The 121896-nt window shown below is 47.6% G+C and overlaps 1 protein-coding gene across 1 annotated transcript; it reads left to right on the forward strand.

Moving 5' to 3' along the window:
• Positions 1-45968: 45968 nt before the first annotated feature.
• slc66a3 (solute carrier family 66 member 3) lies at positions 45969-110968 on the forward strand. Its single transcript, XM_072498787.1, has 7 exons — positions 45969-46192; positions 79917-79999; positions 80904-80973; positions 83295-83352; positions 98478-98598; positions 103032-103073; positions 106646-110968. The coding sequence occupies exons 1-7, from the start codon at positions 46041-46043 to the stop codon at positions 106735-106737; spliced, it is 618 nt and encodes a 205-aa protein (XP_072354888.1). The 5' UTR covers positions 45969-46040; the 3' UTR covers positions 106738-110968.
• Positions 110969-121896: the final 10928 nt, after the last annotated feature.

Below are 121896 nucleotides of genomic sequence, written 5' to 3' on the forward strand. Positions count from 1 at the left end.
GATCCATGGAACACATACAGGCCACCAACACTTAAAATAGTGCAACACTATTTTATTAAGTTAGAAACTGTTGAATATACTTTCACTGTGGGTTAACACAATTTTAGATTAAACTAAAGACCTATGCCTTGTCCGAACCAATTTATGCACTCAGCACATGGTGAAGATCTGTGCTGTAAGCTGTAAGCTCTGTCCTACTAGGAGGCTGCATCCCGAATGAGCGGGAACTCTGATGCCCCCTGTCTTTATAGTGAGTGTGCTCTAACTGGTGATTGGCTGCGGTGTTGTGTGTGTTGATTGGTCTTGCTGTGTGTCCATCAGTGTGTGTGTATCTGCACCATGATATACTGGTCTATATTATGACATTGACCTCGGGCAGAAATTTTCAGTTTCAACAGGCAGGCGCAGCCGAAGAATCCCACCCACAATCTCTATATTCTGCAGAAGTCAAAAATCGATCGGCACTAGTTACCACTAAATGCCTGTTTTTCAACAGAAACTTGCTTATCCTTGTCTGTGCACCATGATTCACCCAATAATGTCTCCAGGCTCTCACTGTCAACAACCTCCAGGTATGCATTGCTGTGTAAGGCTCCCACTATCGGACTGGTCTATATGGGGCCTGACTGACATCAGAAGGAAAGAGGACCACACTGCTGCGTGGTTCTCATTTACGTCAACAGCAGCTCCATGGCAGCCTTACAAAAACAAATGCCCTGGCTGTTGATTATCAGCTTATACAAACATGCTTCCCAGAAATCACCACAAAAAAAGTCACTTCCCCTTAAGTTGTAAGGCTGAGTTTAAGAAACAACAAGGTCACCAGATTTGCTGGCTTCCTAAACAGCAAGCTGTCTATGAGCAATGAGATTCACACTGGCAGCTCGCCCAAAGATAAATCAAGCTAGATCATCAAGATAGTTTGGGACATTCGCTGATGTTGTGAGGCAGGTGGTACAAGCATTTTTTCCACCGCCCAACAATCTAACTCCAAACTAAAGAGAGGCCCATGGAGGAATGAACCCAGTTGTTTTCTGCAATCGCAGAAGTCTGTGGTATACATAGAGGAGATTTCTGGAAGGTCTGACTACCATATAATAGTGAATAAAGAATTTCACGATTTATATAAAGCCTTTCGCAATTTCACTACATCACAGAGTAACTTACTGACACTAAGGTGTATCTGAATTACAGCCACTGTTGTCATGTCAGGGAAACGTGTCAGTCAGTTTGCATAGTGCAAGGTCCCTCAAACAGCGGTGTGATGTCGGCCAAATAAACGGCATTGCTTGAGTGAAAAACATTGGCCAGGAGACTGGGACAACTCTCTATAGGCGCAATCCAACAGCCACACTGCACCAGAAAAGCAGCTCGCCGCGGCGCAGCATGGTCGTTGAAAGCCAGGAGACCCCATTCCCGGGATCTACCTGACTCGCAATGCCTCGTGAGATACAATGCAATCTCACGAGACGTTGCGGGGTGAATCCCGCCCATAATGGCTTACTGCCTTGCTCTAATGGGAAGATTCCTGAGGTACCTGAGTCTTTGGAATTCAACCCCTTTGCCTCAGAGACCTCAGGCGAGTCCCGTTTAGCACTGGTCCCCACAAATAGGGATCAGATGGAACGGCACTCAACGGGCCTCCAAGGGAATTGTAGGCTCCCAATTACATGCCTTTTGGCCAAGTTGGTGTCCTGGCATTGCTTGTGCCACCTGGATGCCAGCCTGGCATTGCTGAGGTGCCCAGGTGGTGCTGGCATGGGCATTACCAGGGTGCCAGGTTGGTGGTGCCAAAGTGGCATTTTTTGAATGCATACAAAGGGGCTGGGGGTGCCATGTGTGGGTGTTGGGCAGGGTGTGGGCGGTCCAGGACCCTCCCATAGTGCGTTTGGGAGGAGCGCCCCACTGTACAAAACGGAGCTATGTGTGACCTCGGCCACGCATTCCCCGTTCAGGCCTCTTATTCAGCGCAAGTCGTGTTGAATAGCCATGAGTTTCTCGGCACTGAGAGCGCAGGGAAATACACAGATAAACGCGCTCGCTGGGGGACTTTGTTCCCTTTTGGGAGAATCGCGCCCTATATCTTCAATGACCAGTGGGAATTAAAAAAAAAAAAATGTTGAGTACCCAATTCTTTTTTTTCCATTTTAGGGGCACTTTAATGTGGCCAATCCACCTATCCTGCACATCTTTGGGTTGTGGGGGTGACACGGGAGGGATTGTGCAAACTCCACACGGACAGTGACCCAGGGCCGGGATCGAACCCAGGTCCGCGGTGCCGTTAGGCAGCAGTGCTAACCACTGCACCACCGTGCCGCCCTTGAATTTTTTTATGTCCACCTGACAGAACAGCCTGGGCCTTGGTTCAACTTCTAATTCAAAAGACAGCACCGGAATAATTTCAGCGCTCTCTCCGTCCTGCACTGGACTGTCAGCCTCAATTATCTGCTGATATCTTTAGAGTGTGTTAGGGAAACTACTGGCCATCCAGCCACATCAGCTTTGATCCTCAACTCAAGAGACCAGGCGCACTTGCACCAGTTTATTCTAACATGCAGAGGAGCTGTATCCACCAGATGGCGTTCAGACACCCCAAACAATACGTTAAGTCTTATACCTTTGCCTTATCTCACAGTTATTTGCATGTACCAAATGTACTACTTTCTTTAACCTATTTCAATTAGTTCCTCTACTTATGACACTCGATATACATGATTATATTTAACCAATACAGCATCTATAGACTTGCCTAATTACAATATTCAATCACTAACAAGGCACATCTCCATAATTATACTATCAGCAAACACACATCTGTGGCCCTTGACTGTTATCTGTGCCTCTGAGTAGATTATTAAAATTCCGATTCTCTTGTCCCTTGTTCGTCTTGTTTATGCAGCCTATCTGCAGCATGGGAATGTCACAGAAACTTTGAACACTTTCCCAGAGGAACTCTGCTGCATTAAATGATTTTAACCCCTTCAGAGTGCAACTCGATCCTATAACCTTCTGCACCAGAAGCGAGAGTGCTTCCATTGAGTCAAGGTTGACACAACAAATACATTTCTGAACATGTTATTTATTTCTGCTCAAGTACATCCTGTGCCTTATAAATAGCACAGTGGTTAGCACTGTTGCTTCATAGCACCAGGGTCCCAGGTTCAATTCCCAGCTGGGTCACTGTCTGTGCAGAGTCTGCACGTTCTCCCTGTGTCTGCGTGGGTTTCCTCCGAGTGCTCCGGTTTCCTCCCACAATACCCGAAAGACAAGCTATTAGGTGGATGGATTGGACATTCTGAATTCTCTCTCTGTGTACCTGAACAGGCGCTGGAATGTGGCGACTAGGGTTTTTTCACAGTAACTTCATTGCAGTATTAATGTAAGCCTACTTGTGACAATAAAGATTATTAAATCTGACTATCACTATTCGAGATTTTTAAATCCCATTTTGTTTGGTTGGATCATCATATTTTCTGGCAAAAGTATTCAGTCACCTTAAGCCCTTCCAAAAGCACATGGAATGGGGAGAGGTGGTGATATAGTGGTATCGTCACTCGACTAACGATGCAGGGGGCACCTGGGTTTGAATATCACCAGGGCAGATGGCGAAATTTATATTCAATTAAAAATCTGGAATTAAAATTCTAAGGATGATGATGAAATGATTTTCGTAAAATCCATCCAGTTCACTAATGTCCTGTAGGGAAGGAAATCTACTGCCCTCAGCTGGTTTGGCCTCCGTGTTATAAACTGCATTTTGATGGACTTTTACTCAGTTTCATCAAACTGCTAATAATTCTAAAAGGAATAAAGCAGGACAAATCACCTGGCATCCATCTAGGCACTGGAAACAATAGCCCAGCCCTGTCTACCCTGCAAAGTCCTCCTTACTAACACCCAGGGCCCTGTGCCAAAATTGGGAGAGCAGGTCTCACAGACTAGCCAAGCAACAGCCAGACACAGTCATACTCAAGGAATCATACCTTACAGACAATGTCCCAGACACTATCCACATCCCTGGATATGCCCTGTCCCAAAGGCAGGACAGCTCCAACTGAGGTGGTGGCACAGTGGTACGCAGTCGGGAGGGAGTTGCCCTGGGAGTCCTCAACATCATCTCCAGGCCCCATGAAGTCTTATGGCAACAGGCCAAACATGGGCAAGGAAACCTGCTGCTGATTAGCACGTGCTGTGCCCCCTCAGCCGATGAATCAGTACTCCTCCATGTTGAATACCACTTGGAAGCACTGAGAGTGGCAAGGGTGCAGAATATACTCTGAATGGGGGACTTCAATGTCCAACACCAAGAGTGGCTCAGTAGTACCACCACAGACCGAGCTGGCCGGGTCCTAAAGGACATAGCTGCTAGACTGGGACTGCAGCAGATGGTGAGGGAACCAACAAGAGAGAAAAACATACTTGACCTCAACCTCACCAACCTGCCTGCCAAAGAGACATCAGTCCATGCCAGAATTAATGGAAGTGACCACCGCATAGTTATTCTGAGAACGACATCCCAACTTCACATTCAGGATACCCTCCACCGTGTTGTGTGGCACTACCACCGTGCTAAATGGGATAGACTTCGAACAGATCGAGCAACTCAAGACTGGCCATCCATGAGGCGCCGTGGGACATCAGAAGCAACAGAATTGTATTCAACCACAATCTGTAACATCAAGGCCCAACGTATCCCCCACTCTACCATTACCACCAAACCAGGGAACAGCCCTGCTTCAATGAAGAGTGCAGGAGGGTATTCTAGGAGCAATACCAGGCAAATCAAAAAATGAGGTGTCAACTTAGTGAAGCTACATCAAGGACTACTTGTGTGCCAAACAGCATAAGTAGCAAGGTGTAAACAAGCATAAGCGATTCCATGACCAATGGATCAGATCGAAGCTCTGCAGTCCTGCTACATCCAGTCATGAATCGGAGTGGATAATTAAACAACCCACTGGAGGAGGAGGTTCTACAAATATCCCCATCCTCAATGATGGAATGCAAACCAGATTTCCTTCCCTAAAGGACACGACAATATTCCTGCAATAGTACTGGAGATTTATGCTCCAGAACTTGTCATACCCCTAGCCGCACAGTTCAAGCACAGCCGCAACATGGCAGCCATCCGGCAATATGGGAAATTGCCCAGATTTGTCCTGTCTGCAAGAAGCACGACAAATCCAACCCTGTCAATTACCACCCATCAGCCTACCCTCGATCATCAGTAAAGTGATGGAAGGGGTCATTAGCATTGCTGTCAAGCAGCACTTCCTTAGCAATAACCTGCTCTCGGGCACTCAGTTGGGTCCTACCAGGACCATCCGGTTCCTGACATCCTTACAGCCTTGGTTAATATGGACAAAAGAGCTGAATGCTAGAGGTGAGGTGAGAGTGACTGTCCTTGACATGAAGGCAGCATTTGACCAAGTATGGCATCAAGGAGCCCAAGCTGAACTGGTGTTAATGTGAATCAGGGGGGAACTCTCCGCTGGTTGGAGTCATACATAGCACAAAGGAGGATGATTGTGGTGATTGGAGGTCAATCATCTCAGCTCCAGGACATCACTGCAGGAGTTCCTCAGGGTAGTGTCCTAAACCCAATCATCTTCAGCTGATTCATCAATGAACTTTCTTACATCATAAGGTCAGAAATGGGGATGCTCACAGATGACTGCAAATTTTCAGTACTATTCACAACCCCTCAGATAGTGAAGCAGTCCATGTCCAAATGCAGCAAGACCTGGAAAATATCCAGGCTTGGGCTGACAAGCAGCAAGTAACATACGTTCCAGGCAATGACCATCTCCGACAAGAGAGGATCTAAACATCAGCCCTTGGAATTTAATGCTATTACCAATTCTGAATCCCCCTTATCAACATCTTGAGGATTACCATTGACCAGAAACTGAAGTGGATTAGCAGTATAAATATTGTGGCTTCAAGAGCAGGTCAAAGGCTAGGAATCTTGACACCCACCCAAAGCCTGCCCGCCATCTACAAGGCGCAAGTCAGGGGTGTAACGGAACACTCTCCACTTGCCTGGATGAGTGCAGCTCCAACAACACTCAAGAAGCTTGACACAATCCAGGACAAGCGAACACATTGATCGCTCCCGTTTCCACAAACATTCACTCCCTCCACCACCCACGAACAGTGGCAGCCAAGTGTACCAGCTACAAGCTGCACTGCAGTAACTCACCAAGGCTCCTTAGACAACACCTGCCAAACCCATGACCTCTGCCACCTAGAAGGACAAGGGCAGCAGAAACCTGGGAAAATGACCAGCTGCAAGTTCCCCTCCAAGCCACTCATCATCCTGACTTGGAAATGTATTGCCGTTCTTTCACTGTCACTGGGTCAAAATCCTGGGACTCCCTCCCTCACAGCACTGTGGGTGTATCTACAGCAGTTCAAGAAGACATCACACCACCACCTGCTCAAGGGTAATTATGGATGGGCAACAAATGCTGGCCTAGCAAAGCTAAGGCCACATCCCACGAATGAAATAAAATTGTAAGGGGAGTTTGCTTTCATTGGGATACTCAATATATATAGAAATGAAAATAGTTATGTCCATTTGCAAGTTGTTCAAGTGCAATTTCCAATTTAACAGAACCATTTCCGAAGTCCTGTTGTTGTTCCGTACTTCCAATTGTGAAAAGCCTATTTTATTACAATTCACATGTAAGTGCAACTAGAATCTCCCTTTAACATGATTTGCTGCCTTTGAAGCTGATGCATTCACCTCTCAATGAGCCAGTATGACTGCTGCTTACCAGCTCTTTGTCACTGTTGTTTAGGGAAGAAAGGAACTTGTAGAATTTACAGATGGCTCGACACGTGGTGTGGTTTGTAGCTGCACAAAGCAAGTGGCTGCCTGGAGCTGCTTAAAGAACCTGAACTGTTAAACGGTAATCGCACGGAAGCATGACATTTCCAAATCTCAGGTTTCTAGAATCTGAATAGAAAAGCGAAAGCTTTAAACAACAGGGAAAGAAAGTAAAAATAGGAAAGAAAATAAAGTTAAATGACTGGCAATGATACACTGCTTAATCACAAGAGCATAGAAAGTCTTGCATGCTGGCTCCCTGCTAAAGACTAAAGCTATTGAGCCAGCCAAAGAAATGGATATGGAAAGTGAGGGAAATGGTTGCGATAGATTCTTTCCTGAAAGACTCAGAAACAGAAGCTGCATGGGATATAAATGAAGATACGTCAGAGCTGGAGATTAGCACTGGTTCATTGGGTCAAAAGATCGAAAAACATTTGGGACGGCGGATGCCGGAATCGCGAAACGTGATTGGGCGGAAAATCGGTTTTGATGTCAAAATCGTGCTGATGGTAGAAATGTTTGAGGTTGTGATGGTTAGGAGAGTATTGCCGGTGATGATAAGGCAGGCATTCATCTCACTATTACTTAAGAAGGAGAAAGATCCGATGGAGTGTGGGTCACACAGGTCCATTTCTCTGCTGAACATGGATGCTAGGATATTGGTGAAGGCATTAGCGGTGGGGTTACAGGAGTACCTCCTGAAGGTGTTTGGGGAGGATCAGGCGGGGTTCGTTAAGGGTAGGCAGCTGTTGTCAAATGTGCGGCGGCTGCTGAATGCGGTGCTTTCTCCGGCAGAGGGAAAGGAGTTGGAGGTGATGGTGGCATTGGATGCGGAGAAGGCATTTGACAGGGTGGACCGTATGCGGTATTGGAGTAATTTGGGATTGGGCCAATGTTTGTATCATGGGTAAAATTGCTGTTCAAGGATCCAACAGTGCGTATGTGGACAAACGATATGAATTTGGGGTACTTTCCACTATTTTATGGCGACAGAGCCCTTGGCCATTGCGCTGAGGGGTTTGGACATATGGAAGGGGATAGTGGGGGTGGGGGTGGGGGGGGGGGGTGGAGTACAGGATGTCTCTGTATGCGGGCAATCTGCTATTGTCTCTGTATGCGGGCAATCTGCTATTGTACTTCTCGGACCCAAGCTCTTCAGTGAGGGATATAATGAGGGATTCAGGGCGTTTTCGGGATACATATTGAATTTAGGGACAAGCGAGTATTTTGTGGTGCCTTCTCCAGGTGCAGTGGCAGGAGTGGGGGGATTGCCATTCCAGGTGGCAACAACTCACTGGGCATGCAGGTGGCACGGGACTGGGCACGGATTTGTAAACTCAATTTCACAAGCCTGGCGGAGAGGGTTAAGGAAGATGTTGCGTTGGGATAGTCTCCCCTTGTCTTTGGCAGGCAGTGAAGGTGGACATTCTGCCATGGATTTTGTTTCTGCTTCAGTGTTTGCCGATCTTTTTACCGAAGTCATATTTTAAGGGGGTGGACAGGCTGGACTCGTAGTTTGTGTGGGTAGGAAAGGTGGTTAAGATAACAAAAGCGGTGCTCCAAAGGGGGTGGCAGTCAGGGGGTGGGGGGGGCGGGGGGGGGGGGGGGGGTGGCCCTTCAGAACTTGCTATACAATTACTGAGCGGCGAATGCGGAGAAGGTGCGGGCTGGAGTAGGAAGATGGAGGCCTTATGGGTGTAGATGGAGGTGGGTTCCTGTAAGGGGTGGGAGTTGCAGGCACTGACAATGGCACCACTACTGTTTGCTCCAGGGAAGTATTTGGAGAATCCTGTGGTATTAGCCAAGCTGAAGACTTTGAGGCAATTCCGGCAGCACTTTAAGTTGAGGGCAGGCTCGAGGGTGATTCCGACAAGAGGGAACCATGGGTTTTAGCCAGGAAGGATGGATGCGAGGTTCTGGGGATGGGAGGAGAGAGGGGTGAAGGAGATGAAGGATTTGTTTTTGGAGGGGCGGTTCGCAAGCTTAGAGGAGCTGTGGGTGAAGTTTGGGCTCCAGCGTGAGGAGGGTTTCAGATACATGCAGGTGCTGAACTTCACGAGAAAGGACTTCCCGAATTTTCCAGTGGCACCATCCACTTCGTTGCTGAAGGAGGGGCTGGAGGCTGGAGTGATGGGGCTGGAGGGTAAGGCCGTTTGGCGATTTACGGTAGGATCATGGAGGAGGATAAGGTGTCCATGGAAGGGATTAAGGCCAAGTGGGAGGAGGAGCTGGGGATGGCATTGGAGGAGGGATTATGGTGCGAGGTGCTGCGGAGAGTTAATACCTCAACCTCATTACCAGTCTGGCATCAATTCATTTGAAAGTGGTGCACAGGACGCACTTAATGAAGGCGAAGATGTTTGAGAGGATAGCTGTGAATGGTGCAGGAGGGCCCATATTCATTTGTTCTGGTCCTGCCTGAAGTCGGAGAAATTCTGGGGTCGCTTTATGGAACCATATGAGAGGTCCTACACGTTGATTTGGAACCCCTGGAGGCCATATTCGGGGTGTCAGACCTGCCGGGGTTGCAGACGGGTGTGGGGGCAGATGTCTTAGCCTTTGCCTCGTTGATCGCTCGCAGGCGGGTCTTGTTGGGGTGAAGGTCAGCTTCTACCCCCTGCGCCTAGGCCTGACTGGGGGATGTAATGGTGTTCCTATTCTTGGAGAAGGTGAGATTTACTCTGAGAGGGGCAGATGAGTAGTTCCACAAGAGATGAGGTTTGTTTATCTTACCATTTGGGGATCAAGTTGCCGTCAAGGGGTAGGGGAGGGGGCAGTTTGTGGGGGGGGGGGAGGGGAGGGGGGGAAGCGGGTGTTGGTGTTAGGTTTGTGTTTCTTCTTTGTAAAACTATTAAAATATTGAGAATTTGAATTCAAATATATGTTTTAAATTGTTGCTACACAAAACCTGGCAATGGGGGAGCCACACAAAAGTTGCAGCCACTAGAGGAAGCGAAAGATCATCGAGGAATCCAAAGGAAACAACTTTGGAAAGGGACTCTCCTGAAATGATCTTTATGACTGCTGGGGGGCACCTTGAGTAACAAGTATCCTGCAACAGCACATTTAGAACTGGGGGTGTTGTAAATCATGAAAGGAAAACAGAATGAACTCAGATTGACCTTGTTTTGGGGAGAAAGGAAGCAAGGTAGAGCTATAAATTCATGGCACATCATGTACATGTGGGTCCTCCCATAGTGAAAAATGGCAGGAGGCTTTTGCGTCGTGGGACTGTTTGATGAAAATACAGAGCGATGGATTCATATCCAGAGAGATTCGGCTATTTATTCTAAGTGAACCAGAAAAGTCCCAACATTCCTGTGCATAATGGCTGGGAAAACATTTAACCTCCTGAGGAGTCGGGTACAGCCGGAAAAGCCAGGCATGAAAATCTACGATGAAATATTGGAAATGTTCATCGAAACCTTTAGACATCGCAGAAAGGTTTAGGCTTCATAAGCACAACGAAGAATGTGAATCGATTGCACAGTTGTAGCCACCCTGAAAAGACTGGCTGATCACTGGACATTTGGGAATGTGTTAAATGATACCATCAGAGAGAGATTAATCTGTGGTTTAAGGAGCAAGGTTTTCAAAAGCGGATGTCAACTGAAAGCACCTGCCCTTAAAGAAAGCTTTGGCGGTTGCAGTATCCAAGGAATTAGCAGCCAAAGAAGCTCAAAAGTTGAGTCAGGTACAGCCGGGAAAACCAGGCATGAAAATCTACGATGATATATTGGAAATGTTGCAGGGCCACTATTCACCAAAAACTTTAGACATCGCAGAAAGCACAAGAATTCACAAGATGCCAGCTGAAACCCCAGTGAACACAGGCTCACACTTGCTATAGGTGTGCAAAACCTGGACACTCAGCAGCAGATTGTTGATACAAAGACATATATGTGCAGGAATTGTGGCATAGAGGGTTGTATTGAATGTGCTCATTGGAAAAAATACAAACTTCCGGCAAAAATTGTAAAAAGCAAAAGCTGAATAATTCAAATGTGAAACTGAATAAAGTGAAAAGCATCTATTTGGTACAAAAGGGATGTGAACATCGGAACAGGAGTAGGCCATTCAGCCCCTCGAGCCTGTCCCGCCATTCAATGAGATCATGGCTTATTTGTAACCTAACTCCATATACCTGCCTTTGGCCCATATCTCTTAATATTTTAGCTTAACAAGAATCTATCTTAGATTTTTTTTTAATTTTATAAACATTTTATTAAGGCATGTATGGTTTTATAACAATAAAAGATACAAATACAAATGTAAACATAGTTCAGTGTGTAACACATCCATCTATTTCCCACTGTTCCTGTCTAGTCTAAACAGAAAATAGCCTAATCCCCCCCTACTCTCCCTCCCCCCTAACCCCTCCTTATAGAATCTGCTGACAGTTTAGTTTTCTCCGAAGAAGTCGATAAACGGTTGCCACCTCTGAACGAACCCTGACATTGATCCTCTCAGGACGAACTTACTTTTCTCAAGTCTGAGAAACCCAGCCATGTCGCTAATCCATATCCCTGATTTTGGGGGCTTCGAGTCACTCCACGCTAGTATTATCCGCCTCCGGGCTACCAGGGAGGCAAAGGCCAAAATGTCAGCCTCTCTAGCCCTCTGGACACCTGGGTCTTCCTACACTCCAAAAATCGCCACCTCTGGACTCGGCACCACCCTTGTTTTTGGTACCGTGAACATGACATCCGCAAATTCCTACCAGAATCCCCTAAGCTTCGGGCATGCCCAAAACATATGGACATGATTTGAGGGCCCTCCTGCCCACCTCACACACCTGTCCTCCACTCCAAAAAACCTGCTCATCTGGGCCACCGCCATGTGTGCCCGGTGGACCACTTTGAATTGTATCAGGCTGAGCCTGGCACATGATGAGGACGTATTGATTCTGCTTAGGGCATCCTGCAATAGGCCCGCCTCCATCTCCTTACCCAGCTCACCTTCCCATTTACGTTTTATCTCACCTATCTGAGTTTCCTCCCACTCCATAAGTTCTTTATTGATTTCCAATACCTTCCCCTCCCCCAACCCCGCTCTAGAAACCACCTTTTCCTGTATCCCCTGCGGCGGTAGAAGCAGAAAGGCCGAAACCTGCCTCCTCACAAAATCCCTAACCTGCAGATACGGAAACCAATTCCCTTCCGGCAATTCAAACTCGCCCTCCAAATCCTCTAAACATGGAAAGCTCCCATCAATAAATCGATCCCCCAGCCTCTCGATCCCTGTTCTCTGCCGCCTCCGAAACCCCCAAATCCATGCTCCATGGGACAAACCGGTGATTACCACAAATTGGAGCCCACACCGACGCTCCCTCCACTCCCTTATGCTTCCGCCACTGCCCCCAGACTCTCAGGGCTTCCACTACCACTGGACATGTGGAGTACCGGGCCGACGAGAACGGTAGAGGAGCTGTTAGCAATGCCCCCAAACTTGTGCCCTTCCATGAGGCCACCTCCACCCGCTCCCACACCGACGGCACCCCCACTACCCACTTCCTAATCATGGCTATATTTGCCACCTAGTAGTAGTTCCTAAAGTTTGGCAGTGCCAGCCACCACCCCCCCCCCCCCCCACCCCGGCTCCGCTTAAACAGTATTTTCTTTACTCGCGGAGTTTTACCCGCCCACACAAACCCAGATCACATATTCACCCGCTTAAAAAAGGCCTTTGGTATAAAAATAGGGAGACACTGGAAAACGAACAGAAATCTTGGGAGGACCGTCATTTTTACGGTCTGTACCCTCCCCGCCAGTGACAACGGGAGCATGTCCCACCTCCGAAAGTCCTCCTTCATTTGGTCAATTAACCGGGTCAGATTTAATTTATGTAGCTGCTCCCAACCCCGTGTCACCTGAATTCACAAATAACGGAAACTCCCTCCCACCACTTTAAACGGTAACTCCCCCAGTCTCCTCTCCTGCCCCCTCGCCTGGATCACAAAAACCTTGTTTACCCATATTCAATTTGTACCCCGAGAACCGGCCAAATTCCCCTAAGATCTGCAGAATCTCCCCCATCCCCAAAACGGGGCAGAAATATACAGGAGTAGGTTGTCTGCATATAATGGGACCCTGTGTTCCACCCCCCGGACTAGCCCCTTCTCAGATTTAAAATTAACAATTGATCTAGGACTTCCGGGTGTGGCTATGCAGAGCTAGGTCGCATATTCGGCAGCTCCTGCTTGGAACGGACTTTTGGGCTCTTTTACAGGGCCCCCACGGCATTTGTTTGACATTTCCCGGTGTGGGAAGAAGGCTGCAATATTCCCCCGACAGTGTCCCCCAGGAAGGGTATGTCTCTGGGTTGCCAGACACGTCAGAAACAGTAAAAGATTTGGCTGCAACTGCAGGATAAACAGGGCCTCTTCCAGCATGCAGGCGGGGGAAGGGCAAGCTTAAAGCTGCAAGCTGACCTGAGGGCCTTTATTAAAGGTGAATTCTAGCAGCTGAGGGAACAACTGTGAAAAGACCTCATCAAGGCCACTGAAGGGACTTCCGGTTGCGGTGATGCCTAGCTAGCCGCACGCTTCGGCGGCTCCAGCTCCGACGGACCTTCGGGCTCTTTTAAGAGCCCCAACGGGGAATTTTTCGACGACGCAACCCGGTGTGGGGTGTGTGAGAAGGGAGTCCCCCCCAAACGAAGGAGGAAAAAACTGGTGGCGGCGGCTGCAGCGCGAGGAATCGTCGACCACAGGGTCAGAAAGAGAGAAGTACAAGATGGCGGCGGAGAAAGCGCAGGCGACATGGGGGCCTGAGCAGGATGAAATTGTGAGACGGTGCGTGGAGCTGCTGAAGAGGGAGGTGCTGACCCCGTTGCTACAGGCAATTGAGGGGCTCAAGGAGACATTAAAGACCCAGGAGACAGAGCTCCGCGTGATGGAGCAGAAGGTGACAGATATTGAGGACGAGATCCTGGGCCTGGCGGTTAAGACACAGACGCACGAGGCACTTCATAAAAAGTGTACTGAAAGGATCGAAGCCCTAGAAAATGGAGCGCGAAGGAAGAACCTTCGGATACTGGGTCTCCCTGAGGGTGTGGAAGGAGTGGACTGTGGAGCGTACGCAAGTACGATGCTGAGCTCACTGATGGGTGCTGAGGCCCCTACGGGCCCCTTGGAGGTGGAGTGGGCAAATCGGATTCCGGCGAGAAGACCAAAAGCGGGAGAACCACCCAGGGCGATAATCGTGCGATTTTACCGCCTTAAGGATAGAGAAGAGGTCCTGAGATGGGCTAAAAAGGTGCGGAGTAGCAGATGGGAGAATGCAGTGGTACGGGTATACCAGGATTGGAGTGCGGAGGTGGCGAGAAGGAGGGCGAGCTTCAACCGAGCCAAAGAGGTGTTGCATAAAAGGAAGGTGAAGGACTTCCGGGTGCGGCGATGACCAGCTGAGTCGCACGTTTCGGCAGCTCCCTGTGAAACGGACTTTTGGGCTCTTGATAGGAGCCCCAACGGCAATTTTAACGGCTGAAAACACCGTGCGGTAAACCAGAAGGGTGTTCCCCCTGGACACGGATGGAAAAAGGAGAGGAAAGTGGCCGGATTGCAGCGGATCCTTTGGAACAACGGCAAGGAAGGCAAGCAGAAACCAAGATGGCGTCGGAAGGTGGCAGTTTCATATGGGGCCCTGAACAACAAGAGTTTTTGAAACGCTGCGTGGAGGAGATAAAAAAGGAAATGAAGAAAGAGTTGTTGGCCCCGATATTACAGGCGATTGAAGGGCTGAAAGAGGAACAAAAGACCCAGGAGCAGGAGCTTCGGGTCGTGAAGGCGAAAGCAGCAGAGAATGAAAACGACATACAGGGCCTGGTGGTGAAGTCGGAGATACAGGAGGCACACCAGAAACGATCTGTGGAGAGGTTGGAGGCACTGGAAAATAACGCAAGGAGGAACAACTTGAGGTTTCTTGGCCTTCCTGAAGGTGTGGAGGGGGCGGACGTCGGGGCATATGTGAGCACGATGCTGCACTCGTTAATGGGAGTGGAGGCCCCGACGGGTCCGTTGGAGGTGGAGGGAGCATACCGAGTTATGGTGCGAGGACCGAGAGCAGGAGAAGCTCCCAGAGCCATAGTGGTGAGATTTCTCCGTTTTAAGGATAGAGAAATGGTCCTTAGATGGGCGAAGAAAACTCGGTGTAGTAAATGGGAGAACGCGGTGATCCGCGTCTATCAAGATTGGAGTGCGGAGGTGGCGAGAAGGAGGGCGAGCTTTAATCGGGCCAAAGCGGTACTTCACAAAAAAAAGATAAAGTTTGGAATGCTGCAACCGGCAAGACTGTGGGTCACATATCAAGGGAGGCACCACTACTTTGAGACGGCGGATGAAGCGTGGACTTTTATTGTAGAAGAAAAATTGGAATGATTGGACTACGAAAATGAACGTTTGGACAAAGTGGTGGGACGAGTGGGGGGGGGGTGGGGCGAAGAGGGATTGTATGATTAATCCTGCGGTATGGTAACTTTTCTTTCTCCCACAGGTGGTGATGGGGGGAGGTGGGGAGGGAGAGGAGATGGGGCGTTGGCCATGGGAGGCGGGGCCGAGGGAGAGGCGCGGGCTTGGTTCCCGCGCTATGATAATTATGGCGGGAATAGAGAAGCAGGAAGGAGGGGGCACCGCACGGGGCGAGCCGTGATCACGGGGGGAAGCCGAGGTCAGCCAGAGTTTGCTGACTTCTGGGAGCAACATGGGGGGAGTAATTACGCTAGCGGGGGGTCTAGCGGGGGGGGGGGGGAGGGGGGAATTACTGGGTTGCTGCTGCTGGGGAAAGGGGGGAGTGGGTGCGGGAAAGGATGGGCGGGGGGGCACCGTCTGGGAGAAATACAGCCGCGTGGGAACTGGGCGAGAAGCTGGAAAAAGATGATGGCTAACCGGCAAGGGGGGGGGGTGGGAAGCCCCCCAACTCGGCTGATCACGTGGAACGTGAGGGGGCTTAACGGGCCGATAAAGAGGGCACGAGTACTCGCACACCTTAAGAAACTTAAAGCAGATGTGGTCATGTTACAGGAAACGCACCTGAAACTGATAGATCAGGTTAGGTTGCGCAAAGGATGGGTAGGGCAGGTGTTCCATTCGGGGCTGGATGCGAAAAACAGGGGGGTGGCTATATTAGTGGGGAAGCGGGTAATGTTCGAGGCAAAGACTATAGTGGCGGATAACGGGGGCAGATACGTGATGGTGAGTGGCAAATTACAGGGAGAGATGGTGGTGTTGGTAAACGTGTATGCCCCGAATTGGGACGATGCCAATTTTATGAGGCGAATGCTAGGACGCATCCCAGACCTAGAGACCGGAAAGCTGATAATGGGGGGAGACTTTAACACGGTGTTGGAACCAAGGCTGGATAGGTCGAAGTCCAGGACTGGTAGGAGGCCGGCAGCAGCCAAGGTGCTTAAGGATTTTATGGAGCAGATGGGAGGGGTGGACCCGTGGAGATTCAGTAGACCTAGGAGTAAGGAGTTCTCGTTTTTCTCCTATGTCCATAAAGTCTATTCACGCATAGACTTTTTTGTGTTGGGTAGGGCATTGATCCCGAGGGTGAGGGGAACGGAATATACGGCTATAGCCATTTCGGATCATGCCCCACACTGGGTAGACTTGGAGATAGGGGAGGAAACAAGAGGGCGTCCACCCTGGAGAATGGATATGGGACTAATGGCGGATGAGGGGGTGTGCTTAAGGGTGAGGGGATGCATTGAAAAGTACTTGGAACTCAATGACAATGGGGAGGTTCAGGTGGGAGTGGTCTGGGAGGCGTTGAAGGCGGTGGTTAGGGGGGAGCTGATATCAATAAGGACACATAAAGGGAAGCAGGAGAGTAAGGAACGGGAGCGGTTGTTGCAAGAGCTTTTGAGGGTGGACAGACGGTATGCGGAAGCACCGGAGGAGGGACTGTATAGGGAAAGGCAAAGGCTGCATGTGGAATTTGACTTGCTGACCACAGGCACTGCAGAGGCACAATGGAGGAAGGCGCAGGGTGTACAGTATGAATATGGAGAGAAGGCGAGCAGATTGCTGGCACACCAATTGAGGAAAAGGGGAGCAGCGAGGGAAATAGGGGGGGTGAGAGACGAAGATGGAGAGACGGAGCGGGGAGCGGAGAGAGTGAATGAAGTGTTCAAGACATTTTATAAAAAATTGTATGAAGCTCAACCCCCGGATGGGAGGGAGAGAATGATGGAGTTTTTGGATCGGCTGGAAATTCCCAAGGTGGAAGAGCAGGAAAGGATGGGATTGGGAGCACAGATCACGGTAGAAGAAGTGGTGAAAGGAATTAGGAACATGCAGACGGGAAAGGCCCCGGGACCGGACGGATTCCCAGTTGAATTTTACAGAAAATATTTGGACTTGCTCGCCCCGCTACTGACGAGGACCTTCAACGAGGCAAAGGAAAGGGGACAACTGCCCCCGACTATGTCAGAAGCAACGATATCGCTTCTTTTAAAGAAGGAAAAGGATCCGCTACAATGCGGGTCCTACAGACCAATCTCCCTCCTCAATGTAGATGCCAAGGTCTTGGCCAAGGTAATGGCAATGAGAATAGAGGAATGTGTCCCGGGGGTGGTTCATGAGGACCAAACTGGGTTTGTGAAGGGGAGACAGCTGAACACGAACATACGGAGGTTGTTAGGCGTAATGATGATGGCCCCACCAGAGGGTGAAACGGAGATAGTAGTGGCGATGGATGCCGAGAAAGCATTTGATAGAGTGGAGTGGGATTATCTGTGGGAGGTGTTGAGGAGATTTGGGTTCGGAGAGGGGTATGTTAGATGGGTGCAGCTGTTGTATAGGGCCCCAGTGGCGAGTGTGGTCACGAATGGACGGGGATCGGCATATTTTCGGCTCCACAGAGGGACAAGGCAGGGATGTCCTCTGTCCCCATTACTGTTTGCACTGGCGATTGAGCCCCTGGCGATAGCGCTGAGAGGTTCCAAGGGATGGAGGGGAATACTTAGGGGAGGAGAAGAACACCGGGTATCTTTATATGCGGATGATCTGCTACTATATGTGGCGGATCCAGCGGAGGGGATGCCAGAAATAATGCGGATACTTGGGGAGTTTGGGGATTTTTCAGGGTATAAATTGAACATGGGAAAGAGTGAGCTGTTTGTGGTGCATCCAGGGGAGCAGAGTAGAGAAATAGAAGACCTACCGTTGAGGAAGGTAACAAGAGACTTTCGTTACCTGGGGATCCAGATAGCTAAGAATTGGGGCACATTGCACAGGCTAAATTTGACGCGGTTGGTGGAACAGATGGAGGAAGATTTCAAGAGATGGGACATGGTAGCATTGTCAATGGCAGGGAGGGTGCAGGCAGTTAAGATGGTGGTCCTCCCGAGATTCCTTTTTGTGTTTCAGTGTCTCCCGGTGGTGATCACGAAGGCTTTTTTCAAAAGGATAGAAAAGAGTATTATGGGTTTTGTTTGGGCCGGGAAGACTCCGAGAGTGAGGAAGGGATTCTTACAGCGTAGTAGGGATAGGGGGGGGCTGGCACTACCGAGCCTAAGTGAGTATTATTGGGCCGCTAATATTTCAATGGTGAGTAAGTGGATGGGAGAGGAGGAAGGAGCGGCGTGGAAGAGATTAGAGAGGGCGTCCTGTAGGGGGACCAGCCTGCAGGCTATGGTGACAGCCCCATTGCCGTTCTCACCAAGGAACTATACCACGAGTCCGGTGGTGGTAGCTACACTGAAGATTTGGGGACAGTGGAGACGACATAGGGGAAAGACCGGAGCACTGGGGGGGTCCCCGATAAGAAACAACCATAGGTTTGCCCCGGGGGGAATGGATGGGGGATATGGAATGTGGCAAAGAGCAGGTATAACGCAATTGAAAGATCCATTTGTGGATGGGAAGTTTGCGAGTCTGGGAGCGCTGACCGAGAAATATGGGTTGCCCCAAGGGAATGCATTCAGGTACATGCAATTGAGGGCTTTTGCGAGGCAGCAGGTGAGGGAATTCCCGCAGCTCCCGACACAAGAGGTGCAGGACAGAGTCATCTCAAAGAAATGGGTGGGGGACGGTAAGGTGTCGGATATATATAGGGAAATGAGAGACGAAGGGGAGACTATGATGGACGAACTAAAAGGGAAATGGGAAGAAGAGCTAGGGGAGGAGATTGAGGAGGGGATGTGGGCAGATGCCCTAAACAGGGTAAACTCGTCGTCCTCGTGCGCCAGGCTAAGCCTGATTCAGTTTAAGGTATTACACAGGGCACATATGACTGGAACACGGCTCAGTAAATTTTTTGGGGTGGAGGATAGGTGTGCGAGGTGCTCGAGAAGCCCAGCGAATCATACCCATATGTTTTGGTCATGCCCGGCACTACAGGGGTTTTGGATGGGGGTGACAAAGGTGCTTTCGAAAGTAGTAGGAGTCCGGGTCGAACCAAGCTGGGGGTTGGCTATATTTGGGGTTGCACAAGAGCCGGGAGTGCAGGAGGCGAAAGAGGCCGATGTTTTGGCCTTTGCGTCCCTAGTAGCCCGGCGCAGAATATTGCTAATGTGGAAAGAAGCCAAGCCCCCGGGGGTGGAGACCTGGATAAATGATATGGCGGGGTTCATAAAGTTAGAGCGGATTAAGTTCGTCCTAAGGGGGTCGGCTCAAGGGTTTACAAGGCGGTGGCAACCGTTCATATTACATAGTTCGTCGAATATCTTGCGGAAAGATAGATAGGGGAGAACAAAGAAGGCAGCAGCAGCAGCCCAGAACTTGGGGGGTGGGGGGTGGGGGGGGGGGGGTGTGGCCTGAGACAAGGCAGTTGCCAATTAGGGCTAGTTTTTATTTTTGTTATTTAATATTTATTTATTTGTTGTTGTTTTCTTTTGTTCTTGTTTAAATAAAAAAGGTCATTATTATCTGTATTGTTATAATGTTGTGTAAAGGATGCACAATGTACTGTGTTGGTTGACCAAAAATTTTCAATAAAATATTATTTTAAAAAAAAATTTAAAAAAAATAAAAGGAAGGTGAAGTTCGGGATGCTGCAGCCGGCAAGACTATGGGTCACGTATCAGGAGAGACACCATTATTTCGAGACGGCGGAGGAAGCATGGACCTTCATCAAAGAAGAGAAATTGGATCGGAACTGAGGGACTGATGCTGCAGGAAATGTTATTGTTAATGTTATGGTTGAAGTTAATTGAGAAGTAAATTGGGAAGGGGGGAGACATTGGGGAAATGTGGGCGCCGGTGAGGGGGGAAAGACATAGTTGGAGAATGGGGAAGGGGAGGGGGAGGGGAAAGGGAGCTGCGCCATAAGAGGCGGGTCAGGTAAAGGGATGTTCCCGCGCCAGAAAGAATAAGGCGGGAAGACAGGCGCAAGGCGGATGGGAGTTCCCCACACGGGGGGGGGTCGAGGAGTGAGCAGGAGTAGCCGGGGTCAGTTGAAGTCAGCTGACTTACGGAAGTAATATGGGGGAGCAATCATGCTAGAAAGAGATCTAGCGGGGAGGGGGGGAGGGAGGGGGAGGGGGGGGACAACTGGGTTGCTGCTGCGGAAATCCAAAAGGAAATGGCTAAAGAGTGGGTGGGCGGGGATGGTGTGCGACGCTGGGGGAGCGAGCGGGAGCGCGGAGGCGGGATATGGGACTGGCCTAGAGAAGGTAATGGCTAGTCGACACGGGAGGGGGGCAGGTAGCCCCCTAGTGAGGCTGATCACGTGGAACGTGAGAGGCCTGAACGGACCGATAAAAAGGGCCCGAGTGCTCGCGCATTTAAAAGGACTAAGGGCAGACGTGGTTATGCTCCAAGAGACGCACCTAAAGGTGGCGGACCAAGTTAGGCTAAGGAAAGGATGGGTGGGACAGGTGTTCCACTCAGGACTGGACGCAAAGAATAGAGGGGTGACCATTTTGGTGGGGAAACGGGTCGCATTTGAAGCAAAGAACATCGTAGCAGATAGCGGAGGTAGATATGTAATGGTGAGTGGCAGGCTGGAGGGAATGGAGGTCGTGTTGGTTAATGTGTATGCCCCAAACTGGGACGATGCGGGATTTATGAGACGGATGCTGGGGCGTATACCGGACCTGGAGGTAGGAAACTTTATTTTAGGAGGGGACTTTAATACGGTGCTGCACCCGGGGCTAGATAGATCCAGCTCAAGAACCGGAAGAAGGCCGGCAGCGGCCAAGGTACTTAAGGGGTTTATGGACCAAATGGGGGGAGTGGATCCATGGCGATTTCTTAGACCTAGGGCTAGGGAGTTTTCCTTCTTCTCCCATGTCCATAAAGTGTACTCCCGGATAGATTTTTTTGTTTTGGGAAGGTCGTTGATCTCTAGGGTGGAAGAAGCTGAGTACTCAGCCAGAGCGGTTTCGGATCATGCCCCACATTGGGTGGACCTGGAATTAGGAGAGGAAAGGGAGCAGAGAACACTCTGGCGATTAGATGTGGGACTGATGGCGGATGAGGGAGTGTGTGCAAGAGTGCGGGGGTGTATTGAGAGATACCTGGAGGTCAATGACGACGGCGAGGTCCCTGTGGGAGTGGTATGGGAAGCACTAAAAGCGGTGGTCAGAGGAGAGCTGATCTCCATTGGGGCCCACAAAAGGAAAACAGAGGCCAAGGAAAGGGAAAGATTACTGGGGGAGATTTTAAGGGTGGATAGGGAATTAGCAGAGACCCCGGAGGAGGAATTGTACAGGGAGAGGAGACGACTCCAGACGGAATTTGACCTTCTGACCACCAGAAAGGCGGAGGTACTGTGGAGGAGGGCACAGGGGAGGAGGTATGAATATGGGGAAAAGGCTAGTCGCCTGTTGGCTCATCAATTGCGAAAGAGGGCAGCAGCGAGGGAGATAGGAGGAATTAGAGACGAAAGGGGAGACACGGTGCGAAGGGCAGGAAAGATAAATGAGGTGTTCAAGACCTTCTATGAGGAACTGTATAGGTCTCAACCCCCAGAGGGAGAGGAGGGGATGCGGCAGTTCCTGGACCAATTGAGGTTCCCGAAAGTGGAGGAGCGGGGGGTGGTAGACCTGGGGGCACCGATTGGGGTGGACGAGGTTATTAAGGGACTGGGAAGCATGCAAGCAGGGAAGGCCCCAGGACCAGACGGGTTCCCGGTGGAGTATTACAGAAAATATGTGGACTTGTTGGCCCCGTTGATGGTGAGGACGTTCAATGAGGCCAGGAAAGGGGGGACTCTACCCCCGACGATGTCGGAGGCGACGATATCGTTAATTTTGAAGAGGGATAAAGATCCGTTGCAGTGCGGGTCCTATAGACCCATTTCATTATTGAACGTGGACGCCAAATTGTTGGCAAAGGTACTGGCATCGAGGATAGAGGACTGTGTCCCGGGGGTGGTGCACGAAGACCAGACAGGGTTCGTAAAAGGGAGACAACTGAATGTTAACGTGCGACGACTATTAGGGGTGATAATGATGCCCCCAGTGGAGGGGGAGGCAGAGATAGTGGCGGCAATGGACGCAGAGAAGGCATTTGATAGGGTGGAGTGGGAGTATTTATGGGAAGTGTTAAGGAGGTTTGGGTTTGGGAATGGGTTTATTAGCTGGGTTAGACTTCTTTATGGGGCTCCAACAGCAAGCGTAGTTACAGGTCGACATAGATCGGAGTATTTCCGACTATATAGGGGAACAAGACAGGGATGCCCGCTGTCTCCATTGTTGTTCCCGTTGGCAATTGAACCTCTGGCCATGGCGTTGAGAGGCTCCAGGAGATGGAGAGGGGTGATTAGAGGGGGAGAAGAACACCGAGTCTCGTTATACGCGGATGACCTATTGCTATACGTGTCGGACCCAGCGGGGGGATGATAGAGGTTATGCGAATTTTGAGGGGGTTCGGGGATTTCTCGGGGTATAGGCTAAACATGGGGAAGAGTGAATTATTTGTGATACATCCAGGGGTCCAGAGTAGAGAGATAGAAGGCTTGCCTCTAAGGAAAGTGGAAAGAAACTTCCGATACCTGGGGATTCAGATCGCTAGGAGCTGGGGAACCTTGCACAGACTTAATCTGACACGGTTGGTAGAACAAATGGAGGAGGACTTCAAGAGGTGGGACATGCAGCCTCTATCGCTGGCAGGCAGGGTGCAAGCAATTAAGATGATGGTCCTCCCGAGGTTCTTATTTGTATTTCAATGTCTCCCTATACTAATCACCAAGACCTTTTTTAATAAAATAGACAGGAGCATCACGAGCTTCGTGTGGGCAAGGCAAGTTCCGAGAGTAAGAAGGGGGTTCCTTCAGCGTAGTAGGGACAGAGGAGGATTGGCACTACTGAACTTGGGCGATTACTATTGGGCCGCCAATGTGGCAATGATACGTAAATGGATGATGGAGGGTGAGGGAGCGGCGTGGAAAAGACTGGAGAGAAAGTCCTGTAAAGGGACGAGTTTAGAGGCGCTGGTGACGGCGCCGCTACCTATCTCACCTAAAAAGTTTACCACGAACCCGGTGGTGGCGGCAACATTGAATATCTGGGGACAGTGGAGGCGACAGAGAGGGGTGCGGGGAGCCCTGGTGGGGTCCCCAATCAGGAACAACCATAGGTTCGCCCCAGGAAGAATGGATGGAGGATTTCAGAGCTGGTACCAGTTGGGAATTAGGAGGGTGGGAGATTTATTTATAGATGGGACTTTTGCGAGCTTGGGAGCATTGGAGGAAAAGTATAAGTTGCCCCGGGGAATTTTCTTGAGATATATGCAGGTGAGGGAGTTTACTAGACAACAGGTGAGGGAATTTCCGTTGCTCCCGACACAGGGGATACAGGACAGGGTGCTTTCAGGGGTGTGGGTCGGAGAGGGCAAGGTGTCAGAGATTTACCGAGAGATGAGGGAAGAGGGGGTGGAGTCGGTGGGCGAACTAAAAGGAAAGTGGGAAGAAGAACTAGGGGAGGAGATAGAGGAGGGTATGTGGGCTGATGCCCTAAGCAGGGTAAATTCCTCTTCCTCATGCGCCAGGCTTAGCCTGATTCAATTTAAGGTGCTACATAGAGCACACATAACGGGAGCAAGATTGAGCAGGTTCTTTGGAGTGGAGGACAAGTGTGGGAGGTGTGGCGGGAGCCCGGCAAACCACGCACATATGTTTTGGGCGTGCCCGGCACTGGAAGGGTATTGGAAGGGAGTGACGGGAGTGATTTCGCGGGTGGTGAAGGCCCGGGTCAAACCAGGCTGGGGGTTAGCTCTATTTGGAGTTGCGGAAGAGCCGGGAGTGCAGGAGGCGAAAGAGGCCGACGTTGTGGCCTTTGCGTCCCTAGTAGCCCGGCGCAGGATCCTACTCATGTGGAAGGAGGCGAAACCCCCCGGACTGGAGGCCTGGGTAAATGATATGGCGGGGTTCATTAAACTGGAGCAGATAAAGTTTGCCCTGAGAGGATCGGCTCAAGGGTTCACCAGGCGGTGGCAGCCATTTCTCGACTACCTAGGGGAACGTTAGAGGGAAGACAGATGACCAGCAGCAGCAACCCAGGGGGAGGGGGGAGGGGGGGGGGGGGTTTAGTTTAGTTTAGGTCAAAGATAAAGGGGTTTTGTTACTTGTGTATTGTTAAAAATTTCTGTATTGTTATTGTTGCGTTTGCTTTGTAAGAGGGGAAAAATTGTTGTTTGGGAAAAAAATTTCAATAAAACATATTTTAAAAAAAACCAATTGATCTAGCTTCAACTGGTGTGTGTGGGAGAAAGTTCCAAACCTCTACCACCCTTTGTGTGAAGAAATGCTTCCTAATGTATCTCCTGAATGGTGTAACCCTGATTTTTAAACAATGCCCCTAGTTTTAGAATCTCCAACCAATGGCAATAGTTTAGCTTTATCAATCCTGTCTTTTCCTGTTAATATCTTGAAGACTTCGATCAGATCACCCATCAACCTTCTAAATTCTAGTGAAAAAGGGCCTAACTTGTGTAATCTCTCATCGTAACTTAACCCCAATAATCCAAGTATCATTTTTGTAAACCTACGTTGTACTCCCTCCAAGGCCAATATATCCTTCCTAAGGTGAGGTTCCCAGAACTGCTCAAAGTACTCCAAGTGGAGTACTTTTGTACAGCTGCAGCATAACCCTTGTGTCTTTATATTCCAATCCTCTAGATATAAAGGCTAGCATTCCATTAGCCTTTTTGATTTTCTGTACTTGTTCCTGGCATTTTAAAGATCTATGCATCTGAAGACATAAATCGCTTTGGACATCCACTGTAGCTAACCTCTTCCCACTTCGATAGTACTCTACACTATCCTTTTTTGGATAACCTCACACTTGTTTACATTAAATGTCATCTGCCACATTCACCGAGTCTGTCAATATCTCCTTGCAATTTTATGCTATTATCTAAGCTGTCAACAATGCCGCCTAACTTTGAAGGCACATTTGGATAGATGACTCTCTATGCCATCATCCAAGTCATTAATGAATAATGTGAATATTTGAGGCCGCAACACAGATCCCTGTGGTACACCACTAGTCACCTCCTGCCAATTAGAGTAATTACCCATTATCCCCACTTTCTGTTGCCTGCGACTCAACCAATCTCCTAACCATGCCAATAATTTGCCCTCAATTCCCTGGGCTTCCATCTGAATTAATAGTCTTTTATGTGGGACTTTATCAAATGCCTTCTGGAAGTCCATATAAATAATATCCATAGACATTCCTGTGTCGACTACCTTAGTCACTTCTTCAAAACATTCAATGAGATTAGTCAAGCATTACCTTCCCTTCATGAATCCATGCTGGTTCTCCCTGATTGACCAAAAATGTTCAAGGTGTTCGGTTACCCTATCCCTGATATCTCCAGCAATTTTCGCACTACAGACGTTAGGCTAACTGGTCTGTAATTCCCTGGTTTCCCTCTTTCACCTTTCTTAAAAAGTGGAGTGACCTGTGCAATTTTCCAATCCAGAGGAACTACTCCTGAATTTAGGGAACTCTGGACTATTATAGTTTGGGCATCTACAATGTGCTCCCCAACTTCCTTTAACACCCTCAGATGGAAACCGTCAGGTCCTGGGGATTTGTCACTCTTTAGTTTCATTAATTTCCTATTTACTGATGCTGTACTTACATTAATTGTATTAAATCCCTGTCGTCTATCGACTATTAATTTTTTCGAGACTTCTGGCAAGTTTTCCTCCTTTTCAACAGTAAATACCAAGGCAAAGTAATTGTTCAACATGTCTGCCATTCCCCATTATCAATGATATTTTCAGTGTTTAGTGGGCCTGCATTTCTCTTCACCACCTGCTTTCCCTTTATTTAACTATAAAATTTCTTCTTATTGATTTTGGTGTCCTTGCAAGTTTCTTTCAATAATCCCTATTATAAGCTACTTTGTGACTCTTTCTGGTTCTTGTACCTATCCCATTCGTCCGGATCTGTGCAGTGACAAGAAACCCGATTCACAGGTCGAAGATGAACTGTCATTAAAAGTACTAGCTATTGCCGGTGAAACAAATCATTACTTGGTCACTCCATTACTGAACGGTCAGCCGGGAAGATGGGGTTGGACACTGGGGCAGCGGTCTCATTGGTACCAGAAACTATTTATCAAGGAAAGCTCTGACATATTGCTCTGAAACCCTTGAAGATAGTATTTAAAACCAATACTGGAGAAGTGGTTCCATTGAGAGGCCATATTGATGTAATAGTGCAATTAAATGGACAGACAGCAAATTTGTCCTTACACATAGTCGAAGGAAATTATCCAGCACTATTGGGAAGAACTTGGCTGGAGAAGATCAGACTAAATTGGGCCGAGGTAAATCACATGACAGATTCAGAATCAGGCCTAGCCAAAGTCTTGAAGAAACCTGCCTTTGTCTTCAACGGTGAGCCGTGGAGCAACGGTGAGCCAAACAGGCGCCGGAATGTGGCGACTAGGGACTTTTCACAGTAACTTCATTTGAAGCCTACTTGTGACAATAAGCGATTTTCATTTCATTTTTCAATTTTCATTTCATGAAAGATATCTCAGTAAAGCTGAAGATCGATGCAGAAAGTCAGTTGAGATATTTGAAGGCTAGGTCAGTGCCGCACGCAATCAGTCCTAAGGTAGAGGCAGAATTAGAATGGCTGGTCAGAATGGGAGTCCTTGATCTTGTTAATGCGAATGCATGCGCCACGCCAATCATATCGTGATGAAGAAAGACGGATCTGTACGCACTTGTGCCGATTTTAATGTCACTGTTAATCCTGTACTGATTTGCAGAGCAGTACCCTCTATTCTGGATTGATGACTTATTTACTGAGTTGCTTGAGGCTAAAACCTCAGTAAAATTGACCTCAGTCAAGCATATCTTGAAATGAAAGTGGATCCAGATTCACAACAGTTCTTGATGTTTGTGATGCAATGAGGGTTATTTTGATAGAAAAGGCTACTGTTTGGCATCACTTCTGCACCAGTGTTGTTTCAATGAGCTATGGACCAAATTTTAAGTGGATTAGATCACGTCCAGTCTTACTTAAATGGAAATAATAAGGAAGAACACCTCCACAACCTAGATGCCCCACTCCAGAGATTAGCAGATCATGGATTAAGAGTTCGGAAAGACAAGTGTGAATTGTTCCAACCTTCAATCGAATATCTGGGACATGTCATGACGCCAAGGAATTGCATAAGTCGCCTTTGAAAGTCAAAGCCATTACTGAGGCACCTGCACCTCAGAATGTGAACCAACTTCGATCTTTCTTCGGCATACTAAATTATTACAGAAGGATTATTACCTTATTACCTTATTACCTTATTACCTTATTACCTTAATCTGGCTACTATTCTAAACCCCTTACACAATTTATTGTGTCAAAATCAAATTTGGACATGGGTGGACCAATGTTTGAGAGCGTTTGATCAAGCCAAGGGACGCTATGCAAGCCAGAAGTCCAAAAACATTTTGATCCAAATTTATCCCTGCAACCGGTAAATGACGCATCTCGTTATGGGGCTGGGGTGGTGGTTTCCCACATGATGCCGTCAGTTGAAGAGAAACAGATAGCCTTCACTTCCAGGACCTTGAATAAGGCCAAAAGCAATGTGCGCAGAAAGAGAAAGAAGCCAATTCTTGTATGGGAGGAAATTGACTTTATTGACTGACCATCGTCCACTTACAATGATTCTTGGATCTCATACGGGATTACATCAATGGTAGTGAGCAGGACCCAGAGATGGCATTGCTCTTGTCAGCACACACGCAACAATCAAGTATTGTCATTCAAGCTTTCATGGAAATGCAGATGCGCTTTGCCGATTATCCTTACCCAATAGTTTGTTGATAAGTAGTTTGTGTGGAAACATTTTCTACTTCGAGCAAATAGATAACACTCCTGTAACCGCAGGACAGGCATGCCAGAAATGATCCAGTACTGTCAGAGGTTATGTACATGGTACTTCGAGGAAAGATATCAGGAGCAAATCTTGAGTTAAAACCATATTCCACTTGAAGACTTGAATTATCTGCACACCACGACTAAGAAAATGTGCATTAAAACAATTACACGAAGGTCACAGTGGTGTTGTAAGGATGAAGGAGATAATCAGAAGCTACCTTTGGTGGATGGGGCTAGAAGCTGGCCGAAATCGAGGAGAAGGTGGGAATGTGTTTGCCTTGTGCAGAAGTGTAGAATCTGCCACGATTAAGCCCATTATACCCATTGGAATGGCCAGAAGAGGCCTGGCAACGGGTACGTGTTGATGATGCCGAACCTTATGAAGGAGATTTGTTTCTTATTCTAGTTGATGTTCACTCAAAATGGCCTGAACTTGCCATCATGAAGATTATGTCAGTGGAGAAAACAATTGAGACATTGGTCCCAACCTTTGGGACCCAACCCGGCCGACCTTCGCGACCCATGCCGGCCGACCTCCGTGACCCACCATTTTCTCTTACCTTGTTTGCTGCTGACAAAAATGGAGGAAAGGGCCCTCGTACACGCTCCTCCAATGGAACCTGTTGGATGAAGGTGAAGCCTTCTGGTGTTGGAAAGTATGGAGTCTCCATCTGCCCAAAATTCAGAATTTTTTTCCTTTAAAATTTTTAATCAAATAAACCCCCCCCCCCACCGAACTTGTAAAAAAAAAAATGAGTCAAATAAATGAAGAAAATGAATAAAATCCCCCCGAACTTGTAAAAAAAAATGAATAAAATAAATGAAAAAAATTAAAATTAAATGAATAAAAACCACTACAGAACTTGTCAAACAAAAAGCTGCAACCGTTTAAAAAAATAGCGGCCGCACTGCGCATGCGCGCCGATCATCGTGCGTGCATGCGCAATGCGGCTGAATTTTTTTTTTTACATGTTCGCGGCCGCTTGCAGCCGGCGTTATGAAAAGCCGGCTGCTGCGCGGGGATTTGCACGATTGGGAGTGCTGCGGACAACGGCTCCGCGACCCTCCCGACACCCGCCCGCGACCCATCTACGAGTCGTGCCCCCGACTTTGAAGAACACTGCATTAGCTGCTTGACTGTGCCTGCCTGTATATCATTATGTGTGTGTCTGCATATCATGACAGCGGCTATCTTCGCTTGGGTGATCCTGTGGTTGTTGCAGATGGGGGTCTCTATAGAAATACCACCAAGTTTTAAGTAGCGCCTGAACGGGTTCCAGGTCTTTAATGTGGCTACTACCACTGGGCTCCTTGAGTGTGTGTGATGTGGGGGCCAGGAGTGAAGTGGTGACGAGAGCACAGAAAGACATCCCTGTGCAGCATGCCTCCTCCATTTGGATGCATTCCGCCTCCGGCTTCTTCAGCCATCCTCTCACCCTCTCTGCATTCGCCGCCCAGTGGTCGAATAGGGGTTCTGATAGGGCCAGGCCTCAAAGAACAAAAAAAAGTACAGCACAGGAACAGGCCCATCGGCCCTCCAAGCCTGAGCCGTCCATGTTGCCCGTCTAAACTAAAATCTTCTACACTTCCTGGGTCCGTATCCCTCTATTCCCATCCTATTCATATATTTGTCAAGCTGCCCCTTAAACGTCACTATCGTCCCTGCTTCCAGGCACCCACTGTGTAAAAAACTTGCCTCGTACATCTCGTCTAAACCTTGCCCCACATACCTTAAACCTATGCCCCCTAGTAATTGACCCCTCTACCCTGGGAAAAAGTATTTGACTATCCACTCTGTCTATGCCCATCATAATTTTGTAGACCTCTATCCGGTCGCCCCTCAATCTCCTTCGTTCCAGTGAGAACAAACCAAGTTTATTCAACCTCGCCTCATAGTTAATGCCCTCCATACCAGGCAACATCCTGGTAAATCTCTTCTGCACCCTCTCTAAACCCTCCACATCCTCTGGTAATGCGGTGACCAGAATTGAACACTACCACATGTCACCCTCTCTGCAGGATGGCTTTTCATATCCGTGAGGCATTCCCCCTCAGACAAAGGCCATGATTAGTTTATCAAGCCTGGTGAAGAAGGATTCGGGATGAAGGATGGGAGCGATCTAAATATGAAGAGGAACCTGGGCAGCGTTTTCATTTTGATCGCTTGTACTCTTCCCATCCTTGTTGGTCCCTCTTTACCTCCTCCACCAGGCTGGAGAGGTTCCACTTGTGGAGCCTCGTCCTGTTGTGAGTTATCTGTATCCCCAGGTACCTGAACTCAGTCTGGGTTATCTTCAACGGTAACTCCTCCAGCTACGCCCATCCCCCTCAGAGGTGATCGTACCTGAGAAGGCACCAAACACTTTAACGAGTCCCGTTACCTTTCCCATGCTGGTCAGGGGGTTCGATAAATAGAGGAGCTGGTCATCTGCCTAGAGTGAAACTCCGTGCACCCTGCCCCCTCTTCAAATGCCCTTCTACCACTCCACTGATCTAAGAGCAATGGCCAGTGGCCCAGATTGTCAGTGCGAACAGGAGCGGGGACACCCCTGCTTCATTTCCCTGTGCAGGCGAAAGTACTTGGAGTTGGTGCCGTTTGTCTGCACACTCGCCATGGGAGCGCTGCACAGATGTTTCACCCATGTGGTAAACCCTGATCCAAACCCAAACCGTTCAAGCACCTCCATGAGGTAACTCCATTCTACTCCATCGAAGACTCTCTTGGTGTTCAGGGAGACGATCACCTCTGGTGTCCTCTCACCGGAAGGGGTCGTTAGTACACTCAGCAGGCGTCAGATATTCGCTGTTAGCTGTCTGCCCTTGACAAACCCGGTCTGATCTTCCGTGATCACTTCTAGCAGGCAACTCTCCAGGCACCTCGCCAGTGCTTTTGCTAGGATTTTCACATCTGTATTGTGGAGAGAGATGGGTCTGTATGATCCACACTTTGATGGGTCTTTGACCTTTTTTGGGATCTCAGCAATGAGATCGAGGCCTGGGCCAGCGTGGGCAGCAGGGCACCCTTCGACAGTGAGTCATTGAACATCTTCCGCAGATGTGGGGACAATGCTGTTGCAAACTTTTTGTGAACGTCTACCGGGAACTCGTCTGGTTCTAGAGCCTTCCCTGACTGCATAGAATTAATGCATTCCATGATCTCATCCAGGCCCAGCGGTGCTTCCAGCCCTTGTCTCTTCCCCCGCCCCATCCCCTCTCCCCAGTATTTCCAGTCTGTCAAAGAACTGTTTCATCCCTGTGTCCCCCTCTGGGGGCTCAGAGGTGTACAGACCCTGATAAAAGTTTGCAACGGCCTCGTTAACCTTATTCGGGGCTGCCACCATCCTGCCATTCCTGTCCCTAACTTTACTATTTCTTTCATGGACGCCTACTTGCTTAGTTGATGTGCCAGCATGCGGCTGGTTTTGTCTCCATGTTCCTAGGAGGCCCCCGTGGTGTCTGGTAGCGCTGGTGGGCTGCTTTGCTCGTGGAGAGCAGGTCAAATTCCATCTGCAGCTTTTTCCAATCCGTCAGCAGTTCCTCGGTTGGTGCCGTGGAGTATCGCCGATCCACCTCTAGCATGGAGTCGATCAGCCTCTGCCTGACTGTCTTTTCTCTCTTGCTCCTAAGGGCCCTGTAAGCGATTACTTCCCCCCCGATCACAGTCTTCAGTGCCTCCCAGAATGTGGAGGGCGACATCTCCCCATTCTGGTTGCAGGTTAAACAAGTGGCTTGAGAAATTTTGTACAGAATTTTGTACAGAATTCCCTATTGGTGAGGAGGGCTGTGTCCAGCCTCCATGGGCCTGGCCCTTCTCCAACCTTACCTCCATATTATGAGGCATGTGGTTGGAGATTACGATCGCGGAGTATTTTGCTCTCACTACCCCTGGAAGCACCATTTTTCCGACGATGAAAAAGTCTATATGTGAGCAGACTTTGAGCAAGTGGGGGCAGAAGAATTATTTTTCTCTCGGGTGGCTGAACCTCCATGGGTCTGCACCCCCCATCTGCTAAATAAAGGTGTTTAGATCTCGAGCCATTTTTGTTATGGTTCTTGCCTGGGGTTGGATCTGTCCATTTTTGGCTCTTAAAGTACCCCGCATGATGACGGTTTGTGTTCGAGCAAGGTCTTGTGGATTGGGTCCGGTAGCAAGCGTGTGGACGAACTGGGTGAGCTTGGGATATTTTGGGTTGCACATTGGGGCAAGGCAAGGGTGCCTGCTTTCCCCATTGCTTTTTGCCCTGGCGATATAGCCATTGGCAATGGCGCTTAGATCTTTGAGGAGTGGAAAGGGATTATGCGGGGGAGGGGTCGAGCACAGTGTTTTGCTGTATGCGGATGACCTGCTGCTACATATTTCATACATTATGGGGATTTTGGAGGACTTTGGCCGGTTTTCTGGATACAAACTGAACATGGGAAAGAGCGAGGTTTTCCCGATTGAGACCAGGGGGCAGGAGAGGAGGTTGGGGGAGCTGCCATTCAAGGTGGTGGGGGTGAGTTTCAGGTAGCTGGGCATCAAAGTGGCGTAGGGATGGGCGCAGCTACATAAGTGGCTCAGTTGGTGGGGCAGATGAAGAGGAAATTCAAGAGGTGGGATTTGCTGCCATTGTCGTGAGTGGGATGAGTGCAGACAGTGAAGGTGACGGTGCTGCCAAAGCTCTTGTTTGTACTTCAGAATGTCCCGATCTTCGTCCCACAGAGAGAGAGAGGGGGGGGGGCAGCTGGCGTCCTTTCCCGGGTTGCCGCCCTTGGGGCTGCAGGATAAGATGCTGTCGAGGGAGGAGTTAGGGGAGGGGAAGGTAGCCGAGGTTTATAAGGAGCTGATGGACTGGGAGGGAGCCCCGATAGGAGATGTTAAACGGAAGTGGGAAGAGGAGCTGGGGGGAGAGGTGGAGGCTGGGATGTGGGAAGAGGCCCTGAGGAGGGCCAATAGGTATCATCATGTGCAAGGCTCAGACTTACTCAGTTCAAAGTAGTTCACAGGGCACATATGACGGTGGCAAGGATGAGTAGGTTCTTTGAGGGAGGGTAGGTGTGGACAGTACGTGGGGAGGCCTTAGAACCATGTCCACATGTTTTGGGTGTGTCCAAAACTGAAGGGGTGTTAGCAGGGGTTTGCGGATGTAATGTCTGCGGTGTTGGGCGTAAAGATGGACCCGGGCCCAGATGAAGCGACATTTGGGTTGTCGGAAGAACCGGGAATCCAGGAGGCGAGAGAGGCCAATGTTTTGACCTTTGCCTCCCTGATAGCCCGGAGACCGATTTTGCTTGGGTGCTGGGACCCAGAGCCACTGAAACCGGGGGTGTGGGTGAGCGACCTGGCGGAGTTCCTGAGGTTGGAAAAGATTAAGTTAGTCTGGAAAGGACAGATCATGGGGTCGCCCGGAGGTGGAAGCCGTTCATCGACGTCTTTAAGGAGGATTGAGTTGTCAGTAGAGGGAAGGGGGAAGGGGGGGATTAAAATGGGGAAGACAGGATGGGAGGAGGGGAATGGCGGGGTGCGGGGTGGTGGGGGGGTGGTGTTGGTTGTCTATCATGCTGCACAATTTTGCTTCTGCTCTTATTTGTGTGTTTGGTGTTTATATAAATGCCTTAATAAAATATTTTTGAAAAAATGACTGGAGGGTTCGGGTTGATGGGATGGTTTGTTGTTGCGCTTTGGTTGTTCTTTTGATATTTTGTATATTTATATTTTGTTGAAAAGCCTTGAATAAAGATTTTTTTTTAAAACTCCGGTTAAGACAACCATGGATGGTGTCCAAACCAAGCCAATGACATCTTCCTACTAACATTTACTGGTCTCTCACCTTTCAAAAAACATTCTGCATTTCCATTCTTCCTACCAATCTCATTTTACACTTCCACACATTTTACTCCTTCCTGCCCAGTAAATAACTTAACTGGTCTACAATTCTTTGCACCTTCTTTCCATCCTCCTCAAAGTTAACTTTCTCACGTGGCTTTGTATCATCAGCTAATTTGAATATATTACACCTAGTCCTGTCATACCAGTCTTAGAGACAAATTGTAACTAGCCAAGACCCAAACATCAATCCTTGCGGCACTCCGAGAGTTACATGCTGCAATCCTGGAAATTCGCTCTTTATTCCTGCTCTGTTTTCTGTCCATTAACTAATCCTTAATCAATACTAATATATATATAAATCGGCTCCATGAGATTTACTCTTGAGTAATAGCCTTTTGTATGGCATTGAATGCTTTCTGATAATGTAAACATTTTACATCCACTGGTTTTCCCTTTGCCTAACCTGAAAATGACACAATCAAGAAACACTAATAGATTTGTCAAATATCACTTCCTTTTCATAAACCCGTTTTGTTTCTGTCTAAACATATTTTGATTTTTCAAGTCCCTTGTGTATGTGGGGTGCGCATCAGAGGTACTTCCTTCTGCAGCGTCAGCTGCATCCTACTTTATAGCTGGATGGTTAGCCACACCTGCTCTCACTTATAGCTCCTCATAGCTGTTAGCGTATGGCAGCAACCACACTTCAGTAACTGTGTCAGAATGCAAGTCAAACCAGGTCAGGGTAGCACGCAGGTGCCCATATGTGAGGGAGAATACCTATCTGCAGCAATCCTTTTTCAATGCAAAAAATGACTGCCTTGGCGGAATGCCGCAGAGGAAATTATATTCCTGTACTGGTATTGAAAGTACTGCAGCACAGATAAATGGGCAGCTGTAAGGGTGATCGCCAAGAGCACAGAAGGTCCTGCTGATCATTCACTGCAGTCAACCACATCTCCAGTTCTCTTGCCATTGGGAACAAATGTGCAAGACAGAGAGCGTGGAGCTAGCCACGTGCAACCCATTAGTACTCTACCCAACTCACATGCAGATGTTACTTGTGCATACCTTACCAGCTCCTTCACACACACCCCTTTGTATCCTAGAATACACTCCTTTAATATTCACCCACAAACTACAGTATATTATAGGTCAGACAAAAAGAAGAAGAAACGCAAACTCTACTCAGCTTCTTGGAACATAAAGATTGTATTTGATAAGCACAATAGTTCCCAACCCCAATGCAGAACTGCTTTGGTTGGCAGGGAGCTATCACAATACAATATTGATATTGCTGCTTTAAGCGAAACCTTCCTAGCAGATGAGAGTCATTTAACAGAGATATCCCCACAGTATACATTCTTCTGGATAGGAAAATCAAAGTGAGAGAGACTATTGGCTTTGCTATCTTGTCTGACATCACAACATGTTCAGATACTCTGTAGAGGGACATAAAGGATTGTCTCATAGTTCTATGCCCACCTCTCAAGGACAACAATTATTCGACAAACACCAGCGCATACACCCCAACAATGACCAATCCTGAGGATATCAAGGACAAATTCTATGAGCTATTGCAAACACTCCATGGAAGAATAAGCCGATTATGATGGGGGCTTCAATGCAAGAGTAGGATGCCTTGGGATGGTGTCCTGGGGAGTCAAGGTGTGGGGAAGTGCAAAAGCAATGGCATTCTTCTTCTGAAACTTTGCACCCGCTGGAATGTGTCAATCACCGACACCATGTTTAGACAGACGACAAAGTACAAAAACACTTGGATGCACCCAAGATCTAAACACTGGCATCAGATTGATTTGATCATCACCCAGCAGGGTAATATAAAAGATGTTATGATCACGAAGATCAACATACATTGACTTCTGAGAAAGCTAGATGTACACAAACTGGCATCTGCAGAGTGCTGCAAACAATTCGAGGTCAGACCTGAGGAACAACTGTCCTCAGAAGAAATGTTGAAGTGACCACGGTCGATCTTCAAGTCAACAATACTGGAACCTGCCAATGATGTCCTAGGAACAAGGAAAAGAAACCACCAAGATTGGTTTAATAAAAATGATGATCAGGTTAAGCAGCTTCTGCAGGAGAAAAATACCTCAGGGTTGGGAAACCAACGTATATCTGCTGCTACGAAACCACATCAGGAGAGCAAAAACAGAGCGGAATAGTTGCACAGTGGGTAGCACTGCTGTCTCACGGCGCCAAGGACCCGGGTTTGAATCCCGGCCCTGGGTCACTGTCCGTGTGGAGTTTTCACATTCTCCCCATGTTTGCGTGGGTTTCACCCCCACAACCCAAAAGATGTGCAGGTTAGGTGGATTGGCCACGCTAAATTGCCCCTCAATTGAAAAAAATGAATGGGGTACTTCAATTTTTTTTTAAATGTAAAAAGGAGAGCAAAAGCAACCTCCAACAGAAGCTGTACAGATGCATGATGGGCCAAACAAGCTAAAGAGTTTCCAGTCTATGATGATTAACATGAGGAATTTCTATCAAGCCCGAAGGGCTTTTATTTTTATTCGTTCAGGGGATGTGGGCGTCGCTGGCTGGGCCAGCATTTGCTGCCCATCCTTAATTGCCCTTGAACTGAGAGGCCCACTTGGGCATTTAAGAGTCAACCACATTGCTGTGGGTCTGGAGTCATATGTAGGCCAGACCAGGTAAGGACAGCAGATTTCCCTAAAGGACTTTAGTGATGGGTTTTTACAACAATCGACAATGGTTTCATGGTCATGGACTTCTGGTGGCGGCAATGAGTGAGTGAGCCGCACATTCGGGGGTTCTCACTCCAGCGGGATTTGAGGACCTGGTTCCCCGGTTTTGCGGGGCTGCGGAGCGCTGGAAAGACGGCCACGGAGGTGTTGAGGAACGGGCAGAGCTGCATGGAACTGCGGGAGAGCAGAAAGCAGCGCAAACGGGAGAGGAAGGGACAAAGACAAGGTGCAGGGGAAGCTGACCCAGGAGCAAAGATGGCGGACCCGCGGGCCTCGGACCCGGCGATCCAGCAGGCGCTGGAAAACATGCTGCAGGTGATAAAGAGCAGTTTTGAGACGTTGAAGCAGGATAACTTGGACCCACTTCAGAAGGCAGTGGATCAGCTGAACCAGAGACTGGATGCCCAGGACGAAAAAGTTAAGGAGCTGGGGAGGTGGTGGAGGAGCAGGTGGACGCACAGCCGATTGCTGCGCTAGAAGTTGACGGGTGGAAGGAGAGACAGAGAAGACTGCTGGACAGAGTAGAGGAGATGGAAAATAGAGCCCATGGACAAAATCTGAGGATCATCGGCCTCCCGGAGGGGACTGATGCCACAGCGTTCGTGGTGGACCTGTTGATGCAGCTGATGGGGGCTGAAGTCTGTCCGCGACCGCCGGAGCTGGAGGGGGCACACAGAGTACAGGCGAGACAGGTGCATCCGCCCCCCCCCCCCCCCCCCCCCCCCCCGTCCGATGGTGATTAGGTTCCACAGGTTTGTGGAGAAGGAGCGGGTGCTGCAGTGGGCTAAGAGCGCTAAGAGCAGCACGTGGAATAACAGTGTCCTTCGCATTTACCAGGACCTAAGCCAGGAGGTGGCCAGGCGGCAAGCAGCCTTTAAACAAGTTAAGGAGATGTTGTTCAAAAAGCACGTGAAATTTGGTCTGCTCTTCCCGGCTTGTCTTTGGGTTACGCATCAGGGCCAACACCACTACTTCTCCGAGCCCGAAGAAGCGATGGACTTTGTGAGGGATCAGGGGCTGGTCTCGAAAAAAGTACCCACGGACGCACGCTAGGGTCCGGGAATTACTGGTTGAAGGGACGCCTACTGTGCCTGGACTGCTGGTCGACTGTTTACTGCTTTAAAGGTGCCCTGTGTATTTTCTTTTGTGGGCAGTTTTTGCCTGTGGGGGCCTCCCCCACCTCTCGAATGGTCTTTTTCCTTGTATTGCGGTGTTATATATTTCCTTTTTTTTTCTTTTTGGTGCTCAGAAAGGGACGTGGGTTAACACTTTTCTGTGTACACAGCTGGAACTGTGTTGTACCTGGAGCAGCCTCGCGGTGCTGATTGATGTTTACATCTTGTTTGATCTTTCCCATCTTAGTGAGACTGCTCCAGTGGGTCGGAGTGGGGGCTGGTGTGCTGGGGAGTGGGGAGATGAGGTCGGGTAAACAATGGGAGTGAGACAAGGGGGCGCCGGAGCGATGAGTCACCGGGCTAGCAGATTGGCTAGTCGAGGGAGTCAGGTGGGGGGGGGGGAGAATACAGCCAGTGAATGGCAGGGGTGGGGTTATTGGGGGATGTTGCTAGGGGGGGAGTTATTTTGCTGACGTGGGGAGGATCTGAAGTAGGTAATGGAAAGGAGGTCAGGGGTGGAGGCAGCCAAGCGGCGAGCCAGGAATGGCGCGGCGCAGGGGCTGGGGGCGGGCCCAAGAAAGGTTATGGCTGATCAGCGGGGTGGGGGGTTGTGCCCCCTAACCAGGCTGATCACCTGGAATGTCAGGGGACTAAATGGACCAGTTAAAAGGGCACCTGTGTTCGCGCATTTGCAGGCTCTAAAGGCGGACGTAATTATGTTCCAGGAGACACATCTGAAAGTGTCTGACCAGACTAGGCCAAGGAAGGGCTGGATCAGCCAGGTCTTCCACTCGGACTTGGAGTCTAAGTCCAGGGGGGTAGCAATTATGATCAATAAGTGGGTTCAATTTGAGGCGGAGGGCGTACTCGCAGACGGCGGGGGCAGATTCCTTATGGTTAGGGGCAAGCTGGAGGGGAGAAGAGTGGTGCTGGTGAACATATATGCGCCGAACTGGGACGACGTTGACTTTATTAAAAGAGTGCTGGGGAAGATCCCGGACCTAGACTCACGTAAGTTGATAATGGGGGGGGGACTTTAATACGGTCCTTGACCCGGGGTTGGACCGGTCATGTCCCAGAACGGGCAGTTCCCAGCAATGGCAAGGGAGCTGAAAGAGTTCATGGAGCAAATGGGGGCTGTGGACCCCATGGAGAGCCAGACAGCCGACGGGAAGGGGCTACTCGTTTTATTCGCACGTTCATAAAGTATATTCTAGGATTGAATTTTTTATCTTGAGCAGGGACTGTGTAGGGGAGGTAAATAATACGGAATACTCGGCAATCACTATCTCGGACCATGCCCCGCACTGGGTGGACCTGCAGGTCGGGGGGGTGAATTACCAACGCCCGCAATGGAGGTTAGACGTAGGACTGTTGTCGGAGGAGGGGATATGTGAGAGACTGCGGAAGTGTATGCAAAATTACTTGCAGGTGAACGATACGGGGGAGGTTTCAGCAGCGACCCTGTGGGAGGCGCTGAAGGCAGTAGTGAGGGGGGGAGCTGACCTCAATTCGGGCTCACAAGGTCGGGGCGGACAGAACAGAAACGGACAGGTTGGTTAGGGAAATTCACCGGATAGATGAGGAGCATGCGGGGTCCCCGGGGGAGGACCTACTCAGGGAGAGACTTAGGTTGCAGGCGGAACTGGGGGTGCTATCCACGAGTAGGGCCGTGGAACAACTTAGGAAGGTGAGGGGAGTGGTGTATGAGCATGGGGAGAAGGCCAGCAGGTTGCTAGCGCAGCAACTGGGGCAGCACGGTAGCATTGTGGATAGCACAATTGCTTCACAGCTCCAGGGTCCCAGGTTCGATTCCGGCTTGGGTCACTGTCTGTGCGGAGTCTGCACATCCTCCCCGTGTGTGCGTGGGTTTCCTCCGGGTGCTCCGGTTTCCTCCCACAGTCCAAAGATGTGCAGGTTAGGTGGATTGGCCATGATAAATTGCCCTTAGTGTCCGTAATTGACCTTAGGGTTGGGTGGGGTTACTGGGATATGGGGATAGGGTGGAGGTGTGGACCTTGGGTAGGGTGCTCTTTCCAAGAGCCGGTGCAGACTCGATGGACCGAATGGCCTCCTTCTGCACTGTAAATTCTATGATAACTCAGGAAGAGGGAGGCAGCCAGGGAAATAAGTAGAGTGGTTGATATGGGGGGGGGGGGGGGGGGGAGAACAGAGTGGAGGACCCGGCAGGACTGAATAAGGTATTTCGGGACTTTTATAGTAAGCTGTACACTTCAGAACCCACGGAAGAGCCGGAGGAGATGAAAAGGTTCCTGGATGGACTAACCTTCCCAAAAGTAGGCAGGGGACTAGTGGACGGGTTGGGGGCCCCGATTAGAGCGGAGGAGGTATTGGGGGGCCTAAAGGCCATGCAGTCGGGGAAAGCCCCGGGACCGGATGAATACCCAGTAGAGTTTTACAAGAAGATCTCGAAGATAGTGGGACCGGTCATGACAAGGGTTTTTAATGAGGCAAGGGACAGAGGGACCCTGCCACCGACGATGTCGCAAGCCACCATCTTGCTGATACTAAAGCGGGACAAGGACCCGGAATCCTGCGGGTCATACAGGCCAATCTCCCTGATCAATGTGGATGCCAAGCTCCTGGCCAAGGTCCTGGTGAATAGAATTGAGGACTGCGTACCGGAGGTGATTGGGGACGATCAGGCAGGGTTTGTGAAAGGCAGGCAGCTGACAGCTAACTTGAGAAGATTGCTTAATGTGATCATGATGCCCCCGACGGGCAAGGAGGTGGAGGTAGTGGTGGTAATGGACACTAAGAAGGCCTTCGACCGGGTGGAGTGGGAGGTGCTTGGACGGTTTGGTTCGGGGAGGGACTGGTTAATTGGGTCAGACTATTGTACCAGGCCCCAAAAGCTAGCGTTAGGACAAACAGGATAATGTCAGATTATTTCAGACTACACCGCGGGACCAGACAGGGGTGCCCACTCTCCCCGTTGCTGTTCGCGCTGGCCATAGAACCGTTGGCGATGGCGTTGAGCTGCAAAAGGGTGGAAGGGAATGATTAGGGGGGGGGTGGAGCATAGGGTCTCTCTCTATGCGGATGACCTGCTCCTGTACGTGTCGGACCCGCTAGCCGGGATGGACAATATACTGGAAACATTGAGGAAGTTTGGCCGGTTCTCAGGGTACAAATTAAATATGGCCAAGAGTGAGATGTTTGTAGTGCAGGCAAGGGGCCAGGAGAATAGACTGAAGGAGCTGCCATTTAGGCTGGTTGGGGAAAGTGTCCGGCACTTGGGGATACAGGTGGCACGAGACTAGGGCAGGCTGCATAAGTTAAATTTGACTAGGGTGGTGGAACAAATGAAGAAGGAGTTTCGGAGATGGGATGCACTCCCGCTGTCCTGGCGGGGAGGGTGCATACTGTAAAGATGACAATCCTCCCTAGATTCCTGTTCATCTTCCAGTGCCTCCTGATCTTTATCCCACAGTCCTTCTTTAAAAGGACTGGCAAAATCATCATGAGCTTTGTCTGGGCGGGAAGATCCCCGCGGGTGTAGAAGGCGATGCTTGAAAGGAGCCGCAGCGAGGGGGGATTGGCATTGCCGAGTCTGATCAACTACTACTGGGCGGCTAACATAGCCATGATAAGGAAGTGAATGGTGGGTACGGGGTCTATCTGGGAGCGAGTGGAGGCGGCTTCGTGCAGGGGCACCAGTTTGGCAGCCCTGGTCACGGCTCCCCTACCGCTGTCGCCGGCCAGGTACTCCACCAGCCCGGTAGTGGGGGCAGCCCGGCGGACATGGGGGCAGTGGAGGAGGCATGTGGGGGGGGGGGGTGCGTCTGTTTGGGCTCCAATATGTGATAACCATCGATTCGCCCCTGGGAACATGGATGGAGGGTTTCGAACATGGCGGCGGGCAGGGGTGGGGAGGGTGGGCGATATGTTCCTGGAGGGGAACTTTGCGAGTTTGAGGGGCTTGGAGGAGAAATGTGGGCTGGTATGGGGAAATGACTTTAGGTACTTACAGATGCGGGACTTTGTACGCAGACAGGTGCCATCCTTCCCACGCCTCCCGCCAATAGGGATCCATGACAGAATAGTCTCTAGAGGAGAAGGAGGAGCGGGTAGAGTCTTGGATATCTACAAGGTGCTCATGAAGGGGGAAGAGTCCCAGACGGAGGAACTGAAACTCAAATGGGAGGAGTTTGGCAGGGAGATGGAGGATGGGCTGTGGGCGGAAGCTCTGAGTAGGGTAAATTCAACCACAACATGTGCCAGGCTCGGCCTGATTCAATTTAAGGTCGTTCACCGGGCCCACATGACGGTGGCTCGGACGAGCAAATTCTTTGGGGTAGAGGACAAGTGCGCTAGATGCGCGGGAGGACCAGCGAACCATGTTCACATGTTTTGGGCATGTCCTAAGCTTAGGGGGTACTGGGAGGGATTTGCGGGGGTCATGTCCCGGGTGCTGAAAACAAGGGTGCGATGAGTCCAGGGGTGGCAATTTTCGGGGTTTCGGAAGAACCGGGAGTCCAGGGGGAGAAAGAGGCAGGTGTTCTGGCATTTGCTTCCCTGATAGCCCGGCGGCGGATACTCCTGGCATGGAGGCACTCAAAACCCCCGAAGACCGAACTATGGCTTTCGGACATGTCAAGTTTTCTGGGTATGGAAAAAAATTAAGTTCTCCTTGAGGGGATCTGTACTGGGGTTCGCCCGAAGGTGGCGACCATTCATCGACTTCTTCGCGGGAGAGTGAACGTCAGAAAGGGGGGGGGGGGAAGAGGAAGAGGGGGGAGATTAGGGTACAGTAGGAGGGATAAATAGGCGGGTAGTGTTTAGGGGGAGGAGCGGTATGGTTTGATTGAAGTAGTGGTTTTATATTGATGGTTTTATGTTGATGTTTGCACATTTCTGTTAGCTGTAACTGTTTACAATGCCCCAAAAATACCTCAATAAAATTGTTTGTTAAAAAAAATGGTTCCATGGTCATCATTAGACATTTAATTCCAGATTTTTCTTGAATTCACCATCTGCCGTGGTGGGATTTGAACCTGGCTCCCTGATCATTATCCTGGGTCTCTGGATTACTAGCCCAGTGACAATACCACTACACCACTGCCTCCCCATATATAGTTCGCCCTCACCCGGCTACGCATTTATTCTCAGAACTGATGAGGAATCTCTCCTAACAGAAAAGGCAGTTTTCAAAGCGCACTGGGCGTAGTATTTTAGGGCCTATTTAAGCACCCATCCACGGTAAATGGGGTAGCTGTAGACAAGCTTCCCGACTGGCTCAAATGCGAAAACCTGGACAACAAATCCTTTGATGTGGAGATCGACAAATCCATCAGGTCCCAACCCTCAAGGAAAGCTCCAGACTCAGCCAAGATCCCCGGAGAATTTTCCAAATCTGGGGACTCCGACTAGCCAATAAACTCACACAATTATATCACGGATTTTGGGATCAACAAAGCATTCCTCAGGAGTTCAAGTATGATATGATTGTTCCCATGTATAAAGGAGCAAAGGAAAAGGGTGAAAATCTGGGTGTGACAACCACAGAGGAGTATCACTGCTTGTGTTAGCTGGTATGATTCCAGCAGAGGTTCTATTCAACAGTCTGGTGAGTCACATAGCAGAACATGTGCTGCTCGAAAGTCAAAGTGGGATCAGGAAAGTTAGAGGCACTTGCAGCATGATCTTCACCCTTTTGCAAATATAAAAAATATACACTGAATGACAAATGCGATTCTGATCCTTCTTTGTTGACCTGACAAAGGCCTTCAGCATGGTAAACTAAGAGGTCTTGTGGGAAGTCTTGGCCAAACATAGAAGTCCTAATAGAACTGTCAAATTGTTAAACGAGTTTCATGATGGAATGATGGCCAGGGTGACTGACTTAGGGAATACACTGACCCCTTTGACATACCCAGTGGTGTGAAACAAGAGTGTGTGTCGTCACCCCTGCGCTCTCCAATATATTCTTTGCTATTGTACTTTCTGGGGCATTTGAAGAAAACGTTGATGGAATATACATTCAATTCAGAACAGATGACAATCTCTTCAACCTAAGATATTGAAAACGAAGATATCAGAGATGATGGTATGGGAATGTTGTCGATGGATAATTATGCCCTTGTGCACACTGTGAGCAGTTTTCAAAGGGACATGCTGTTTTTCAAAGGTTGCAATATGGGCTAACCATCAGCTTGAGGAATACAGGGATACTCCACCAACCACTACCAAATTCTGACTTTACCCTACCTGTCATAATATACACCAGTATATCATGGTGCAGACACACACACACACACTGATGGACATGCAGTGGGACCAATCAGCATACACAACACCGCAGCCAATCACCAGTGAGAGCACACGCACTATAAAGACAGGGGACAGGAGAGTTCCCGCTCATTCTAGGAGCAGCCAGCTCGGAGCACAAGAGCTCACAGCCTGCAACACAGACATTCACCATGTGCTGAGTGCATCACCTGGTTAGGACTAGGCAAGGAACAACAGTTAAAGCTGGTATTGCATTTACCCACAGTTCAAGTATGTTAATATAGTTCACCTTATAATAAAATAGAGTTGCACCACTTCCAGTGTTGGTGACCTGTTTGTGATCCAGAACACCCAACACATCATGGTACCAGGAGTGCACAACACAAGGCGATGTATGACGCTCGGGCGACTTATCTCCCTGCTCTGGTGCCGGATGACAACGTACGCATCCATCTTCCGGAGGGTGGCTGGTCTGCAACTGCTGTGGTTCTTTGGCAGGTGTCTCCCCGCTCGTTTCTGGTTCGTCGGCCAGATGGTTCCATTCGCCGTAGCAATCAGCGTGCCCTTCGTCTCGTTCCACGCTCGCTACGTGATCCTCCACCGGTGCCACGCCCTCCTGTTGTCCCCAACCTGGACTATGTACAGATTCCGAATACTCTGCATCCTCCTCACTCTGCTGTGGCCCAGCCCATTCCTCAGCGGGTGGCTCCTGACCCACCCGTGAGGCGGTCAACCAGAATTCATCGCCCACCTCAGAGACTTGACTTACGAGTTTTACAATGTTGGACTCTTTGATCTGTTCTGTTATCCTGTTTCATCGTTCCAGTAGTTTGTATATAATGTTCATTTCGTTGTTGGTGTGACACCCTATTTCTCGGCACCAGGCACCTTCCCGTGTAAATAGATTAGCCTCATGTACATAGTCATGTAAATAACACGCACACACATAGTCAGGTACATTCATTACACAATATTTATTGTCACGGAGGCACATATTCTTTATATAAAAAGGGGATGTCATAATATACACCAGTATATCATGGTGCAGACACACACACACACTGATGGACATGCAGTGGGACCAATCAGCATACAACACCGCAGCCAATCACCAGTGAGAGCACACGCACGACAAAGACAGGGGACAGGAGAGTTCCCGCTCATTCTAGTAGCAGCCAGCTGGGAGCACAGAGCTCACAGCCTGCAACACAGACATTCACCATGTGCTGAGTGCATTACCTGGTTAGGACTAGGCAAGGGTCAACAGTTAAAGCTGGTATTGCATTTACCCACAGTTCAAGTATGTTAATATAGTTCACCTTATAATAAAATAGAGTTGCACCACTTCCAGTGTTGGTGAACTGTTTGTGATCCAGAACACCCAACACATCACCATCTACTGTGACTATCAATGGCAGAACTCGGAAGGCTGTCGATAACTTCCTCTATCTCGGAAGCACATTCTCGGGAAATGTTTGCATTGACAGTTTGGTCGGAAATAGAATTTGCATGTTTATGCAAGAGACTGTGAATGAAACGAAGTATCAATCACTTATGTCTGTTCATTCTGTCCCTTCCTGCCACACTCTGGTGTCATTGCCCACGTCACTCCCCTCCCTACACTATTGCCACCCTTCCTCTTTAACTTTGCAAATCTCCCCTCCTCACTATATTGGCATGTTACAAAAAGCTGCAGTTGATTTGAGTGCAGTGCACGTACATCTGCCCAATCCACCAGTACTGAGAGTTACACGGTATCATTATTTTGCAAAGTCCTTTTCATAAGGTGCTGCCCTTGCTGAAAGCCCAAGGAGGCGGATGTCAGGAAGGAAGCGAGCAGAGGAGCATCCACACTCGACCCGGTCCCGCCCGGTTTTGCAGCCGAGTACGTGTCGCGCGCACGACGTCAATATTCATTTCGAGGCGTATCCGGAAAAGCGCCTTGTATTTATTTAAATATTTATTTCAGCCAGGGCAAGAAAGCGGCAGCAGGCGGGAAGATGCAGCCGGATTCGGCGCTGCTGCTGCTCTTCGCCAATGTCAGCACCCTGGCTGTGTGCATGGTGCTCAAGTTGCCGCAAATATTCACAGTCGTCGCAGCAAAAAATGCCCGTGGACTGAGCGTCCGGAGCCTGATCCTGGAACTGACCGGGTGAGTGACAGGTCGGGAGCGCGCGGCGCAGGGGGCTGACTGACAGGCGGCAGGTAATCGACAGGCGGCAGGTGATTGACAGGCAGCAGTGAGTGATTGACAGGTGGGGTGTCATTAACAGGTAGCAGTGGGTGATTGACAGGAGGTAGTGGGCGATGTACAGGCGGGATGTGTGATTGACAGGCAGCAGGTAATTGACAGGCGGCAGTGAGTGATGTACAAGCAGGGATGTGATTGACAGGCAGCAGGTAATGGACAGGCAGCAGGTGATTGACAGGCTGGGATGATTGATAGGCAGCAGTGGGTGATTGACAGACTGCAGGTGATTGATAGGCAGTGAGTGATTGACAGGCAGCAGTGGGTGATAGGCAGGGTATGATAGACAGGCAGCAGCTAATTGACACACAGCAGGTGATTGACAGGCAGCAGTGGGTGATTGACAGGCAGTAGGTCACCAGTCAACAGTTCGAGTAAACAGGAACACTTAGAAGCTACTCTGAAACATCTATAAAACCATAACCTCTGAGTTAAAAAGGGAAAGTGTGACTTTTTCAAGATACCCATAAATTATTTGGGCCACATCATCGATACAGATGGCTTACACAAGGAACCAAAAAGATGACAGCAATCTTAGAAGCACCATGTCCTCAAACTGTGATACAACTTCACATTTTTAGGATTGGTCAATTGTTATGGTAAATTCATGCCAAATTTAGCTTCATGCCAAATTTAGCAACATGATTGAAGCCTTTACACACTTTGTTATGTGCCAAACAGGTATGGCGCTGGTTAGAAGAATGCAAAAGTGCATACGGTCATGACCCCATGATCTAGTGCACGATCAATTCCACCCCCACTTGACCCAGAGGCGCAACACAAGTGAAATTAGAATGATTTTAAAATACCTGAGGACCTTGGTTGTGCCCAATAAACTGCAGTCAACATGTTTATAAAAATTAAACACAAGTAATCTTTTATTATGTACAGTATTATAATTAAACTGACAAAAATGTATCCAACTACCTAAACTCCTTTCTCAGCCACCTTTCTAACTACCCCCCAATTCTATATATATATATATATACACACACACAGACAAACAACACAGAGGGAAAGAAAATATTAATAAAAGGAAAAGGCAAAAGAATCTAGGATGGCTTCCAGTTAACATCTTTCTAGAGTTCAAGCTTCGGTACTTCTTCCTTCTAGGTTTGAGATGTTTTTTTTCTGGTAAGGTTGTCTACATTCTCAGTAGATTCAAGATTATTTCAAGTTTATAGTAAAGTTGTGCCAGACACCTACAAGTTTTAGAACAAGAAAGCAGTTCTTTACTTCAGCAGCGAGCGAGAGAGACTGTCCTCTTCACTTTCAAGGTCTAATCACTTCTGCCCAGCTCTCTCCGAAGCATCACACAGGAACTAATCGCTGATTGTTAACAAGCAGAACACTGTCTTGGCCAATCCACAGGTTGCCAGTGAGTCAATCGAACTGACTTCCTCCCAAGCTGGTCTTAAGATTTACTCGGCGCCGACAAGTCTGCTTTCCAAAATACAAAACAGGGAACACACCTCGAACTAGGAGGCTGCTTCAGCTTGAGTCCTCTGCTTAAAGGCACATTCCAATTATGGGACCAAAAATAATGAAAGAAAAGAATATGGAAACAAAGGAAATAAGCAGGAAGCACTCTTACAATTCAGTGAGATAAAAGATGCCTTACAGAAGTCAGAGCTGTTGGTTCACTCCAAGCTGAAGTTACACCTTAATTCTGATGGGTCATCCTATGGGGTTGTCTGACACATAATATCTTCAGGGGAAGGACGACCGATAGCATTTGCTTCATGCACTCTTACTAGCACAGAAATGAATTACTCTCAGCTAGAAAAGCTCAGGCTTTGAGCATCATTTTCAGGGTAAGAATATTCCACCATTACCTTTACTCTTGTGATGGATCATGGACCCTTGATGACAAACTATGGGCCTTATAAAGGTATTCCTTCTTTAGCAGCTAGTAGGTTACCAAGATGGTCTTTGACATTGTGGGCACTCACATATGAGATCCAATATTGCAAGTCAAAGCAACATGCAAATGCCGATGTTGTGTCAAGATTGTCGCTACAACTCAAGCATGACTCAGAAGTACAGTTGGTCAATGTCTGTATTCTCACTCATGGATATGGTATCTGTGACTTCATCTCAAGTTTAGAGATTTATAAGAACCGATCCTGTGATGGGGAAGGTGATGGGCATGGTCCAAAAAGGAACAATGTCAGACATTCATCAAAAAAGATCCATACCTCAAACCCTGCATCACACGAAGACTTGAGTTGACAGTTGACAATGGACTTTTATTATGTGGATTAACCATCGCTAAATCTCCCACAATCAACATCCTGGGGGTTACCATTGATCAGAAACTGAAGTGGATTAGACACAGTAAAACTGTGGCTACCAGGCCAGGTCAAAGGCGAGGAATCCTACAGCGAATAACCCACCTCCTGACGACCCCCCCCCCCCCCCCCCCAAAAAAAAAGCCTGTCCACCAACAAGGCACAAGTTAGGATTGTAATAGAATATTCTCTGCCTGGATAAGTGCAGCTCCAACAACACTCAAGAAACTCAACACCATCCAGGACAAAGCAGCCCGCTTGATTGCACCCCCTTCCACAAACATTCAAACCCTCCACCACCGATGAACAGTGGCAGCTGTGTGTACCATCTACAAGGTGCACTGCAGTAACTCACCAAGGTTCCTTAGACAACTCCTTCCAAACCCACGATCACTACCATCTAGAAGGACAAGAGCAGCAGATACCTGGGAGCCCCACCACCACAACAACGGATTGCCAAGAGAGAACAGAACTGTAAAAAGCGAGTTATCCAATCAAGGAGAGCAAGTGCTCGCCAGAAGCTACACCACCAATGAGAAATGGGTACCTGCTGTGCTCCTTGCAAAGACAGTCTAATATCATACACCGTGTAGATGATTACTGAAAGAGTTTGGCGAAGTCATACTGACCTGCTACTAGCTTCACAAAGTGAAATCACTGAAATTTCTTAAGAAGTATTTCCCCTGGAAAATTTAGAAGGCGGTACTTCAGAACAGAGCCTGAACACAGAGACAAATGCAGAGTTCCTCCTTCTGTGGACTTTCCAATACCTTTACAGATGGACACTGGAATAACTTCCCGGGAGGTACCACCTACTGACGTTTCCAAGGACATTTCCAAGGTCGAGAGTAACTAGGTTCCAGAACGTTAAATACAACCCACAAAGGAATACCATCCACCTGAGAGGCTGTCTTATTAAGTTGTGTGTGTGCATATATCTATATATATATATAGAGATAATGCACAAGTGGGTCTGTTGTGATGCCAGCAGTGAATGTTTGCATGGACTTCAGTTCTCCAACTTAAATTGTTTGAGCAATATCCAGAATAAAATCTCTCATTGTGTCTGAAAGAGTCTAGAGTGTAGACCCTCCCATACCTTTTCTCTTTGCGGCAAACTCAAAGATATAACACTTTTGAAAATGTAAACACAGTAGATCCACCAGTTCCCCTTTATCCACAGCATATGTTACTACTTCAAAGAGCTCCAATGAGTTTGTTAAACATGATTTCCCTTTCACAAAACCATGTTGGCTGTGCCTGATTATTTTTCATTTATCTAAGTGCCCTGCTTTAACGTCTCTAATAAAAGCTTCTAACGTTTTCCTATGACAGACATTGAGGACACCCTCCATCGTGTTGCTTGCCACTACCACCGTGCTAAATGGGATAGACTTCGAACAGATCTACCAACTCAAGACTCGGCAGCCATGAGGCGCTGTATTCATCAGCAGCAGCAGAATTCTATTCAACCACAATCTGTAACCTCATGGCCCGGCATATCCCCCACTCTACCATTACCACCAAACCAGAGGATCAACCCTGGTTCAATGAAGAATGCACAACCCTGGTTCAATGAAGAATGCAGGAGAGCGTGCCAGGAGCAACATCAGGCATATTAAAAAATGAGGTGTCAACCTGGTGAAGCTACAACTTAGGACTACTTGTGCGTCAAACAGCATAAGCAGCAAGTAAAAGACAGAGCTAAGCAATTCCACAATGAACGCTCGGCAGTCCCGCCACATCCAGCCGTGAATTGTGGTGCACAATTAAACAACTCACTGAAGGATGAGGCTCCGCAAATATCCACATCCTCAATGATGGAGGAGCAAAAGACAAGGCTGAGGCATTCGCAACAACTTCAGCCAGAAATGCCAAGTGGATGATCCATCTCGGTCTCCTCTGGGGTTCCCCAGCATCACCGATGTAAAACGTAGCCAATATGATTTACTCCACGTGATATCAAGAAACTGCTGAAGGCACTGGAGTCTGCAAAGGCTATGGGCCCTGACAATATTCCGGCAATAGTACTTAAGACTTGTGCCCCAGAACTTGCCGCACCCTTAGCCAAGCTCTTCCAGTACAGCTATAATACTGGCATGTACCCGGCAATGTGGAAAATTGCCCAGGTGTGTCCTGTACACAAGAAAGGTCATTCCAACCTAGCCAATTACCGCCCTATCAGTCTGCTCTCCATCATCAGCAAAGTGATGGAAGGAATCACCAACAGCGCTGTCAAGTGGCGCTTACTCAGCAATAACCTGCTCATTGATGCTCAGTTTAGGTTCCGCGAGGGTCACTCGGCTCCTGACTTCATTGCAGCCTTGGTTCAAACATGGACAAAAGAGCTGAATGCCAGGGGTGAAGTGAGTGTGACTGCCCTTGACATCAAGGCAGCATTTGACCGAGTATGGCATCAAGGAGCCTTAGCTAAACTGGAGTCAATGGGAATCGGGGGAGGGGGGGAACTCTCCGCTGGTTGGAGTCATACCTGGCACAAAGGAAGATGGTTGTGGTGGTTGGAGGTCAATCATCTCACTCCAGGACATCACTGCAGGAGTTCCTCAGGATAGTGTCCTAGGCCCAACCTCTTCAGCTAGTTCATCAATGACCTCCCATCATAAGGTCAGAAGTGGGGATGTTTGCGGATGACGGCACAATGTTCAGCACCATTCGTGACTGCTCAGATAATGAAGCAGTCCATGTCCAAATGCAGCAAAACCGGGATAATATCCAGGCTTGGGCTGACAAGTGCAAGTTACATTTGAGCCACACAAGTGCCAGGCAATGACCATCTCCTACAAGAGAGAATCTAACCATCTTCCCATGACATTAAATGGCATTACCATCACTGAATCCCCCACAATCAACACCCTGGGAGTTACCATTGATCAGAAACTGAACTGGACTAGCCATATTAATACTGTGGCTACCAGGGCAGGCCAAAGGCTAGGAATCCTATGGCAAGTAACTCACCTCCTGACCCCCAAAGCCTGCCCACCATCTACAAAACACAAGTCAGCGATGGAATGGAATACTCTCCACTTGCCTGGACGAGTGCAGCTCTAACAACACTCAAGAAGCTCGACACCATCCAGAACAACGCAGCCTGCTTGATTGTTCTTCCTTCCACAAACACTCAATCCCTCCTCCACCGGCGAACTGTGGCAGCCATGTGTACCAGCTACAAGATGTACTGTGGCAATTCACCAAGGTTCCTTAGACAGCACCCTCCACTAGCATCTAGAAGGACAAGAGCAGCAGATACCTGGGAACTCCACCACCTGGAGGTCCCCCTCCAAGCCACTCACCACCCTGACTTGGAAATATATCGCCGTTCCTTCACAGTTGTTGGGGCAACATCCTGGACCTCCCTCCCTAACAGCACAGTGGGTGTACATACACCTCAAGGACTGCAGCAGTTCAAATAGATGGCTAACTACCACCTTCTGAAGGGCAACTAGGGATGGGTAATAAATGCTGGCCTAGCCAGTGATACTAACATCCCGTGAATGAATAGAAAAAAAAGATTTTAAGTTAAATACCCTGTAGTTTCCAGCTTTCTGTCTTCCTTTTTAAATGAAGGAGTCACGTTTGATGTTTTCCAATCTAATGGAACCTCCCCTGAATCTAGGGAATTTTGGAAAATTTGAACAAATGCATCAACTATTTCATTAGACGCTTTTTAAGACCCTAGGATGAAGTCCATCAGGACCCGGGGGACTTTTCAGCTTGCTGCTCAACGTCTCACGTCCCTGGTGATTGCAATTTTCTTGAGTTACTCCATTCCTTCCATCTAGCTAGCTTTCTCTTGCCCTCCTCTTCCTTCTCAATCTTTTCATCATTCATTGCTGTTTTTATATTCTGTCCAATCTCCTGACCTGCTACCCATCTTTGCATAATTAAATGTTTTATCTTTAAGTTTGATACTCTCTTTAATTTCTTTAATAAAAAGCTCCAGAGAAGGTGAAGAGGGTATTTGAGGAGTTTTATCAAAAGTTGTACAGGTCGGAGCCGCCGGGGGTATGAGTCGGATATGGTGGAGTTTTTGGAGGGTTTGGAGTGCTGTATGATGGAGGAGGAGGATAGGGAGGGGTTGGAGGAGCCACAGGGGACTGAGGAGATTCGGGCGGCTGTAGGGAAAATGCAGACCAGCAAGGCACCGAGGCCAGATGGGCTCCCGGTGGAAGTTTGCGGAGTGGCTGGTTCCGCTGTTGGTGGAGAGATTTGGGGATGCGGTGGCAAGGGTAGCTCTCTCCTGGGGACGGTGAGGCAGGCTTCCATCTTGCTTCTGTTGAAAAAAGATAAGAACCCAGTGGAGTGCATGTCGTACTGGCCGATATCGCTACTAAATGTGGATGCCAAGTTTCTTGCTAAGGTGCTGGTGCTCAGGTTGGAGGAGTATCTTCCGCAGGTGGTCAGTGAGGGTTTGTAAAGGACAGGCGGTTGTCCTTGCATGTGTGGCATTTGTTGAACATGGTGCTCTCCCCGTCAGGAAATGAGGAACAGGAGGTTATTGTGGCGCTTGATGCGGAGAAGGCCTTTGATAGGGTGGAGCGGAGTTCCTGTTTGCATGTTGGAGCGGTTTGGGATAGGGCCCAAGTATGTGTCGTGGGTTAAGTTGCTTTATAGGGAGCCAAAGGCGAGTGTCCATACAAACGTTCTGAATTCAGGATATTTGTTGCATAGGAAAATGAGGCAGGGGTGCCCTTTGTCCCCTCTCCTGTTTGCGTTGGCAATAGAGATTTTGGCTAACGAGTTGAGGCAGTCAGATAAGTGGAGGGGGATAGTGAGGGTGGGGGAGGGGTGGAACATCAGCATTCGTATATGCCGATGACCTTCTTCCGTTTATCTTGGACATGGTCCCCACGGTGGGGGATATAATGGGGCTGTTAACCCGATTTGGGGCTTTCTCGGTGTATAAACTGAACTTGGAGAAGAGCGAATGCTTTTCGGTTTCTCCGCCGGGGAGGGGGGCAGATTTGAGGGGTTTGCCGTATTTGGGGGTGCAGGTGGCTCGAGATTGGGCCTGGCTCCCTAAATTGAACTTTCCAAGCCTGGAGAGTAGGGTCAAGGAGGATCGACAGAGGTGGGATAGCCTCCCTCTGTCGTTGGCCAGCAGGGTTCAATCGATAAAGAATAATATTTTACCACAGTTTCTATTTTGATTCCAAGGCTTGCTGGTGTTTTTGCCGAAGGTGTTTTTTCAGGGGATGAAGTGAATGATTACATTGTTTATCTGGGCGGGAAAGATAGCCAGAATTCGGAAAACGGTGCTTCAGAGCGATCGGCAGTCAGATGGAATGGCGCTGCCGAATTTGATTTATTACAACCGGCCGGTGAACGCCAAGAAGGTGCTGGGCTGGTACGGGGATCAAGAGGAAATTTGGGTTAAGGTGAGGCGAGCTCATGTAAGGGGTCGGTGAAGCTGGTGATGACGCACTTCCATTATCCCCAGGAAATTATTCCGGCAATCCGGTTGTGGTCGCGACTTTGAAGATTTGAGGCAATTTCGGAAGCATTTTAAGTGAGGGGCGATGTCGAAGATTGTGCTGATCTGTGCAAATGACTTGTTTGAACCGTCTCAATTAGATGCGAGGTTCCGGGGCTGGGAGGGCATGAGGGTGGTAGGAATAAGGGATTTGTTTCTGGAGGAGTGGTTCGCAAGTTTGGAGGCATTAGCGGAGAAGTATGGGATCCCACAGGCTGAGACTTTACGATATATGAAGGTGCTGGATTTTGCGAGGAAGTTCTTTCCAACAGTCCCGGTGATGCTTCCCACCTCGCTATTAGAGAAAGTGATGTCAGTGGTGGACATGGAGGAGAGGAGTACCTCTTTTACAGGAGGATTCTGGAGGAAGATATGGGATTGCTCGAGGGGCTTAAGACTAAGTGGGAGGAAAGGCTGGGGATAGCGTGGGAGGAGGGGGTGTGGTGTGAGGTGTTGTACAGAGTGAACACCACCAGCAGGATTCTCCAATAATGGGGCTCTGGCCCCATGCCGCCGTGAAAAGTGGCACCAACCACTCCGGCGTCATCGGTCCCCGATAATGGGGAATGCTCCCCTTCCTAGGGGGCTAGGTTACCGCCGGAGTGGTCCCCGCAGCTACAGCCGGCGCGAGTTTGCGCATGCGCGGAATGGCTGGCGCGATTCCATGCATGCGCAGAACGGCTGGCGTATTTCCTTGCATGCGCACCACGGCCGGTGTATTTGCACACATGCACGGGAGTTCCCTTCTCCGCGCCGGCCCCTGGGCAATATGGTGGAACCCTACAGGGGCGCGGCGCGGAGGAACATAGGCCCCCACAGAACCAGCCCGCCCGCTGATCGTTAGGCCCTGATCGCGGGCCAGGACATCGTGGGGGCCCTCCCGCAGGGCCGGATCCCCCCCGCCCCACCCCTCCAGGCCGTGTGGGACCTGAGTAACCCACACCAGCGGGACTCGGCCAAACTCGTTGGCCACTCGGCCCATCTGGGCCCGGAGAATTGCTGGAGGGGGGGGGTGGACGCTGTCAACGGGCGCCAGAGAATGGGGAAGCCGTGGCAGGGCTGCGGGGCGTGATTCTCGCATCCCCTTGGGGATTCTCCGACCCGGCGCCGGGTTGGAGAATCTCAGCCCACGACTTTGTGTGTGAGATTAGGTTTGATTCAATTAAAGGTGGTGCCTAGGGCACATTTAACGAGGTTGAGGATGAGCCGGCTGTTCGAGGGAGTGGAGGAACAGTGTGAGCGGTGTGGAAAGGGGCCACATGTTCACATGTTCTGGTCTTGTCCTGATTTAGGAAAGTTGTGGGCCTCGTTCTTCAGCACCATGTCGGCAATCTTGCAAATAGATTTGGAGCCCAATCCCCAGGGGCCATATTTGGGGTGTCGGACCTGCCAGAGCTCTGGCTGGGGACGGGGGTGGATGCGTTAGACTTCACCTCATTGATTGCTCCTAGGTGGGTCCTGTTGGGCTTCTCTGCCTTGTGCTCCAGTATAGCTGGGGGGCTTAATGAAATTTCTACATTGTGAAAAATTTAAGTTCACCTTGAGAGTGGTGATCGAGGGGGGTCTGTAAAAGATGGCATCCGTTCATTCTGCATTTTAAGGAGTCAGTTACCGTTAGCTGTTGGGGATGGGAAAGGGGAAGAGTAGGGTTTGGGGGGAGGTGGAGGGGTGTTGTGGATGTTTCATTTTGTATTAGTTATGTTTGTGGTGGAGCGTTTTGTCTTTGTTATGTGTTAAATGTTAAAAACAATAAATATATTGCAAAAAAAATGTTTTTCGTTCACCACAAATGGTGGGTCCTCGTTGTGGAATTTTTCTTTCTCATTGGAGTATATCTATTCTGTATATTCTGAAATATCCCCTTGAATGTCTGCCACTGCATCTCTAGTGACCTATCCCTTAACCTAATTTACCAGTTAGCTGTACTTTCATGCCCTCATGAGTGACCTTATTTAAGTTTAAAATACCAGTTTTGGACCCACACTTCTCTCCCTCAAACTGAATGTAAAATTTCATCATATTATGGTCGCTGCTACCTTCACTATGAGGTCATCAATTAATCCTTTCTCATTGCACAGTACCAGGTGTGGTGTAGCCTGCTCTCCAGTTGGTGCCAGAACGTGTTGTTCCAAGAAACTATCCTGAAACATTCTATGAATTCCTCATCCAGGCAACCTATACCCACCTGATTTTCCCACTCTATATGTAGATTAAAATCCCCCACAATTATCACTATACCTTTCTGACAAGTTCCCATTTTTTCTACCTTTGTACCTCGCCCTACCATATGATTACTGTTAGGGGGCCTACATATCACTCTCAAAGGTGACCTTTTTGCTTTTATCGTTTCTCATCTCTACCCAAAATGTTTCAACATCCTGGTTTCCTGAACTTAGGTTATCCCTCTCTAATGTGAGAATACCATCATTAATTAACAGAGTCACCCCTCCGCTTTTTCCTAGTTTCCAGTCCATCCTAAATATACTCTTAATCCCAATCTTATATCCTACAGCCATGACTCTGTAATAGCTATCAGATCGTACTTTTTTATTTTTTGCCCCCACTTGAATAATTCCTGTACAAGGGGCCATGGTCAGTTTGCTCATTCACCTTTCAGCCCCACGCCCATCAAAACAAACTGAGAGAACCTCAAACCAATTGGACAATTGCAAAGGCTGAGGCTCCTGTTGTACTCTTGCCCTCTGGGTCCATTTACCTATCTCATCTGCAGCCATACCCTCCTGTTCCTGGCCGCTGACCAAATCTGAAAACTCTATTTTAAAGAATGCGACTGCTTCCTGGTAAAAAGCATCCAGTTACTTCCCCCCCTCTGATATCTCATATTGTCTGCAGCTCAACCTCCATCTCAATGACTCGGTGTCGAAACCCCCCTAGCCGCAAACAGTCATTGCAGACATGTTTTCCCTGGATCACACTGGCATCCAGGAGCTCCCACATGCTGCAGCATTGACAGATCACCTGTCCTGCCATTCTTAATGTGTTTAAATCAATTATTCAATTATATTATTCACTTAGTTATTTTCCTTTTTTTATATATTTTATTAAACTGACCACCAGTTCCTGTAATATTTTAAACCTTGGGAATGGAATAGACTGTAACCACTTACCAGATCCTCACCAAAGAGCTAGCTTCTTTCCGTGTGGTGGGGTAGGAACCAATACCGGTACAGGGTGAAAAAATTGGATAAAAGCAATAGGAAATGAACACCTGCTTCTCCTGTTCACCAAATTCTCCCATTCACCAAACTCCCAAGTATGCAGTCAGCTCCAAAGCTGCACTCATTTGCCTGAATAATTTTTTTTTTTTAAACTTTGCATTTATATTTTATATTGCTTGATTCCTAACTAAAGCTGCAATTCTTCATTCTAGACAAGTTAGAAATGAACTCTGTGCTGCCATCTCCATCAGTTGAAAAGTAAAGGTGTTTTCTGTCTGTTTGTTTTGTCTGCGCAGGACGCAGAATTGATATAAAAAATGTCATTTCAGTTGGAAGGGAAGTAAAAGATCAATATGTTTTCATTATTTCCTGCTTTAAACAGATTTTTAAAATAGTATTCAAAAACAGGCTATTGTTAAGGAAATTTTGAGAAGCCCAATACAAAACCATAGTCTGTATTATTTCTGTATAACTGTTGCATGCTTAATATTTGCAATTATGCTTTTTTGTAACAAGCATATTTTTTCATCACTTTGGAACATACTGTGCGTCTGGTCCAGTGAAATTGGATTGACAGATTTGAAAGTGAGTTTGCCACATGCTGCTTTGGTGATGGGGGTCAAGCTGAGTTTTGGATCTCGGGAGTAAAAGCAGAAATATGAGACTCTGCTCTTATTTCAAAGTTATTTAAAATGTCAATTCTTCTACCATTTGAAATTTTCATGCCAAAATGACATTACCTAAAATCAATGATCCATTTACTAAAAGTATGGGAAAGTAATATTGATTGGCAAAATTAAAATTGTGGTTCTGCCATTAACAGATCCAATTCTGGTTACGTGCTCCCTTTATAAAATTATAATTTGAAGTATTTACTTTTGAACATCAGAGGTATTCAAAAATCTGAATCCTCATTGACTGAACACAAAACAGGCAGATTAGTCTTAGCCAAAATCCCAAATGATGCAAACTGGAATAATTCAGATAAATTCAAATAGAAACAATTTAAACCTGATCCTAAAATCTACCATCTCACTTTAACTACCAGCATTACTGTTTAATGCAACTTATACAGTGTTGGGAAAAATGAGTTACTTTAATAGTTGGGAATTGCAAGCTGAGTAATTCATTTTCTGGCTCCCCAAAGCCTGTCTACCATCTATAAGGCACAAGTCAGGATTGTGACCATGGCCCCTTGTACTGGATGCCTGCAGCTCAAGAATCTCAACATCACCCAGGACAACACAACCCATGAGACCGGCACCCCACCAGTTTAAATATTCACACCTTTCCCCACCGACATGCAGTGACAGCAGTATGTATTATATACAAAATGCACTGCCACAACTCACCAATGCTCCTTCAGCAGCACTTACAAACCCTGTGGCGTCTCGCACCTCGACGAACAAATGCAGCAGCAGATGCCTGGGAACACCATAACCACCACCTGCACATTTCCCTCCACGTCACAAACCACCCTGACTCATATCGCCATTCCTTCATTATCACTGGGACTCCGTCCCTGAAAACACTGTCGGTGTACCCGCACCAGATAGATTCCAGCAGTTCAAGAAGGTGGCTCGAGGACAATTAGCGATGGGCAACAAATTCTGGCATTGCCAGCAGCGCTCACATCCTATCAAAATATTTTTTTAAATACCAGCACACTAGCTCTGGTTTCTCAGTCCATGGGATAAATTTGTCTTTGTGCAGAGTTAAAGAAAATTTCTATCATTAAACTGGCATTATAATACCAAAGTTGAGCAGCATGGTGGCGCAGTGGTTAGTACTGCTGCCTCACGGTGCTGAGGACCCAGGTTCGGTCCCATCCCCGGGTCACTGTCCGTATGGAGTTTGCACATTCTCCCCGTGTCTGCATGGGTCTCACCTCCACAACCCAAAGATGTGCAGGGTAGGTAGATTGGCCATGTTAAATTGCCCCTTAATTGGAAAAAAAATTGGGTACTTTAAATTTTAAAAAAAACAAAGGTAGGGGCGGTTATAATCCCAGGCCCTGTACTGTGAAAGGTTTTGAAATTCTTGGGAAATTACTTAATTGCATAAAAAGAATATAAAATTAGACCAAATAGTTGGTTATTTTCCTCCTGGCATTCATTAATTTATCAGGAACACTTTTTAAAATGATATGTGATTAATCTTCTGCATTTGTTAAAAAGAATAATGGTAATACAGCCAATATGCACTTTTGCATAGAATGTAAATATAGGTAAATTTGATTTAAAGATGATGGACACTACAACTATGACAAGCAGGATGGTTTGAAAACTGTGGTCTTTCCTGATCTGGGACGAGATTCTCCGACCCCCCGCCAGGTCGGAGAATCGCCGGGGGCTGGCGTGAGTCCCGCCCCCGCCGGTTGCGGAATTCTCCACCACCGGATATTCGGCGGGGGCGGGAATCGCAGAACGCCGGTTGGCGGGCCACCCCCCGCGATTCTCCGGCCCGGATGGGCCGAAGTCCCGCCGCTAAAATGTCTGTCCCGCCGGCGTAGATTAAACCACCTACCTTACCGGCGGGACAAGGCGGCGCGGGCGGGCTCCGGGGTCCTGGGGGGGGCGCGGGGGGTGCCCCCATGGTGGCCTGGCCCGCGATCGGGGCCCACCGATCCACGGACGGGCCTGTGCCGTGGGGGCACTCTTTCCCTTCCGCCTTCGCCACGGTCTCCACGATGGCGGAGGCGGAAGAAACTCCCTCCACAGTGCATGCGCGGGGATGCCGTCAGCGGCCACTAATGCTCCCGCGCATGCGCCGCCCGGAGATGTCATTTCCGCACCAGCTGGCGGGGCACCAAAGGCCTTTTCCGCCAGCTGGCGGGGCGGAAATTCGTCCGGCGCCGACCTAGCCCCTTAAGGTTGGGGCTCGGCCCCCAAAGATGCGGAGCATTCCGCACCTTTGGGGCGGCGTGATGCCCGACTGATTTGCACCGTTTTGGGCGCCAGTCGGCGGACATCGCGCCTTTTCCGGAGAATTTCGCCCAAGGAGTGTTTCATATTCAGACTTGCTTGGTGTTTTGTTGTGGCGTTCTGTATAGAGCTGGGCAAAATTTTTAATAATGAAGCAATTACAGTAAGCCTCTGTGAAAGCCTTATTACAAAAAGGATCAGGGGGTATTTATGCAGAACATTTACTCACTGTTAAATAGATAGGTAGAGTCCATGACAGGGTAAATAATGCATGGTCTGTGGAAGGAGGGCATGCTCTGAATTTTCTCATTCCTTGCATTTTGTAAGCTCTTTAGTTTAATTTTGTTTCCAGAATTAATCATGCTAGTTTAATAAGGAACTTATGAATCTGGAAGTTTATTTATGGAAAGATTGTCCGCAGATCACAAGGGAAAGGTGCTGGCTAGATTTAGAATGGCTCAGGGTAGAATCAGCAGCCCTACACTCATCCCTGCAGCATCTCGACAACAATGACTCGTACATCAGACTCCTATTCATTGACTACAGCTCCGCCTTCAAGATCATAATCCCAGCCAAGCTCATATCAAAGCTCCAAAACCTAGGACTTGGCTCTTCCCTCTCAACTGGATCCTCGATTTCCTGACCCATAGACCACAATCAGTGAGGATAAACAAAACTTCCTCCATGTTAGTCCTCAATACTGGAGCCCCGTAAGGCTGCGTACTTAGCCCCCTACTATACTCCCTGTACACACGACTATGTTGCAAAATGTGACTCCAACTCCATCTACAAGTTTGCTGATATCACGACTGTAGTGGGTCGGATCTCGAACAACGATGAGTTAGAGTACAGGAGGAAGATAAAGAACTTAGTGGCGTGGTGTAATGACAACAATCTCTCCCTCATTGTCAGCAAATCTAAAGAGCTGGCCATTGACTTCAGGAAGCAAAGTATCGTACACACCCCTGTCTGCATCAACGGGGCCGAGGTGGAGATGGTTGACACTTCAAATTCCTAGGTGTGCACATCTCCAAAAATCTCTCCTGGTCCACCCACGTCGACACCATGACCAAGAAAGCACAACAGAGCCTATACGTCCTCAGGAAACTAAGGAAATTCAGCATGTCCACATTGATTCTTACCAATTTTTACAGATAACCCATAGAAAGCATCCTATCTGGCTGCATCACAGCCTGTATGGCGAATGCCAAGCCCAAGACTATAACAAACTACAGAGAGTCGTGAACACAGTCCAGTCCATCACACAACCCGCCTCCCATCCATTGACTCTGTCTACAGCTCCCGCTGCTTTGGGAAAGTGGGCAACATAATCAAAGACCCTTCCCACCCTGGTCATTCTCACTTCCAACTTCTTCCATCGGGCAGGAGGTACAAAAGTCTGAGAACACACACTAACAGGTTCATAAACAGCTTCTTCCCCGCTGTTACCAGACTCCTGAATGACTCTCTTATGGACTGAACTGATCTCTCCATGCATCCTCTCTACTGAGTAGTACTACACTCCCGTATGCCTGTGTCTATGTATTTACATTGTGTATTTATGTATGTCCAATGTTTTTCATTTATGGTACGATCTGTCTGGACTGTACACAGCACAATAGTTTTCACTGTACCTCGGTACACGTGACACTAAATCAAATCAATCAATCAATCAGCCGTAGCTGACACTGCCAGCTGAGTAAGAGGTTTGTGGGGTTCATGTCCCACTCCAGAGACATGAGTACAAAATTCTAGGTTGATACTCCAGTGGAGTACTGAGGGAACGCTGCACTGCAGAGATGCTCTCTTTCACATGAAGCAATGAACTTACCACTATATCAGATGGACGTAAGAGATCTCATGGCATTGTCACAAAGAATATAAGGAGAGTCATCTCTAGCATCCAGGCCAATATTTATCTTTACCTATAGAAAGGACTTTTTTGAGGCTTATGTGATAGTCTGGTAAAACATTTCAATACCGTATTGAGGTCTTTGGTGGCGCCAGAGAATGAGGGAAAAGCATAGGTTATCCCCTTATCCAAATCTGGGGAACTATAAATCTGAGACTCTATCCTCTGGTGGGAAAGTTAATGGAAAGTATGAGCTATTTTAAAGAAGCATTAGGGGATGTGCAACACAGTCTCAGAAATCAGTGGCCATCAGTGCATTCCATGCTCTCAACGTGTGATTTCACTGCACTTACCTCTCTTTGATGTGGTCAATGTTTACAAAACATTAAGGTCTCACCACTTAGGCCACTGAACTGTGAAAGGAGATGAATGACTCAAAGCTGCAGATGGTTTTTACGAGCTGTCAATCACAGACCACTACTATAAAGCTATGAATGACTTGCAGCTAATGGTTCTGTTGGAACCATGGCTGGCACAGCTGCTCTCCTTCAAGGAATGGACACCTGGAGCTGCAAGGTAAGTATTACAGTAATAATGCTTCCCACTGCCTCTGTCTGGACTGTGGGGGGAGGGGGTGGTGAGCCTACGGAGGTATTCCTTTAGATGGGTGGTCCTGTTATTGCAGGGATCGCTGGGGTGTGGGGTTCCCTTATTGCAGGGGTCCCTGAGGGGGGATACCCCATTACAGGGGTCCCTGTAGGAAATCCCCCTATTACAGGGATCCCTGTGGGGGTGGGGTTCTCCCTATTACATGGGTCCCTCTGGGGGGGAGAGTCTGGTAGAAAAGGCATGGGCAGGCAGTGCATTGTTGGGGGTAGCGTGGCCCTCATGTACATGGATGGTCTCTACCAGTGTGGCCCTGGTGTGGATGGCGCGGTGGGCCAAGATCCCCCTTGGCCCACCGCGAGGTCCACTGCCTCAGGTCCACGCTGGTAAAGACCACAAGTGATCTGCATGCACGTGATTCCCAACCACGGGGACTGGAAAATTGCGGGAGGCCAGATCATAGGGCGCTGAGTCCATTAAATAGGTGCAAATGACTCATTTGCATTTATTTCCATGTTCCCGCTGTCATCCGCCGTGAATTTGTTTCCGTCGCCAGTGGGGGACCTGATTTAGAACATAGAACATTACAGGCCCTTCGGCCCTCGATGTTGCGCCGACCCGTGAAACCACTCTAAAGCCCATCTACACTATTCCCTTATCGTCCATATGTCTATCCAATGACTATTTGAATGCCCTTAGTGTTGGCGAATCCACTACTGTTGCAGGCAAGGCATTCCACGCCCTTACTACTCTCTGAGTAAGGAACCTACCTCTGACATCTGTCCTATATCTATCTCCCCTCAATTTAAAGCTATGTCCCCTCGTGCTAGACATCACCATCCGAGGAAAAAGGCTCTCACTGTCCACCCTATCTAATCCGCTGATCATCTTGTATGCCTCAATTAAGTCACCTCTAACCTTTTTCTCTCTAACGAAAACAGCCTCAAGTCCCTCAGCCTTCCCTCATAAGATCTTCCCTCCATACCAGGCAACATTCTGGTAAATCTCCTCTGTACCCTTTCCAATGCTTCCACATCCTTCCTATAATGCGGCGCCCAGAATTACACGCAATACTTCAAATGCGGCCGCACCTGAGTTTTGTACAGTTGCAACATGACCTCATGGCTCCGAATCTCAATCCCTCTACCAATAAAAGCTAACACACCGTACGCCTTCTTAACAATCCTCTCAACCTGGGTGGCAACTTTCAGGGATCTATGTACATGGACACCGAGATCTCTCTGCTCATCCACACTACCAAGAATCTTACCATTAGCCCAGTACTCTGTCTTCCTGTTATTCCTTCCAAAATGAATAACCTCACACTTTTCTGCATTAAACTCCATTTGCCACCTCTCAGCCCAGCGCTGCAGCTTATCTATGTCCCTCTGTAACTTGTAACATCCTTCCGCACTGTCCACAACGCCACCGACTTTAGTGTCATCTGCAAATTTACTCACCCATCCTTCTACGCCCTCCTCCAGGTCATTTATAAAAATGACAAACAGCAGTGGCCCCAAAACAGATCCTTGTGATACACCACTAGTAACTGGACTCCAGTCTGAACATTTCCCATCAACCACCACCCTTTGTCTTCTTCCAGCTAGCCAATTTCTGATCCAAACTGCTAAATCACCCTGAATCCCATGCCTCCGTATTTTCTGCAGTAGCCTACCGTGGGGAACCTTATCAAACGCTTTATTGAAATCCATATACATCACATCAACTGCTTTACCCTCATCCACCTGTTTGGTCCCTTCTCAAAGAACTCAATAAGGTTTGTGAGGCACAACCTACCCTTCACAAAACTGTGTTGATTATCTCTAATCAAATTATTCCTTTCCAGATGATTATACATCCTATCTCTTATAAACCTTTCCAAGACTTTGCCCACAACCGAAGTAAGGCTCACTGGTCTATAGTTACTGGGGTTGTCTCTACTCCCCTTCTTGAGCAAGGGGACAACATTTGCTATCCTCAAGTCTTCTGGCACTATTCCTGTAGACAAAGATGACTTAAAGATCAAAGCCAAAGGCTCAGCAATCTCCTCCCTGGCTTCCCAGAGAATCCTAGGATAAATCCCATCCAGTCCAGGGGACTTATCTATTTTCACACTTTCCAGAATTGCGAACACCTCCTCCTTGTGAACCTCAAGCCCTTCTAGTCTAGTAGCCTGAATCTCAGTATTCTCCTCGACAACATTGTCTTTTTCCTGTGTGAATACTGACGAAAAATATTCATTTAGCACCTCTCCTATCTCCTCGGACTCCATGCACAACTTCCCACTACTGTCCTTGACTGGCCCTACTCTTACCCTAGTCATTCTTTTATTCCTGACATATCTATAGAAAGCTTTAGGGTTATCCTTGATCCTTCCTGCCAAAGACTTCTCATGTCCCCTCCTGGCTCTTCTTAGCTCTCTCTTTAGGTGCTTCCTAGCTAACTTGTGACTCTCGAGCGCCCTAACTGAACCTTCATGCCTCATCTTTACATAAGCCTCCTTCTTCCTCTTGAGAAGTGTTTTGACTGCTTTAGTAAACCACGGTTCCCTTGCTCGACCACTTCCTCCCTGCCTGACAGGTACATACTTATCAAGGACACGCAGTAGCTGTTCCTCGAACAAGCTCCACATTTCCATTGTGCCCATCCCCTGCAGTTTTCCTCTCCATCCGATGCATTCTAAGTCTTTCCTCATCGCATCATAATTGCTCTGGCGCCTGGATCTCTGTCCTATTGGGGAATACCTGCCGGGCATCCCGGGATGGAGAATCCCGATGACAATGTTTTGTTCAGTAGAGCAGGGTTTTCCAAACTCAGGGTAACGACCTTCGCATGGGTCACGGGCAAATGGCGGGAGGATCACGGAGTGATCAGTCATGGCGTTCCCGATTGCGGGAGAAGTGCCCAATCCCGCCACCAGCTTTTCAGAATGCTGGCCGTGACTGGCCTTTAAAGGGAAACACTGGAGTCTTCTGGCCAGAAGCGCAGAAGAGAGCAGGTCATGCACCCGGTACATATACAAGCGTCATGCGCCTTATAGGTCCATGCTTTGGGCGCAAAATCATGGAGGAGAGATTCCTCAATTTTGTAGCTGCCAGCAAGCAACTAACAGGACTGTGTGAAGAACTGAAGATGGATCATATTGTAATAAGGAAGAGAGGGCCAGAGACACAAACAGACCAGGATCTCACAATTGAATCTGCTGGAGAGAGCTTCGCAGGAGAGTCCATGACAGAACAAAGCAGTGCTGGTGTGAGTATGTGAGCAGTATCCAGAGCTCCAGGACCTCTGGTGAACAAGCAATTAAGAAGAAACTGAAATTGGGAACAAAGCAGTAAAAAGATGAATTTTTGAAGAATGGTATTGTTAATTTTGCCAATGCAGATGGGGATACAGAGCTCATGTGTGATATATGCAGAGAATTGCGGGTAAATAAAAGTTTAAAAGCCTCAAACTTCAAAGACATTTGAAGACTAAGCATGGCGGTGGGTTTGAGGTCAAACATCTTGATTTTTTTCAAAGGATGCAGCGAGAACTTAAACCAACAGATGAAATCCTTAGCAGAAATGTAACATTGAATGACGAAGAAAGTGAGATTGTGAGGACCAAGCTAAGTGGAAATAGTGTGCCATGAAGTTCGACCGGCCTCGGTCACGAAGGTTGGCTGCTTTGTCAAAGTGGGTCCTGGGGAAAAAAAGTTTAAGAAACACTGTGGAGAATTCCATAGGCTCGCCATTCTGTGTGAGAGATTTGTCCTCATTTTAGGCCTAAATGGTCTATCCCGTGTCCTCAGATTGTGACCCCCTGGTTTTGGGCTCCCCTGCCATTGGGAACATACTGTATCTACCCTGTCTAGACTTGTTCAGGCTTTTATAGGTTTCCATGAGATCCCCCTCAATGCTTCTAAACTCCAGGGAAATAATTCTAACTGACTAAATCTCTTCACATACATCAGTCAGTCTTGGCTGCACTCCCTCCATAGCAAATACACCCTTCCTCAGATAAAGAGACAAGAACTGTACACACTATTCCGATGTGTGACTGGATTCTCCGCACCCCCAGCCGTGTGTTTCTCAGTAGCACGACGCTCGCTGGAGGCGGGATTCTCTCTTCCCACCACTTGTCAATGGGATTTCCCATTGAAGCCACCCCACACTGCCAGGAATCCCACGGGCGGGGATGCGCTGCCAACGGGAATAGTGAATCCCAACAGTCGGAAAATTCGTCAGTGGTCTCACCAAGTCCCTGTTTAATTGCAGCAGGACATCCCTGCTCCTGCACTCGAATCCTCCCACTATGAAGGCCAACATTCCATTTTCCTTCTTTATTGCCTGCTGCATCTGCATGCTTACCTTCAGCGACTGGTGTACGAGGACACCCAGGTCTCATTGCACATTCCCCTCCCTCAATCTGTAGTCATTCAGATAATAATCTGCCTTCCTGTTTTTGCTACCAAAGTGGATAACCTCACATTTATTATCCACATTATATTGCATCTGGCATGCATTTGCCCACACATTCAACTTGTCCAAATCCCACTGAAGCATCTTTGCATCCTCCTCACAGCTCACCCTCCCACCCAGCTTTGTGTCATCTGCATATTTGGAGATATTTTGTCATTTCAGGAGGGTTTGGGTTTCTCTCCGGCTCTGTCAGCGAGTTCCCACCACTATTTATGGAATCCCAAGAAAGTTTCTCACCAGGCTAGCCCAGAATTTCTTTCATCACTGGGGAGCTCAACATGCTGCTCAGACCAGCTCCTCAGAGATTGGGCCACAATTTTGAAAGCGTGCCCCAATCTCTTAAGTGAGCTTGAGCGTCCCCCATACGGGCAATGCCACCCCTCACACACATGGGCATTAGCCCACATCCCCAAGTAAGGACACCCTGCTATGGAGTCACTGAGAGACCCCTCTCTAGGCCTTTCCATGCCCCCTCCCTTTCAGGACCCCAACCTTTCACTCCCTAAACCTTCCCAGGCCCCACCCCTCACCCCCCCTCATCCCTCCTTTCATGGGCATGGCCTCAGACCCTAACTTTTGGCACTGCCGCTCTGGCACATGGGCACCCTGGCAGTGCTCCTGCCAGCCTGGCTGTGGCTCCTTGGCAGTGCCAAAGTGGCAGTGCCAAGGTGCTAGGATGGCAGTATCATGGTGCCCATGCACCGGGAAGAACCAGGGTGCCATTCTACCCTGTTCCTGAACAGCCAAGTGCCTCTAATGGCCTAGGAGTCTCCCCAAGTGCCATTCTGCCTGGTACACATTTGGGTCTAACCAGGGAGCTGGTTCGATGCGGCGTCAGCATGGTTAAGTGGGTTCTTAAACACACTTAACTGTGCGAGACTGGGACCCGCCAATTGTGGGTGGGATCCAGATCGCGGCATCTCATGAGATCTGGTTAGATCTGGCGAGGTGCAACAGCTGTCGGGAATTCCAGGGGAGGCCTCTCCTGACATTTACCGACCGGGTCCTGCTCCGACTCTGGCTGGACGTGACCAGTAGAGCGTTCCCTCATAATAGACATTGAGATGAGCTGGTGTCCGAGCACTGATCCCTGCCCTATCCCATTAGTCACTGCCTGCCATTGGGAAAAAGACCTGTATATTCCCACTGTTACTTTCCTGCCTGCCAACCAGTTTTCTATCCATCTCAATACACTGCCTCCAATCCTATGGCTTTAATATTACACACTAATCTCTTATGTGGGACCTTGTTGAAAGCCTTCTGAAAGTCCAAATAAACCACATCCACTGGCTCCCCTAAGCAACGCTACTAGTTACATCCTCAAAGAATTCCAATAGATTTGTCAAGCTTGATTTCCCTCTCGTAAAATCATGCTGACTCTGTCCGATCCTGCCACTGTGTTCTAAGTACCCTGCTATTGAAGCCTTTATAATGGACTCAAGCATTTTCCCCATTACTGACGTCAGGCTGACTGGTCGATCATTCACTTTTTGCTCTCCACCTCCCTTTTTGGTGGGGCTACATTAGCTCCAATCCGTGGAATTGTTCCAATTTCTATAGAATCTTGGAAGATGAGGTTGAGAACATGAGGTTGAAAAAGAGAGAGTCACAACATCAAGTCCAAATTGGGCATTGAAATCTCCTGCTGATTACTGCTTACCACACTGCCTCAGCTGATGAGTCAGTACTCCTTCAAGTTGAGCACTACTTGGGAGAAGCACTGGTGGTAGGAAGGGTGCAGAAATATTCCAGGTGGCAAGTAACCTTCATACCAGTGAGCCTGGCAGTGCCCACCTCCAACATGAGCAAGTCTATTCACCTCTTCTTGACATTCAATGGCATTACCATCTTTGAATTCCCACCATCAACATCCTGAGGTCACCATTGACCAGAAACTGAACCAGACCAACCATATAAATACTGTGGCAACAAGAGCAGGTCAGAACCTTGGAATTTTGCAGTGACTGATCCGCCACCTGACTCCCCAAACCCTACCCACCACCGACAAGGACAAGTCAGGCGTTTGATGGAATACTGCACCCTGTCTAGGTGAGTGAAATTCCAACAACATTCAAGAAGCGTGACATTGTACAGGAGTAAACAGCCCACTCTATTATTACCCCTCCATCACCTTAAACATTTACTCCCTCCACTACTAATGCACAGTGGGACAGTCGGTGTCATCTACAAGATTCGTTGCAGCAACTCCTGAAGGCTCCTTCAACAGCACCTTCCAAACCGTGATCTCCACCACCTAGAAGGACAAGGCAGCAGGTACATGGGAACACCGGCACATTCAAGTTCCCCTCCAAGCCACATGCCATCCTGACTCGGAAATACATCACCTTCATTGTTACTCATTCAAAATTCTCAAACTCACTGCAGAAATGCATTGTGGGAGTAACTTCACCACCATCTTCGCAAGGGCATTTAGGGCTGGGCAACAAATGCGGGCCTGGCCAGTGGCACCCTCATCCCATGAGTGAATGGGATTGGGGGTGGGGGTGGGAGAGGTGCGGGAAAGAACAGCATTAGCTTCTCCACTCTGTTCATGTCCAGCCCTCATCCTTGAAACCATTTCAGTCATTTTTTTTCTTTATTCTCTCCAAAGCTTTCCTGTTCTTCCGAAAGTGTGACACTCCATATTGAACATAATTCCAGCTGGGACCAAACCAGAGTTGGTAGGTTTGGCATATCGTCTTGGCTTTTGTGCTCGATGCTTCTGTTTATCCATCTCAGGATTACCTTTGCCTTATTAACAGCTTTGTTAACTTGTCCTGCCATCTTCAAAAATCTGTGCATAAACACCCCAAATTTCTCTGCCCTTGTATTCCCTTTAAAATGAGACAATTTCTTCCTCCCAAACTGCATCAGCCCACACATTTGTGTTAAGATTAACTTGTGTGTTTGTCCATTCCACCAGCCGGTTTATGTCCTCTTGAAATCTACTACCATCTTCTCCACTGCTGGCTGCTTTCCCAAGTTTTGTGTTATCTGCAAATTTCAAAATTTGACCATGCAGTTAAAACTTTTCACTGAATTGCCAGGCACTTCAAATTGTTTTCCTATTTGGTAACACAGAATTATTAGAGAGGCAGCGTGCATTCCTTCTTTTTAAAAAAGTCACGTTGCAATATTCTCTGCACCAAACACATATTCTTCAAGCTTAATTTTTGAACAGAATTGCAACAATGCAGATGCAGAGGAATTTTCCAAATGAATTAATTTTCTGATTGTTGCACTGAAATTTGAGAAATTCCTGTAAAGTCATTGTGGTTGATTTTGGCGCACATGTAATTTGATAGAAATGGGAAACTTAAAGACATTTAATCTCCAACATTGATCCAGTAAGTGAATAACTTGGTTTTCCCTTGGATAATGAGCTGTCAGATTGGACTTTCTGCTGTTCGGGGCATACCCACCTAGCGATAAATCAGTTATCCATCTTCCCTCTGACAAAAAGCATTCTCCTGCTTGATTCAGAGAAAGTACTGTGAGGAAGCTTTAATCACCCTGGGTGGGATTCTCCGTTCCTGAGACTAAGTGTTGACGCTGGTGCAGGAACCTGGCGCCGAACCTGGATTGATTCATCAACTGTGGAGGGGTTAGCACAGGCTTCACGTGGAACACAATCGATTTCAATGAAAACCGATGCGGGATTCGCTGGGTTTGTGATTGACACTCGGGAGGCTGACAAGCTGCAGCTGCATATACACATTATAATCCTTACACACACTCAACCCAGCCAACAAGATGGCACTAGTGGAGCATGCCCATACAGCTGATAGATTGGCTGGGGCCAGTGGGCACCTGGGGGGGTGGCCATGGGAGGACATGGTCCTACGTTCACAGTGGGCTGTTAACGGTGTGTGCAGCTGGATGGCTGCCGTGCCACTGAGGCAATAGTGTTCCGTGCCCGTCCACCCCGACCCCACAGCTCACCTCCTGGCCACCCCCCGCTACTCCCCCCAGCCCTTGCAGGAATCCCCCGACCAGCAACACAACTGCCAGTACACTATGGCGATGTTGGTCACTTTCCGTACCCCCTCTCACCCTCAGCAGCCACAATGCCAGTTTCAGGATTTTTAAAAGCAGAAGTGAACCGCACCATCAGGAACTCTGCCCATCAGAGGCAGAGCATCACGGGGGCCCCGGAGGATGCCGGGTCGGGCCCGCTAATGACATGCAAACGGTGTCTACTGCACATGCGTTCCGCACCGCATTGACGCCGCTGTCCAGGTGACAGAATTGCGATTTGGCATCAAATCGCGCCCACCGCTGTTTTGCCATCGGTACCTATTCTCCACCCAATCGCGTTTCGTGATTTCAGCATCAGCCAAAGGAGAATCCAGACCCCTGTCTTTATGGCAAACAACTTGTGAGGCAGGGCTGAGAGAGAAAGACAAACTATAAATAGTGACATTTGTTGTTAAAGTACTTTAAAAATTTTGAGGTAAAACATTGCTGGAGTAGCTGAGTAATTTGGCACATTGGTTTGATTCCTGTCACATTGATGAGCATGTGTCTGTTAAATTTGGGAAGTGTGATATCTAATGCATCTTAACATAAAGCTGCAATATGGGCAATGAAAGAACTGAATTGAATGGCATTGACATTTTGAGGAAACAAAATTTAGCTTAGCCCTGCATAGGTTTCCCGATGTGCTGGTAATGGTGCAGATAAAGTGTAAGGATACAACTTTCGAACCAGTGGGAAATGAAAACCAGGTACACGTCTAGTACATGTGATACTGAGATGCTTGAGGTTTTCTATTTCTACAAGTTCATTATTAATTTAGAAGGTGTACAATAGCATCGCCTGTCCCTGAGGAGTTTTGGCTTCAGACCTGTTTTAGGTCACATGCACGTCCAGGAGAATAACTCCTCTGTCGGTAACAAAATGTCAGCAGTGATGGGTAGGGACTAAAATGGGCAGATATTTTAAATATTCCTATCGCACAGAACTCTTACTACTTCTGATGAGGACAGGAAACATTTAAATTGTATAAATATTAAGTGCATTGAGTTTTATTCAATATTTGTGCTTTCTCCTCGGAGGAGAAAACCGTACATACATTTTACACTGAGCAAAATAAAGCCCCAGCAGGAAAATGTGGAACGTGATGCTGTATATTTTCAGAGTTTTACTCTTTGGAAATTCCAACAGAACAGACAGGAACCAGGATATCAGTTTTGCCTCCTGCCTGCTTGGCCTTTGTAGTGTGTGAATTTCCAGTTGGCCTTTTAAGATCGTGAAAGCATCACTTTAATCGACAGTCTTATTCAAAGTGACCAATCAAGAAACCTCTTTCTTTGCGACAGAATCTCACAGTTTGTAGAGCGTGACCATAAATAGTGGGGGTTAAAACTCTTCCCTGAAGTTACATTTTAAAGGCGGGTTGAGGTATTTTGGAGGATAAAACGTTTCACTTCATTTTCTTTCTGCTTGAGAGTAATTTGCTTACTTACATCAGCTTCATGACTATTTGACCTGACAATTTGGTCTGTGTAGCTGTAATGCAGCAATGCAGTAAAACTGATAGCTACTCCTTTCTCTCCCCTCCTCTTCAGAATCCAGTTATTAACCTGTGTAGCAGAATGTTTAATTTGAATTTATTACCACTGGGCGTAGTTTACAAATTAATTTGCTCCACCGACAAGCTAGCCCTGATTTAATGTGTGACCTATTCAGACAGCCAGTAACTGTTTCCTCTAGTGATCTGCTCTGTCATTTATTTTGGGGTAACTTGTATTGTGACAGTGATTAATCGAGACGGTTCTCGCTTCTCGGCCTTTTGGCTAAGATCAAGTGTAGTACATTTGATCAAGGGAAGCTGAGGATTTCGATGTCGATCGTGGATTGGAGAACACGGAGGGATTGAAGTCGTCAAAGAGGAAACGTTTAGAGCTCGGCTGCTATTGGTGGATCTATATGCTGGTCTAAGCCTCTGGTTTAGGCCTAACGCCGATACAGTTTAGACTCAACGTACGATCTATGGCTGCAGCTGCATCCCGACCACCAGGCTGGGGACTGCGAAACACTGTCCGAGTCACAGTGAAGAAGGCGGAAGGGAGTCACCTGTGGACCGAAACTTCTTCATGAAGTGGGTGCTGCTCGAGTGCTGCGGGTTTCAAGCAACAGACATCTTCTGCTTGCAAAACTTCCCCAACAATGGATATTTTGATGTCACCTTCAAGAGTGTCGCAGCGTACATCAAATTCTTGAACGTGTTCAAAGAAAAAGGTAACCAGAGTCCCCTGTCTATCCTGACTGCGGAGCCTCTGTTTACGCTACCGTCGCAGCAAAACTGGGTTGTTTCACTGCACACGTACAACCCCCACATCCCCGTGTCTGATGTGCTCACGTTCCTCGCCAGGTACGCTGAGCTGAAAAGTGACAGCGTGCAACTGAAAGACACCTTTGTCATCAGGACAAGTGAGCACCAGATCAAGGTGACTCTGAGAACAGACGGCAACGGAACCATCCTGCATCCCCCCTCCAGTTTCACCATTGGAGGAAATCGTGGCTACCTCTACTACGTAGGACAGCCACGAGTATGCCGCACCTGTGGCAAAATGGGGCATGTTGCCGCAAACTGCGGTGTGACCTTCTGCAAAAACTGCAGGCAGGAGGGACACATGACTAAGGACTGCAAAGAAGACAAGTGCTGCAACCTGTGTGGGGAGGCCGGCCATCTTTACAGGGCCTGCCCGAAACGCGGGGCGACATACGCACAAATCATCAGCAGCGGAGTCAAAAAGACGACCAGAGAGGAGGTTCATACACCCTCCATCGACAAAGACACCACAGCACAGAATGTGGAAAAGCAACTGAAGGGCCCTCAACAAAAAGGGGAGGCCCTAGCACGACCGGACAACTCAACCCCAACCTCATCTGACGAGGAACACTCAATGGAAGAGGATGGGACGAAGAATAAAGAGCCCTGGGAAACAATGAACAGGGACAAACGAAAGAGGAAACAAAAAAACAAACTGAAGATACCCTCGAGGGGGAGTGGCAAAAAGCGACACCTTTCAGCCAGCGGACTTAGCGCCGACACCTCCTCCGATGAGGGAAAACAAGACAAGAATCGGCCTCAAATAAAGAGGCAAAGCACCAAAGTGGAACGGGATGCACAGACCCCCCAGACCACAGACCGGGAAGAAAATAAAACACGCCGAGACAATCAACCTCTGGCTCATGGGAACAGCAATATGACCAACGGCCACCAAACGGCGGACATCGAAAACAAGGTCACAGACCAACCCCCGAAATTAACAAGCAGCAACAACCCAGGCGAAGACCGGCCTGCAACCCCAACACCTACTGACTGCCACAACGGACGCCAGGGCTACACCACCCCCCCCCAATGCATCTGCGTCAAATTCACGGGGCCAGTGCGGACCAGGACAGTTTTCTCAGCCCTGCAACTGTGCAACAGTTTGCGAGCACCACCGGCATGCTGGGGAACATCCAACAACTGGAACAGCCAACTGTATAGACTCTGGACTCTGAGACTGATAAATCTACTGTTTAGCACAGGGCTAAATCGCTGGCTTTGAAAGCAAACCAAGGCAGGCCAGCAGCACAGTTCGATTCCCGTAACAGCCTCCCCGAACAGGCGCCGGAATGTGGTGACTAGGGGCTTTTCACAGTAACTTCATTTGAAGTCTACTTGTGACAATAAGCGATTTTAATTTCATTTCTACCTTTTTATAATGGGTTTTAAAATTACATCCATTAATGTGCGAAGCATCAAAGATACTTTGCGGTGTGTAGCCACACTCAACTATTTAGCAAATGTGAAAGCTGACCTGTTCCTGCAGGAGTGCGGAATTCCGCACCTCAGCAACTACAGGCGCTGGTCGAGCTGGTGGTCCCACGGGCCATCCATCTGGTCAGGAGGAAACGACTGCCGCTCCTCCGGCCTGGGTATTCTGCTGCGGGGAGGCAACTTCACCATCTCCGACGATAAGGAGGTGGTGGGTGGGCGCATCCTCGTAGCAGACGTCAAATACAAAAAAACCTCTCTCAGACTTATTAATGTGTACGCCTCGGCTGTAAAAAGTGAGCGGCTGGCAGTCCTTCAGTAACTCCCACTGCTGTTGGCCACCTCCAAGCCGGTCATCCTGGGCGGTGACTTCAACTGCATCATCGATGCGGCTGGACGATCCGGCAGAGCCGACAGCAAACTAGTCGCTACGTCCAGACTCCTGATGGAAACGGTAAAAGACGCCAAGCTGCTCGACGTCTGCAGCAACCCTGCAGACAGAGCGCAGCGTAGATACACATGGTCACGGCCAGACGGGTCCGTCCGCTCCAGGATAGACTTCTTCTTTGTGTCCCGTGCTTTCACGGTCAGGTCCACTGATGTAAGGCCGGTGTTCTTCTCTGACCACTGCCTCCTACTGGCCGACTGCTACCTGCAGGAAAACCAGGGGGTAGGCAGGGGGACATGGAAGCTGAATGTAAAACTGCTGACCCCTGAGAACCTCGAGGAACTCAGGAGGGATTACAAAGGTTGGAGAACCGTGAAACCCCTCTTTGAGGCTCCACATCTCTGGTGGGAAGCAATCAAGGGGAATATCAAAAGGTTTTTCATCCTCAAGGGCGTTCAAAAGGTGAGAGAGAGACGAGGGGTCATGTCCAGGCTCCAGAAAAGTATGCAGAATTTGCTCCAGCTGCAGTCGATGGGGGTGGATGTCAAGGAGGATCTCCAAGAGGTGAAGAGCCAGCAAGCCTCGCTCTACACCTCGGAGGCCTCCAAGGTTATCTTCCATTCCAGAGTCCGCTCCGTGGAGCAGGATGAAAAGTGCTCACGCTTCTTCTTCCAAAAGGTGCGCAGAGAGACCTCTGTGATCAGCAGCCTGAAGGAAGAAGATGGCTCTGTAAAGTCATCGCAGTCTGACATCCTGAGGATCAGCCAATCCTTTTATGCCGGACTGCACTGTTTCCCAGACCTTCCTGTCGACTATCACGGAGGTCTTAGGCGACAGCGAGCTGGAAAACCTGGACAAACCGCTAACTCTGGATGAGCTGACAAAGGCCGTCAAGTCCTTCGAGACGAGTAAAACTCCCGGAAGCGACGGCTTACCGGTTGAGTTGTATTCGGCTCTGTGGGACTGGATGGGCCCAGACATGCTGGAAGTGTACGAGAGTATGCTTCTGGAAGGCAGCATGTCAGAGTCCATAAGGAAAGGCATCATCACACTCATCTACAAGCAGAAGGGGGAAAGGGAAGAAATTCGAAATTGGCGACCCATTTCACTGTTGAATGTGGATTACAAAATTCTAGCCAAGGTCATCGCCAATCGGGTCAAGTCTGATCTGGAGTCGGTGATCCACCCTGACCAGACCTGTGCTGTACCCGGCAGGAAGATCTCTGATAGCCTCGCGCTACTCAGGGATACGATCGCCTACGTGCAGGACAGGAGGGTGGACACCTGCCTCATCAGCCTTGACCAGGAGAAGGCTTTTGACAGAATATCGCACACCTACATGATGGATGTGCTCTCCAAAATGGGGTTTGGGGAGGGAATTCGCAATTGGATCAAACTGCTCTACACAAACATCTATAGCGCAGTCTCAATCAATGGGTGGGAATCAGAAAAGTTCCAGATCAAATCTGGAGTCTGCCCTGTTTGTGTTCTGCATAGAACCTTTTGCCGAGTCCATCAGGAAGGATCCGGGTATAAGAGGAGTGACGATCCCAGGCAGTGGAGGCATGCAAGTCAAGGCCTCACTGTACATGGACGACGTCACCGTCTTCTGCTCGGATCCTGCATCCGTACGCTGGCTCTTGACCACCTGCGACCAGTTTGAACTGGCCTCGGGAGCCAAGGTAAACCATGGCAAGAGCGAGGCCATGTTCTTTGGGAACTGGGCCGACCGGTCCTTTGTCCCCTTCACTGTCAGGTCAGATTACCTGAAGGTGCTGGGGATATGGTTCGGAGCGGCTGGGACGTGCACCAAAAACTGGGAGGAGCGTATAGCCAAGGTAAGATAGAAACTTGGCTGGTGGGAGCAACGCTCCCTCTCCATTGCGGGCAAAACCCTGTTCATCAGGTGTGAGGTACTCTCGGTGTTACTGTACGTGGCGCAGGTCTGGCCCATAACCCGACCCTACGCCACAGCAGTCACCCGGGCCATCTTCAAATTTATCTGGATATCCAAGATGGACCGTGTCCGAAGGGACACCATGTACAAACCTCTGGAGAAGGGAGGGAGGAACGTACCCAACGCCTCCCTCATCCTGTTGGCCACCTTTGTGTCCAGCTGCATCAAGCTGTGCGTGGACCCCCGGTATGCAAACACCAAGTGTCACTACATACTGAGGTTCTACCTGTCCCTGGTGTTACGAAGGATGGGCCTGGCCTCATTGCCGCGGAACGCTCCAAGTAGTTGGACCGTGCCGTACCACCTGTCCTTCGTGGAAAAGCTTTTGAAGAAAAACACCTTTGACCACAAGTCAATGAAGCAGTGGTCAGCACGTAATGTCCTCGAGGCCCTCAGGGAAAAGGAGACTGTGGAGGACGTTGGATGGTTCCCTGAGCAGACTGTCAGAGTCATCTGGCAGAACGCCTCATCACCAGAACTTTCAAACAAGCACCAAGACCTAGCTTGGCTGGTGGTGGGAAGGGCCCTCCCTGTCAGATTCTTCATGTACACCCGAAGGCTCTGCGCCAATGCACGCTGCCCTCGGAATGGCTGTGGGGGAAATGAGATGGTCACCCACCTCCTTGTGGAATGTGCCTTTGCAAAGAAGGTCTGGAGAGAGATGCAGTGGTACTTGTCAAGGTTCATCCCGAGCAGCTCTATGATACAGGACTCTGTGCTCTACGGACTGTTTCCAGGGACACACACCGAGACAAACATCAACTGCTGCTGGAAGGTCATCAACTCGGTGAAAGACGCCCTTTGGTCTGCCCGAAACTTGCTGATCTTCCAGTGCAAAGAATTGACCTCGACCGAGTGTTGCAGACTGGCACATTCCAAGGTCCAGGACTACATGCTGAGGGACGCACTCAAGCTTGGGGCAGCTGCCGCTAAGGCGCAATGGGGAAAGACCACTGTGTAAGGTTTTTCCAGCAAATGTACACCGAGGGGCGGGTAACAGTGTAAACCCCTCTTGGTCTGGGCCACCAACACTCCAATGTATAAAACAAACATGACAATGTAAATATTTAAGAAGGAATTGTAACGTAAAGAGTGATAGGTGTATAATATTATCAAAATTGAATGGAAGAAAGTCAAGGCAATGGGTAACTCTGATGGAAATGTACAGTCAAGACAATTCGAAATGTTCTGTGATGTTTATGATAAATTTTATGAATAAAGTATATTTTTTTGAATTAAAAAAAAAGTGATTAATCGAGACGGTTTGATATTTTACCCATTCCTTTGCATTAGTCCTTCATTTCTTAGACGGTCTAGTCAATTTAACACTGGCCCCACAGTTAATAGGCTGATGAACCTATTCATTGGTTGGTCAGGAGTAATGCTTCTGCAGTCAGTAAATTATTAGGTAAAGGCAATTGTTTTTTTCATTTAGTCACCAAATTTAAATCCATTAGTTTGACCCAAACAATATTTTACTTTGTTCAGTGAATGGTTAACAATAATTTGCGTCATGACCGATTGAAACTTGTTCACTAGTTACTTATTAAAGTGGGTAGCTCCTATTTATCAGACAACCTTAAGCAGTTTGGCTAGTTCCTGGACTAATGTATACGGCATCAAATAGTGTTAAAGCCCTGAGGTAAGATATCTAAATTGAAAGCATTAGTTTAAGTAGAGCTCGAATTATCAATGTAAGGAGACAATGTAGAAACCTCCACCAAAGTGGTGATCAACTTCCTAATGAACAAACTAGACTCCATCCAAGGGTAACAACACAAAGATTACAAAGATGGAGGAGTAAAGTTTTAGGCGCGATTCAACTAATTGGGAACAAAGTCCCATTGCGAGCACATTTAGCTGCGTGTTTCCCAGTGCTCGCAACACAACTTGCATTGAATAAGAGGCCTCAGCGGGGAATGCGCAGCCGAGGCCTCACATAGACCCATTTTGTGCACTGAGGAGCTCTGCTCACCGAAAATCCTCAGTGTAGTGAGAGATGGCGTCCCGATCTCCGAGGCCACCAAAGCGACCCCTGACCCATCCCATCCTGTTCCCCAGGTTCTCTACCGTGGCTCTGAGCCCTTTGTTGGCCTCCACCGTCCTCAGCAGCTCCTCACCAATTGAGGTGAACTGGTCACTGTGCTGCAACCCAGCTTCCGCCACCCCCTTCAACTTGTCCCCATGCTCACGTACCTCGGCCGATGTCTTCAACACCGCCGCCTTCACTGGGGCCATTGTCTCCTCCACCAGCTCCTTCATCGCAGCCATCATCTCCTTTTGCATCGCCTCCATGTTCTTGGCATTTGACCTCTCAAACTCTCCAGCCATCACCTCGGTCAGAGTTTCCACTGTGAAGGGCGTGGCCCCACCCAGCGATCCCAGCCTCCGCCATCATTCCTGCAGCCTGGCTGACCCGTCCCCTCTTCGTCATACTTCCACTCACCCCCTTCTTCCCAGCGGCTTTTTTCTGGGTCTTAGACATTCTCCACCTTCCTTATGACTGCCTGCACCAGCTTATTCTAAAACTGCCCCTGAAACCGGGCATTAAACACCAAAAATCGGAGCCTCGAGCAGGAGCCACCCAATGTGCGCCTTCCACCTACATGCCGTCACCGGAAGCCCTGTCCCACTCTTTATATGGAAAAGATTTCAAATTAGTTTCAACAGTACAAATTTCAGAACAAATGATTTAATCTATTTTAGGTTTCTGGTCTTCCTGACGTACCAGACTTACTATGAATACCCACTGGCAACATACTTGGAGTATCCAATCGTAATTATACAAGGTAACTGATTATTTACTATGCTACTATAATAACAAACCAAGGCAGGATGGAGGGAGAGGGAAACTGCCATACCTTTGTCTTTGTGCAAAAGTTAAGTAGAACCTTCACAGTACATTATTGTACAAAAGTGGATGACAACAGCTAACACCCTCAGTGACTCAGTAGGCTAAGTGGCAGCCCTGCCTGCTCTAATTTCTATAATTAGCACACAAAAAGTGCACTAAACAGTGAACCTGCAAACCGTACAGGCTGTAAGTTTCCTAATCCGATCCCTGGCCTGTGCAGAGTTAACTGCACAGAATTTGGGTTGCATGATTAGCTTTAGAATTATGGGCTAGAGAAATAAGAGAAATTCCCTAACTTCCTCCAATTGACTGCTAACCAACAGCCTCTGCTGGAAAGTGTCCATGCAAGTGAATTAGGCATGGTTTCGACTAGCTGCATTAATACGTTTCCCGATGCCTGCCACCATCGGGGCAGTCAGTTCTGAAGGGAGTTGGCAATTTGGGAGAAGAGAAGAAATTGGCAAACATTCCCAAAATTTAACGTAGTCCCGAATCTCTTCTGATCTTCAAGTTGTGATCCATAATCAAAGAAATTGAGCATGCTGCCAATGTTTAGTGGTTGACAAACAGTACCGTTTCGACATGACAAAAATGCAACCAATAATTTTATCTAGTGTAGATGAAATAAAGAATGTTCATGCCTGAAATTTGAAATGAGAGAAAATGACAGAAGTGGGTAATCGGCTAGTCAGCATCTGAAAGAGAAAAGGCATGCTTAATGTTTCAGGTGGGGCCCTTTGATCAGAATTGAGATTATTGCCTCCAGTTGGTTGGTTTCATGGGAATTAAAAGTTTAATTAATGACTATATCAGGAATAATACTGTCCTTTGTTTTGCAGATGCTATTCTCTTGATGTGTGTTCTCTTTTATAACGGAAACATTGGGACAGCTTTACCATACACAATTCTGTATCCTTCAAATTACATTCTGAACAAGGGATTCATTCCCAATTCTTTTATTTCATTGAAGTGTTGGCTTGGTCCATCTGAAATTCAGTACTATGGTACAATGAGACTTGCCTGTAATTGCTCTTCTACCGAATTCTTATTTTCAATAAATTTAGAGTACCCAATTCATTTTTCCAATTAAGGGGCAATTTAGCGCGGCCAATCTACCTACCCCGCACATCTTTGGGTTGTGGGGGCGAAACCCATGCAACACTGGGAGAATGTGCAAACTCCACACGGACAGTGACCCAGTGCCGGGATCGAACCTGGGACCTCGGTGCCGTGAGGCAGCAGTGCTAACCACTGCGCCACCGTGCTGCCAACCCTTCTACCGAATTCTGACCTCAAGCCGTTCTGCTGTGAGCAAAGGCCAATGAAAAATCAAAGTATATATCTCCCTGGACTACTCTTATGTACCTTGTTATGGCTGGGCTTTGCAGAGTGACAGTGGGACAAGTGAGAGTAAATGAATCTGAACGCCCATGGCCACGGTTGTATAAGTTGCAAGAGAACAAAATTGGAGTCAAAGAGAAAGCAATGTTAGCATCACAAAAAAGGAAATAGATTGTTGCATATCTTAGGGTTTGAGTGAGTATTTACTCACCGCCTGAAGGTTTAATTGTACAGTTTGATATTTGAAACTCTGGTTATGTTACATCCTTGCAACGTGGGGCAACACGGTAGTACAGTGGTTAGCACTGTTGCTTCACAGCTCCCGGCTTTGGTCACTGTCTGTGAGGAGTATGCACATTCTCCCCGTGTCTGCGTTGGTTTCCTCCGGGTGCTCCAGTTTCAGTCCAAAGATGTGCAGATTCGATGGATTGGCCATGCTAAATTGCCTTAGTGTCTAAAGAAAAGGTTAGGTGGGGTTACTGGGTTACGGAGATAGGGTGGAGGTGTGGGCTTGTGTAGGGTGCTCTTTCCAAGGGCTGGTGCAGGCTCGATGGGCCAAATGGTCTCCTGCTGCTCTGTAAATTCTATGATCCTATGATACTGCACTCTTATGTTTATATTACTATCCTATTTCCAGGATTGAGATACTATGGTGACCAATAGCAGCAATTGGGAATGATTGAGAGGTGGCTGTGGTTTGTGGAAACACCCTTTACCTTCTCATTCAGTTAGCCAAGTGACAGCTGTCCCTGTGACTGCATGGGTTTCCTCCGGGTGCTCTGGTTTCCTCCCACAAGTCCCGAAGGACATGGAAGCTGCCTGCCTAGTGCGAGCAACAAAGGTGGATGGCAGCCATGATGGAACCTGCTGTTTCCTTGCCGAATAAACCAGACAGAATTTGGAGAGTGCCAGTAGCGTTAAGACAAAGAAAAGTGGCCATGCAGCCAAAATAAAAGCATTGTGCTCAACTTGGTGTAAGATGTCCTTGTGTTCTATCCAGCAACGCACGGGACATCCCAACTCCTCAGACATGACAGTGGTATTCAGTTCATGGCTGAAATTTGGCTTTCTTGACTTGCAGTTGGTGCAATAAATATTGCAAATATTTTTTTATATAAAGGAATACCTTCGTTTTAGCAAGTAGGGAGGCTGAAGGAGAAGTGGTATTGTGGTTATGCTGCTGGATTCGGAACTCAGAAACTAACAATTCAAAGAGCTTAAGCTCAAATCTCACTTTGGCAGTTTTGAGATTTTGAATTCAGTTTAAAAAAACTAAAATCTGAAAATCAAAAGCTGGTGCCACTAGAAAGCAACCGGCCTGTCATAAAAACTCAACAGCTTCATTAACACCCTTTAGGCATGGAAACAAAACACAGATCCAGTTGGACACCATTAATATTCCCTCTGAAATGACCCTGGGGATACATGACTGTCTCAGTGACCTGAGAACGAATTTAAAAATCTATCCATCTGATACCATGCGGTGGTAACTTATTCAGAAAGATGTATGCCACTCCCTGGCAAAGGAAATGTCCAATGCAAAAACAGGTGGCTCATTAAGTGGCTCATTAAAATAAAGACAAAATCTGCAATCGTGCACATAAGACCATAACTTTTAAGCTGATAGTTTTAGAGTTAATAACCACTTCCATAACTTTAGAGAACACAACATAACTTGAGTGTGGACTGCTGATGGAAAATAAGTACTGTAGAATTTACCTAAATGAAGGATTTAATTCAAAGTATTCGAAATGAATAATGCCATTGAATTTGCTAAGAATTCCACAATGTAAACTGCTTCTGTTATTTACAGATGGTAAAGTAGTTCTTGCATGAAACAGAAAATTGACTTGCGTTCCATTTTTGGTTTGTACCTTAGCGACATTCAGATTTATCCTTGGTTGGCGTCTCATAACAATCCATAAGTTGATCATAGATTTAGCTATGGTAAGTATTGCATTAAGTAACTTGTGGATGATATTTTACTTTAACCATTAACTTGCTGCTGATGTAGACAACGGTAAGTATGTGCTTCATGTAGTGATGGACTAACTAGTACACCAGTGATCTAATTTGTATTACTGAACTTTTTAACCTGTAGAAAAGCTTCAGTGACATCCAGTTATACCTGTAACTGGTTGCAAGGAGGTAAAATTAAATCTAAGCACATTTGAATTCTCATTTTCTCTGTCTTGCAGTCCCAGCTGGAATAGCTGAGGTCTGTGTGTAAATGTGAAACCAATCCCCTACAAGAGCAGCTTTGAGCATATGTATGATATTGAGCTATTATTTGTATTCTCTCTGCAAACATAGAGAATTAACTGGATTACATACAGATGTGTCTATTTCTAATACAATACCTAACTCATAATTGTTTTTGCGTTAAATTCCACACCTGGAACCTTGTTATGCACAGGCGGATTTCCCGCTGAATCACCTGGTAGGCTGGCAGCTGATTTGTCTGCCCCCGTCAGCTGGTGGGTTCAAAGGTTCCATTGCCATATTTAAACACCACTCCAGCAGACCCACCAGTCCGTGCAAGTGTCCGGAACCCAGAAACAAAAGACGAGCAGCCTCAAGAAGAAGGTTGCACCAGCTTTCACCATCTTGGCCCTCGGCGTCCTTATTCGAGGATTCTGGGTTCACCAACATGTGTTCTACCCTAGGGACGGCTCCGAGAAGCAGACCAACCTCACCGCTCCAGCCTGGGAGGCCGTTGCCCAGGGGGTCAGTGCAGCTGCCTCCCGCCCATGAAGCGTCATCCAGTGCAGGAAGCGGATGAATGATCTCATCCACTCCACCAGGGTAAGTCCTCTCTCAGCTCCCTCCACTATCAAACTCTCAGCACGGCACCCCTTCCTTTTGTCTCCATACAGGCCCAACGTACGCACAACGAGCAAGACCCGACCAGGGAAGGGATTGCAGAGATACTCACCCTCAGCAAATTCAAAGTGGCTTCTGCAGAGCTCTTTGGAAAAGACAGAGCTCGCTCCCGTGGCAACGCAGAGCTTGGCCTCTCTCAACAACCTGGTCCGGACGTCAGACCCAGTACTTCACCCAATCCTGCAATTCACACTGGGTGCAATGTTCTCAGAAACAGCTTCAGCTCATCCAGGAAAACCGTCCTTCTGTATTTTCCATCTACCCGCAGATCACGACCAGCTAGTCAGCTCAGCTGCTCCCAGCCCCCACATCTGCAGCATGAGTTGGCTCAGGAAGAACATTCACAGCGCTCACCCAAACCCTTCACCAACGCAGGGACACACACCTCGGTGGAGCATGGCACAAGTTAGAATCAGGGTCTCGTTCTGGACCTCACCTCACTGGTACGACCCACTGCAGTTGGAGGCAGGGACAGCCCAGGTCTCCGGCACTCCAGAGGACTTCTGGAGATCAGCCGCCCGCACAGTCCCAGTCAGATGATCAGTCTGGGGGAGATGCAGCCAGCTCAATGGTGGAGATGCAAAGAAAGGCAGCGGAACACCAGGCAGAAGTTTAGGAGTCTCTCAGCAGACTGGAGTGTCGATGGAAGAGTCTGTCCGTGTTCTGTCTGATGTTGTGGCTGTGACATGCTATCACCTCAATGCGACCATCATGGAGAGGTTTGTCCAGCAGGTTTTGCCAGATTTGTGCTCGGCCCTGCACTCCATTCCCACACACTCTGATGGGCACCATCAGGATGTAGGCCACATGGGGACGAGGCACCTTGACCTTCCTCCAGGAGTAGTGCTGGGTCCCCCTACCACCCACAGGGAAAATGCGTGTGAGCCGGACACCTCTGGGGCCTCCACTCGGGACACTTCCTGGTTGTGCAGTTGGTCAGAGTTACCTCTGACTGTGCCCACATCAACTCCAGCAACGCAAACTGCTGGAGCATGAGATTCTAATGACTCCAGGGCTCTCCAGGGCCCAGACCACCAGAGGACATGCACCTAGGTCATCACATCCATCAGCGCTAAACAGCAGGCTGTCTCCACCCCTGCTGCAGATGTGGGGGCTGTATCAGGTTTCGGAAAGTTTAAAAAATGAAGGTCGGCATGGGAGCGCAGTGGTTAGCACTGCTGCCTCACGGCACCGAGGACCCAGGTTCGATCCTGGCCCCGGATCACTGTCCATGTGGAGTTTGCACATTCTCCCCGTGTCTGCGTGGGTCTCACCCCCACAACCCAAAGATATGCAGGGTAGGTGGATTGGCCACACTAATAGTCCCTTAATTGGAAACATTTTGTAAAAAGTTTTTTAATGTCACCTCAGATCACGGTGCTGAATGAATTACACTTTTTGAAAACCCTTTCATGAGTCTTAAATGTCACTGTCAGATGAAAGCATTTTGTTTTGGATCTTTGCAATCCTCTTATTCCGAGATACAACCTTTCTTACACTTGGAGTGGCCCCTTTTAAGATTAACATTCATGTGATGTCAACCTCAGTGACATGTAGTACCGGACAGGTGTGTTCTCAGGGAGATGTGTGTAATTCTTTATTCAAAGTGCATGACTACTCAATAATTAGTCATGAAGGGATAGCAGTGGTTGAGGAGGGCTCATCAGATATGATTCATCTGAGTTTCCTCGTGTCCCAAACCTTAACTTGCACTTTAGGATGAGTTACGGTATCGAGCGCCGCACCGTGAGTTAGTGTATCGAGCGCCGCACCGTGAGTTAGTGTATCGAGCGCCGCACCGTGAGTTAGTGTACAGAGCGCCGCACCGTGAGTTAGTGTACTGAGTGCTGCTCCGTGAGTTAGTGTACTGAGCGCCACACCGTGAGTTAGTGTACTGAGAGCTGCATTGTGGGTTAGTGTACTGAGTGCCACACCATGAATTAGTGTTTGCCGAGCGCTGCTCCGTGAGTTGGTGTACCGAGCGCTGCTCCGTGAGTTGGTGTACCGAGCGCTGCTCCGTGAGTTGGTGTACCGAGCGCTGCTCCGTGAGTTGGTGTACCGAGCGCTGCTCCGTGAGTTGGTGTTCCGAGCGCCACACCATTTGTTAGTGTACCGAGAGCTGCTCCGTATGTTAGCGTACCGAGCGCTGTTCCATGAGTTAGTGTACCGAGCACTGCACCGTGTGTTAGTGTACCGAGCGCTGTTCCGTAAATTAGTGTATCGAGCGCCGCACCGTGAGTTAGTGTACTGAGTGCCACACCATGAATTAGTGTATTGAGCGCTGCACCGTGAGTTAGTGTACTGAGCGCCGCACCGTGAGTTAGTGTACTGAGAGCTGCATTGTGGGTTAGTGTACTGAGTGCCACACCATGAATTAGTGTTTGCCGAGCGCTGCACCGTGAGTTAGTATACTGAGCGCTGCTCCGTGAGTTGGTGTACCGAGCGCTGCTCCGTGAGTTGGTGTACCGAGCGCCACACCATTTGTTAGTGTACCGAGAGCTGCTCCGTATGTTAGCGTACTGAGCGCTGTTCCGTATGTTAGCGTACCGAGCGCTGTTCCGTAAGTTAGTGTACTGAGCGCCGCACCGTGAGTTAGTGTACCGAGCGCCGCACCATGTCTTAATGTACTGAGCGCTGCTCCGTGAGTTAGTGTACCGAGCGCAGCACCGTGAGTTAGTGTACCGAGCGCAGCACCGTGAGTTAGTGTACTGAGCGCCGCACCGTGAGTTAGTGTACCGAGCGCCGCACTATGACTTAGTGTACTGAGCGCTGCTCCGTGAGTTAGTGTACCGAGCGCAGCACCGTGAGTTAGTGTACCGAGCGCAGCACCGTGAGTTAGTGTACCGAGCGCAGCACCGTGAGTTAGTGTACTGAGCGCTGCTCCGTGAGTTAGTGTACTGAGCGCCACACCGGGAATTAGTGTACCGAGCGCCGCACCGTGAGTTAGTGTACCGAGCGCCGCACCGTGAGTTAGTGTACCGAGCGCCGCACCATGACTTAGTGTACTGAGCGCTGCTCCGTGAGTTAGTATACCGAGCTCCGCACTGTGAGATAGTGTACTGAGTGCCGCACCGTGAGTTAGTGTACCGAGCGCTGCTCCGTGAGATAGTGTACCGAGCGCTGGTCCATGACTTAGTGTACTGCGCGCCGCACCGTGAGTTAGTGTACCGAACGCTGTACCGTGAGTTAGTGTACAGAGCGCCGCACCATGACTTAGTGTACTGAGCGCTGCTCCGTGAGTTAGTGTACCGAGCTCCGCACTGTGAGACAGTGTACTGAGTGCCGCACCGTGAGTTAGTGTACCGAGCGCTGCTCCATGACTTAGTGTACTGAGCGCTGCACCGTGAGTTAGTGTACCGAGCGCCACACCGTGAGTTAGTGTACCGAGCGCCGCACCGTGAGTTAGTTTACCGAGAGCCGCTCAGTGAGTTAGTGTACCGAGCGCTGCTCCGTGAGTTAGTGTATCGAGCACCGCACCGTGAGTTAGTGTACCGAGTACCGCACCGTGTGTTAGTTTACCGAGAGCCGCTCCGTGAGTTAGTGTACCGAGCGCTGCTCCGTGAGTTAGTGTACCGAGTACCGCACCGTGAGTTAGGGTACCGAGCACCGCACCGTGAGTTAGTGTACCGAGTAACGCACCGTGAGTTAGGGTACCGAGCTCCGCACCGTGCGTTAGTGTACCGAGCGCTGCTCCGTGAGTTAGTGTACCGAGCGCCGCACCGTGAGTTAGTTTACCGAGCGCCGCACCATGACTTAGTGTACTGAGCGCTGCACCGTGAGTTAGTGTACTGAGCGCCGCACCGTGAGTTAGTGTACTGAGCGCCGCACCATGACTTAGTGTATCGAGCGCCGCACCGTGAGTTAGTGTACTGAGTGCCACACCATGAATTAGTGTATTGAGCGCTGCACCGTGAGTTAGTGTACTGAGAGCTGCATTGTGGGTTAGTGTACTGAGTGCCACACCATGAATTAGTGTTTGCCGAGCGCTGCACCGTGAGTTAGTATACTGAGCGCTGCTCCGTGAGTTGGTGTACCGAGCGCTGCTCCGTGAGTTGGTGTACCGAGCGCCACACCATTTGTTAGTGTACCGAGAGCTGCTCCGTATGTTAGCGTACTGAGCGCTGTTCCGTATGTTAGCGTACCGAGCGCTGTTCCGTAAGTTAGTGTACTGAGCGCCGCACCGTGAGTTAGTGTACCGAGCGCCGCACCATGTCTTAATGTACTGAGCGCTGCTCCGTGAGTTAGTGTACCGAGCGCAGCACCGTGAGTTAGTGTACCGAGCGCAGCACCGTGAGTTAGTGTACTGAGCGCCGCACCGTGAGTTAGTGTACCGAGCGCCGCACTATGACTTAGTGTACTGAGCGCTGCTCCGTGAGTTAGTGTACCGAGCGCAGCACCGTGAGTTAGTGTACCGAGCGCAGCACCGTGAGTTAGTGTACCGAGCGCAGCACCGTGAGTTAGTGTACTGAGCGCTGCTCCGTGAGTTAGTGTACTGAGCGCCACACCGGGAATTAGTGTACCGAGCGCCGCACCGTGAGTTAGTGTACCGAGCGCCGCACCGTGAGTTAGTGTACCGAGCGCCGCACCATGACTTAGTGTACTGAGCGCTGCTCCGTGAGTTAGTATACCGAGCTCCGCACTGTGAGATAGTGTACTGAGTGCCGCACCGTGAGTTAGTGTACCGAGCGCTGCTCCGTGAGATAGTGTACCGAGCGCTGGTCCATGACTTAGTGTACTGCGCGCCGCACCGTGAGTTAGTGTACCGAACGCTGTACCGTGAGTTAGTGTACAGAGCGCCGCACCATGACTTAGTGTACTGAGCGCTGCTCCGTGAGTTAGTGTACCGAGCTCCGCACTGTGAGACAGTGTACTGAGTGCCGCACCGTGAGTTAGTGTACCGAGCGCTGCTCCATGACTTAGTGTACTGAGCGCTGCACCGTGAGTTAGTGTACCGAGCGCCACACCGTGAGTTAGTGTACCGAGCGCCGCACCGTGAGTTAGTTTACCGAGAGCCGCTCAGTGAGTTAGTGTACCGAGCGCTGCTCCGTGAGTTAGTGTATCGAGCACCGCACCGTGAGTTAGTGTACCGAGTACCGCACCGTGTGTTAGTTTACCGAGAGCCGCTCCGTGAGTTAGTGTACCGAGCGCTGCTCCGTGAGTTAGTGTACCGAGTACCGCACCGTGAGTTAGGGTACCGAGCACCGCACCGTGAGTTAGTGTACCGAGTAACGCACCGTGAGTTAGGGTACCGAGCTCCGCACCGTGCGTTAGTGTACCGAGCGCTGCTCCGTGAGTTAGTGTACCGAGCGCCGCACCGTGAGTTAGTTTACCGAGCGCCGCACCATGACTTAGTGTACTGAGCGCTGCACCGTGAGTTAGTGTACTGAGCGCCGCACCGTGAGTTAGTGTACTGAGCGCCGCACCATGACTTAGTGTATCGAGTGCTGCACCGTGAGTTAGTGTACCGAGTGCCGCACCGTGAGTTAGTGTACTGAGCGTCGCACCATGAGTTAGTGTACCAAGCACCGCACCGTGAGTTAGTGTACTGAGCGCCGCACCGTGAGTTAGTGTACCGAGTGCCGCACCGTGAGTTAGTGTACTGAGCGCCGCACCATGACTTAGTGTATCGAGTGCTGCACCGTGAGTTAGTGTACCGAGTGCCGCACCGTGAGTTAGTGTACTGAGCGTCGCACCATGAGTTAGTGTACCAAGCACCGCACCGTGAGTTAGTGTACTGAGCGCCGCACCGTGAGTTAGTGTACCGAGTGCCGCACCGTGAGTTAGTGTACTGAGCGCCGCACTGTGAGTTAGTGTACTGAGCGCCACACCGTGGGTTAGTGTACCGAGCGCCTGTAATGGGCCAGGGTTTAGAGAACCCCAAAGTGTATCATGGAGTTCACCTGACCCACAACGTTTAATAGATTGTGGTATGGGGAGCACACGGCCCACTCTACAGGTGTGGTACAGCAGAAATGGAAAAGTATTTTTTAAAGCAAAACAATGTTTATTCTATGAGCTCAAGTTAACCTTTTTAAAACATACAGTGAACATCTTAGCAACCATTAATTCAAATACAACCCCCAAAGCATACAACACTAAGTAATCCTTTAAGCTTTCCTTTTAACATCCATAAGACTTAAAACACCTTTTACCAGAAGCACATTAGGTTTACATTCACTACTGAGAACATTTATAATTCTGAATTCACCAAATGATCAAGAGATAGTCTTTTCATGGCAGAGAGATCAACAGTACACCTGCTCTGTCTGCCTTCAGCTGCAACACTGAAAACGAAACTAAAACACACCCTGCAGCAAACAGCCTAAAACGAAAGTAAAAAGCTGACCGACAGCCCAGCTCCACCCACTCTCTGACATCACTGCAGCAGTAATCACCCATTTCTTAAAGATACTCTCACTACAGTTATTTATATACACACCCATTTATAAACACCCATTTCTTAAAGGTACTCTCGCATGACACGCCGCACCATGGGTTAGTGTACCAAGCGGCACATCGTGAATTAGTGTACCGAAAGGCTGCTCCGTGAGTTAGTGTACCGAGCACCGTACTGTGAGTGTACCGAGTGCCACACCGTGAGTTAGTGTACCGAGTGCCGCACCATGAGATTGTGTACTGAGCGCTGCACTGTGAGTTAGTGTACCGAGCGCTGCACTGTGAGTTAGTATACCGAGCGCCGCACCGTGAGTTAGTACCGAGCGCTGCACCGTGAGTTAGTGTACTGTGCGCTGCTCCATGCTTTAGGGTACCGAGCATGTACCCTGAGTTAGTGTACCGAGCGCTTCTCCGTAAATTAGTGTACTGAGCGCCGCACCGTGAGTTAGTGTACCGAGTGCCGCTCCCTGAGTTGAGCCGAGCGCTGCACCGTTCATTAGTGTACCGAGCTGAACCGTGAGTTTGTGTGCCAAGTGCTGCTCCGTGAGTTAAGGTACCGAGCAGTGCACCGTGATTTAGTGTACCGAGTACTATTCCATGAGTTAGTGCCGACAATCAAAAGAGGCGGTACACTGATCTCCTATTTTCCACCTTTGTTGGAAGTAAAAGATCTCATGATGCTTTCCAAATAAGACTTAAAATGTTTCCCACTATCCTGGCTGAGCCAATAGCACAAAAACAAATGTTCTGGTCTTTATTTCATTGCTGTTGGTGGGACTTTGCTGTGTGTAAATTGGTTGCTGTGTTTTCCTACATTACAACTAAGGCAACAACTTTATGTGTCAGTGAAATGTTTTTATCATGTTAGAATAGTGAAAAGTGCAGGTTCATAGAATCATAGATGCCCCACAGTGCATAAGGAGGAGATTCGACCCATTGACCCTTCGAAAGAGTACTCTTCCCATGTCCATTCCCTCGTCCAGCCGCCCTATCCCTGTGACCCCATAACCTAACCTACATATCCCTGGTCACTAAGGGCCAATTTAGCGTGGCCAATCCACCTAACCTGCACACCTTTGGACTGTGGGAGGATACCGGAGTACCCGGAGGAAACCCACGCAGACACGGGGAGAACGTGCAAACTCCACACAGACAGTGACCCAAGCTGGGAATTGAACCCGGGTCCCTGGTGCTGTGAGGTAGCAGTGCTAACCACTGTGCCACCGTTCTTCTCTATCATTTGAATAAAGCCATTCATGGTGATACTTTTGAGAGGCCATTGATTTCATTGGACAGTAGGTGATGTATTAATAATGTCACAGGAACAGTAATCCAGAGATCCAGTCTATTACTCAGGGCTCAGGAGTTCAAATCCCATCATTGCAGCTGGTGGAATTCAAATTCAATTAACAAATCAAGGGGAGAAACATTAATCCATTCTCCAGATTACAATGCAATGATTGTGACTGAGTAATGGATGTAATGACTGCCCACCCATCCACTACCCCACTCGTACCCGCACCTTGATCCTCCCAAGTTCTCACTTTATGGATTTGCTTCGCTAAACTCCATCTCTGTTTTCTCCTTTCCGATCCCCCTAAAACCCACCTCTCTCACCTCTCCTGATTCCCCTTTTATTCATTCATTGCTCGGCTCAACATCTTATTTCATAGCTCCTGGGAAGTGCTTGAGATGCAATTTTACATTGATAGGTGCTATATACAATATCATAAATACAATGTGCTGTATACGTTATACATTAAACGGTGCCATGTATAATGTGCCATATACAATATGCCATATACATTAAAAGGTGCCACATACAATGTGATATATACATTGAGAGCTGCTATATGCATTGAAAGGTGCTATATACATTGAAAGGTGCTATATTCATTGAAAGGTGCTATATTCATTGAAAGGTGCTATATACATTGAAAGGTGCTATATACATTGAAAGGTGCTATATTCATTGAACGGTGCTCTATACATTGAAAGGTGCAATATTCAATGAAAAGTGTTATATTCAATATGCTGTATACATTCTACATCAAAAGATGCCGTGTACAATGTGTCATATACATTGAAGGGTATTATATACAATGTGCCATATACATTAAAAGGTGCTGCATACAATATGCCATATACATTGAAAAGTGTTACATACAATGTGCTATATACATTGAAAGATGCTATATATACTGCAAGGTGCTATATACAATGTTCCATTTACATTGAAAGGTACTATATACATTGAAAGGCGATATATACTATATACGTGCGGAGACTGCACGTTCTCCCCGTGTCTGCATGGGTTTCCTCTGGGCACTCCGGTTTCCTCCCACAGTCCAAAGATGTGCGGGTTAGGTGGATTTGGCACGCTAAATCGCCCTGTATTGCCCAAAGGTTAGGTGGGGTTGCTGGGTTACAGGGATAGGATGGAGGCATGGACTCTTTCAGGGGCCGGTGCAGACTCTATGGGCCAAGAGCCTCCTTCTTCCCTGTAAAGTCTATAGGGGCAGCACGGCAGCACAGTGGTTAGCACAGTGGCTTCACCGCACCAGGGTCCCAGGTTCGATTCCCCGCTGAGTCACTGTTGTGCGGAGTCTGCACGTTCTCCCCTTGTCCACGTGGGTTTCCTCCGGGTGCTCCGGTTTCCTCCCACAATCCAAAGACGTGCAGGTTAGGTGGATTGGCCATGATAAATTGCCCTTAGTCTCCAAAAAAGATTAGGTGGGGTTACCTAATGTAGGTGTAGGGATAGGGTGGAGTTGTGGGTTTAGGTAGGGTGCTCTTTCCAAGGGCCAGTGCAGACTCGATGGATCAAATGGCCTTTTGCACTGTAAATTCTATGATTCTACGATATACAATGTGCTGTATTCATTCTACATCAAAAGGTGCCATGTACAATGTTTCATACACATTGAAGGGTATTATATACAATGTGCCATATACATTGAAAGTTGCTACATACAACGTCTATATACATTGAAAGGTGCTATAAACAATGTGCTATATACATTGAAAGGTGCTATATACAGTGTGCCATTTTCATTGGAAGGTGTTATATACAATTTGCCTTTTACATTGAGACAGGTGCTACACACAAGGTGCTATATACACTGAAAGCTGCTAGATACAATCTGCCATATACATTGAAAGGTGCAATATACATTAAAAGGTGTGATATACAATCTGCCATGTACATTGAAAGGTGCTATATACAATGTGCTATATAAATTGAAAGATGCAAGATAAGTTTACGTTCTTGTCATTGGATGAGGTTGAGCTCTCAGCCAGTCGTTAGGCTATTCAGATTCACATGTGAAGAGGGAGCACAAGACAAGTGAATAATGAGACTTGTGAAAACTGTAACCTAGCACCACCTGCTTTTGATTTTGGGGAAGGGTAGAATGTTAAAATAATGTATCACCTGAGTTCTGTATCTGTATGTTGCAATCTTTCTGTTGTGCTCTTCAATACTACCCAAGGGAAAGATCGGTAAGATTCCTCGGAGTGATTTTTGTGGCTAACTTTAAACATGGGAGGAATTGGAAATGAAGGGAAAAACAACGGCTACATGCTCAATCAGCATTGAGAGTGTTACTTTTCGTGTTGCATATTCATGACCTGGTCTTGAGTATTGGGAGTACAATTTACAAAACATAGGAGGTAACGAGCAGGAGATTAGCAAACATCAGGAAGATGTAGGCAGGCTGGGCAAGCACGTGGCAGGTACAGTTTAATGCAGAGAAGCATAAAGTGATGCACTATTTGAGGAGCAACATGGAAAGGCAGCCGAATCTAAATGACACAATAGTTGATGGGATGTGAGAGCAGAATGAGCAGGTGGTGTATATTCTCAAATATTTGAAAGTGATGGGGCAAGTTGAGAAAGTATATGGGATACTCAGCTTTCCAAAAGGGAATTGATGACTAAATAAGGAAGTCAATCTAAATCTGCAAATACCTAGCTAAGCTCAGCTGGGGTATTATATACAACTCTGGGCATCAAAAAAATGAGAAGGGGGTACTGAGGAGATTTACAGGGTGATACCAGGGAGATTAAATGTGTGGAGAAATTGGAGAAGCTCGGGTTGCAGTCTCTTGAGCAGCCAAGGTTAAGGTGATATCGAAACAAAATATTCAAATTATGGAAGATTTTGAACGAGTAAGTGTTGAGAAACTTACATCTGGCAAGTGGGTCAGTAATCTGTTTATATAAAATTTAAAATAATTGGCAAAAGAGATTGAATGGAAAGGAGAAATTTCTTCATGCAAAGGATTGTTAAGATCTGGAGGGATGGCGGAATCGGATTCCATAGGAACTTTCCAAAGGCAGCTGGACATGAAGTTGAAGAAGAGCAATTTACACCATCAAGGTGAGAAAGCTGATCTGTAAGACTACATTGGAGAGTTTCTTCAAAATGCCACCGTAGACATAATGGGTTGATTTGTCTCCTTCCCGGCTGTAAGATACAATCATAGATAAGATAAGATACAAGTACAGAAGGGGGCCATTCAGCCCATCGAGTCCCCACTGATCCTCCGAAAAAGCATCCTACCCAGGCCCATGGGCCTTCTCTATCCCAGTATCCCCACCTAATCCTTTGGACACTAAAGGGTAATTTATCATGGCCAATCCACCTAACCTGCACATCTTTGGACTTTGGGAGGTAACCGGAGCATCCGGAGGAAACCCACGCAGACACCGGGAGAATGTATAAACTCTACACAGACAGTCGCCCAAGGCTGGAATTGAACCCGGGTCCCTGATGCTGTGAAGCAGCAGTGCTAATCACTGTGCCACCGTGCCGACCATCAATGATGAAATTGTAAAATTTCCCCAATCTATGTTCATCCTGGTAGAAACTGACGGTGTACAATTTGTTTAGCAGTCATCAGTAGCACAGAGAGAAGTTAGTTGTTTCCTGTAGTTAGTTGTGTGATTGGTTGTCAGATGTTGAGTGAGGTACGGATTCTGGAGGATGGTATTAATGGAATACTGTGGCCTGGTTGACAAAAAGAGAACGAGAGAGCACAGAATGTGTGCTGCTTTGCTGGGTTGATCTATCAGATATCAGGTGAAAAAACAAATCTGGTACAGTATAATGTGGACCTTCATTAATTGCTGTGGATATCGTAATTTGTTCTGCAGGTCAGATATGTGAAGAAACAGCAATTTGCGTTACGTGTCCAATTTTATTTGGGAAAATTGAACAGAATAGTGGGAAGAGTGATACCTTGTGGAATAGTTCAAAGCTGCTGCAAACATATTCAAAATATAAACACTTTCAATTTTATTATGCCTCCTGTATGTTTTTTAAAAGATAGGAATCAAAATAACCAGTATTTCTGTAAAACTGAACTGATTAACACCACTTGTCATCAAAGACAGTTTAGGTGGGTTTGGATTGGGTGGTGGTACAGTACAAATCTGGCAGCACATTTATATGGATAACTATGTATTTGTTACAGAAGGATCACATTCCTCTGACATAACCTCATTTACTGTTCACAGTAAGCAATCTATCGACAGGCCTCATAGCTTTGAATTTTATCTTTCTGTTTCCAAATCCTTTCTCACTGTGTCTACTTTATTGCTTTTTCTCTCCCCTCCCCCCTGGAGGGATCCACAGCCTTTTGCTTAGTGTATGCTGTACTAATATCGGTAAGTATCTGTAATTGCATCCGATCCTCGTGTTGGTGCACACAAAGCTGGAAGACTTCGTTCGCAGAGTCTCCTGCCTGTAGACCATCCTGAATAAGCTGCTGTTTGAAGACAAGCCCCTTTTTTTATTTAAGGTCATCCGAGCAACAATTGGGCTGAACTCAAATCTGTCAATGAACGGTACCTGAATGGATTTTCTGCTGGTTGTTTTTGTGATTCGGGATCTGCTGGAGGCTATTTTGGAAGTCATCTGTTTTGCTATGATTGTCTGTGAATAACCTCATTTGTGTAATGCTAGCAACTGGACTAACTTGGTTAATTTTTATTAAAATTAGTCAGCCAGCCTGTCTGGCTAGGTGCTGTGTCATTTATTGCCAATGCACTTACGTATTTTGTAACTTTGTATTGAAAAGCTATAAGCATGGATATGACAAAAACTGGAAATTTTCTAATTGCTGTGATCCCAAGATGTTGGTGCATTTTTTTCTGTTTAATGGTCATTTTTATTATCTCTCTCAAAAGAGCTATTGGATGAAGCATCATTGAAAATCAGCCATGCAAACTATCTTCATCACATAGGTCCTAGTGATTAATCCCAAATAATTTCCCACCTGACATGGTGACAATATGGTTGTTTCATTTTCAGTTCTGAATTATTGAATGAAAATGGTAATATTTATTTCTCCATATAATGCTTCTCTATCAATGATAAAATGACACAGTTAATTATTCCATACAGGTGTGGAACTGAATCAAGTAGCTTTACGTGTTTTAACTGCAGAAAAAATAACTTGTTTAGGCTCACTGTTTTGGCACAAATTAAAATGGGAAATTAGAAAATATAAGTGAACAGACTATGCTTAGAAACTGACTGTCCCACCACTCTTTTATTTTTCTATCTGCGTCTCCATTTCTTTTTTCTCACTTGCCGTTTTATTCTATTTTTCTTGCCTTAACTTTTTCTTGTTGTGTTTCTGTTTACTATTCTCTGCCCACGGAAGCCTAGAAAAGGTGGAGATTGGAAGATGGGGAAGTCTTGAAGTGGAATACAAGTGGCGATGTCAGGCTTCAACCTTAGCGAGATGGTTTTCACCAATGGGGATACCTAGGGATGTGGAGTGAGATCAACAGTAGCTGCGTTTAAGGTGTCAGATTTGGCTCAGTGGTAGCACTCTTGCTTTCGAATCGGAAGGTTGTGGCTTCAAGTTTCCGTCCAAATAATTTGAGCATGTTCTATAAGCTAATACTTCAGTACAGCACTGGGTGACTGCTGTCTTTTGGATGGGACTTGAAACTGAAGCCCTACCTGCCCTCCCAGCTGGATGTGAAAGATTCTATGCTCCTTTTCAAAGAAGAGCAGTGAGGTTCTCTCCACTGTCCTAGTTGATATTTATTCCTCAACCAAAATCAATTGAAAAAGGTTATCTGGCCATTACCTCCTTGTTTTTTGTGGGGCCATATTGTGCCAAAATTCCACATGACAATATTGGCTACACTTCAAAAGTACTTCATTGACTGTATAGTGCACTTGGACATCCTGAGGTCATGAACAGTGTTATATATAAAAGCAAGTACTTTCTTCCTTCTTGATTTTTTAAAACAATTGCAAAATCAGCTAATCCTGCAAATTGACTAAATAAACCTTTTTTAAACACCCATTTTTTTCCAGTATAATTTTTCAAATTGTTATATTCCAGTTGAGTTCCGTTCAACAATCATATTATCAAGTAATGACTTTACAAAGTATCCAATTCATATAGCCAGTAGCAATAAAGGCATTCTGTTGACAATCCTAGTGTACCAAAATTGGAGGAGCTGGATAAAACAATCGAATGAACTTATTGAGATCATTTTTGTTCTCTCATCAGTAGATGGACTAAGAATAGCTTTGCCAGTGATATTCTGCATGCCGTCTTGACTTGGAATGGCTACGTGTGCATGCATGTGTATGTGGAACGAACCTACAGGGAATAAACAGGAAAAACTGTTGTTTTAAACAGTAGCATCTGTGACTGTTTCAACTTCAGATTTATTTTTCCTTTGGGCAAATAAAGTGCCTGGGGATTGATTGGATATTTTGATTACATTTTTATGATTAACACAAATCTTCTTTTTGTCATAGAATCTGTCCACGTGTATCAGTGCATTAAGTAAATATGCCCAACTTCAGTCTTTGTGGAAGACACGTGACTCTGATCGAGTCAGTGCCCTGACATGGGGCTTTTCAATCTATACCGTATGCAGTAAGTGTGACTATGAACTGAATCTCATTTTTCTAAAAAAAACAACGTTTAGCAATATCGTGTGTTTTTTGAGACCTCAGCAAATGATTGTATATTTCTAGTTTTACTTGATTTCAACTTTAATAGTTCTGCGGGCAGCACGGTGGCAGAGTGGTTAGCACTGCTGCCTCACGGTGCCGAGGTCTCAGGTTCGATCCCGGCTCTGGGTCATTTTCCGTGTGGAGTTTTCACATTCTCCCTGTGTTTGCGTGGGTTTCGCCCCCACAACACAAAGATTGGCAACGCTAAATTGACCCTTAATTGGAAAGAATTAATTGAGTTCTCTAAATTTATTTTTTTTAAACTGTGAGAATTCTTGAAGACTCGTAAGTTAGACCAGGTGGACGTAGAGATATGGAGGGATGGGAACAGAGAGAGATTTCACATGACGGGAAAATGTTAAATGTTGGTTGGACAGGAGCCAATAAAGATTAATGCACAAGAGTTACAGGTTTGGGGTGGCATAGGATATGTGCAGGATATAGGAGGGTGGTGGTGTGGCAGTATTGTCACTAAACCAGGGTAATGTGCCGTGGACCCAGCTTTAAATCCCACCAAGGCAGATGGTGGAATATGAACTCAAGCAATAAAATGCAGGGGCCGATTCTCTGTTCCTGAGACTAGGTGTTGACGCCGGGGCAGGATTCCGCGATAGCAAAACTGGCGCTGCACATGTACAATCCACAGACCGTGAAGGGGCTAGCACCAGCGCCACGTGGAACACGATCGATTCCAATGGAAAAGGTGTTGGATTTGTGAGGGTTGGGTTCGGGATTGGCACTCGAGAGGCTGACAAGCTACAGCTGCATATTAGCACTCCACTCACCACACACACTCATCCCAGCAAAGAAGGTGGCACTGGTTGCGTTGGAGCGCGCCCATCCCATTGAGCGCCCATCCCATTGATAGGTCGGCTGGGGCCAGAGAGTACCTAGGGGGGTAGCCTTGGGGGGCACCCATACGACCCGTGGCACAAAGTTCACAATGGTCAGTCAGCGGCGTCCACAGCTGCATGTACTTTCCGTACCCCCTCTCTTCTCCTCATCAGCCACGGCGCCTGTTTCATGAAGCACAAGTGAACCGCGCCGTCGGGAATTCCCCCTGGTGGAGGAGGAGGATCGTGGAGGCCCCGGAGAATACCGTGTCAGGCCCGCTAATATGCCAACGACATTTACCGTATGTGCGGAGTGGAACGCATTGACGCCGCTGTCGAGGCACCGGAGATTTGCGATTTGGCGTGAAACCGGCGCCCGTCACGATTTTGGCATCAAAACCAATTCTCCGGCCAATCGCATTTCGCGATTCCGGTGTCGGCCGTCGGAGAATCCCGCCCCTGGAATATAAAAGTCTAATGATGAGCAAAAAATCATTGCCAATTGTCGTAAAATCCCATTTGGTTCACTAATTTCCTTTGTAAAGGAAATCTGCCATCGTTACCTGGTCTGTCCTGACTGTGACTCTAGATCCACAACAATGTCTCTTAAATGCCCTCTGAAATGTTCCAGCAAGCCACTCAGTTCTATAAAACCAATAAAAAGTCTCAAAGGAGTGAAGCTGCTTGGACCCCCAGGCATCGACTTAGGGATTGAAAATAACAATGGCAAACGCAGCCCTGCCGACTGGGGAGCTGTCCCACAGACTAATCAAGCAGCAGCTTGAAAAAAATCAGACTAATGGAATCGTACCTTACAGACAATGTCCAGGACATTACCATCCCTGGGTATGTCCTGCCCACCGGCAGTAAGGGTGGCGACACAATGGTATACAGTCAGGAGAGAGTTGCCCTGGGAGTCCTCAGCATCGACTCCAGACCCCCAGAAGTCTCATGACATCAGGTCAAGCATGGGCAAAGAAACCTGCTCCTCCATGTTGTGTACCTGTTGGGGGAAACCAGTTGACAAGCACGCAGCACGTACTCTGGATGGGGTCTTCAATGTACATCATGAAGGCTTGGTGGCACCACTACTGATTGAAGCGGCCGGGTCCTGAAGGACACAGCTGCAGCAGGTGGTGGGGGAACCAACAAAAGGGAAAAACATATTTGACCTCATCCTCACCTACCTGCCTGCCTCAGATACATCTGTCCATGACACAATCAGTAGGAGTGACCACTGCACCATGCTAAGCAGGATAGATTTTGAACAGATCTAGTAACTCAAGACGAGGCATCCATGAGGGGCTGTGGGCGATCAGCAGCAGCAGAATCGTACTCAAACATAATCTGTAACCTCATGGCCCGGCATAGATTCCACTCTACCATGACCATCAAGCCAGGGAATCATTCGTAGTTCAGTGAAGAGTGTAGGAGGGCATGCCAGGAGTAGCACCAAGCATACCGAGAAATGAGGTGTCAACCTGGTGAATCTACAATGCAGGACTACCTGTGTGCCAAACAGCATAAGCAGCACGTGATAGACAGAGCTAAGCAATCCCACAGCCAACAGGTCAGATCTGAGCTCTGCAGTCCTGCCACATCCAGTCATAAATGATGTTGCATAATTGACCAACTAACTGGAGGACAAGGCGCCACACGTATCCCCATTCTTAATGGTGGGGAAGCCCAGCAAAAATAAGACTGAAGCACTTACAACAATCCAGCGAGATCGCCGAGTGGCCTCAGCCTCCTCTGGAGGCCCCAGCATTACGGATGCCAATCTTCAACCAATTCAATTCACTCCACGTGATCTGAATAAATGGCTCGTGGCACTGGATACTGTAAAGGTTCTAGGCCCTGACAATATTCTGGCAATAGTACTGAAGACTTGTTCTCCAGAGTTTGCTGCCCCTAGCCAAGCTGTCCCAGTACAGCTATAATACTGGCAGCTACCCGGCAATGTGAAAAATTGCCCTGGTGTGTCCTGTACACAAAAAGCAGAACAGATTCAACCCGGCCAATGTCCCATCTGTATATTCTCGATCATAAGTAAAGTGATGGAAGGAGTCATCAACAGTGCTGTCAAGTGGCACTTACTCAGCAATAACCTGCTCACTGATGCTCAGTTTGGGTTCCGCTAGGGTCACTCAGCTCCTGACCTCATTACAGCCTTGATTCAAACATGGACAAAAAAAACGAACTCCAGCGGTGAGGTGAGAGTGACTGCCTTTGACATCAAGGCATCATTTGACCGAGTGTGGTATCAAAGACATCTAACAAAACTGGAGACAATGGGTATCAGTGGGGAAACTCTGCTGGTTGGAGTCATACCTGGCACAAAGGAAAATGGTTGTGGCTGTTGGAGGTCAATAAATCATCTCAGTACTGGGACATCACTGCAGGAGTTCCTCAGGGTAGTGTCCTGGGCCGAACCATCCTCACCTGCTTCAATAATTACCTTCTATCCATCATACAGTCAGAAATGGGGATGCTCACTGAAGACTGCACAATGTTCAGCACCATGCGCGACTCCTCAGCTACTGAAGGAGTCGTGTCCAAATGCAGCACTATCTTGACAATATCCAGGCTTGCGATGATGATTGGCAAGTAACATTTGCGCCAAATAAGTGCCAGGCAATGACCATTCTAGCCATTGCCTTTGACATTCAATGGCATTACCATCGCTGAATCCCCCACAATCAATATGCTGGGGATATCATTGACCATAAACTGAGCTGGACTAGCAATATAAATACGGTGGTTAAAGGAGCAGGTCAGAGGCTAGGAATCCTGCATCAAATAACTCACCTCCTGACTCCCCAAAGCCTGTCCACCATCTACAACGCTCAAGTCAAGGGTGTGATGGAATACTCCCCACTTGCCTAGATGAGTGCAGCTCCAACAGCATTCAAAAGCTTGACACCATCCAGGACAAAGTAGCCTGCTTGATTGGCACTCCTTCCACAAACATTCACTCCCTCCATTACCAACGCACCATGGCAGCCATGTGTACCATCTGCAAGAGACACCGCAGTAACTCACCAAGGCTCCTTCCACAGCCCCTTTCAAACCCACGACCACTACGATCTAGAAGGACACTGGCAGCAGATAGCTGGGTAGCCTACCATTTAGAAGTTCCCCTCCTGACTTAGAAATGTATCGCCGATCCTTCACTATCTCCAGGTCAAAATCTTGGAACTCCCTCCCTAACAGCACATGGACAGCATGGTTCAAGAAGGCAGCTCACCACCACCTTCGAGGGCAATTCGGGATGGGCAATAAGTGCTGGCCAAGCCAGTGATGCCCGCATCTCATGAATACATTTATTAAAAAAGAGGCTTTTGAATGGAGTCTGGAAGGAATGCCAGGAGAACATTGGAACAGACGGCTCTGGTGACATAAAGATACAACAACAATGTGGGAACTTTTAAGACATAGTTGCTTGTATTATTCCACAATTAGCTGTGGAGTATTTGGTACATTTGATGCAGTTACTAATAATTCTATTATTCTTGTACAGCAAGAATCTTCACCACTTTGATGACCACCCAGGACACTGCAGGTGAATAGATTTTACATAATTACCAAGAAAACCTAATCGTCAATTTCTAATTTTCAGAATGTCTGTCTATATTTTAACTGATTTAATGTGTTGACAGATTCTCCATGTACAAGTCCCGTAACAATCAGATATCTACCCTCCTTATCCTTTACACAATGCTCTACCCTGAAGGGAACATTTTTGTTGACCAAAATTGCTTCTCTCCAGTCGCTTATTGAAAACGAGGCAAAAAGGACCCGCCCCACCCATTCTTGCCTTCTGCCATCCAAATTAGTCTCCTGGAACAGTTGGTGCAGTTTATAGACTGCCAACCAGTGAGAAGGATGTAGAAGAACAAATCTGAAAACAAATTACAGAAAGATGCAAACATTATGGACGCAATCTATTGGCCTCGCTGTGCCCAACATGAGACGCGACAAGAGAGATTTACCGGCTTCGTCGCGCCTCACAAGAGCTAATGAGATCGCGCAAGGCATTGCGATCTGGATTCCGCCCATTGAGGTTGGGACCCAGATTTGCATATTCAAGTGAGCAATCCGTCCCACTTGAATATGCCTATGCCAGGTCTACCCAGCACCCGGGGCCTAACGGCCTTGACTTGGAGATCCGAAGCAGACACTGTTTAGCAGTGGTTTCCACAAACATGGAACAGGCGTACCGACACTTGGGGGATGCTCCAAGGTGATCGGGGGCCCCGGATCGTCAGGCTCTGGCAGGGTGGTACCTTGGCACCCCATTGCCACCTGGGTAATGTGGCAGTGCCATCCAAATGCCACCCTAGCAGTGCTGCAGAAGTGCCATCCTGGCAGTGCCAGGGTGCCCATGCAGCATTGCCATGCTGGCAGTGCCAAGGTGTCTGGGTGGTATCATGCCATGGACCAGGCCCGCAGGTGCCGTGTCGTTATGAGGTGGAGGGGGCTTGATGATCCCCTTATTGGTGAATTGGGGGTGTCTGAAGGCCATGATGTGGGGGGGGGGGGGGGGGGGCAAGAGATTGGGAGACAATGTTTATCTCTTCCTGCACTGGTGAGCGGAGCTTGTCAGCGCATGAAACGGGACCAAGTGTAGAAGCCCAGAAATGAAGCAGAGTCCCGTTTAATAATGAGGTAGTTCTCAGTCCTGCAAGCACTGGGAAAGACCTGGCTAAACATGTTCGACACAGGACTCTGTTGCATTTCCGTTAAATCACGCCCTGTCGAATAGTTTTAATGGGGCCTTTAAATCACCCGAATGTAGACTGGGACAGTGGGAGTGTAAGGGATGTAAAGGGGCAAAAGTTCTTAGAGTGTGTCCAGTCCAACAAGAAATGATGCACTGTTGGACCTGGTTCTTGGAAATGAGATGGGCCAAATAGATCAAGTGTTAGTGGGGGAACATTTCGGAGACAGTGATTATTGTATCGCAAGGTTTAGGATAATGTAGAAAGGAAAAATAGGGAATCCAGAGTAAAAATAACTAACTAGGTGAGAGTTGACTTCAATGGGAAAGAATGGAGCTGGGCCAGTTTAACTGGAATGAAAGGTTGGTGGGAAAAGCTGTAGCTGAACAATGGTCTACCTTCAAAACAGAAATGATCTGAACAGTCAAGGTATATTCCTTTAAAGACAAAGGTAGGGCAGACAGATACAGAGCACCCTGGATGAAAGAGTAGGTAGAAATTAAGATAAGGAAGAAAAAATGTGCTTATGACAGGCGTAAGGTAGAAAGTACAGTCGAGAACCGAAGAGGAATACAGAAGGTTTAGATGAGAGGTGAAAAAGCGCAAGAGAGAAATGAAGAGGGATTATGAGAAAACATTTGCAGCCAGCACAATGGGAAATCCCAAAGTCTTTAATAGGCATAAACATAGTAAAAGGATGATAAAAGGAGGGCTGGTTGGCAACCAATAAAGGAATTTACACATGGAGGCGAAGGGATGGCTGAGGTGTTAAATGAATATTGTGCATCCGTCTTTACCAAGGAGATAGGTCATGGTGACAGACGAGGAAATTCTGTCACTGGAAGGGTTCAAAATCGATAAGGAGTAAGTGCTGGATAGACTGTCAGTACTTAAAAGTTGACACGACACCGGGACCAGATGATGCATCCAAAGATACTGAAGGAAGTGAGAATGGAAATCGTTGGGGGGGAGGGGCACTGGCCACAATTATTGAGTCTTTAGACTCATGGGATATTCCAGAAGAACTGAAAATGCTACGCCCTTGTTCAAAAAAGGGGTCAGTTTAACATCAGTGGTGGGCTAGCTTCTAGAAACCATTATCAGGATAGAATTAGTAGTCGTATGGAAAATGTGGATTGATTAGGAAGAGCCAGCTTGGATTGCTAAAAGGAAAAATGGTGTTTTAACAAACTTGCTGGAGTTTTTTTGAAAAGGTACCAGTAAGGGTCGATGAGGGTAATGCTGTTGATGTGTAAAATGGACGTCCAAAAGTTATTTGACACAGTGCTGCACAACAGAGCTGTGAGACAAGGAATAAAAGGGACAGTGAAACATGGAGACAAAATTGGCTGAATAGCAGGGAACAGAGAGTAAAGGTCATTGGATATTTTTTGAGCTGGAGGAAGGTTTGTACTGGTGTTTCCCAGGGATCAGCATTGGGAGCCTTGCTTTTCCGGATATATATTAATGATTTAGATCTTGGTGTACAGGGGACAGTTTCAAAGTTTGTGGATGACACAAAATTTAAATGTATTGTAAACTGTGAAGGGGACAGCATAAAACTTCAAAAGGACATAGACAAGTTGGTGGAGTGGGCAGATAGGTGGCAGATGACGTTCAATTCGTAGAGTACAAGAGCAAGGAGGTTACACTGAACTTTTTCAAGACACTAGTTCGACCTCAGTTGGAACATTCTGTACAGTTCTGGTGCTAAACTATAGAAAGGATGTGAACACATTGGAGCGAGTGCAGAAGAGGTTTACAAGAATGGTACCAAGCATGAGAAACTTCAGTTATGTGGATAGACTGGAGAGGTTAGGACTGTTCTCCTTGTACAGAAGAAGGCAAAGAAGAGATTTGATAGAGATGTTTTTAGGTGCTGGATAGAGTAGATGTGAGAAACTCTTCCTGTCACAAAAGAATCAAGAAGAAGAGGGCACAGATTTAAAGTGATTTGCAAAAGAGGCAAATGTTATGTGAGAAAACCTTTTTCACACACGGAGTGGTTGGAATCTGGAATGCCCTGCCTGGGGGTCTGGTGGAGGCACAATCAATCAAGGCATTCAAGGATGCATTAGATAATTACTTGAATAAAAACAATGTGTAGGGATACAGGGAAAAGGCTGGCGGATGGAACTAAGTCGTGATGGTCATTTGGAGAGCTGGTGCAGACACCATGGGCTGAATGGCCGCCTTCTGTGCCGTAACAATTCTGTGATTATGGTAGTGGCTGACATCATTGGACCCCAGAAGGCACCTATGAAATGCTTCCGTGCCTTACGTAAATTAAAATACAATAATCTTTTTAATTATTACAAACTTCTATTGTAAAAGCAATGGCTTGGGTTTTATGCATGGTCTGTATTTATGCTTTAAAGGCACATCTTATAATGGTTTTAAATTTTCTTTCCAGTGCTTATCCGTTATGCAGTTATTGCTGTGTTGAATATATGGGTTTTCGCCTCCATCATTTACTACAGGAAGGCTGGAAAGAGAAAGGACTAAACAGGGTGAGAAGCAGTGCCCAGGTCAACTGGTTTTCTGGATTGAATTAAAGATTCTGCATTGGTGACAATCAACGAAGAACACTTTAGTTACTACTCTGTTGTAATATGATGTAAAGACAACCAACTCAAATATGCTGGAACTGCACAATAAATGCTAATTTCATTTTTTAAATATAGATGATATGGTGTGGTATAACCATCAATTTGAACCCTTGGCTGAGAGTAGGAGTGAATAGATTCTATTATGGAACAAACCAAGGACAGAAATTGATTAAAGTACAAAGAATAAAGAACAGACAGCACAGGAACAGGCCCTTCGGCCCTGCAAGTCTGCGCCCACCATGCTGCCCGTCTAACCTAAAACCTTCTACTCTTCCGGGGTCCACATTCCCCTGTTCATATATTTGTCAAGTTGCCCCTTATATGTCACTATATTCCCTGCTTTCACCACCTCCTCCGGCAGCGAGTTCCAGGCACCCATTACCCTCTGTGTAAGAAACTTTCCTTGCACATCTCTAAACTTTGCCCCTCGCAACTTACACCTATGTCCCCTAGTAATGCACTCTTCCACCCTGGGAAAATACTTTTGACTATCCACTCTCTCCATGCCACTCATAATCTTGTAGACCTCTATCAGGTCTTCCTTCAACCTCCAACGTTCCAGTGAGAACAAACCGGGTTTATCCAACCTCTCCTCATAGCTAATGCCCTCCATAACAGGCAGCATCCTGGTAAACCTCTTCTGTACCCTCTCCAAAACCTCCATATCCTTCTGGTAGTGTGGCAAATTCATGTCTACAAAGCCCTAGAATTCCATTGAGCAAATACAACAATAATATGAATTAAAAGTATACCCGATATTCACAAAGGCTACTAAAATAAAACTTCTGCCGTTATTTTTCTTACATAAACATTTAATATAGAATTACAGCATACTTTGTGTACTGCTTCCCGTGATGATAGCTGCAGTAACTTTAAATGCACACGCGTTTTGTTGAAATGTTGTGGTGGTGCAGCAGGATAAGCACTGAGGATATTCTTGTTTTTACCCTGAGCTATGTCACGATTAGCAACTCTCAAGAAAACAGAATTGCATCAAACAGATGTACATGATGTTAACATCCAAGGACCTAATGCAAAATTGGGTCAGTCAAGAGCAATACTCAAAGACCCAAGACAAAGTACAATGGTGGCAGCCTCGCTAAGTAGCCCAATAAGTGGCGGGGGTTATGATGACTGGGACTGCATAAATTTCAGGCCTTTGGAGGAATAGTCCAAGAAGAGGGAGCAAATGTTATATAAGGAAGAGTATATAGTTAAAGCACAGTTATCGCAGAATAGATATTGGAGGAAATTGGCACCTAGGAAAACAGCGGTGAAGCAGAATACCCTTTTACAACATGGAATGAAAAGCAACAAGTAACAGAAGGGTGATCAATTATCCCATTTTGGAAAACAATGGGATCACATAGAAGTATCGAAAGACACAATCAAGTAGGTTGGTTTTGTTTGGAATGTATGATAGGCTTGATCTTCTGCAGTTTCATAGCTGATGGAAGTGCAACACTAAAAAATATGCAAATTGGAACAGACTCCCATTATAGATTCATCTTGTGAAAATGAGTTATTAGATACAAAGTAATGTGCATGGAGCTGAAAGGGCACAGGAGGCTGATTGGTTATTTAAGTATTGTACTGTTGATTTCCTAAGATGTGATCTTTATTTTAAATTTAACCTTAGCTGGTAAGGTTTCCTAGGCCTCCACCCCACCCCGCCACCTCTCTGCATTCACTGACTGTTACCTCTAATGTTCCTTCTGGCCTTCACTTTACACCTTCCATGCAGCATGCCTGAGATTGATGTTTCCTGGACCTTTCAAATGCTACTGGTCCTTTGTACTCCCCCGACCCCCTGACCTTTCTAATCCCTCCCGTTCACCCCTGTCAAAGGCCTGCCCACTCAGTAACATGGCTACTTTTCGATCTGACTGGTGCAACCGAAAACAGAGATTTTAAAAATGATCTTTGGGGTTTTCTGACAGGAGCCCCCTGCTCACCATGATATTGAGGCTGTGACTTCTTAAAGATGATTCAATCCTTTAAAAAAATGTTTTTTTTTTTTTTTAAATGAGTACCCAATTTTTTTTTCTAACTAAGGGGCAATTTAGCGTGGGCAATCCACCTACCCTGCTAATCCTTTTTAGATTGTGGGGGTGAGATCCACGCAGACATAGGGAGAATGTGCAAATGGACAATGACCCAGGGCCGGGAACAAATCCGGGTCCTCAGCACCGTGAGGCAGCAGTGCTAACCACTGCACCACCTTGTTGCCCCTCGATGATCGTCAGCCCTGTTTGTGTTAATTCATGTGCACTCTTAGCTGTCCAGCAAGAGTGACAGTATCATCTGTGATGACTAGATACTGGATGCCAGGGTGTTTTGGGAGCAGAGCCTGGAATAGCACAAAATCCGAGTTGCGTTCTGTAACACAAAAGCAAGATTAAACAGGTACTTCTGGTGCAGGTGAAGCTAATGGCGCGATACAGAAACGAGAATATCAAACCCCCAAGGATTTTAAAAAATGGGAGGTATTAGTAGTTTGGAGTATAGGCATTATGTGCCTGGTATATGACATCAACTCACAGAAACAAATGACTTGATATCTAGAACAGTAGAAACTCAAGTGAAAGAGATTGAGAGTCAGGAGGGTAAAAACAGCATGGAAAAGTGGCAAATACAATCTAAAGAAATCAAAATATACTGTATAGAGTTTATATGTTTTCATAAAGAGTTTATTTGCACTCATTCCAAATATATGCTCAGTAGCTCTTAATACAAAGGATGGTGCAGTAATGTAACAAGTAATGCATTGTTTTATTGATTGTGACAACTCCCACTTGTTATTTGACAGAAGGCATTGATGATATGAAAGTATAACAAAACGCAGACTATTTTCTGTACAAGGAGTAGTACAAGATCCCATATGCTTTAAGAATGAAATCAATATGGTCAGGGAATATTTTATCAGTGTTGACAGCTGTTGGGATCAGATGTGTTGAAGTGATCCTGCCACGTTTTTAGAAATTCTGTTACTAAAGGTTGAATATTAAAAACAAAAATTTGAAAACAAGTGGCCTTAAAATATTTTTTTGCAGTAGGACTTCTTACAAGTTAATGTCTAATGTTCTAAAAGGTTTAAGAAGTTACAATATTTTGATGATTAATTCATATTTAACTTTTCATATTTTACTTTTGTTTAATGTTTTCCTCAAATTCTAAATTCAATGTAGCATGCAGACATTTAATGGATAGAGTTGGAATCAGATTTTTCTTCCCCACAGGAAACATTCCCAGGAAAGTATACAGTTTTCATTTCAGCATTTTTTAAATAATTAATTTTATGGCCAGAATTTCAAATATTTAGTAACTATTAAATATTTAAATAATGGAAACAAATTTGTTATACATTTTTTAATTATGCTTTAAATTGATCCAGTGTAAATGAAAACTTCTGTAAGTCTTTACAAAACCATTTGGATTATATATTTGGAAAGTGATTTGAGGTGTGCAGGGAAGTATAACCATTTATATTCTTCAATTCCTCAATCACTTGACAGCCACAATTCAAGAAAAACACAAACACAGTACATCCTATTGGTTGAATAAGTGAATAATTCAAATCCAGCTGTGTATTAATTCCAATGTCATAAATGGGTAATATGGCTAATTGTGTTCATTTAATGTAACCCTGTATTTTGCATTTGGCTTAAAATGAAAATTCTATATGCTGGAAATGCTGGCTCACCAGTTAGTTAAGATAAACACTCCATTGGTTTCCATGGGTGCAGCGCTAGAGATTTTGGGTGGTGACTTCCTGCAAACTATTTTTAAAGTTATTTTTCTAATGCTAGGTTAAAATGGGTGTTGGGCAAAATTCACAAAGTAACCATTTTCAATGTAATTTCATGCTTGCATTCCTGTAAGTCGCTCTATAATACAGATTACAGCTGATAAATAAAGAATGCAGAACACTGAAGGATGTGGTAGCTTGCTTTTGTACTTTGATCCATTTGTAAGTTTTGTATAAATAGACAATAGCAATGCAGTAACTAGTAAACATGGAACTTAAACAATATATTGGTTTGCATCATCGTATGACAGTTCACTTGTACAATGTAATATTTTTTCATTTGATTGCCCATTTTACATAAATTTATGACTAGAACTAATCATTGTGTGCCTCATCTTCTCTTACCATCTGCCTCCATGTCCTACATTTGGTTATGGTGATTAGGATGAGAACAGCTCTCACCATTTATTATTCTCCGGTTTAGCTCAGTTGGCTGGACAGCTGGTTTGTGATGCAGAGCAAGGCCAGCAGCGCAGGTTCCCATATCGGCTGAGGTTATTTATGAAGGCCCCACCTTCTCAACCGTGCCCCTTGCCTGAGGTGTAGTGATTCTCAGGTTAAATCACCGCCAGTCAGCTCTCCCCCTCAAGAGGGAAGGCCTACAGTCATCTGGAACCATGGCAACATTATTTTATTCTAGGTTTACTCCTGCTTTGTAGATTCGGCAAGTGATCCTTTATTTTTGAATCATAATTTATTTTGCCTTTGTTCAGAAGAAATAATTATTTACCTGATTTAGAGACACAAATGCATTGAGACATTCCCATCACTTCCCATGTGGCTTGATCATTCTGTAATTTAGGGAGGCAATGCTATGTGGCTGGACTAAGAGCCTTTGTGGATATACTTTCACATTTTCAATAATAGAATATGACAGTGCAATATTGAATAATTTCAATAATTTAATAAAAACATTATTGTGTAAAAGAGACAATAATGGGAGCAGGTATGAGTGGCATAGTGGTTAGCACTGCTTCCTCACAGCACCAGGGTCTCGGGTTCAATTCTGGCCTCCGGTGACTGTCTGTATATAGCTTGCACTTTCTCCCTGTGTCTGCGTGGGTTTCCTCCGGGTGCTCCGGTTTCCTCACATAGTCCAAAGAAGTGCAGGTTAGGTGGGTTGGCCATGTGAAATTGTCCCTTAGTGTCCAAAAGGTGAGTTGGGGTTACTGGGTTATGGGGATAGGATGGGGGCCTGACCCTAGGTAGTGGGCTCTTTCAGAAGGTCAGTGCAGACTTGATGGGCTGAATGGGCTCCTGCACTATAGGGATTCTATGATCTGTGAAAACAAGATGGATGAATTGACAGCACCAAATAGGAGTATGATATGTTAGTCTTCACAAAGATGTGGCTGCAAGGTGCCCAAGATTAGGATCTGAATATTTAAGGATATTTAACATTTCAGAAGAACAGGAAGGAAGAAACAGGATGTTCGGTAGCTCTATTAATAAATAATAACCGTGCAGTATTCAGAAATTATCTTGCTTCAGAAGGTCAAGATGCAGAATAATTTTGGGTGGAGATAAGAAATTGCAATGAAGTCACTGGTGGAAGTAGTTTATAACCCGCTGATAGTAGTTACACTGTAGTACAAAATATATTTCAAGAAATAACAAAGGCTTGTAAGAAAGATACTGCAATTATCATGGGTGATTGTTTAAAAATAAATTTAGAGTACCCAATTATTATTTTTTTCCCAATTAAGGGGCAATTTAGCATGGCCAATCCACCTAACCTGCACATCTTTGGGTTGTGGGGGTGAAACCCACGCAAACATGGGGAGAATGTGCAAACTCCACACGGACAGTGACCCAGGGCCAGGATTCGAACCTGGGTCCTCAGCGCCGCAGTCCCAGTGCTAACCACTGCGCCACATGCCACCCTCTCATGGGTGATTTTAATCTTCATATAGATTAAATGAATCTAACGGTAGCCTCGAGGATAAGTTCATAGACAATTCCTTGGAACAATACGTTCTGGAACAAACCAAGAAATTTCAGATCGAGTAATGTGCAGTGAGACGGTATTAATTAAGGACCTCACAGTAAAATATTGGGGTGTAGGTGAGCATGTAGAGTTGAGGACATAATCAGGTCAGCCATGATCATATTGAATGGTGGAGCACGTTCGAGAGGCTGGTCTCCTAATTCGCATGTTTGCACAATCTTCTATTAAGAGGGATTACAACACGGTACAGTTTCACATACAGTTATTTGGGTTTAAGTCTAGCATCTTAAACATAAAGGCAATTACAAGACAGAATTGGCTCATGAGGAATGGGAAAATAGGTTTAAAAACATCGGGAGAGAAGCAGTGGCAGACATTTAAGATATTTCCTAACTTTCAACAAATATATATTCCATTGGGGGAAAAATAGAACCTATGAGGAGGATGCACCATCTATGGCTAAATAAGGGAAAGGCATACAATGTGCAATGATTAATGGTATGCTGAGAGGTGGGGAAAATGTTAGAGACCAGAAAAGGATGATTTTAAAAAAGGGAGAAATCAGAGTGAGAGAACTAGCAAGAAATAGAAACACAGTTTCGACAAGTATACAAAAAGAGAGCGGTGTCTCCAAGCAAAGGTCAACAACAACAACATGCCCGGCGCGCAAATCAGGAGCTGGTTGAGCTGGGCATGCGCAATTCAGCAGTGTGGAATCTGAGTGGGGACAAGTGTCCAGTCCGCCTGAATTGGGGGGGGGGGGGGGCGGTGTGCAAGCCCCATCATGGGACGGACAAGTGGGGTGCCAAAACGGGGCGCCCCTGGACAGGGAGAAGTCTGTCATGATATGCAGATAATGATATACAGTCAGGCAGCTAATGAACACAGAGAACAGGACATGACCAATGAGCAGGCAGGACACTCAGGGGTGTTATCTCACTATAAAAGGCACGAGGCACTCACACTCCGCCTCTTTCCACTGATGAACATTTACAGAGTGAGTCAGGGTGTATGTACAGTATCACACCTCCAGCACGTGGCTAAGAGCTAGTCTGGATCAGTTGGACAGAGTAACTACACTTAGGTTAGCAGAGAGTCGAACTCATAGAGAACTGTGCTAACTGCTGCTGGTTCAATAAATCAGATTGAACTAGCTTCAAGGTCTGGAGTATCTTTTGGTTAAAGCTGCATCCAGTTGCAGCCTGTGCTATCCCAGAGTACATAACACATCAAAGTCCCAGACAGAGAGTAAAAGACAGACCATGGAAGAAGCCATTGGTTAAAACCACAAGGAAAGAAACTACTCGGGAGAGGAGCAAAGAGGCTCCAAGCATTGGATGTGCTAGGGATGACTGGCTTCAATTAGTGAGGGCTCAAGAGAAGCCCTGGACAGCTGAAGACGCAGTGGAAGGTTGGTGACTCCATGCTGCGGGGCTGTTGGGGGGAATAACCCTTTGGGGGCAGTGGTGTTCTGCTTGATGGCTGAAGTTGTGCCTGTGATATGTTGCTGGAGTGCAGACTTGGGAATTCAGGGGAAAGTAGTCTTGGGAAAGGAGATTGAAATTGAAATTCAGGGAGTGGAGCAGTTGTTGAGGCTGTCTGAGTTGGAGCTGCTTTGAGGGAATTTGGAGATTTGATCTTGGAAAGTGATGAGTTTGGAATCTCTTGCAAGGGAGAGTGTTTTTTTTAATAAACAATTTTATTGAGGCATTTTGGCATAGTAAAGAGCAACAGTACAGAACAGTGTGCAAAGAACAATCAACATAGTGCAAAAACCAGCTCCCATCCCACAAGGACCCGCCTAATTAACCCCCTAATCTACGTTGCCCTAACCCCCCACCCCCCCCCCCCCTCCCCCGCTGATGATTTTCCGCGAAGAAGCCGATAAATGGTTGCCACCTCCGGGCTAACCCTGACAGTGACCCTCTCAGAGTGAACTTAATTTTCTCCAGACCGAGAAAGCTCACCATGTCTGATAGCCAGGCCACCGACTTCGGAGGTTTCGAGTCTCTCCATGCCAGCAGTATTCGTCGCCGGGCTACCAAGGAAGCAAAGGCCAAAACGTCAGCCTCTCTTTCCTCCTGGACTCACGGGTCCTCCAAAACCCCAAAAATTGCCACCTCTGGACTCATCATCACCCTTGTTTTCAATACCCGGGACATAACGTCCGCGAATCTGTAGCCATCTGGGATGGCCACTTCCAGAATACAAAATGGACGCTCATTAAGAATGTAGGGAAATGTGGACAATGCGAGACAACAAGCAGGCACAGTGCCTGAATGTATATTTGGGAAGCAGTTCCCAGACGGAATCGAAACTCTGGGTCGATTAACATATTGATGGTCCATCTTCGAGGAACAAAGGATTAACGCTCAGGTAGTTGAAACTGTCGCAGACATCCCGGCACCAGTATCCCAACCGAAAGACACAAAGGCCAACGGCCATCTAGGACACGCCCAGCCATCAGGGCACCCACCCCTTTATTGGTTAAGATCGATAACAATGATCGAGAAGTGGTCCAATTAATTGGGACCAAGTTTAAGGCCTGCCTAAAAGCACGCGAAGCCCCTCCAAGTATAAGAAGGAACTCCCAAGAGAAATTTGCTCTCTTGGATTTGGCTCTCAGGCGGAGAGACCCATCCACCAGCATCACCAGAAGCAAGTAAGTCCAAGGTCAACGCTCGCTACCAGATGGACGACCTTAGCTGTTCTCCTGTTTCTCTTCGAACCCAACAGCATCAGATCTGAACAGCGGCCATTGTTGATGGATTTATCCTAGGATTCTCTGGGAAGCTAGGGAGGAGATTGCTGAGGTGGATGAGGGTAAAACAGTTGATGTGGTGTTTTGGATTTCAGTAAAGCATTTGATAAGGTTCCCCACGGTAGGCTACTGCAGAAAATACGGAGGCATGGGATTCAGGGTGATTTAGCAGTTTGGATCAGAAATTGGCTAGCTGGAAGAAGACAAAGGGTGGTGGTTGATGGGAAATGTTCAGACATGAGTCCAGTTACTAGTGGTGTACCACAAGGATCTGTTTTGGGGCCACTGCTGTTTGTCATTTTTATAAATGACCTGGAGGAGGGCGTAGAAGGATGGGTGAGTAAATTTGCAGATGACACTAAAGTCGGTGGAGTTGTGGACAGTGTGGAAGGATGTCACAAGTTACAGAGGGACATAGATAAGCTGCAGCGCTGGGCTGAGAGGTGGCAAATGGAGTTTAATGCAGAAAAGTGTGAGGTGATTCATGTTGGAAGGAATAACAGGAAGACAGAGTACTGGGCTAATGGTAAGATTCTTGGCAATGTGGATGAGCAGAGAGATCTCGGTGTCCATGTACATTGATCCCTGAAAGTTGCCACCTAGGTTGATAGGGTTGTGAAGAAGGCGTACGGTGTGTTAGCTTTTATTGGTAGAGGGATTGAGTTTCGGAGCCATGAGGTCATGTTGCAGCTGTACAAAACTCTGGTGCGGCAGCATTTGGAGTATTGCGTGCAATTCTGGTCGCCGCATTATAGGAAGGATGTGGAAGCATTGGAAAGGGTGCAGAGGAGATTTACCAGAATGTTGCCTGGTATGGAGGGAAGATCTTATGAGGAAAGGCTGAAGGACTTGAGCCTGTTTTCGTTAGAGAGAAGAAGGTTAAGAGGTGACTTAATTGAGGCATACAAGATGATCAGAGGATTGGATAGGGTGGACAGTGAGAGCCTTCTTCCTCGGATGGTGCTGTCTAGCATGAGGGGACATAGCTTTAAATTGAGGGGAGATAGATATAAGACAGATGTCAGAGGTAGGTTCTTTACTCAGAGAGTAGTAATGGCGTGGAATGACCTGCCTGCAACAGTAATGGACTCGCCAACACTAAGGGCATTCAAATGGTCATTGGATAGACATATGGATGATAAGGGAATAGTGTAGATGGGCTTTAGAGTGGTCTGTACTGCGCTGTAATGTTCTATGTTCAATGACTAAGTGGGCACCCGAAGTTAAGTATAGGCGTTAGCGTTAGAGATAGTTTAGTTTGTAGTACTGTTGTGCATGAGTAAATCTTACTGTGTGTGTAAATAAATAGTATTGACTTTGAACTAACTAACTGGTGTATTGGCTCTTTGATCGGTATTCGGGTTGAACCTTGTGCCGGTATAGAGAGATACCTGGCGACTCTGAAAGTAGAAACATAGTTAGGATTAAGGAAGGCGACCATATTAACCGCCATATTTATAACCAGATAAACAGAGCAACATTACTGGTGACTCCGCCGGGACTCGACCTAGAAGTGGCTTTGTCACTCCGAGAGAACCCAACTTTGAATTAGAAATCCAATTGGAAAAAGAAAAACCACAAGCGTAAGACCAATACCGATCAAACCTCCAAGATTCGGAGGTGTGTTATTTGCATGATTACTAACAGGGATATAAGGGAAACCTGAGAGATTTTGTTGCGTAAAACTGTCGGGAGTTTTGTAGGCCGGAAAATAGCGTAAGCCATACCTGTGTTTACATCACCACTTTATTCCCCCCTGTTCCAAATTCGGTAGAAACTCCAGAGATAGCGATAGAAATGGCAATGAAGGCAATGGAATGCCTTATGAACCCCCAGGAATTTGAGGTCGCAGTGACCAGTAGAGTAGGACAGTGTCCCGTATGGGAAGAGGAAATTAGAAAATATCTCAAAGGGAAAGGATGGCCCCTTTGGAGCAAATTTTGTGCAAACGACGAAACAGGTCCCGGAAGTATAGGGCATACTTGGTGGGAGAACCTGACCGAGATTCATAAGAAAAGCTTAGGGAAAGCTCGTAAGCCGATGGCAATTGTGTCCTGTTTGGCACAATTGCGAGGCACAGAGGAGGTCATGAGGACGCTCTGCAGAGAGATTGAAGAGAGAGATAAGAATAGTGAGGGAGACGTGAGTGAGTACGAGAAAGCAAACAAGGAACTGAGAGAGCAGTTAGCGGTGAAGGACAAGGAGATGGCTGATGTCAAACGGGCGTACCAATCTTGTCTCGCCCATTTAAACAGCTTTCAGTCGCAATACGACAAGGCCTACCAAGACACGCAACGCACGGTGTTGGTAAGAGAAGAAACAAAACACCAAGTTGAGCAGTTACAGAAACAGTGTAACGATTTAAAAGCAGCCCTACGAGCACTCCACACTTCCACGACGGAACAAAGGCAGAGCTCGGTAGATCACGCTAAATGCTGAAAGCCAATTGCAGACCTGCAATCTCTGCTTTCTGTACAAAATGGATTCCAGAACACGTTTGGACCCCAATTAGACCAAGAAAATGGCCCCGATTGGCAGGAGTTAAATGAGACTGCCCATAGGTATGTACATGGAACATGTACACAGGACAAACCACAGAAAAAGAAAGCACCCCCACCCCTGACTGCACAGGCACAACACAATCCTATGAACCATGTCACCACACAGTGCAGGGCCACAACAAACGGAGACCCAGACTTTCTGTACACCACCCCATTAACCGTCACTCAATTAAGGGACGCGTGCGATAAGATAACACCGTTCCTACCCACACCGGACCCACACCATTGTTTCGCAAGAGTCAAACAACAGGCGACCATGTACGGCCTGGATGAAAAAGAGCAAGTGAAGCTCATAGTTTTGAGCCTCGACCCCTCAGTTGTGTCAGCCCTCCCCGACCCACAAAATGTAGGAGTAGGCACCCTCCAAGAAATGCATGCAGCGATCCGAGATGCGATCGGCTACAACAAAGGAGACCCCGTAGCAGACCTAAAGAAATGTAGGCAGAAAAAGACAGAGCACTCCACAGCGTTTGCTGTGTCATAATATCCACTCATGTATATAATGAGATGCAGACAGGCAGTGATTGACGCCACAGGATAAACAGTGTTGGACCATCTCCTGTGTCAGAAGCCTGTTTCTAGTTTCACTGCATCCAGTTGCAGTCAACGTTGAACCAACTTACTTAACACATCATGCTGGACACTTGTGGATTCATTTTACAGCGGTATTCGGAGAGTTAGCCCGCGCCCATTTGACCCCAGACAACATGGCCAAATGGACTTGAATCCTAGTCTCTCACGCGACTGAGCAGGACAGAGAGCTTGCGCAAATTACGACCCCTCAGACGAGGCCCACAATGAGAAATGGGTACTAAAGAGATTGTCCCGCGCTGGGAACAGTCCGTTCCGGGAAAATCAGCTTACGGTAAAGCAGAGGAAGAGAAGGCAGATGCTAACATGCATCCAGTTGGGACGCACCAGAACCCCGCATGGGTAAATGAGGGAAGAGCAGCCCACAGCAGCCTAAATCCCAAGAATGTTACAATTGTGGACAATTAGGACACTACGCACGAGAGTGCAAAGCGCCCCAGAAGCAGCAGCGCAACCAGCAGGCAGGCACCCTGAATAAGAATAGGTCCAAGCCAATCCACAATGTTAGCGCCCGTTCCGAGAACGCAGATATGAACGGCACCAATTGACCGTGTTCGGACTCCCCAGCATGGGTCACCCTTTGGGACAAGTCCGGAAGACCGGTAGTGGTAGGCACAGTCCGGGACACCCCGTAGAATTTATTTGGGACACAGGAGGTTCCCACACCACGCTAAACTCCTCCACAATGTTTCAGCGAGACACATGGCCCACCACAGACACCATGACTCTCAGCGGTTTTACAGGGCATTTGCAGCAGGGACACATCACAGCCCCTGTAACGATTCAGACAGGGAACATTAAAACTAAACACCCCGTAGTTCTTTTTTTTTTTAAAAAGAAATTTTATTCTCCTCCTTTTTCACATTTTCTCCCACATTTACATCCATCAACAATAAACAATAATCAGCAAGATATGTCAGTCCCCATAATAACAACGATCCCATCTACCCACCAACCCCCAAACCTCAACCCGCATGTTTACATAAACAAATGGCAAAAAGGAATCAGGGATTACCCGTAGTCACCCTTAATCTTACACAGGTCCCCCCCACCCCACCACCCCACCCCAGGTCTCCAGCTCCTCCCGTCCACTGCCTCTTGTAAAACTCCTCCTCCCAACCTGGGTTCCTTCCCCCCCAACCTTCCACCCCGGCGAGACCACTTGGACCCTGTTCTGCCAGGCTCCGATGGCCGCAGCCCCTGCCCCCACCTCACTCCCGTTCACTGGCCGGCTTAAACCGGCCAGCGTGGAGGCCCCCGCCCGGGTCCCTTTCCCACTTGCCCGGCCCTAGGAAAGCCCAAAGATCCCCTTTTAGCACACAAACCCCGCATATCCACCTACACCCCAAAGAACTCTAATTTCGAGTGAAAGTCCCGTCCCTTCCCTTGTCCAAATATATACCACATTGGCTCCTTTAGTCTCTACACCCGCGCGCAGTGATACAAAAAAGAAGAAAATACAGTCATGAGGTTACATCGACACATGACCATTCCTCAATTTGTCAGTTCTGCCACAGTCCTTCTGCTTTCGCAAACTCCTCCGCTGCTTCTGCCGTTCCAAAATAAAAGTCCCTGAGCTTGTAAGTCACCCTCAGCTTCGCTGGATATACAATGCCGCACCGCACCTTGCTAATGTACAGTGCCCTCTTCACCCGGTTGAAGGCAGCCTGCCTCCTCGCCAGCTCCACCGTAAAGTCCTGGTATACACGTATACCAGCTCCAGTCCACTGCACCACCCGCTTCTGCTTGGCCCAGCTCAGACCTTCTCCTTCACACTGTACCTGTGGAAGCACAGAGTCATTGCCCTTGGCGGCTCACTCGTCTTTGGTTACGGGCCTCCACGACTGATGAGCCCGATCCAGTTCATATCTGGAGGGATCCTCCCCCTCCCCCAATAGTTTTGCCAGCATCGCGGCAAAATACTCAGTCGGCTTCGGTCCTTCAACTCTTTCGGGCAGCCCCACAATCCTCAAATTCTGTCTCCTGGATCTGTTTTCCAGGTCTTCCATTTTTCCTCGCAGATCCTTGTTAGTGTCCATCACCTTCCGCATCTCTTTCCCCAATGAGGCAAGTTGATCACCGTGCTGCAATAACGTCTCCTCCACTTCCTTCAGCGCCTCCCCTTGCTCTCGCACCTCCGCCACTGCGCTCGCCACCTCCGTCCTCACCGGGGAAACCACCCCCTCCACCAGCACACTCAAAACCTCCCTCACCTCCTTCCTCACCGTCTCCATGCATTTCGCAATCTGCGCCAACTGCTTTTCAAATTCCGCAGCCATCACCTTAGTTATTTCTTGAGCCGTAAGCAGTGCGGCCTTCCCTGGTGCTCCAGCCTCCATTTTTCCTGGTGACCCCACGGTGACTTTCCACTCCCCGACGGACCTTCAGCTGGTTTTTTTTCGGCCGTTTCTTTGCTCACCCTCGACATTTTTCTTTGTTTTTTTTTTCCCCTCCTGTGTCTTCACTGTGCCTCCTCCGTGCCTTCTCCCTGCTTCTGCCGCCTCCGTGGACCCTGGGACCGGGCTTAAAGCCCCGAAAATGCCGTTCCCGAACGGGAGCCCTCCATTGTGCGGCCGCCTCCCGCCCGCCGTCACCGGAAGTCCCAACACCCCGTAGTTCTAGTCGATCTACCCAAGACAGTCGAACACATTTTAGGTTTAGATTTTATGAGCTCCCACAACCTATCGTTCGACCCCGTAAACAAATGTGTGTGGAGAATGGCAAAGGCAGCACAAGCCCCCGCCACGCTCACAGTTGGAGACTACGAAAACAGAATTAGCGCAGTAGGAGACTTCTGGTTCGACCCTCGAGCCATTAGTCAGGACAGAGAGGTTAGAGACATTTATGTGGTCCCCACTCAGGACAGATACCAAATTATTTGTCAATTCCATGACAACCATGGACATCAAGGCATAGAAGCAATCCTCGCCCACCTCAGACCTCTCTGTTGGTGGCCTGATTTAAAATCCAATGTAACGCACTACATTGAAAACGGTTTAATCTGCGCCCAGACCAATCCGGACAGATATGCAAGGAAAGGTCAGCTTAGTCACACCCGCCCCGTTAATGGCCCCTGGACGAATTTGCAGATTGATTACATACGACCCCTACCTCCCTGCAAGAATGGTTTTAAGTATGTGTTGGCAGTCATCGACACCTTCACAAAATGGGTGGAAGCTTTTCCATCCAGAACAAACATGGCTAAAGCGACAGCCAAGATCCTCACTCAGCACAGCTTTACAAGATGGGGTCTTCCCCACAGCACAGAGGCCGACCAAGGCTCACATTTTACAGGACGAGTGATGAAAAACGTCCCCACAATTTTCGGAATCAAACAAAAATTCCACGTTGCATACCACCCCCAATCAAGCGGAATAGTTGCGAGA

This window comes from Scyliorhinus torazame, chromosome 4, assembly GCF_047496885.1.
Source record: "Scyliorhinus torazame isolate Kashiwa2021f chromosome 4, sScyTor2.1, whole genome shotgun sequence".
NCBI classification, from domain to species: domain Eukaryota; kingdom Metazoa; phylum Chordata; class Chondrichthyes; order Carcharhiniformes; family Scyliorhinidae; genus Scyliorhinus; species Scyliorhinus torazame.

What these genes read in the sequence shown, in the direction of transcription:
- slc66a3 (XM_072498787.1), top strand. Translation starts at nt 46,041, where the DNA reads ATGCAGCCGGATTCGGCGCTGCTGCTGCTCTTCGCCAATGTCAGCACC. An exon ending in GCTTTACCATACACAATTCT is followed by an intron (nt 80,974 to 83,294) that starts GTATCCTTCAAA and finishes AGCGACATTCAG; the next exon opens with ATTTATCCTTGGTTGGCGTC. An exon ending in TGATCATAGATTTAGCTATG is followed by an intron (nt 83,353 to 98,477) that starts GTAAGTATTGCA and finishes TTTTTGTCATAG; the next exon opens with AATCTGTCCACGTGTATCAG.